General features: G+C 31.5%; 6 protein-coding genes across 7 annotated transcripts in view; 3 read left to right on the forward strand and 3 right to left on the reverse strand.

The window, feature by feature from the left end:
- The window catches only part of LOC108910232, a 75,468-nt gene extending 43,433 nt beyond the window's left edge, over positions 1-32,035 (forward strand). Inside the window, exons 4-6 of the mRNA XM_018714786.1 lie at positions 3,740-3,922; positions 14,245-14,463; positions 31,931-32,035. Coding sequence (XP_018570302.1) covers positions 3,740-3,922; positions 14,245-14,463; positions 31,931-32,035 — 507 coding nt within the window. The remainder of the gene's footprint in view (positions 1-3,739; positions 3,923-14,244; positions 14,464-31,930) is intronic.
- A 13,447-nt stretch (positions 32,036-45,482) lies between these two features.
- Positions 45,483-69,854, reverse strand: LOC108910233 (midasin). The gene is made up of 18 exons (XM_018714787.2): positions 69,729-69,854; positions 69,415-69,662; positions 67,305-67,529; positions 66,706-67,240; positions 66,484-66,647; positions 63,983-65,671; positions 63,702-63,927; positions 61,396-61,908; positions 60,938-61,190; positions 58,783-59,078; positions 58,254-58,389; positions 57,866-58,196; positions 57,662-57,808; positions 55,345-55,705; positions 55,064-55,292; positions 54,380-55,008; positions 45,763-45,891; positions 45,483-45,500 (listed from the first exon to the last, which is right to left on the reverse strand). Exons 1-18 carry the CDS (start codon positions 69,804-69,806, stop codon positions 45,483-45,485), a joined length of 6,207 nt encoding a protein of 2,068 aa, XP_018570303.1. The 5' UTR covers positions 69,807-69,854.
- Positions 69,855-70,100: 246 nt separating this feature from the next.
- LOC108910234 (pre-rRNA-processing protein TSR1 homolog) lies at positions 70,101-78,524 on the forward strand. The gene is made up of 12 exons (XM_018714788.2): positions 70,101-70,309; positions 70,366-70,636; positions 70,703-70,889; positions 70,970-71,225; positions 72,744-72,891; positions 73,975-74,140; positions 74,194-74,576; positions 74,641-74,764; positions 77,567-77,827; positions 77,884-78,064; positions 78,121-78,255; positions 78,307-78,524. Exons 1-12 carry the CDS (start codon positions 70,195-70,197, stop codon positions 78,456-78,458), a joined length of 2,379 nt encoding a protein of 792 aa, XP_018570304.1. The 5' UTR covers positions 70,101-70,194; the 3' UTR covers positions 78,459-78,524.
- A 3,478-nt stretch (positions 78,525-82,002) lies between these two features.
- LOC108910243 lies at positions 82,003-115,647 on the reverse strand. Its single transcript, XM_018714800.1, has 3 exons — positions 115,550-115,647; positions 91,810-92,379; positions 82,003-82,114 (listed from the first exon to the last, which is right to left on the reverse strand). Exons 1-3 carry the CDS (start codon positions 115,568-115,570, stop codon positions 82,097-82,099), a joined length of 609 nt encoding a protein of 202 aa, XP_018570316.1. The 5' UTR covers positions 115,571-115,647; the 3' UTR covers positions 82,003-82,096.
- Positions 115,648-136,390: 20,743 nt separating this feature from the next.
- Positions 136,391-138,653, reverse strand: LOC108910237 (deoxyribose-phosphate aldolase). 2 transcript variants are annotated; one of them, XM_018714793.1, is made up of 6 exons: positions 138,567-138,653; positions 138,202-138,392; positions 137,321-137,486; positions 136,979-137,211; positions 136,761-136,907; positions 136,391-136,671 (listed from the first exon to the last, which is right to left on the reverse strand). In XM_018714793.1, the coding sequence occupies exons 1-6, from the start codon at positions 138,616-138,618 to the stop codon at positions 136,465-136,467; spliced, it is 996 nt and encodes a 331-aa protein (XP_018570309.1). In that variant the 5' UTR covers positions 138,619-138,653; the 3' UTR covers positions 136,391-136,464. The 2 variants fall into 2 exon arrangements, with proteins under 2 accessions (XP_018570309.1, XP_018570310.1); XM_018714794.1 differs by lacking the exon at positions 138,567-138,653 and adding an exon at positions 138,447-138,560 and having other exon boundaries at positions 136,465-136,671.
- Positions 138,654-139,337: 684 nt separating this feature from the next.
- The window catches only part of LOC108910236 (protein tramtrack, alpha isoform), a 5,520-nt gene continuing 678 nt past the window's right edge, over positions 139,338-144,179 (forward strand). Inside the window, exons 1-2 of the mRNA XM_018714792.1 lie at positions 139,338-139,561; positions 140,665-141,214. Of these exons, the coding sequence (XP_018570308.1) occupies positions 139,379-139,561; positions 140,665-141,214 (733 nt within the window). The 5' untranslated portion in view covers positions 139,338-139,378. The remainder of the gene's footprint in view (positions 139,562-140,664; positions 141,215-144,179) is intronic.

Below are 144,179 nucleotides of genomic sequence, written 5' to 3' on the forward strand. Positions count from 1 at the left end.
ACTCAAAAATAAATTTATATGCTCTATTGTTACACTTCCTATAAGAAAAAATGACTTATACAGTTGTGAATTATGCAGTTGTTTTGTGCGGCATTTTGCTTTCATGTTATAGGCTATGTGCTTTGCAGCAACAGACTTTGTTCAGCTTAACTTCCGGGAACAATCCCCTAGGGGGCTTGTTACAAACTTCTTGACACCAAAAGTTAACCTTGGTAATAATCGCGTAGGATGGTCAAGGATACACGCGAACTGAATATTTATTGGAACCATAATTATTATATCTTGAAGAAATAACTTGAGGAACTAAAGTACAAAATTTTTATTAAAAATTCCATCAAGAGTAATCAATAGCGTTTCCAGCATTAATAGTTTTATATTAAAACTTTGTTGTTTATTTATTTATTTATGTATTTATTTACTTATTTACTTATTTAGAAACAACTGCCTAGACAGGACAGAGCCCAATTACAAGGCAGATATAATACGGATTAAAAAAACAAAACAAATACAATTTACCTTAACATATATAGGTAAAACATAAATCCAAAATACGCTTGTGAACAGAAAAAAGAAAAAAGAACGCTTCTACGTCTATATAAATTTTACCGTAGAAGTGGAAGTTGCTATGGACAACTGGAGGTAAGTGAGGTAACTTACCTCCCTAGGGAAAAAAGAGATTTCGAGTTATTATAAATGCATATTTTATGAACAAATAAATAGAAATATTTGATAAACATTACATTTTATTATTTATTATGAATGATTATTTATAGTAATTGTACAGTTATTACATTTAGTAACATTTATAAATTAATTATTCCCCTCGCGTTTACTAATTGTCACATTTATCTCAAAATGATTTGACCGCTCCATTTCAGTCACCGGAGGCTCAATATTATCTGACTGATCCATTAAAACAGCATGATGCACCATACTACTGGAACCTGGAGTTGAAGTGTCATTATAAAGAATCCTGTTGGCTATTTCATTTTTGTTAGGTACCTACTTAAATTGTCAGCAACATAACTTTCTGCAATTGTGGCTGATGAATCAACTCCTGTATTAGCCAGTAACGTTACCGATGTTCTTCGGAATGAATGGCCTGTATATGTTTCAGGATGTTCTAGTTTCAAAAACTGTGCAATCTTATTAGGAATCATAGAAAGGGTATTCTTGCCGACTGGTTGGTTGTAACATCTACCTGCGTGCCAACGCATAAAAAAGCGTGAAATTTCAGTTTTAGTTTGCAATCTAATCTTGATATATGAGAATTTCTAGGTGAGAAACAGAACCCAGACGAGAAGTAATTGTAAACGTACGTGATATTACCATTTTTAGAATCTGGAATTGTAACTACGATAATGTCATCGAAACTTTTGAAATTGACGTTGTCCAAAGTAAGTTTGCATAACTCAGAACGGCATGCTCCTGCAATGCCTAAGACCGTGACTACCTTCATTAGCAAATATGTGTTATCGGGTGTAGTGCGTAAACGAGAAAATCGTTGACTTGTTCTCTTGTAAAAACGACTTTTTAGGTGCATAACCGTCATTCTTACGCTTCAAAAATGCTCTCAGCTTGCGGTATTTTGATATATCCACGTTCTTCTCTATGAAAATAGTTGACTTAATCATTGAGTATTCACTCCACAAACTCGCCGATGACTTTAAAGTTCTTGACTTCTCTATAAAATATGCTAGCAGTGATATTTCAGAAACACCAGTATTTTCGTTCTGACAACATTCTTTGAAATTTCTATATGCTCGTCCTCAGCGCACTTTCGACTTCTCGGACAATAAAATATAAATAAAATTCTCAGGCAGCATTTGCTGCTCTTTCTATTTGAAAATCATTCATTTATAAATAATAATTCAAAACAAGCAAAATTGCAACTTTTATGCAGCTTTGTTTATAAACACCTCAGAAACGACAAAGTCCAAACAACCAAAGCGATTTTGCAAGGTTTCGAATAATGTCAAAATGAATTGATTAAGAAATATCAAAAAATGAAATCTAATCTTTATTTCATGAACCATAATGAACTGTGGGAGCAGATAAAACGTTATACACCACGCAGCAGTTAAGTATAATTTACCTCCTACATGGTGTAAATAACTATTAAATAAAACATATACCAATTTAAATTTTAAATTTAAAACACATACCAATACTAATTATTGTTGTTAACGTCACTAATTACACAGGTCAACGTTTTATCTAGGCATGTGCACGGGAATCGAAGATGGTATTCTAGGGTTTTTGGGGTCGCTGATTAGGCTCCATCACGTCAAGTTCAAGTTCAGTTGAAGGTCAAACTGTCAAAAAACCTTCCAAAAATCTGAAAAAATGCATGGACTTGTTTTTGAGGTCGCTGAATCCGAATCCGGTGTGTATTTTTACTTTGCATGCATCCTCGAGGTCATTAGAGGTCATTCAAGGTCATCTGAAGGTCATCTCATGGTCATCTCAAGGTCATTTGAGGAGTTTTTGACACGAAAATGCTAAGTACCATCCGAAAAATCTGAAAAAATCATACGTTCGTTTTCGAGGACCCTGAATCTGAATCTGAGGTCAGTCGACCTCATTTCAAGGTCATTTGAAGGTCAAATGGTCAAAAAACCTTCCAAAAATCTGACAAAATTCATGGACATGTTTTTGAGGTCGCTGAATACGAATCTGGTATTTATTTTTACTTTGCATTCATCCTCGAGGTCATTCAAGGTCATCTCAAGTTCTAGTTCTGTGAGATTATTACCATGTTATGCATTAATGAGATTTATACCAGAAAATATTATTTGGAACATGACTGTAGAATCCACGTAAAAAACCTCAAATGACCTTGAATGACCTCAAGGATGCATGCAAAGTAAAAATAAACACCGGATTCGTATTCAGCGACCTCAAAAACATGTCCATGATTTTTTCAGATTTTTGGAAGGATTTTTTACCATTTGACCTTCAAATGACCTTGAAATGAGGTCGACTGACCTCAGATTCAGATTCAGGGTCCTCGAAAACGTACGTATGAATTTTTTCAGATTTTTCGGATGGTACTTAGCATTTTCGTATCAAAAACTCCTTAAATGACCTTGAGATGACTTTGAACTTGACGTGATGGAGCCTAACCGACCCGCTCATCGTAATCAGCGACCCCAAAAACCCTAAGATACCATCTTCGATTCCCGTGTACAAACCTAGATAAAATGTGGACCTGTGTTATTAATCCTCTAAAATGCCTCCTGACTACAATTTAAGTTTAATATAAAATTATAAATGTTAGAAAAGTTCCTCAGTAAGAACTAAATCTCCAAGAAAAATTTACTATACAGGGTGTAGAATATTCAGTTGAAAGTGTGTTTAGTTAAAATTTTTCCTATTTTTCACCCCCTGAAAGATAAATTGTTACCAATGATCCTTTTTAGTTAAAGGAAGCCAAAAAAAAACAAATAAAAATGCTTTAACTCGCATTGGGATAACTATAAAACAAACAGATACCTACATGTACAAAACCAATCAGGAGATCAAATAGCTAAGATAAAAAAGACAAATCGTCTTTTTTTTCAAAGGAAGACGACAAAAAATCGGGAGAGACTCCAAAGAAAATATCACCCTGAACATTATTTTGAATATGCATACATTGTCTGTCAGTCCTCAAAAAAAATGTATAGAATGTTATCAATATTCTACACAATTATTTCTGTAACACAATCTCCCCTAACAGGAAATGCACGTGTTTCAGGCTTCCGGGGCCCTTGAAGAGCACCGAAGGATGAGGGAATACCTCAGGAGGATGGAACGCGACGGAGTTCAGCGAGTTAAGATGTTTCTTGTGATCACGGCGGCTTACGTCCTTTTTTGGGGACCACTATTTTTTGTCACTCTCGTCAACCACCCCATCGTAGGCAACCCCTTGGGACACGAGGTACGTTGGTACATTATATGCATGCTTGAAATTCAGACAGCAGTATTCAAAGGATAGTTGAAATTAACAGCGAGTGTAGAACTTTAGAAGTTACAAGAGATATTTATCTAGATGACTGATTATAATACAATGTTTACAGTCTATTGTCTTCTGTTTTTTTAACGGTAGTAAAAAGTTATTCATCTATTTTGTTACGTAAAAAAAGAATTTTAACTTTTCATTCGAAAAACATACCGGCTCCGGCGCCCACTATTGTAAAAATTTCACGTCCAGTATTAACGTCCTTCACATAATTATTCCTCAATTTTTTTAAGTAAAAAGAGCTATCAAGTATTCTTTTTCAATAATGTAAATAAATTGAAATGTGGACTATTAATTTTTGCGAAATTTTGAAATAAGCTTTAAATTTTACTAGAACGATAAATATAACAAGATTTAAATAAATATTTATTGATTCAGTGCAAAAGATATTTCTGAGCCAGACAAGTCCGTAGATATAAAGCAATGCTTTGAGCAGGTAGTCACTGAGTATGCCATTTAAAAATATGACATAAGTATAATATTATATCTCACCATCACTCAAAACGCGTCTGCAAATAGACCAAATAAAGATCCAAATCATTTGTCGGCCATCTCACCTATGACATACTGACGAGAACTAATAAATTCGAAGCCGATCTATATTTGATGACTCTCCTGACATATAATCTTAGCTATTTACTAGATATCTAGGTGTAATTTAATGCCAGTCAAGGCATGTAGCCTGTGGAGTAGTTGTTCCTCAAAATATTTTTAGTTATAAAGTCATACCTATGACATATGATATATCTCATAGTTAATCTTCTTATTGTAACTTCACTTAATAATAGGTCATTCGATGTGAGACTTTATACTATACAGAGTGGAAAGTTTAAATGGAACAAATTATGTAACTTAATAAATAAAGGTTTGTCGCAAAATTCCTGAAACACGTGAAATTTTATTTTCAATGGGGCATATTACAAAGAGGTTTGTTTATTTTTTTTAATTATGTGAGAAGTTGCAGCAACCCCCAACTTTTTTTACAATTACCTATTTTTTTGTTACTTTTTATAAGCAATGTGTCAAAAATAAAGAAAATAAGGAAATGTTTACTGAAGCTTCTTTAATGGATACATTTTTTACTTACTCGATAAACCACGATAACAATTCCATACCTTATCACCTGCTCGCGTGTTTTGATCAATTTTTTGGTACTTGTTTGCACTTCAACGTGTACAATAAAAACCAAAAATAAGAAAATGCCCTATTTAGCCGAGACGCATCGTATCGAAATTTTAATGATGATCAGGTTTAAGGACAGAAATCGAACACAGGCTGAAGACGCTCGTTTGTTTGCTGAAGCTCATCCAGAAATGTCTCCAATTGATCGAAGTACGAATAGCAATATCGAAACTCGATATCGGGAGTTAATCTACGTGAGGGATGCTCCTCGACAAAGGTCTTTAAAAATCGAGGAAGAAACCTGGTTGAACATGTTGAAAGTTGAAGAAAATTCTATTAATCCAGTTAGGTATATAGCTCGCATCGAGAGTGTCAGTCACACAACCATTTTAAAAATTCTGAAACAAGTAAAAAAGCACCCATATAAGATGCAAAAACCTACACGAGCTTAAAGAAGATGAACCTGATCGACGACTCGACTTTTGCGAACGATTTATGATTGAAAATGTAACCGAGCAAACATACCTAACTAAAATAAACTGGTCCCTGCCTTAGCGGTTTTATTCTCCAATAATTTGGTTCCCGTATTTTTTGACCAACGGATATGGTTTCAACAAGACGGGGGCCTACTACATTTTGCTCAAAATGTACGGACCTATCTCAACGAAGTGTTTCCGACTAGATGGATTGGAAGAAGGAGCTCAATTGAATGGCCAATAAGATCACACGATCTTACCCCATTAGATTTCTTTTTATGGGGATATCTAAAAAGCAAAGTTTATGCTACTAAACCAAACGACATCGTTGAGCTTCAATAAAGAATCATGGATGAAATTAGGCAAGTAACGCCGGAAGTGTTACAAAATGTTCGAAATGCCTTTTATTATCGATTATCGGGCATTGTCAGTAACAAGGTGGAGGGCACTTTGAAAATTTTTTTCATTAAAGTAGCTTAATAATATTTTATTTTTTCCCACAATTTGCTTATAAAAAGTTTAAAAAAATACGTAATTACAATTAAAAAAGCTTTCAAATAAAAAATTAATCGACCTACCCTTCCATTTAAAAAAAGTTGCTGCCAATCCCCACATAATAAAAAAATAAACACACCTCTTTGTAATAATATGCTCCATTGAAAATAAAAATTGACATGTTTCAAGAATGTTGCAACAAACCTTTATTTATTAAGTTACAGAATGTATTCCAGTTGAACTTTTCCACTCCGTATATAGATCGTAATGAATGTACTCAATAGATGCTAAAGTGCTTTTTATTCAAGTAATCTTCGTGTTACATTAGTTGGCATAGTTGTCTAATAAATCTAATTCCTGCTACTTTTATAGACATCTATGTATTTTTAAATTATTAGAAGTGAAAGATGTTTTTAAGCAAAAACACGATAGCTCCCTAGATAGCAACAATGGCGCTACCACTGCAAAACGGGAAGTCTCCTGTCGCTTGCGACATAAAGTCATGTGCCGATATGTCGTAAAGGCTTATCTCGAATAGGTATATGCACTAAATTTCATTTGCTTTGAGGATTTAAAGCAGCTGTCGCATGTCTGTGCCGCATAACTTTACGTATGCACCTTCGCTACCACAATCTTAGGATAACTTTATCTTACATGTTCCTGAAATGTTCGGTACTCAACACTGAACGTGTTATTTATTTTTTACTGCTACAAAAACATTACAACAGCTCTGAACAGATACCAATCGCAAATTTAGAATTATATAAAAAATTAACACCCGTTAAAAATTATCACAAAATATGATCGAAGGTGACCAGTATTACAAGAGGTTCATCCAGAATCTAGTAATCCTTTTGCGAACAAAAGGTACTTGCGTCAAACCAAAGCGAGCTGTCAAAAATAATATTTATTTTGCCATCTTAGTTACGAGATCTGTTCAGAAAATAACCGAACTTTTTGAATTACGCGCTAATGAAAATATTTAGTGATATGCCGTTGGCAGCATTGCGTTGCGCATAACCTCCTCTGTAACCACATGTTCTTGGATTGTTGATATCTCATTTAGTTTTCGCGATATGGTTATTTGAGTGTAACTTATTTAAGTGTTAGTGACGATTCTTGAAATGTGCGATTTTCTAGAACAACGATGCAATGTAAAATTTTCTGTGAAACTTGGGAAAACGTTCACAGAAACGTTTCAACTTTTGAAACAAGTTTACGGAGATGATGTTCTCGGCCACGCGCGATGTTACAAATGGTTTTCACGATCAACTGAAGACGATCCTTAACCAGGAAGGCCTCCGACTTCAGTTTAAAAAAATAAAGTTCGGTTATTTTCTGAACAGACCTCGTAAGTTCTTAATATGCCTTTTTCCGGATGTACCTCAGGAAAAATAAATTTAATTTCAGAAAGTGATATTTCAAATTTGTATATTTAATTTTAGAAGGTATTTTGTATTGTATTTTGAGAAAATGTTAATCTGTAAATAATTTCGTTTTAAAAAACTTCAATTATATTCAGAAAGCGTAAATTGTTTTTCACGCACCATTTGTACTTCAGAATATATTAGATGCATTCCAGACAGTTGTTATACAGGGTGTTTCAGGATTAAGTCGACAAACTTTAAGGAGAAATTCTTCATAAAGAAAATAAGAAAAAAAACAAGTATACATTTTTTCCAGAGACGCTTCATTTCCGAAATATAGGACGTTAAAGATTTTTTTAAAAATTCGAATTTTTTAAATAACTTATAAATGAAGAAGGCTATTTAAGCCAAATTTGGCAAGACACATCTTCTTATAAGATACCATTTTTCCATAGAAGTAGAAGTCCCGCAAGCAACCAGTGGCGGAGTTATGGGGACTCAGACTCATTAAATTCTAAAAAAACTTAATCCGGTCCTACTGAAAATAAAAAATAATGCTGTTTTTAGATAGAACAGTTTGTCTCTGGAAAAAAATGTATACTTGATTTTTTTCTTATTTTTTTATGAGGAGCATATCTTTAAAGTTTGCTGACTTAATCCTGAAACACCCTGTATAGTTGATTTCTCAAATACATTATGTAGTACTAAGTACAGAATAGTACAGATACATCAGAAAGTTATATGTAACATTATCGTAATATTCTTATTTAAACTATTCAACTTAAAATTGAAAAACTGTTGGAAACAAAATAAATATTAGAATCTGTTAAATTACACACCAATTGATCAGAAATTACAACCAAATACAATAAATAATTTAAAATCAATGAAAGAACATAAAATGATTATGCAAACAAAAACACAAGAAGGGTTATATATGTCTTATGATTTGTTTAATTGAACATAAAGGGTTCTGGAATTGTCAAACAGGAGGATATATCAATTCATGCATCGACAAGCGTAACAGAAACTTACAGCTCAGGGAAATTCGGGATTATAACACTTCACAGTTCAAGTAATTCCCCCGAACTTAATCTGCAGAGAGAAAAGCGTGCTGCAGTCCTTCTCCCTAGATAAATAATCTCAAATTACCAGAATAGGCTCTCTAATGTTACAGAGATGTATCGCTCCAACTACAGGCGAGTTCAATAGAGGCTTATTCAGAATACAACAATTAATTTTCTAACTTTGAGGGCCTTAGTTAATAGCATTATTTATTATTAGACCTTTCCTTACATATTCTCATTTCACAAGCAGAATTGGCCCGAAAAGTCAAATGTGCCTGCTAAAATATGTATAGTCGTATATCCACTTTAATAATGTATATCTATACTCGTATGTGAAGATTGCTTATTTTGCAAAAAGTGGATGCAGAAATATGTGATGGAAGATGTGTTACATGCAATATTAGTCATTAACATTATGGTCCTATTAGTTTTCATGCTTATTGTGTGCTACTGGTGAATAACAATTGTGACATTACAATTTAATGGAGCTAGTGAATGCGCTGTAAAATAATATCACTGGATTTTGCAGTTACAGAAAATTAATAGCATCTGAAAGAATTAACAAATGGGTACAAGCTTAAAAAGTCCAAAACTTTAATCACTTGGAACAGAAAAACGGTTTGATGCATCAACTTGTCAATTTGCACGGTTATTTTGGGTACACTGATTTAGGCGATTGTGGGTACAATTTCTTTTTAAATTAGTGGTAGATTTTCTAAAATACTGTAAAGTAATTTTTTTGCACTTTTTTTCAAATTGATCTCAAGTAATAAAAACAACTTTTTCTTGAAAACCCATAACAGGTCCTTGTAGAGAATTTAACCAAGTTTTCAAAGTTACCTTTGGATTTACTGGGCAACAATTTCGTGTAGAGATATCGATGATTAAAGTAAAATGTGTTATTTTTCATTCAACAGTCGATATCTCGAGAACCAATAGTCGCACGAAGACCATGCAAAAATCAAATTGAAGCTCAATAAATAAGCTAACTGATTGTTTAGTTGAGTCTGAAAAAATTTCCCGAGTCCATGGACAAACAAATTTTAGAAAACTTTTTTTTCGATGTATTTCTTTTAATTGCATGATAGTCGTAGCTCAAACCAATTTTTTGTCTAAAAATCTTGAAACTATAGACTTAAAGAATCAAATTGTTTTTTTCTTTATCTTGATAAGACTATTTTTCACCATTTCCTTTAATTTTTTCCAGTAGTGTATAATAAATATTAAATAAACTTCCTTGTCTACTCTGGCTGTTAAAGTGCAGATTTAACTATTTCGAATGGAAATAATATTTTTACAGAAAAAGAGTATATTTTGATTAATTTTCTAATTTTATATTGTCTTAAATGAATGCCTCCTCAATACGATCACAGTGAATGATTTAGGTGAAAAGTTTAACACGCGTGATATCCTACGGGTTTTAAAGTATTCGGAAATTTGGCATTCTTATAAATAAATATGCTTGTTCACTTCTGCCAGACGGATCGTGGGCGCAAATATATGAAAAGGGGGATTTTGCTATATGCTGAATTGGATATATTCATACTTTTTGTCTTAATCCATGCTAAAACATCGCACTTGGTTTACGTTTACTTTTGAAATAAAGTTTTAAATATTAATACATAATCGATATCTTCTAATAGTGCATAAGTACTATTTTCGGTTTTCATGTACACAAACGTACTATTTCAGATTGCCACGACTTTGTTTGCATAAATTTTGTCAAATTTAGCAATAAATTATAAAGCACTTTTGGCAGGGGAAATAGGGAAAATGAGTAGAATACGAATACGCAATTAAAAATATTTTAAAATGCATAGGTATATTTACGCTGAAAAAAAAATTTCAAATCATTAATTAAACCCTTTTTCGAACCGCTCCTGACCACTGACCCACAAAGGTTTATCGCGAGTGAACCTTGATCCACTGTATTATTCGGTCACTAACTTAGTTTTTACTGCGTTTTTAATCCGACAAGGAATAAATAGATCTTTTTAACTAGACATATTTATGAATAAGATATTTTTTTACCTTATAAATATTAACAAGTATTAACAAGGTAAGATAGTTATTTTTAGATTAGCAACTTAAAGAAAATGTAGGCGCTTGAATCATCAAATCGATGCCTAGTTTAGCAACTAACGTACCTATAAAATAAATAAACAGTAAGTTTAGGCCGAAATGGAAAATATGATCGAGATTTCTACGGGCTAATTTCGTTATGAAATTCAAAACTGCTTTAAAACTTAAGCTTTAAGAGCATTCTATGAGTCGACTTAATCTCTTCTTAGTATTAAAGTAAGATTTAACCTTTTATAATATTGGTTTAATAATTTCAGAAAAGTTTTTCCACTTTAAGATGAAATCAACGGGATAATTATCCACCAACTCCTTTAATAGTGACAAGCATTTATATTCCTTCTAAATATATTAATCATTAATCCATTTTTTATGGTTTTAATAAACGGAAACAGAATATAGTCCGTACGATATTTATCGAGATAGAATTCCAAGACCCCTGCGTCACTTTCTTGGAATTAACCGCATTCGACATCCGAGGTACATTGGCGAAAAATTTCAAGGCACGCCCCTGCCCCGATAAACTGTTACAGTAGTTCCAATAACAGGACTCTATTGGCTTATTTTTTTCTTGGAATTCTATCTCAACAAATATCGTACGGACTATACTTTCAGTTGCAATATATTCCCATGAACTCTAGTCCTCAGTTTTAACCAGATTTATTCATTTTTATTAAGAACGCGCGTTAGTGTGAATTGTGACAATTTGAACTAATTTTCTGAACGGAGTGATAATTCTGTTTTATTGCAATTTACTCCTGTGTTGTTATGCTATTTGTATAGCAAAATGTGGACAAACAAAAAAATCCTGTGAAATCAGAATGTGCCATCAGAAAAACAATTGAACATAAATTTAAAAAGATATACGAAAAATTGATTTTTGGAGAAAAAAACAACTTTTTTACAGAACTGTTACATACATTAGACATATTTTTACGACAATCATTTTTATTTGTTCAAATCTTTTTTATATTTTTAGACGCGAGCATTCTGTTAAGATGGCTCTAACAAATAAATTCTCCGAGTGTCTCAAGCACAACAAAACCAACAACAGCTCAAACAGACAGTGTCATAAAGAAGATTCTCTTATTAAATAATTAATTGTACTTTTTTAAAACTTTCTTAAATATTTTCATACAGATAGCTATTTCAAATACATAGTATAAATTTTGTCTATATTTATAGAATAATGCATGTGATTTATTAATTATAGGTTTTTTAAATCGTTACTTCAACTTTAATCATTATCGTTCCACCTTTTTGACCAAATTTTCTTGTAGAAACAGTAGCTATAAAATAAACGTGAATAAAACACTGAAAATAGTCATTGGTTAACTGCTATGTGCTGTCTATTTGTATTACATATTATAAATTGTGTGCTGTTATGTAAAATAGGTAAATAAAAGACCTGTTTATGAAACTGAATTATATAATTTTGGAACCACAAAGTTTTTCCAATTGTCCAATACCTTTTCTAACAATACGTTTATTTATTTTTCATCATATTTTACATTTATGATAGTGACATTTTTGTCGTTTCAAAATTCGGATCAGCCACACAAAATAATCCTTCTCGTTTCCCTGTGCAAACCATCTGCAAATCAATTTGTGTTTTGAATTTATTTCTAATTTCACCTTCCTTTATGTAATATTTTTGAACGGACTCGGTGCTCCGGACATATTTGGACTTTCTCTCTTTAGTTTAAGGAACCTATTGCACTATCTCCATATTGTTTACGTGATGCTCTATAAAATAAAAATGTCCGTTAAACTTCATTGAAAATGAATCGTGCTTAGTATTCATTTATTTCCCAATGTGTATATGCATAATAACAAAAAATATCGAGTCCTACTTACGATATCTCTTTTACTACTCTAACCTCAGATGCACAAAAACGATCATTTTAATAACTTCACTTACATAGCACGAGTAAAATGTAACATACATATAACCACACTTATTGATCGGCGTCAACGGCAACAATGTCAACATGTCAATATGAATGACAGTCGCAGTGGCAAATTACCGCAACCAATATTACTTAGCCCGTCCTAGAACTAGTTTAATATGTCATCACCAATAAGATCGCGTTTCGAATCATCTTTAAATTTTAAAATTTTTTACCATTTTAAAAGGCATACAATTTACTAAAACAGTATATACAATACCAATTAATGTGTTATCTATGTTGTATATGCTATTTACTTTATAAAACTTCTTATTTGAACCAAATGCTGAATAATGGAAACAACCCTATTGCCATCAACGAATGCATATTTTTTTAAGCATGCGTTAATGATGTGAACATGAACATTACTATTTGATCGGTTATTTCACCTGTAAAATGACAAAATTATGACATATTATAAGATGGATTTGTAATTAAATATACTGTCTGATGCAACTAAAAATCATGAGGTTGGTAAGAAATAAGTATTTGCTAAATTGGTTTTAAATAACCGTCATCGAAACGTTTGCAATATGATCCTCAAAAAAATACAGGTAGTTTACTTCTCAAAAATGCGTTTTTTTGTCCATATCTTTCTTTTTTAAATTGATTCTGATTACATATTCCACGGGACTTTTTGTATTTGTCTACAATTTTTCCTAATAACTAAATAATGTCTATAAATGACTAGCGGCCCGTCCCGGCTTCGCACGGGTGGACATTTATTTTAAACATTTTGTGATATAAAAAATATAGCCTATGTTACTCAGAGATAATGTAGCTTTCTAATGGTGAAAGAATTATCGAAATCCGTCCAGTAGTTTTTGAGTTTATTCGTAACAAACATACATACATACAAAAATACAAATCTTTCCTCTTTATAATATTAGTATAGATAAGTACGAAAAGTAATAGAACAACAATTATGTACAATTTACATCTGCAGACAAAACCCTGTTATATAGATATAGATATAGATATAGAAGTATAGATAATTTATTTGGATAAGGATTAATAGAAAGACATGAATAACGTGGTCTATTAGACATTGTCTGGTTTTTGTTAACATTTCTTTCAAAAAAGTAGTTATAGTGACATAACTATAATATGTAGTTGGACATATGGTACCGCGAAGTTTTTTATAGATATTGATATGTTCTTTAATATTGTAGGACATTTTTTTGTTCTATCATTCATAGTTTCCGCAGCGCATGCGATGAAAGAAATTTTATGGCAATTTTTTTCATACTTTGGTTTACATTATTGAAGTTATAGTAGGGATCCCTATTTTTTCTAGTAAAAAATATAGCCTATGTTACTCACGGATAATGTAGCATTCTAATGGTGAAAGAATTATCGAAATCCGTCCAGTAGTTTTTGAGTTTATACGTAACAAACATACATACATACAAAAATACAAATATTTCCTCTTTATAATATTAGTATAGATAAGTACGAAAAGTAATAGAAGAAGAATTATGTACAATTTACATCTGCAGACAAAACCCTGTTCTTATGACCTATTATTGAGTGGCTAACAAGACACGGCAAATAAAAAGCACTTCCTTTCTAAAAGCACTGTAAATTGTTTCAAATGTCCCACGCTTTCTCTTCCGCATTAGTGGCAATAATTCGTGAACCCGACCGTAGCAAAACCGTCAATAAATGTTGGCTGATCTGTTCCAGATAACCCTACACATATCATACGTGCACGCCATCGTCAACCCCACGCTGTTCCTCGTCCTCCACAGGGGCCTGCGGCGGGCCATGCTGGACCTCTGCTGTGGCTGGATCCCCGTATGGCTGGGGTCGCCCAACGTGCCGCCGCCCCCGGACCCCCCCAGATCGGACATATCTCTGCTGAAACCACCCCTGCCCATACCCGCCCATCCCGATAGCTCTATGGTAATTAAATATTATATGTAAGTGGTGTAAACGGCATGTCTTTTCCCATTCTCTATGTGCGAGCTTTCAGTCAGATGTAGAATTACGCAAAAGTTTTAAAAAACAGTTCAGCAATTGCTATGGTACTTATAAAATATATTTCATACCAAAACTCCGTCTGACTGATCGATAAACACATTTCGTTAAATAAAGTTTTACATGCCTAAAAAAGTTTTTCAGAAATGTGTACTCACCATTGTATTAGTGACGTCATGATTGTTTTTTAAATATTGTTTAAAAAAATTGCTGTTCTACAAAAAAAATGTGACGGACGAGCGCACATATCCAAACTTGCAGGGTGTTTCAAAAATCGATACTATTGCTAACTTCATAATTATTTAAGACTGAAAATCAAACGAAAAACAGCCACACCCTGTATATTATTATAACATATTTGTATACAGTGTTTCTTCAGGTTTACAATAATACAACAATAACAATAATAATCATAATGAACATAACAACAGGTAAGTATAATGCAAAGATATTGGACGGAATAGAGAGAACAGGAACTGCAATTTATCTGCGCAACTTTTTCTGTGCAGTTTTCCGCGGCTAGATGATTTAATTGGAGAAATTATTACTTTAAAGCAGACTAAACTTGTAGTGCAACTGTACAATTGAGCTGCTCAACGACAAAATAGAGTAATGATGGTGGGAAATTGGAGTGAGGAATTGCACAGCATGTTTCTTCTTAAGGGAGGCGTTTTTATTTTACCTCGTGAATTTTGTACGCCAGTTGAACATACAGAAAATCATGTACGGTACTATAAACAAAATCACACCCCGCAGAATGCTTTTATGAAACTATTAACACATGTATTAATCACAATTATTGAGTATCGTTACAAAGCTGGACAAAACAGGAAAGGTATATTTTCTGATGTTTACATGTTCTCCGTGATCTTTCAATACGAAGAATTAAAGGAAGTTGCTCTAATTTAGTGTTACTATTTGTCACTTCCTGGATGGATCTGTTTGTTTTGTCATTGTTTTACTATAAGTGCGATTTTTTGTCTATAAAACAAGGCTAGCCTTAAATCTATGATGTAATGTGACAGAAAAATACTCGATAACCAAGCGACTTACCAATCTCCTTCAACCCTCATTCTAAAACTTTACTATTTATATTATTTTAAAAATATTAAATTAATACAAACAGAATGATTTCTTTTGTAGAAAATCTTATTTATTGAAGTCAAGAAATTGTCTTGAATACCAGAAATCGAGGTATGCAAAAAATTATAACTCCACAGACTAGGTTAATTATTGATATGGCGGGAAACAACTACTCTATAAGTTGCATGCCCCAACTAACACAGATTTACTATATAACTAAAATTTTATTAAACAGACTATTTAACTAAAATAAAAACTGAAAATATTAGCAAAATACGCATACCTCATATATAAGTAAAAAAAAACAATTTCATACTACAAAGAGATCGCTTTTATTCCACATTTTTCTTAGAATTGTTTCAGGTAGTGTTCTTTCCTATGGAATTAACAAATATTAATAGAACTAAATTACATATAAATATTACTATATCTTTTGCATACCTCTGGTATCAAAGAACATGAACATTTTTTCACTTTATTTAATAGGATTTTTTAGAAAACATTTTTAATTTTGTTTGAATTCGTTTTAAAATGAAATAAAAAAATACTAGAGCTAATAATGGATTTTTGTAAAATACATTAATTTACCTTATCTTTAAAGGTCGGTTATGCTTTAAAACATAGTAGTCCTGAAAACGTTCTATTGTACCTCAATGAAATGATAGTATCGTGTGTAGTGTCGTTAATTTAAAACACCTTGTATAAGGTGTTAAACTGCGTAAAGATTTAGATATAGAATTAAGTTGTCTGTTGTACAAAATAAAATAAAAATTCTATATAAAAAATTACAGATCAAACAAATTGAAATAGGTAATAGCTATTAATAGCATGCTATTAAGGAAGGACAAGTCACCATTAAATTTTAATTGCTAGGCTGATTTTAATTTTGTTTACTGTCTAATTAAAAAGACAAAAAGACCATATCAATTAGTTAAATAAACCACCTCTCCATAGTAATTTTTTTCTTAGACATTTACACGACCAATTTGTCGAAGTTTTTCACCGTTAATTTTAAAACGAAATGAAAATATAATAGGAATTCATCACGTCAAGGAACTTGTGGTCAAACTTTTTTAAAAATTCGCTAGTTGATATAACATTATCCCATTGTTAGGTACTTGACTTGACTGTATAATATTAATTATCTTATTTATTCTAAAAATATATTTTTTTACTGTTAGGATTAAGTAATTTTATTTTTTTTTGACTCAAAATATTTGAAGTCAATATGACGTTTTTCTTTCGCAATCTAGCCAAAGTTTCCTTGTTAACACTAAAATATTTTATTACTGTTGAAAAGTTTTCCACAGCTGTTGTGTTACATTCTCAGAATTCTCCATAACACAATTCTCATAACACATAGCACAACAATTCTATAAAAAGTCTCATGTGAAAGACGACGAATTCATGCATTTGTAGTTTATGTTGTTGTCTGAAGTTATTTATTTGTGGCATCTTTTTCGTTTTTTTTTCTTAATTTTTTGGGTATTTTGCCACCTGTGAGAAAATTAATTAATTAATTAATTAATTAATTAATTAATTAAAAAAATTTGCGCCAAAAGTATCAGTCAAGGGTTATTTTTATGAAAATGGTTTTTCATAACCAAAAAATCTCTCACTGAAAAAATACAATATAGTATAAAAAACACATCCCTTTGTTTCGCGCACTTTAAAAAGTTGTTGACATTTCAAAAAACGATCTGTTTTCGTCTTCTGAATTTTTTTGACATTTCGTATAATTGCTTTGACAGTTTCTTTTAGCTGTCAAAGTAATTAAACGAAAAGTGAAAAAAATACAAAAGACGAAAACAGAGAGTTTGTCTAAGATTTTTTGGTTAGGCAAAACTTTTTCATAAAAATAACCCTTGATTGATCCTTTTGACATAAAGATTTATTTAACTAAGTTTTAAATTTTTTTCGCAGGTGGCAAAATACCCAAAAAAATAAAGAAAAAAATTAGTTCATGCTTTACTTTACTAATCTAATATTTTCACAAACAAAAATGTTAAACGGCATCCTAGGAAACGATCAAAAAACGCCTTGTATCTCTGAAGCGAATCAAGATAATATAGAGAAGTGGTTTTCACTATAGAACATTTCTTGAAAATCGAGGTAGTGTCATTTAAACTACTTTTTTCTGTTATTTAACAGAAACCGTCCAAAAATGTTTAGTTTGGTCCACTCTGTACAATTTTTTGTAATCCTACAGCCATTAACTAAGTCTAATTCGGTATTAAATTAAATTTCTTGTGCGAGTTTTTAGTTTACACAATGACCCCATATAAGAACGATTCGCTCCTTTTCTGAGTAGGTACTATAATTTGATACAGCAATGATGTTTGTTAGTACAATTATACAGGGTGATTCGGTCATAATGTCAATAATTTTAAAAGAAGATAGGGAAAAATAGATTAGAATACGAATAAGCAATTAAAATGCATATTCACCCTGAAAAAAATATTTTCAAACCATTATTTAAACACCTTTTCGGACCGCTCCTAACCGCTGACCTACAAACGTTTATCAAGAGTGAATATGGCCTACCGTATTCGGTCAGTAATCTAGCTTTTACTGCGTTTTTAATTATGAACGATAAAAATTAGATCTTTTTACCTAGACACATGAATGAATATTTTTTTTATATTTTTATGAACTGTTATTTATTTGTTAATAAAAACAAATGTATAAGTATAATAATTATTCGCGAATGTTAGGTTATTGTAATTTAGAATTTATAATATTGTACGTTTTCTCTGTTTTATAATTGAATATGGATTTTTAGTATTATGTTCAATAGACTGGCCCAAAAAAAATCTATTTTTTTTAAAGATATATCGAGAATATCATTCAGAATATCGTCAGAGTGTGAGCCCTTAATATTAGTTTGAAGAGGTCTATCATCCCTAATTTCGATTTTTATTCCTGATCCCATTTTTGCGTCAAAACTGCCAAACCATCGAGGTAAAAAAATTTATCTACATATATTTTTTAAGGAAATTGAATGCCCTATAAAAAAGGTTTGATTGAAAATTTTCGGCAGACGAGCCGATTACATGTAATGAAGCCTTGAAAATTGATGTTTTTTCGATTTGACTTTTTAACTTTGGAATTTTCTAAATAACGAACAAATTAATATCTGAAAAAGAGCAATACAGATTTTCAAAGGAAATTTAATGATCTATAAAGAAGGTCCCTTAACATTTTTGCATAACATATATGTAGATAAATTTTTTTACCTCGATGGTTTGACAATTTTGACGCAAAAATTGGATCAAGAATAAAAAATCGAAACTAGCAATGATAAACTTCTTAAAACTAATATTAAAGGCTCAAACTCTCACAGGATTTTTTTTTCGTCATTTTGAATGACGATATATCTTTCAAAAAAAAATTGTTTTTTGGCCTAGTCTAATATTCAATTAATTATTCAGTTGTAGTACGTATACCTTATTGTGTGATTTATTGCTTTTCATATGGTACCTTATTACCCTCCTTATTCGTATGGTACCTACCTAGAAAAATGCCAGTACGGTTAAAATAACACTCATCTGTCCATAGCACTTTGTTAATAAAATGATGATCCACTGCACTTTGATTTTGAAACCAATTGCAAAATTTAAGACGACTGGGGAAATCAGCTGTTTCGCTTCAACGGTCGAACGCTCTGTGGTGCGCTGGCACATTCTCAGTCAGCAAATGCGTTGCAAACTAGGGCGACGAATTAACGGGAGTTAAGGGGTAATTTGCTTATTTCTTTTTCGATTTTCTGTCTTAGGCCTTACGACAACCTAGTTAAAAATTAATGACATTATGACTGAATCACCCTGTATCACATATTCCAAAGAGAATACAAAACAATAAAGAAATGAGTTTTTCTATAAATATATGCCACAAATCACCTTTTACTATAATGGCAAAAACATCGTGATATACATATTTATACGGAAGTATTCTGTAAGGGTACCTACATTCCCACCGCGTGTTGTTACAAATTGTGCAAAGGGAAAGGGAAATGTTTTGTTTTGTAGCACGCTTATACTAAGCAGAGATTAAAATTTGAAAAGGTATTTAGTGCGCCTGCCGTTATCCCTAACCCACACCGAAACGTATACATTGTTTCTTACTCTCGCCGCTCTAATCTAGAAAAATCCCGGATATGCTCTGCGATTACGTCGCGCCATCCCGCGGGATCTATTAAATCCCGGGGAACTAAAAATAAATGTTCAGAACGAATTTCTCAGATGCATGTTTTGCAGTCGGCCGCCCGTTCTCGCTTTACGGCTCTATTGTGATGAATTTGTTGTTGGACGTCTATTTTTACGGCCAGTATTCACTTTAGTAACGGACGCGTGTTTAAAATGAAACGGTGCGATTTATTAACGAACTTAATGAAACACATTTGATCTCCTTTACGTCATTTACTGTCGAGGTTCAAACGTAAAATGTGCTAGGAATGCCATAAGATGTCTCACATTTGTAAAAATAGTAACAGTTTACAATCAACACGTAGGTAACATGTTGATTTATAATTCAATATGACTGGGTGTAACTTAAGTATGTAAAAGTTTTCAGGAGCAGATTTCTTTAATTATTATTTTAAGAAAGATCACATGAAATTATGTGTAAGTTCTAAATCACTTAATGTTCGAAATGGAAAGTTATACATATCTTAAATGTCATTGTTACCAGTGGCGGTTTTACCATAAGAGCTGCGGAGCTGCAGAACACATAAAATTTTATATATTTAATCATATTAAATATCAACAAAATATTTAAAGAATTCAAATGTACTCGCGCTAAAATAAATCTGGGAGCTTATATTATTATTTACTACGACGCGAGCTACGCCCCTTAATATATGCAACCTCATATACAAAATGTGTGTTCACAGCGAACAGTTAGATGCGTCCTTTGTTTTTATTGGCTAATCAGGCACGTGACCCAGTACACGCGTATATGGAGTTATGTGGCTGTAACAACGACAGCCACAACTGCAGTAAATGCAGTAATATTTCGTTCGTGGTATGTGGTGGTTTATTTCTGCGAGCGGCACGTGTGAATGTTTTCGTTTAGGCGTCTACGGATATTATAGTTATTGAAATGAATAGCGTTTCGTTTTTACAAAAAACTATATTTGTTTCTCGGCCTTATGAGGATAAACTAAAAATAAAAGAATTAGGTGAGCCAACACCACAATTAAATATTGAAGTTAGTGGAACAAGCCGAAGTAAAAGTTATAAAAGACAATTTAACAATAATGTATACACAAAAGCAGAGTGGGTGTGTGTTATATCAAAAATACACTATTTTGTTTCCGATGGGGATAAAGCATGGACAATATACAGTGTGAAAGATTTAAGTCATTTAAGTCATTAGGTAAAATAAACATAAGAAGTCAGTTAGATTCTGGCTATTGGGATAATATACGGAAACACAATGAACAGGTAACGAAAAATCGATATGTATTATCTTAAATCATAGATTGCAAAAAAATTTGCCGAGCTTTCAAATTAGCACTTCGCAGACACGACGAGACAGAAAATTCGGACAACCCTGATGTGTTTCGTGGACTCATAAATTTTAGTGCAGATCTTGACGACATATTAAAAGAACATCTAGCCACATGGGTATGACCGGGATTTTCTGTGATTGTACCGGGAATTAGCTGTAGGGTCCCGGATTTCGGATTTGCACGTATAATCTCCCGGAATATAATATAATGTACATATATATAAAAAAAGATAAAGAGAAAATCATAACACGGAGAGGAAAATTAAAATTCGTTGAATCGTTGGTAAACTTCACAAACGATTTTTTTGTTTATAAACAATATTCAATAATTTAATAAAATATATGTATTTAGTTTATTCCAATTTATTTATCTCATCAGTAGGTTTTCAAAAAGGTATCAATTTCAAAAATCGTTCTTGTGAAAATCTGTATTTTTGTATAAATGGACTGCTCCTTGAAATTCAGAAGTGCCAGGAAAACGCGTGACCTTGAAAATTTTAAAATTTTTCGCCTGCGACGCCATTTAAAAACTCTCCGGACACTTAATATCCCGGAATTCAATTCAACAAATAAGCCTAAGCACAACACATTCAATCAATGTTCACGCGCCGACATTGATTGTTACTCAATACCTACAGGTTCTAAATATTACTCTGTACCTAGTGACAAAGAGTGACCTACTAATATGTAGTAAAAGTATAACTTTTTAAATAATGATTTATGAGAAACTAGCTGAATGCCCCGTCTAGTAGTAAAGTATAGGTTATGTTATATGTCACCCACATGCACAAACTACCAAAAAACATATTGGTAGATAGACATCCAAGTAGCTAAATCGGTCGTCAGTAGTCTCACCTATGACATACTGATGAGCACTAGTCATCTCGAAACAGGTCCATGTCTGATGGTGCTGCTGACGAATAATCTTAGCTGTTTACTGGACATTGGAGCTGTAATTCAATGTTTAACGGGGCATGTAGCTAGCAGAACAAAACCATTAGGTAATTGAAAAATATCTGGAGATGTTTAAGGTAGACCGATGAAACCTTTTACATGGTTATTTATAGTAGGATCATATTCGATGCAAAGTAATAAATCATTGCCTGTCAGTACGGTTTTAAGGGATATAAAATTTCGAAGCCAAAGAGTGTTCTGGAAATCAAAACGGTGCAACTGATTCCTATTTTTTTTTTTAATTATCTTGTAAAATTTGTATAGGTAGGACTTACGAGCATACAAGATGTGTTAAAATAGCTTTTGTATTGACTATATTCAATGAAAATACATGTACAGGGTATTTCAGTCATGATGTCATTAATTTTAAGGGAAGATAGGGAAAAGTGAAAATGAGTAGAATATAAATACGCGCTTAAAAAAATTAAAATGCAGATTTACGCTGAAAAAAATATTTTCAAATCATTATTTAAACTCCTTTTCGGACAGCTCCTGACTAATGACTTACATTGAAAGTGAATCATGACCTACCGTAATGTTCGGTCACTAACCTAACTTTAATATCTATTCTTAACGTTTTCAACAGTTTTATAATTGAATATGAATTTTTAGTACCTATTACATAATTATGTTTAAGTAGGTAATTATTCAGTTTGTAGTACGTATAAGTAGGTAATTATTCAGTTTGTAGTACGTATACCTTATTGTGACATTTATTACTTTTCAGAGATGTATGGGACCTACTTATTTAAAATGACAAATACGGCTAAAAACACTCACTCATTCGTCCATAAAATCTTAATAAAGTTGTGATCCCTTGCACTTTGATTTTCAAAGCAATTGTAAAACTGGACGAATCGACGACTAGGAAATCAGCTGTTTCGCTATAACGTCCGATTGTTGTGTACTCCGCCGACCTGCGCGGCGCGTTCCCTATTATGAAGTGGAGCATCGAGTAACGGGAGTTATTTTTTAAAAGGTTCTTTAAAATTTATGACATTATGACTGAAACACCCTGTATATTAAATAAAGGATTACAAATGGTTAGATTAATTTGAAGTCAAAGTACGACAGTTGGGCCAAACATATCTTAATCAAAAGTTGCTTCATTTGCAAATAACAGGGTTGTTAATTTTTTGAAATATACAGCAAATATACATAGATGAATGAAACATGAGCCAGCAACTTATCTGAATACAGGTAAACATTCACTTGTATACCACTGCCAAAGATACTAGGAAACAACTTCACTAACAATCTAGATGCCACTGAGTATTTTGGAAATTATATAAGTTTGTTTGATTTACATATAGTCCAACAAATGAGTTATTTTGATCGGTCTAATAGGTATAATTGCATTTCAAAGAAAAAAAGATCTCTTCTGTTTTAAAAATCGAATAATTTGTGAGTTATATTTTTAGTCTGAAATAAGCTTACAGGTAAATAACTACAAAATAACTAATAAATACATTTTTTGTACACTAATTAAAATTTCATTAGCAATAAAAAATGTCTATACATTTTTTTGTGTAACGAAAAGTTTACAATTATTTTCAATTTATTCTGTATTGCAAACTTATTTTAGACTAAAGCATAACTGAAAAATTATTTATTTTTTGAATAAAATAATTGATTTTATTTATTAATTTGAAATATATTTGTGATAAAATATCCAAAACATTCAGTGGCATCGAAATTACGGAATTCTCAGTGAGGTGTCTCCCAGTATCTGCGCTACTGATTAATATAATTGTATACAGATTCTGTAAATTAATACCTTGGAGTAATTAATCTACGTCTTTCAATATATTTGTAATATTTTTCAAAACCTTAAAGACCTTGCAACTTGCAAATAAAGCAGCTTGAAAATAATATTTATTCGGCCCAACTATAAGATTTCAAGATTCTCTGTTTTCATGTGTGCTGCCTCATTTAAATGTACCCCGTATATAAATTTATACAGGGTGATTCATTAACAATGGGAAAGTCGAAAGCTGAAGATACTACACGTGAAATGGTGACCATTGGCGCAAACATGCCTTATCCGAAAGTTAACAGTTTAGGAAATACAGGGTGTTGAATGTTAAAATTTTAAATCGTTTTTTTGAGATTCTGAAAATATGTAGGTTAAGAACTTGAAAATTTGTGAAACTGTATTTTTTTAGGCGACGAATAAGATGCGTGTTGTAATTTCAGCATTGCTCATAGAGGGCGCCACTTACGACCAATTTTACCGAAAATTTAGTTAATAACTTTTTACCCTGTATGTCTAACACGAAACTTGATTCAAAACCTGAAGGAGCATTCATTTTTCCATTAATTATGTATTCTTGTTTCATTTCGGTATCTCGATCCGTTTTCGAGAAAAATCGATTTAACGAACACTATGTTTTGATAATACGAGAAATTAAAAGCGAAACAAACCAAGTGTTTCTTCGTGTTATTACAACAATTAACAATAAAACAAATGAAATTCGTAATAATGATTTAAAGTCAGTGTTCGAAGAATCCACCGTTGACATTTACACACTTTACACAACGTTTTCTGAGAGATCTTCGAGTTTGAAACAACATATTGGGATTGCGTTTGACTTCGTTGGCAGCGATTTGTATTCTTTGCCACAACTCTTCACACGAACCAATAGATTCTTCCAAATAGAAAAATGAAGAGGATTGAAGTCCGGACTTCTGGGTGGCCAAGTAAAAATGCTTCCACGGCTTGAAGAAGTTCCACTTTATTTAAGAAGAGACATGTGGTTCATGCACGACGGAGCTCCACCGCATTTTTCTTGGCCAGTGCGTGCATATTTAGATGCAGTTTTTCCAAATCGCTGGATTGGCCATGTAAGCATTTTTGCTTGGCCATCCAGAAGTCCGGACTTCAATCCTCTTGATTTTTCTATTTGGTCTCGAATGAAAGATATAGTTTACAAAGAATCTATTGGCTCGTGTGAAGAGTTGTGGCAAAGAATACAAATCGCTGCCAACGAAGTCAGACGCAATCCCAATATGTTGTTTCAAACTCGAAGATCTCTCAGAAAACGTGTAAAGTGTATCAGTGTCAACGGTGGATTCTTCGAACAATTACTTTAAATCATAATTACGTATTTTATTTGTTTTATTGTTAATTGTTGTAATAACACGAAGAAACACTTGGTTTGTTTCGCTTTTAATTTCTCATATTATCAAAACATAGTGTTCGTTAAATCGATTTTTCTCGAAAACGGATCGAGATACCGAAATGAAACAAGAGTACATAATTAATGGAAAAATGATAGCTCTTTCAGGTTTTGAATCAAGTTTCATGTTAAATATACAGGGTAAAATGTTATTAACTAAATTTTCGGTAAAATTGGTCGTAAGTGGCGCCCTCTATGAGCAATGCTGAAATTACAACACGCATCTTATTCGTCGCCTAAAAAAATATAGTTTCACAAATTTTCAAGTTCCTAACCTACATATTTTCAGAATAATCGCAAAAAAACGATTTAAAATTTTAACTTTCAACACCCTGTATTTCCGAAACTATCAACTTTCGGTTAAGGCATGTTTGCGCCAATGGTCACCATTTCACGTGTAGTATCTTCAGCTTTCGACTTGCCCATTGTATAAAATCAATACTCTAAAAGTTACTGGAAAATATCCAGAGGCATTACCTAATGAGTAAATGAGGAAACAAACGAAGCGCGAAAACTAACTGCTAATCAGAAATCGGTTACAAAAAGATCAATTATCTTAAAGGACTCGCGGAGAGAGAGCTAACATTAGAATTCCCGATGACAGAAAGAAAACGGTAATGGAAATTTATATGAGGGAGGGCATGACTGCCATAAAATAATTACCACTCTTAGCAGGACCGGTTTAAAAGAGATGACACTTTTTCGCCTTAGAGAACTTTAAAATCAGAACCGAATAATTTTTTGGTACTCACATTTTGACAAATCGATATTTAAAATAGCAATGAATTGCTTTCTGTCAAAAAAGTATTCTGAATTTGTCAATAAAACACAACAAGTATATTATGAATCATCAAATTTATTTTGGAGGGGTCAAAATATAGTGACTCACCCTGTACATTATATCGACTGAGTGATTAATTTCCTAAACAATTATAATAAATTCACAAAACACATCGACCCTCGAAAAATGTCAGCAAAAACAAGAGACTGAAAATATATGCTTGTCTTCTTCCAGGGGATAAGAGCCGCCTTGAGTCGACCCTGGCCCTACAAAGTGGTTAACTGTGTTAATGTAGGATGGTGTCCTATTTTTAGACGGTTCTTTATATTCGCTTAAAACTTGGCCTCGTTTTAAAGCCACGTTATTCGCATTCCATTTATTCCCCCGCGAAGTTGAGACTACCAGATGATAATTTCCAGAGTTATAGACAAATTCAATTGCTAGTTAAGATAAATGCCTACGGACTGCAATGTTATAATTTTTTCTATAAGCCGTAATTGAAAAGGGCTTATAAAACGGAAAATACTTATAAAAAATATAAACTATAGGTGTATTTTAAAATATTAAATTTTCTCTAATTGAAGATATAAAATTAAACCTAACTGAATCCTTAATGTTATTATTTTCTGCCACCGTATAACGAAAAACGTTACAAAGAAAATCAAAAGTCCCGCGTACGATGTGTTGTGATATATCCATATACAGGGTGTTTTCGTTTTAATGAGCAAAACTTCAGTAGAGTATAGAGAAGGTCATTTTAAGCAAAATCTGCTCAATGAACATACTGCTCTAAACCTCTTCGTTTCCGAGATACAAAGTGTTGAACTTTCTAAAGAAAAACTTGTTTTTTCCGTTATCTCGCGAATATAAAGAAAGAAAATTTTTTGTGAAGGAAATATTTGTTGAATTGCTTTCTACAAATGTGCCAATTTTTACGTTGATAAATTCACCAGCAGCGTACTTACTGGGTGCATATTAATATTTTCCAAAATAAATAATAATGGCACGTTAATGGCAATATTCTTCCCTTCTTAAGATCCTCAAAATTTTAATTAGAAAAACTGCTCTTTAAATTTTTTCCTAGTTTGCGCGGTTTTCCAGTAAAATTGAAATTAATTGAGTACATCAATGCACACTCCAACAAAATTTCATTAATATTAGGCGTATTTGATTACTATTTAGATTGTTAATCATTTAACAGAAGTCAACAATTTTTCCGTTGTTTATTTCAATAATTTTAAAAATTATTTGGCAATTTTTGTAACTTATTTAGTAACTTAAAAAAAATAAAGAATTGTTTTTTTTCTTAAAATACCTGAGGATTCTAAAAATGGTGGTGCATTAATGCATTGGTGCATCATTATCTTTTTAAGAAAATAGTAAAAGGCACCCAGTAGGTACGCCACTGGTGAAGATTATCGAAATAAAACGATTTTTTTAGAAACTTCAACATTTTGTATCTCGAAAAGGTAGAGGTTTGAGGAGTATGCTCATTAAGAATATTTTGCTTATAATGACGTTCCCTATACTGCTCTTTAAAATGGAAACACCCTGTATAGGTCGTATTACTCCTTACGTATATAAATGCTCCTTCTTTTTAATGTTTTAGGAGAAAAATAAATTTACCAATTTACAAACATAAAAACTCAAGTGAATAAAATCGTTATAGTAAATGTGACGATAATAATACAATCTTATATTTCTTTATAGTTACTTTTACTGCAAAATGTATATCAAACAGGAAAAGATCTATTTGTCTATTATACTTACTGTTGAAATGAAGGAACGGTATATCCAAATTCCTATCTTTTTTGTTTCGTGAGCAACATTTATTTTATTTATTCATTTACTCTTACTTTTTAAAATAATTTAAAACGAATGAATATATGCATCAGCGTTTCTTTTTATTTCAATTAAATGCCTCCTTAAATGATAGCAAAAAAGTACATATCATATGGGAGAAATGTATATCAGTAGAATTTAATAAACATCAAAATATGCATTTTTGAAAACTCTAACTATGCCAGTCGTTTTTAGAAGTTTGGTGGAAAATTTACTGTCGTAAACAAAAATAAGAAAATTACCAATTGTTTTTAAATACAAATATTTTTTAAAGAGCAAACAAAGCAGTCCAAAGGGTGGATATAATAAGGAATTTAAAAATAAAAATAATTTTCAGTCGTTTTACTATATGGTAAATTCCTATAATTTTATAAGATTACCAAAATAAAACAATTCCATATTTCTGGGCCATAATCCTATAAAATAAAGTTCGTTTCCCTATGTGCAGTATTACTCGGAACCTAAACAAACAAAATTCAATCCAGATATGAGAACGACTGAACTAACTTTATTATTGCGAGGCAAAGAAGTTCCACTTTGAGTCCGTACTTGTGCAATATATGGTAACTCTATATGAATAGTTCCATCAAAACTCTGAGTAGAAGAATCATACTTTCAGAGTTCACTAGAAGTAGAGGTACCTACAATCGATTTTTATGTAGGTATAAAGAAAAATCATAGATATGCTAAAAAAATTAATCATTGTATTCGTAACTACTGTTACACAAATACAAAATATTTACAAGTGTTATACCAGATGTCGCCTAATTTTATATGTTCAAATAGTTTTAAATGAATGGTACATATTTTAGTTTTACTCTTTATCTTTAACCGTAAATATATGCCTTGTAGATTTTGTCATTTTCAAGTATTAAGTATTTCGGCTTTCCGACTATGTCTGTTCAAAAAATGGTTAAAACATCTTAGAGGGTATTTATTTATTTAATCGTCCTAAAACTCGATTTTCATAAACGGAATCATTTGAATTGTAATATTTTGAACATCTTCAATTAAGATAAATTTTTCGATATTCTGCCGGAGGAGCCAGTGAGAACCGGGAATGTTCAAAATTTTAGTAAAAAGAAATAACAAAGATATTTTTAAAATATGTTTCATCCAAGATTTCAGTATACACTTGAAAAAGAAAAAAATTCAATACATTTCTTGACTCATCGATAATAAGAACTTGTGAAAATACTGTTATTACAGATTGGTATCGTAAATCTACATTTTCAGACAAGACAATTATATTTTCATTCTCAACATTCTTTTTCTCAAAAATTAAACATAATTAAATTAAATATAATTAAAAATCTACAAACATGAGCCTTGTACTATCCTGTATTTCGTAGAAAGAATTTAGATTTAACTCATAAAAAAATAATGATGCTGTAAAACTAATTAAAAGAATGCTCTTACCAAACACTCAAACTTCACAAAAAATAATCAGACACCACAAAATGTCACATAATATTGCATATTATATTAAATGACCTTTCGAAAAAATATCTATATCAAGTAATAATCCAATACGTTCTAATGTAATGAAATCACTAAAAGATATAAACAGAAAGCAAGAAGTTGAAAATTTAAATGAACATTATGCTCTTTATAATCGAATAATAGACAAAATTAAAAAACAATAAAATAGTAGGTACCTACGTCTTGTAAGTAAAAATAATTTTTACAAATATTGTATTCTTATTTTAGTGTATCTATTTATTTTTAACCCCTTTTTATGTTGTATAAAATTAAAAAATATTCTAAGATTTCAGTATTATTTAGTTAGCAAATGCAATTAGTATCTAAAGCAGTCTTTATGCCTCTTAGTTTAAGATTGGCAAAGAGAAACCATAATTATAAGTATGTATGTACCTGAAGTGTCACATTCACCAACTCAAGATTTTATTATTAGTTAATCAATGTTTGATATTTTATAAATGTTTAAATCTAGTCAATAAAAATGTAATTAAGCTAATTTTAATTATTGTGGTTGATTTAAAATTGTTATTCGTGCAGTCCTGAAGATCGGTTCTCTCTCCAAGACTGACCTAGAATACAGATAAACTAATAATCCTAAAATATTTTTTCTCTATCTAATACATAACAATATGATTCTGCTTTGACTTTTGCCAAAAATTAACCAAATAAAATATGAAAAATACGAGTTAGTATTGATTTGAGCACTCCAAGGAAATTGTCAAATGTGCCACGAAATCAATCAAATAAGTGTGATAATTATCATTTAAGGTAGAAACATACATCTCATACGTGACACCACGTATATATTTCTGCCTTTACGCTTTTACAATGCATCAGAAAATCAAGTTATCGTTGGATGCAGAAAAGATTACAAAAATATATACAATTCCATTTGAAAAAACAATTGACAATCGTCTGCCATTAAGATAGACCTTTAAAAGGGATGATAGTGTATGCCATCAGTGCGTAGTATTTTTTTAACCATTAACGCCAATCTTTTGTTTTTTTTTTTTCATGGATACATTCTGTGCTTTTAGAAAAAACGGTAGAAACCATAATTCTAGGTAATTTTCTTACCATTTTAAAATAATATATTAGAAAAAGCAATTGATTGTTGTATTTTATAGATATCAACCAAGTTTTTGTTTTTTTTTAGTGGAACACCTCGTATATTTTGTTGCTTTTTTGGAATTACAATATGAATATTTGTTTTAACAGTTTGCTCAATATTTTGGTTTATTTACTGCCTACAATGGATATAAGGATAATTTTACAATCCGCAAGAAGTCCTAATTTGACCTTCATTAGTTCTTTCTAGGACAAGAAAATAAACACAAAATCTAATAATTTATATGACCTAAAGGAGAAAATATTGAACGGAGTTAGTACTATCAATGAGGTGGATAACATAGCAAAGTTACAAAAAATATAACTGGTTTGGAATATACAGGGTGATTCATTAACAATGGAAAATCCGAAAACTGAAGATACTACACGTGAAATGGTGAAATTGGTCATAAGTGACGCCCCCTATGAGCAACACTGAAATTGCAACACGAATCTTCTTCGTCGCTTAAAAAATATAATTTCATAAATTTTCAAGTTCCTAACCTACATATTTTCAGAATAATCGCAAAAGAACGATTTAATATTTTCCTTTCAACACCCTGTATTTCCGAAACTATCAACTTTCGTATAAGGCATGTTTGCGCCAATGGTCACTATTTCACGTGTAGTATCTTCAGCATTCGGATTTCCCATTGTTAATGAATCACTCTGAAAATCATTTGTCCAGAACAGGATAAAGGAATTAAAAAACAACTTTTATAAGATATTTTTTCTTAAGAGAGAATTTAAAGATGTGTTTACACTATATTCAATAACGGAAAACATACCCACGTAGTGGTTCCATAGCAATCTTGAATATGACAAAAAATTCAATTCCAATAAAAATAAGCAAAAGTTTAGTTTACATCCTCGAAACGCATCAGTTTTTTCTGTACATTGCTTCGAAATCGCAAAAAAAATTCCTAAAACTTCAGTATTTACCTTTTTATTTTTCCGAGACAGAAAAGTAAAACATGTTAGGAATGTTTTGTGAGTAATTCTGTACAAAAATGTTTTTGAAAAATTATTTTGCTACATCTATCCTTATAAAAACTTAACACACAACCGTTGTTATTTGTACCTATTTAAATTTAGCTTCCCTCTCCCAAATTTTTCCGAGAACATCACTGTTAATATAACGTATCGTAGCGCAGACAAAATGGTGTATTTTAATGAACTCATACAATTAGCAAAATTAGTATAAACGTCGTATCCCCCTTTGGAGCAGTTAAGAGGCATTTCCAAATGCCCCGAGGCGATTTTTTAAATTTTTCAGGGGCCCTGCCAATAAAACAAACCCTAACGCGCGTCTGTTTCCCTCGACCGCAGCCCCAGACAATAAGGCTCGTTCCCCTATCTGCATTAAGTAAAACCCAAACAAACAAAATTCACTCTAAAGTTCTCCCCCGGGAGACGAGAGAACGACTGGCCCTACTTTATTATTGCGTTTCAGGGAGACCCCGATTTGAGTCCTTGGACCCCGGAACCCCTCAACGGCGGCATCCCCATCCCGCACTACTCCAGCCCGGAGCCCGGATCGCCCCCGGATAGCGACTAGCATCCGGACTGGGACAGGTCTACCAGGATATAAGCTGGAGGACGGGTCCTTCGAGATCCTGGAAGACCTGAGGGGACCAAGGTGACGATGGCCCAATTGTGGACGTGATGAATTTTAAACGAGGAGGGTCTCGATCGAGGACTGAAGACCATTCTCGGCGCGGATCGGATTTTAACATAGTGTAACAATACAGGGTGTCTCAAGAGAAAGTGCACAAACTTTTAGAGAACATTCCTCAGATCCAAAAATAAGCAGAGTAGTTTATATAAACCTAAATATGGAGAAGACCCGTTTACAAAAGTACAAGTATTTGGGAAAAACATTTATATTTTAAAAATGCGTAATTAAAATTTAATTTAAAAATGGATAATTAAAATGCGTAATGACAACCTCACAAAATTTGTTGCAGTAACATCCATAATTAGTACTTGCAAAACTATGCTAGTAATTTTACAAGACTCTTTCAAGATAACTTTCAAGACTGATAACGTGTAACAAAGATAGGGCGCATTCTAAAGATGAAATCACGTCATTTCAACCCCATTTGCCTATTTGTTGCTTAATTTTTTATGCACGGGTATCTCTAAAGGGTCTGTACAACGCTCCACGGCTCAAAATAAATCGATTTAACTAAATTTGTCCTAGCCCAAAAATCGATAATAACGGAGCTACAATGTGTGTCAAAATTGAAAAAATAAATAACATATTTTTTAATATTTTTCGACTAATTTCATGAAATTTCGTATTTCGGTGTTTTTTGGAATGAGAAATTCGAATGTATCGACGATTTCGTTGTATCTGCTAGAGGGTGTCACAAGCGACCAATAGGATACATTTAAACTGACAAAACTTTTTTACTACAGTGTATTTCACTTTAGGCTGGAAAAATCTTTTCCTTCAACAAAAGGTATATCTTGCACATATCTCTAAAGCTAACCGTTTTCAACTAAAAGGCCTTTAAATTTATAAATGCATAAAAAAGTCATAAACGAAATTAGGAATATTCTTTTTTAGCAGGAAATATAGCTTTAAAGGAAATAGTACAATTACAATTTTAAATTTCGCTCATTTAACAATTAATTGTACTGCAAACAAAATATACTTTCTTAAAACAATCTAATCAATTTAACACAATCTAAACAATGTAACCGATCTAAACGATCTAAAAATGTAAAAAATAACTAATTATTGTTAACATGTCTTAGAAGAGGTTCAAAATGTGCACCATCTACATGCATGCAGAGATTAATTCAAGGCAAAAAATCAAACTGTACCCTTTGTAAGATTTGTGGATTATTTCTAATGACATTTGCACTACATATGTTGAATTCTTTGCCACATATCATCTCTATTTTTGACGGGTGTCGAATAAACCATTTCTTTTCGGTTGCTCTGAAGAAATAGTCCATCGGGGTTATATCTGGAGAGCTTGGCGGCCAATTTACTGCCGAACCATCTGTTTGAATAGAGTTGATTTAAAAAGGCTCGAAGATTAGCAGAGTAATGGGGGGGAACTCTGTCGTGCATATACCATATTCATTGAAAAACATATCTTTTAAGACAAGTCGATAATAATTTGTTATTTTTTAGAGTTTCAGATAGTTTAGATTGGTTACAGTGTTTAGATTGTGTTAGATTGATCAGATTGCTTTTAGAAAGTATGTTTTTTACTCTGTCAATTCGGTTTGCATTAAAATTGACTAAAAAGATTTTTCCAGCCCAAAGTGAAACATATCGTGACACAAAAATTTTTTGGCAGTTCAAACGCATCATTGCTCGCTTGTGGCGACCTCTAGAAGATACAACGAAATCGTCGATAAAATACTCGGATACGAAATTTCACGAAAATAGCTGGAAGTAGTCGAAAAAAAACTATTTTATTTTTTCAACTTTGACACCCTGTTATTGTCAATTTTTGGACTAAAGCAAGTTTAGTTAAATCGACTTATTTGTGCCATACTGTATGTGGTGGAGCGTTGTACAAGCCATTTAAAGACACCCTGTATAACGTGTAACAAAGATACGCGTTCCAAAAGTCCATTTTCCTATATGTTGCTTAATTTTTGATATATAAGTTGTCAGTCATTCTTGTTTTTCAGTGTTTTTTCAAACATATGTAACATAAACATATGTATATATTTTTTGTTCACATTTTACACATATTCAGAGGTATCTAAAATCCATATTTTTGCATTTGATTTTAAGAAAAAAATTGTGGTTTTGAACAATAATTAATTCATTATTCATCCTTCAACCCCCATTTATTTTTCCATGTACGTCAATGGACATCATACACGATTTTTGTAAAGATCTCATGGTAATGTAAAGTTTGCATCACTGTTTCCCTTCGTTTCCAGGTAAAAAAAAAACAATTATTTTACACGTCGTTGTCCATGTGTAATAGTATTTTTTCGCTTAAGAATTATGTAAAAATCAGTTCAATTGTTTTAAACGTTAAATATAGGAGATAACAAATGAAATGCAGTTAAGCTCAACTCTTGATTTTACTTTACCCAGACTATAACAATATCTAAAAATATTTTAATTTACTACATATACAGGGTGTTACTTTCGGTATCTCCGCCACTGTCATAATTCAATGGATTTTTACCTTTAATTAGATAAATCATTGGCTTAAGTTTCATTATTCTATATCGAACCAAAGATATTTTAGAAAATAAGAGGGGTCCTTGGAGAAAAATTAAAGAGTAGTAGAACTTTCTTAAAAAATCATGTAAAATGGCCATTGAAGTAGATACAAAAAATGAGAGTAGAGCGTGACTCCATCCCTAATTTAATAATTCAAAATTCGATTTTTTTTCTTAAAATCAAATGTAAAATATAAATTTGATATACCTCTAAATATATGTAAAATGTGAACAAAAAAAATTAATAAATGTCAAAGATATTTGGAAAACTATGAAAAAATTAAAAAAAAATACGTTCCTTCAACCTAGAATGCACCAAGATTTGTCCCCATCTTTAGGTTACACTTTACATAAGGAATTATTTGTTGACCATATTACTGAGGTAAAATCTATATTAGATCAAATCGAAGCAATGTAGAAGTTTTTGAAGGAAATTTAATTTTAAAATTTAAAAGTTAATACTAATAGGTATTATTGTACCATTTTTGTGAAGCTGCCATTAGGCATTCTTGAAGCATTGATTTTTTTTCTCAAAAATATTAAATTCCTACATCCCGAAACTCAAAACTAAAATTTGTTTATTTTTACCTGAGAAATATTCCCTTAAAGTTTCTACCTTATGGAACATCCTGTATAATTCTAGATTTATAATGAATATGTACCTTGTTTACAGCATGCTGTGTAAAGTCTACAAATTTGTCACTAAAAGTGTTTTTCAGAAACTATCAATAAATACAGAACATCACAGAACAATAGTTAAACATCGATATTGGGTGGCTACAAAATACCGGTATCAAAGATGGTGCTGACAATGGTTATACAATTTCTGAGATGCCACGTGACTTTTTCCACATAAGCTACCGTGTTCAGATTGTGTCTCTATAGTGTCGTTAATGTGGGCGTCTATTGGTTGATTTAATTAGCCATAATTCATTTAGCCAATAGCTCCAATTGGATGACACGGTACCAAATGTGTCATTCAATACGAGCGGCTATTGGCTAAATGAATTTCTAACTTGTAATCAGCAAATTGAACTTGATTCACATTGAACTTCTTGTAAGGGCAGTTTGAGCAGGGTATAGGTACTATGTGGAAATTGATCTTAACTTATCGAAGTTGGGAATTGCAACCAGCAATCGTGCCACATACGCCATGAGACATTATAGGGAAAAAATCGGAAAAGTCGCATGTAGTATCAGCTAAAAAATTCAAACCTAAATACTACTTATAATCTAAAAAAAGTGTGGGTTACCATTTAAAATAAAGTGACTTCGAAAAATTCCGAAAAATATCTCGAATATAATCGATTTATTTTGGTAGCAATATTCGTGGTCTATCACTGACAGCAATTCTAGCAAAATAAACAAAGAATAATATAACTTATCCTTATAAATAACAAAAGAAATAAATTTTAATTTTAAGAGAGTTCACTTTACAGAACATTTCTCATCTTAGGAATCAAGTTAATTCTACTTCACCTACCTTTACCTTCCAATTTTTTTATTTGTGGAGATGAAAGAAAAGATTATAAAAAAACGCAATAAACAACCATTAAGTGATAGACTGACATTATTCCCTTCTAATAAAATATATTTGCCCATTTGTCCAAAAAAAATCTATCGAAAACTTACGAATTCAAATAAAATGTATAAAAACATATATTTTTTCAAGTGAAAAGTTTATTTCAGATTGAAATACCAATGACGGCTTCCGGAATTGAATTGGTCATTCAAAAGTGCCAACAGGATTTAAAAAATTGAAACAAAATGAAAAACAAACCAATTTTCGATTCCAAACAATTAAAATATTTTTTTAAATACAACATTAGCACAACAATTAACATAAATAAAAGTAATACACTTTGTAAAATAGTGGGCAAACTGTATTCGACAAAGCAATAAATTTAGAACGCTATAGGTACATACAATTCTCTAAACGCAACTATAATATACAATTAAATATTGGCAATATTTAACGCAACAAAATTTTCAATGGTATTTATACAAATTTGTATACCTATCTAATCAAGCTTTGACCAGGTAAAATGGATAGAATGTACAAATTTCGTAATAATTTGAAGTTATGATGACAACTGCCCGTAAAACAATATGGTCTTGTAATATAAATGCATCATCCTGAATTAATAAACATTCGTAAAATGTAATGTTATGATCAAAATTGTAAATACAGATACATATGTGGATCTATGCAATATAGGAAAATCGTAATCCGCCTGACACTGGAATTGACATTATTGAATAAATAAATAAATAAAACGAATAGATATATAGTTTAGCCTGGAAAAATTAACGATTAAAAATCTTCTAAATATCATTTTCAAATTAATTTACGATATAGGTGAAAAGAACTGATATAATTTTATTTAATAAATATATTAAGAGAATATGACTGTATTATGTACTATTAGTTTTAAGTAACAGTAAACATAGACTGCAATTTCTAAAAATGTGGAAAAGTTATCCAAAAAGAAAGGATTTTTAATAAAAACAAATATACATACGGTGCGTTCATCATGATGAAAGGAACAAATTCGTTTAAAATTCAGGTAATTATTTTGTGGAAAAACGCTCGGACACGTCGATTAGTACTTTTAGTTGCGGATTTTTTGACATAAGAAAATTGTATACAGGGTGTCTCAAGAAGAACATACGCAGTCATTATTGATTTTTTATGTAACATATTATGCCATTTTTGAATTGTACGGTAAATTCTGAACACTTTATATATAACATACCATATATCTAAAATCAGCGGTTTTCGTAATAATTACGTTTGAAAATTAATATTTTGAAATACACACAAGTAATTAAATAAAATGTTTAAACTGAACAACCTTGAACATTTTTGGGATCTTTGGTTTGGACTTTTTTGTGTGCCCGATACTTTATCAATTAAAATGGCCAATCCTAAATATTAGGAGTCAAATATTAACTAATAGTGTGTTTTATCGATTCTTGGCAACGAAATGAGTTAATCCAGGCGAAATAGACCAAACACATGCCTGTTTCAAAAATCGGGCCTACCTCGGAATTTATGAGCTCAAAATTAAGTAAAAAATACACAGAATAAAAGCCTAAATTTGTAGAGATCGAGAGTCATATTGTTTATAACAAAAGAAAAAAATAATAATTGCTCTTTTTTTCAGTTTTTCGCTTATATCTCCGAAATTAAGCCTCTAATCGACATGAGATATACCATTCGATTTTGTACCTGAGGAAATTTTCTACAAGGATAGGCTTTTGCGAAAATTCGCAATTTTTTTTTACATTGCCAAATTAGCGGTGAAAAAAAAATGTGCTAAATTTTCAGAATTAAATATAAAGAACAAATTTGACTGAAATTGGATGAAACTACATGAAATGATAACTGTTGGGGTTCTCAACAAATACCCGCAATCCGGAACTCTAATTTCAAAATGGCGGCCTATTGCAAAATTATAAAGTCAAAAACGCGAGGGCGTATATCTTCTGCCTAAGTCAAGATATCAAAATTCGGCAAAAAAGGATCGAAAGCTAATTACATTATCCCGCGTCTGTGTAAATTTCAGATTTTTAAGTTGCAAAATAAAAAAGTTATTAACAAAAAAACAAAAAAAAACTGTAACTAGGGTCCTTATCTTGGCTTTTTTTAATATACAGATTTGTATATAAGACGAAGTTATTAAATATATCGGATGGGCTATTTTAGTGATGAATTTATTGGGATCTCAAAAACTATAAGAAATAGAAATGATTAAATAGGAAAAGATCAGTCTGCTACTAATTTAGCGATGCTCACATGCCTCCTCTAGTTCTTTGGGTTTTCAAGATATTTTGAAAAAAGTAATATCTATTTATTTATTATACCCAATAGGAATTAGTGTACTAAGAAAATTTTAGTATTCGGTAATAATTATTGAATTACACGAAAAAAAAGTTGTCATGAAAATTTCTTAAAATAGAAACAGGCATAAGTTGTATGAAAATTCGACGTTTGCATTGTGACTATTTTGACAATTGTGAAATTATTACTAACAAATTGAAGATTTTCTCAAATTTTCAAACAATTTTGTATGAAAGTTTGATACAACTTGTGGCTGTCACCATTTCAGGAAAAATCGTATGAATTTTCTCAGTTTTCACAGTTTTTCTGTGTGTATAAAGTCAACTTTTTAGGTCAGTATCTAATAATTCTTAAAATTTCTTCAAGACGTTCTCAATTTTTCTAAATCTGGACATAGCACGAAAATTTCTAAAACTCAATAATATTTTAAGTAGCGACGAAATTTTTTTTTCTGAAAATTTAACAGTAGGTACTTCGTATTCAAATAAAATGAAATAAATTAACCATCACAAAGCGTAAACTCAAATGCAGTGTCAATTACTCCCTGTTCGTTTAAATATCGGCAATTGTTTTAATGGAATTCCGTGTCCATACCATTTCAACGTTCAACGATATACCCAGTTTGCAATTCCTCACAAAAATGTTTCGTTTCGGGGGCTTTTACATATTCATGGCTGAATTAATAGCAATTTGTCCTCTCGTCGTACTACCACAATACATACATTATTCCAATTTGGCCGCATGCGAAATAAACCCTCACAGGCCGTAACGACACGTAATGTTTTCACGGAACTGGCAGATGGAGCTAAGTTATGAATAATGTAACTTGGAAAAACCCGATATTTTAGGAATTGCAGTTCTATGTCGAGAGATATATTGTATATCAATGTGTAGAATTAGATTAGAACGAGAACAGCCCTAATCAAAGCTATATGAATATTATGCTAGTAATATAAATTGTAAAACTATCTCCTATCCACACCAAACGATATTGCTCAACCTTGATTCAATGGAGTCGGACATCCATTGTAAAATTATCTTGTCTCTCGCACTTCATTTTTTCCAAAGTCACTAAAGTTTATTGAAAATGGACCAAATTAAGTTTTTGAAATATCTTTATATAGACGATACTTATATCAATCTTAGAAAATGTAAAATTAATTAACAAAATATATCACAAAAAAAGGAATTCACACCGCATAGAAAACTAATTTAGAAAAATATATTGTGAGATATTTAGGAAACACCTCTTTCATAGTATGTTTATATTAAACATATATGGCACCATTAATTATTATTAGAACTAAAAATATTATCATTTCAATTTGTACATACAAATTAACAGTCCCAACAAAAAAGCAAAATTAATATGTTCTGATTATAGTTTATCCGAAGTCAATTGAAGAACCAATAACTTCAAGGTATGTACCAGGCTCGGTCGCTACGAAGCAACTCGGCATTGAAATATTTGAAAAACTTGTTCCCATATTTATTTAGCCATGCCCATAAACAGGTCTGCTCGAACTAAACGTCGAGGTGATAGAAATGTATACGCTCAGTTGAAGCATGCACGCGCGGGCAAAGGAAAACGATTACAGTTGCATTGGGCTACTGGGCAATAAATCACAGCAGACGACGAGTGGCTGATAAATTGCCCAGCAGTGCAGTGCAGCAATGCAGAATTTGGTGTGATTCAGGTAATTCAAATTTATTAGAGGCACCTTCTATCAATCATTCATATTACAATTGCGAAAGGGAGAAATAAGAGGGATATTTTGTTTACTAATATTATCACAACATGGCATTTTGGAGACCTTTTGAAACGGATCAAAACGAAATTTACCACCAATATAATAAAATTGTTTGAGGACATAAATAATTAAAATATGTTGTTGGCCAAATGAACATATAATAGAAATATTCTGCATTATATACAAATTATTATAATTTTTTACCCTTAGCAGAAAATTTGTTTAGGAACGCCTATGAACCTCATTAAATTTTATTACCAGGCGTTTTTTTGCATATTCAACTGACTTCGGAAAGACTGTAACTATTATTACTATTTGATTTTATGAATAAATTTTTATATAAATATTAATATGCAAAGAATTTCGCACACAACAGTAAAGTGTTTCAAGATCACTAAAAATAAACGCAATTTCCGTCAACTTTAACTTAGTAGTGGTTCGTACAAAATTAAAATAGGTAATACCCAATGTTGACAAATGGCATTATTACTTTTCTGCAACTCTGACACGATTCTAAATCTTTTCTTATTTACTAAACACATTTTTCGCACCTAAAAGTAGATTAGGAAGCCTAGTGATTTGAAGTCACACAAGTTTTGACTCCTATCCTATAAAACTATTCAGGTATAAACGAATAATTAAACAATGTGCCTAAATAAATGAGTCTATAAACTGCATGGTGTAAATACCAGGTAATAAATATGTAAATAACATCGAAATATTGTAAAAAATGGATATATTAAATTGTAAGTAAGAATAATTAAATATCTCTGCAAATATTTCATTATTCTTCCTGTTATAGCAGAACTATATAAATGTAAATAGTATAATAAAGTCATGGAACATGATAGCAAGTTGTCTTTATCTTCCTTTCCTCTGAGATTATCGTAGGTACCTGCCTGCGCTTGATTATACGTGTTTTTCAAGTAAAAGCTTTGAAATTTTAATGATGGTTGTAAAGTTTTCGTTCTTGGTAATTGCCAGACATTTTACGTATGTATTCAACAGAGACAGAGGAAACTTCTCTGAATGTATGTATTATGTATGTTGCTAGTGTCTTGAAAAAGTTTGTGGAATTTTGTTACGATACTACGACTCCAGTTTTCTTATTATTAAGACAAACTTTACTTTAAAGATATTAAGCTAATTCAAATTAAAAAAATTTGTTCTAAAAAATCTTATCAAATGAAGTCAATATTGCGGAAAACTACTCTATGGAGGTATTACGCTAATTTGAACGAATTCAAAAAACTTTTTTTAAAAAAATCTTGTCAAATAAGGTCAAACAATATTCTTCAATAGTAGAAATCTAGATATGCAAAAGATATCTAACTCCACAGAGAAGACTTATAACTGCTGACATTGCAGGAAACAACTACAATATCAGCTGTTCGGAAACTTTTTGTGAAGATATCTTTTGCATATCTAGATTGCTGTTATCGAAGAACATTGTTTGACTTCATTTGATAAAGTATTTGCTAATGCTAATAAGCCAATAAAGTTATGTTATCGGAACTACTGTAACAATTTACTACGGCAGGGGCGTGCTCTAAAATTTTCCGCCAATATCTTTCTACCTCGGGTGTCAAGTGCTAACCGCATTCCAAGAAAATGAGGCACGAACTGTACTATACTCTAAAGTTTTTTTCATATACATGGTGTTTAAAATAGATAATATATTCTGGATGACGAAAATTTTTTACTTTTTCATTTGCAAACGTACCTACTGTAAACGTCAATATATAAGAACACACCCTGTATGGTCAAGCGAAGTGTGACTGTTTAATGTGGATTATAAAGGAAGCTGTAATTTTCGAGAAATGTATGGTACCTTTATTATGAATGTACATTGACGTAGCATCACTTTAGGCACATTTAATTATAAAGGGAAGTTCCGGGCACGTTTTTGAATCGAAGTTTTGTTTTGCATAACAAAAACGCACTGAATTTAAAAGAAGCAATTGGAACGTGGGGAGAATTTGACGGTTGAGGGTCGGATTAGACCAATTTACGAAAACGTCATTATCGAATTTCAGTAGGTAACTTTTCAAGAAAATACTTAATTTGCTATACACCTCAACAATACAAAAAAAGAAACATTTGCTGTTGCCACAAAGAAGATTGATATAACATGGAAAATAATGTAAAATTTGCTTTGGTAGAACAACTTCTAAATAAATAAAATAAAATGTATGCATGACTTAAAACTACACATATAGTGCATTTATGCACAAAACTGCGTTGAAAATTACATAGGTTTTCATTTGTTTAACGATTTCCTTGAAGTGAATCGGATTGGGAGTTAGAAGGGCTAATAAAACATATTTAGGTGACTACTTAAAAATTTTCTGCCAAATGCGCAGCCACTTGAAAATTCCTACATCTCCAAAAACTTTTCGCTTTAGTTTACGATATAATTTACACCTTCCCCGTAAAAACTGTCACAATAAATTCACGAGTTAATGTCCAAGTTGAGATTATTGCTCTCCAACCCTCCTCAAAATATTATAAACTCTCGCATATCTGCTTACCATCGCAATGCCAGAATTCAAATTATAAAATGTGGACAATTGATAGATTTAGTTAATAAAGAGGAAATTAGTATCATCGACAAATATACTTTAAGTTCAAGTAACCAGTTTTTTTGAACAACTTTTAGTAAAAAAAATGGTATTTGGCTGACACGAAATGTGACAATTTACCACAAGAATGTACAATATGCGAATATGAAAATCAAATATAAAAGCTAGTTTCCATGGTTTTGAATTACGGATATGGATTTCCTCCATAAGAGCAATTTTTACTTGTTTCCATTGCGATGTGTTATAATGTTTTACTTTTTACATAAAGTAAGTATTGTAATTTATACAGGACGTTCAGATAATAGTGGACAATCTTTCGGAGTTAGGTAAAAATTATGCACAAATTTATATTTTTTTTAGCTTTTTATTATCTTTTGAAGTTGAAAGCTTGTTTTTTCTTTCCCATAAAATTTGTATAATTTTGGGGTTGCTACTTTGGATGCCCGAGAGAAAAGAATCTTTGACAGACCCCAAAAACATTTACAGGCCTGCTTTTTAAATTTTCTGTACGTACTTTGCGTACTTTTGAAATGAAATTTTTTAATGAAAAAAGTGTAAATGTGACACTTTCTTATAATTTTAATTGAAAAAATTGTATTTGTTTGATTTGATATCAATACAACGAAACGCTTTTAGCGATAAAAATATACTATTTTCGACATTTTAATAGTAATACATGAGAACAAAAATTAGTCCTTTATGCAGCAAGCTTGATGTATTTATTTTATTAAATAAAAACCAATTGTTGTTTTTATTAGATCAGATTATTATTAAGATATGTCGGAAATAAAACATATCTTCATTGTTAAACGTGTTTGTCCCGAAAACGTTTCGTTGCATCGATCTTATATCATACAAGTACACTTTTTTGTTTAAGAAAGTACGTAGAAAAAACGAAGACAAACATTAAAAAAGTAGGTCAACTAATTTTTTGGAGGGGGGTGCCAAGACTGCGTAAGGAGCTTTACTCCAGGGTCATCACAGAATCTATTTAATACACTAGTACAAATAGCTTCAAACTCAAAAAATATCCAAATTTAATGTGAAACAAAAAAACTACAACGAAAAATTGGTTTTCAATACTCAATTTCAACTAATAACTAACCCAAAGAAATTATATAAACTAGTAACGTTATATTTGTAAGGTCTCTGCAGATCCAATGAATTGCCCACCATTTCGTGGACATCCTGTATTGTCTTATGATTATTATATGATAGTAATTAAATATTGGTTAATAATGTCAAACAGATGTGAAAGTATACAATCCGGGTAAAAATCAACTGCATTGCTAATTTGCGAGAAGTAAAGATTTTGCCGCTATGAACTTTTTTCATGGAAATAAAACAATAAAATCATTTTTAAAGTTCACGCTAGTTGTAATAGAGTTAAAGCTGAACTCTGACACTTGATTTACATATGAGCGAATATACTCGCCGAGCCTCGCATTGTGGGAAGGTGCCTTTAGCGAGATCGTATTCGGCTTGAGTAAAATGACCCAATAAATCAATGTTTTTATCACTTCCGACTTAACCAGAAGTGGACCACAATTTTAGAAGTTGAAATAGGACACCTCATATTTTTTATTATTTCGATTCATTTAAATTAAGTACTTATGATATTTTAGTTAAAATTTGTTTTCATCAGTCATTATTTCATTTTTTTATTAATCTAGAGTGCCTGGAGCAAGTTTCATTTAAGAATCGTCTATATTTTTAAGAAAAAAATACCCCATTTTGATAAAAAGATAATATCAATTTTGATGCGGTATATTGAATATAGGCATTTTTTTAAATTGTGATTTTTGGGAGCTTTTCTATAATTTGTGGTTATTTTGCATTCTTTTGTATAAACATATTAGTTTTAACAATATTATCCATAAATATTGACAAAAACATGTCACAGTTAAACTATTAATGAAAAATTAATGTTTGAAAAATGATTAACAATAACTAAATGTTGCAGTATATTCGTAAAATGAGGTGAAAAAAATTGAAAATTTGCATTCACTTTATTTCTAGATTATATGATATAAATTCAGCCACACTTTTGCCCACACTAAAAACACACTAGTGCGAATTCGCACCGATCGGATTTTTCAGACTTTCTAGTTTGACCGACAATAACAGACTGAGGCCAGCGCCAGCTGTGGTACGGCTCGACAATTTGGGCTATAGAAGGAATTATTGTGGTGGGAGGATCCCTCGGCCGCTGCTACCTGAGAAATACCAGCGGTGGTGCGAATTCGCACTAATGTGACCTTTGAGGGTTAAGAATCGGTAAACACCGAATATGTGATTTTTTTTACTCGCACAAAAATCACAGAATACTCTATTAAATAGGTACACGCTAATTAAGAAAACAAATTTTAACTAAAACAGCATCGAAGTGTTTAAAATGTAATTTTGAATAAAGATAAACAAAAATTATATAGGATATCCCATTTATATTCCAAAAATTGTAATAGCTTGTGGTCACTATGAATTGGGTCACCCGATAAGTCCCGTTGTCCAAGTACAAATCTTTTAAGATTGTCCATCTTCAAGATTACTCACGTAATGATTTACGCAATTTTTGACTGACACAAATTTAAAAATTTGTGAAAGAGCAACTATTAAAACAAATTATAATGCTACGCTAAACTGTAAGCAATGTTAATTTTTAACAAAAAAAAACTTACAAATCTTGCAAAAATTATTATTAGTATTAAAAGTTTTCTGTCGCTACTAATAATATTGAAACAAAAATGATAATATTGTCACTATTTGTAATAGGAATCGTCGAACTACTCCAAAATTCTTCTATTTTTAATATTTAATATATAAACTATTTATAATAAACGTGTATAATAGGTATTTAAATATTTTCATATCATGCTTTTCGGTTAAAATAAAGCCTTCTTACCTGTTCAAATCCCCCTAGGATATCCGTCGTATCCATCGCAGATGTAACCGGCAAAGTTTTCAAAGTTTTCCCGGCCAGATTAGCCAAAGTTTTCACTACACTACTCTTACCGCAACCAGAACTACCCACCTGAAATAAAAGTTTATTATTTATTTATCGACATGTTTTCCCTACATCACTTCATTAAACGCTACAGTCACTACATGTTTTCTATGTGTATTACAGAAAATGTCAATATGTACTCAGTTTTATTTCGTATAATGTAATTTTAATTTCAAATTACAAATTAGTCGCATATAATGCACAAGTCAATTGTATTTCAAAATAATCAGTTTTAATTCAGCAATAATTTGAACTTCAGAAAATATCAAATAACTACTCTGCATACTAATACCCAGCCAGCATTGAATTACACCCGCAATATCTAATAAACAGTTAAGACCGTTCTTCAGCAGAACCACCAGACTTATACCAATTTCGAACTTATTAGTATGCCATAGGGTTAGAGTTAGACAATCAACGAATTATCTTTCAACATGTTGAAGAGTGGAAAATATTGTGTAGAGTTGATAGTGTAGTTGTGGTTTTGATAAAAACACAAATAGTTGTCGTCGATTTTCTGGAAATGATGTAGTTTTTTCCAATACGTCACATTGTGCAATGTCTTGATAAAAATTTGTTATTACTTAGTCGCAATTTTCCGGAAAATGTGGAAAAAACGTAAATTTTCCCTACTAGCAACACCATTTTTCTTTTTTTTAATCAAAATAAGAATTATTATTTTTTAACTATTTCGACACAATGTAAACTGAGCACAATTTAGTACAATTTTTTTTAACTTTCTTTAAATGACGCTAACTTTATGCACATGAAAATGCGATTTGCTTATTTTTATTGTTAATATATTTCAAGACAGCAAGTACTACTGGATAAACGATTTTTTTCCAAACTGAAAATGAGCCAATCATATTTGATGACCCTTCTTCCTTGACATACGAGCTGAAATATTTAAATGTGTTCCCATCAATTGATTTTTTTTTTAATGAATGTTGACATAATTGATGATACATACACCCGGTCTATCTCACTTGTCGGATCAAACTGATAAACTATCCTGTCAAAAGAATTACGGACGTTGCTACTGCGAAGAGGATTTCCCTAAGTCTTAGGATTGTGTGGTTTATAAGGACTGATAAAAAACCTCGTAAAAAACGAACTAAGCCCTTCAGATTAACTCGAGATTACACCCAATCACTAACAGGAAAAAAAATATGTATGTATATATAACGGGTGTTTTTTGAAACTCTCAAATATCTCGAAAAAAAACCACCGGATCATTCCGCGGGGGCAATAATACACTAGTGCTAAAATTTGTCTAAGTACTAAAGTCTAAAACTAAATGCTAACTAGTGCTAAATAAATTAGAGGGAGAGAGCTCCCTTCACCCCCTTATAGATAGGGAGGGGGGTAACTTTGATATCTTAAAAGAACACCCATTTTTTATTGCAGATTCGAATTCTACGGCTAAAAGTACATAGGATTTGTCTGAAACATTTTTCAGTTCATAAATGATGGCGTTGTAATCTACGAAATTCTATTTTTCTCCATTTCTCCTACCGAGAACATAAGTACCTATACGACTCAGCAATGCGTTTGCAATAAAAAATACCACGTATTATGTAAATATTCGAAATTTGTCGACAAAAAAATGTTTTCATTTTGCAATGTGGATATAGTAATTTGCTCTCGAATTTGCTGTTCCCTTCGGTGTTCTGAATAAAGTGACTTGTTTCTTAAAATTATTTCTTTCCTTCTACGTTTATTTTGTTTTTACACTCACAAAAACACGAAGAAAGAAATAACACAAACGCTAAATGTAAAAATAATGAAACATTTTTAAAAAAATTATTTTTAACAAAAAAAATACATTCATTTGAAAGCAGATTTAATCAAACACTCCGATAAGTGTTAAGCGAAGGAAAACACGTTGACCAAGTATCTCAAAGAGGACGTCTGTTCCTAGATTACCATAATAGTAGCTCGAATAGTAGTTTCTTGACAAGTCATTTTTCAGTACTTAATAGAAAATTTGAGAAGTAAAATTTGGTTTAAAACTAATTTTGATTAATTACAGTGAAATTGTGGTATTTTTTATTGTAAACGTATTCCCGAATTTTAAGTATGCCAGTTAAATTGTCGAAAATACCTTGTTTTTTACGAAAATTTAGTTCTGTAAACAAAGACACATAAAAATTAGGAAAAATTCCGTAGAATTGGGTGAACTACTTTACCCCAGCTAAATGTTAGAGCTTCATTTTCAAAATGGTGTCCAAAGTTCGCGAAAATCAGTTTTTTTTTCATTTAAAACAATTAAACATTTTAGAAAAGAATGTTTTAGACAGAAGTTGTAGAACTTTTTATAACAAAAATTTTGAGCCTAGCCCAATGTCAATTGATAAACAAATGTAGTAGTTATTGCAAAAAACGGTTAAAAATCGGATTTTTTAAAAATTTCTATTATCTTTAATTTAAAACGAAGAAAGATTTTTTTATGAAATTTTCAGAATATGTAGTCCTTAGCAAGTGGAATAATTGCATTTTTGTAAAATTGCTAAATATTTTATATTTTTTTCAAGTTTCAGTAAATCATACAGTAATGCACTTAAGTGACCCATCTCGGGCTTTAAATTTTCTCTAAGAGTTGTACTTTGCTGTGCAAATTGTGGGCGTATTGCAAAATAATTAGAAATATGCGAAAAATCTACCGAAACATTGACTTCTTGTTTTGGGTCGAAAAATGGAGATCTTTTTCTTATCGTTGAAATTTAATCGGAATGGCATTATTGTCATTTGAAAAATCGTACGACCAACAGAAGCCGAGAATTTTTTTTTTCAGAAAATCGCTACCCCATTTATTGATATGTATGTATTAAGATCTGAAATTTACACAAGTTGGAGTTGAATACGTTTACTTCAATATAAAAAATAGTCCGCAATAATTGACTCCCTTTTTTATAGTAACCTTAAACCCCGTAAAATGCTTGCTATAGTCTGTTTGGAAATGAAAGAGAGTAATAAAACCCCGAGATAAGAACCGGCCATGGGCGTGGTAATATTTCGTTTCAGGTAATTATCGGGTAACACTAATGCTAACAGGTAATGGGTGTACATTAGTATATTTTACTGGATACATCATAGGGCAGGAGCCAGTGTATTGTGACAGATCAATCCAGTCTTAGAGCTGAATATACGAAGACGTGCTAGTGCAGTAGAGTAAAATTCGACTTGTGTTTAGTGACTATTGTGCCAGTGGATATAATATTGTTTGGGTAAAATGTCGAGCTTATCAGATTACGTACCTGCTAAACGCGTGAAAAGATGTGCGCTGTCTCAGAATGAGAAGATTATTATATTAAATGTATTTAATGCATTGAAACACCAAAATCCTACCAACAGTGTTGACGACATCGTGGAAAAGTGTTCCAAAATGACAGGGATTGGAAAATCGACTATCTACAGACTTTTAAAGGAAACAAAAAATGAACAAGATACTGTAAATCCCCCAAAATCATCTACAGGGAGGTCAAAAGTCGTTATAGATGATTTCTTCAAAAATGTCATTCGCAGAAAAGTACACTCATTTTATTTTAAAAAAGAAATACCAACGCTAAACAAAATTTTAAGTGAACTTTCAGAGGACAACGATTTGCCAAAAATCAGTAGAAGCAAATTATGGGCCGTCTTACGAGAGTTGAATTTTTGCTGGGAAAAGCAGAACAGGAAGTCAGTTCTTATCGATAAAGATGAAATTATTTGTTGGCGAAGATCCTACTTAAGATCAATTAGAAAATTCCGTGACGAAGGGAGGAATATTTATTATCTAGACGAAACTTGGGTCAACGAGGGATATACTGTAACAAAAGTATGGCAAGATAAAAATGTAAAAAGTTTTCGACAAGCATTTTTGGATGGACTTTCAACAGGGTTCAAGGCACCTTCAGGTAAAGGGCGAAGATTAATAGTGACACATATAGGTAGTGCCAGTGGTTTTGTAGATGGCGGTTTACTTTTATTTGAATCTAAAAATACAGGTGACTATCACGAAGACATGAACGCAGATGTTTTCGAAGAGTATTTTACACAGATGTTGGATCTTATTCCTCCGGGGTCTGTAATTGTCATGGATAATGCCAGTTACCATTCACGGCAGACCGAGCGGACGCCTACGACTGCTTGGAGGAAAGCCGATATAATTCAATGGTTATCCGGAAAAAACATTTCTTTTGAAACAAATATGGTGAAAAAGGAACTTTTGACACTTGTCAATCTTAATAAAGATCAGAAAAAATATGTTATCGATGAAATGGCAACAAATCGCCAAATAACGGTACTACGGTTACCACCTTATCACTGTGAACTTAACCCAATCGAATTAGTCTGGGCGCAGGTAAAAGGAGATGTAGCGCGAAATAATACGACGTTTAAATTAAGTGACGTGAAAATTTTGTTAAAAAATTCCTTGGAACGAGTAACTGCAGATAACTGGCAAAGATGTATACATCATGTACAAAAAGAAGAGGAGAAAATGTGGGAACTCGATAATTTAATTGACGTTACTGTGGAACCTATCGTTATCAATCTAGGAGACGAAGATAATTCATCAGAATATTCAGAGGATGAATTTTAATATACCTACTTTTTTATTTTCTTTATTGTACATTTATACAACACTACATTTACTCACCATAATTTGAATTTTCAAAATACATATATTTTTGTGTGGAATAAAAGTCTATTCATTAAATTTAAATAAATATTTTGATAATAATATTGAATAATTTTATTTGAATTACTAAAAACCCTCTTAACCCGGTTATGATGCTTAAAGTAGCCTCATGTTTTGAAATGCTGTTTTTATATTGTTTACTTATAAGAGAAATGGACCGAGAAATTGAAGCGGCATAGACAAAGACGGATTGTCGGGGATTAAATTTTAGCTACCTGCTACAATTTAGTACAGTCCGATCGCACAAAGTTTTTTTAAAAGTACACCTCATCTATACCGAAAATACATAATATAAAAATATTGAATATAAGCACCAGTACTACATTTATTTACGATTTGCATACATAATGAGCTTTTATTACTCTCTTTCATTTCTAAACAGACTATAGATATTCTGAAAGTTTCGGAAAAAATCTTTTTTCGTTTTAAAGATATAGAAGTTTTAAAAAAATGCGATTTTTAGCCGTTTTTCTTTTTTGCAATAACTTATTAACATCGGGCTGAGTTCAAAATTTTTGTTATAAAAAGGTCTACAACTTGTGTTTAAAATATTTTAAGATTTCAAAGTTATCCCGCGCCCCACCCACAAGGTGAAGGGAGGGGGACTAATTTTCGCAAAAATGTATTTCCTCTGCGAAATAATTAAATTTTGATTATGAACCAAAAGCTTAAAAAGTCACGACTCTTCAAAGAAATTTTTTATATTCCATTCATTTTTTAAGATCCATCATTTCTCAAAATGTTTTAATGATATTTGGTATGGGGGGGTTTTTGGAGTAGCTGAAGATGAACATACCTCAAATAATAAATTAGTTTTTGTCATATTTTTTTCGTATTTTTCTCGCTGCTAGAGTTTTTGAAAAAATGTATTGGTGTTTTTTGAAATGTCGTTTGTTGCATATCCCTAAAATGCATAGATTCTAAGAAAAATGGGTTTTAATTTACAAAACCACAAAATACACTAACCACTGGCGTGAGGTGGCCGAAAACAAAAGCCGAACTACTTCTGATGACAGATCAAGATCGTCCAGGGAAAAGCAGAAATTCCCTGTTCTAAGAGCTCTCGAAATTTGAAAATATACAATAAGAATCTGGTGAATCATTAACCAGGACCAAATGTCTGGCTAGCACACATTGTATTGCCTGAATACAGTATATTAGAAAAATCCGCAATAACCCAATTCCCCAGAATTGAAGCTCTAAGGATTCACAGTCACATGTAACAAGAATACTTTCTTACGGAAATAAAAACAAGTACAGTGTTATATAAAACACTCTTGTTTTCACAAAATTACTACTAACAAAAAATACAGAAGAAACAGTAGACCTTTTCAGGTATTCTTAGCAACCTCTATACATATTTTAGGTAAGAAGGTTATCTTAATAATTGGAATATAAAAAATATCTTTTAAAGGTCCTGTAAGTTTTTAAAGAAGCAGAATTATACTAAAGTAACTTGATCTTATATGGCTTTATTTTCATCTAGCATGGCGCACTCGTTTGCAGAAACCCTGTAGAATTTTTTTTTATTTCTTTCCATGAATAAACAGTAAAATAAAAATTATTACTTGTATTTTGCATTAATTCAAACCAATTTCAAAAATTATATTAAATTCTTATATGTACAGGGTGTTCCTAAATAAGTGTCGCAACGGAAAACTGTAAATTCCTCTTGAAAAAAGAAACATGATTTTCCTCTTCCATTTTTCTCTCCTATCTGTTTTCGAGATACAGGGTGTCAAAACTTCTCTTCTGGTTCTCTTGGTTCATTGCTCTAGTCAACCGTTTTCAAGAAAAATGACTTTTTATGAACAAAAGCAAACATTTTGCTAACGTTCCATGTCAATATTATCGAAAAGTTGACCGATAGAGGTGAAGCCGCAGCGACAGAAAGAAACATGATTAGAAGATGTAATGCGTGCATTCAAGCCAACGGACGTAATTTTGAACAGTTTCTGTAAATTTTACTCGCCAAATTGATAAAAAAAGTTAAAATCCTATCTGTTGTTAAATTTCGTTAAAATTGTTAATTATTACTACCTATTTTTTGAATTACAAAAGATTTTCGAAACGTTAGCAAAATGTTTGCTTTTGTTCATAAAAAGTCATTTTTCTTGAAAACGGTTGNGATTAACATATGAGGGGTATAGACGCAAAACTCATATTATCCATAATTTTTCGAAATAGAGTTAGTGGCGCTATCTTGTTCATCGTGTTGAACTACACCATTTTAAAATTTAGAAGTGGTACAAACTCACATTTTCGTATTTATTTTTAAATTGTGAAATCTGTGAATTGTTTTAAAAATCACATTCTCCTACGATCTGAAGTTGTCAAAACTCACATTATCCATATATCCACCAATGAAAAAACTTAAAGCGATAAACCAAAATGGCCGACTGCCTAAGGAGAATGTGAGTTTTGCTTCTCGTATTGTTTAGATGGTTGCTTCCGTGTTTTTCTATGAGTTTCTGATTATAAGTAAGATAAGTTTAGTTCTGAAGTTTCATACTTAAATATCGGATATTAGAACTTTTTACTGTCAACATTTTTTGTACTTTTGTAGTTTTAGATTATAAAGATCATTATAAAAATATTTCACTTCATCACTGATAATAAAACCGTATTCTAAGTATTTTGTACAGCTTTTTATTTTGATTATGAACTACCATAATACATAAAAGTTTTATTGATAATGAGTTTGTTTCAAAGTTCCGGTAACTTCATGAATTTTGGTGTAAAAAATAATATTATGTAGAATAATTTGGAGCAAAACTACCATTATCCAAAAAGATGTATCAAAACTCACATTATCCAAACTTTAATTCACTTTCTTGGAGTCAAATATTGTTGTGATGTCATTTCACCAATTAAGAAGCTAAGAAGTTAAAGTTCTAATACAATACCAAAAAAAAATTCAGAGCCTTAAGTCACTTAAAAAGTGAGAAATCAGTTATTCCTGAAAAATTTTAAAAAGTGGATAATGTGAGTTTTGCATCTAACCCCTCATATATGTGAGCTCCGATATATTAACTTTTTCACATTTTAACAATTAATTGCTTTTACAAAACCTTTCAAAGAAGGTAAGTACAGCAGCTAATTAAAAAAATATATAACTAATTGCAAGTAGAACAGTTAAAAAAATACCTATTTATTACTGTAAAATATTAGAGATAAAATTGCATTTAAAACAGAACAACTAAAAGTTAGTTTTCTTTTTGGATAACATTTTCTCTATTACAGTACCATGGTTTTTCATGTTTTATATCCTGGCATATGTACCTGGTCGTCACCAGTCACAGATTTATATTTTACTTCCTTGGTCTTAGCTAGGAATCTGTGACATACCCTTGATTTCAGACTAGGATCTGTGGTGGCAGATCTCTTTAACTAATCACTGCACAAAAACTTCAACACTGAAGATGCCAACAGTAAAAGATGGTGAAATGCTTGGAAACATTATACGCAACCAGTTACATAAGTCACAGCGGAACATCTCAGAAGACCCTCAATGTCCGACAAGGGGTTCCATCCACAGCAATCTTAGAACCAACAAGACCTAAAGCATCAAGGTAGGCCTAGGTGCTCTGTTAGCAGATCCGCCCCCCCACAGGACCTAGTCCGAGAGTAATAAGGGCAGGTTCAAAATTCCTAACTAAGACTAAGAAAATGCATTGTAAGTCTGTATCTGGTGGCAACTAAATACATAACCCAGGGCATAACAACTCGTAAAACCATGGTTCTTTAAGCCTTAAAACCACTGTCATTTTCTGCATTCGTAAAGCAAATGAAAAAAACATGTTATGCTTAAGAAAATTTAAAAACACTCACCAAAATCGCCATCCAATTCAAGTTCACGCAATACACTAAACTTCTCAAAGTCTGCAACTGAGAACGCAGCACTAAACAAGTCCTGTCTTGCTTTAAGACATGTACGTTAACACCACTAGACTGTCTCTCTAAAGTCACGTCACCAAAATAAACGTTCTCTTTATTCACGTACATTATCGGTCCAGTTCCACGCACTTTACTTTGAAAAACATCCTCAAAAATATCCCTCACTTTCTCTTTATCAGACAAAGTCCGCATACGATCGCCATAAATAAATTGAACGACACTTTCGGGCTCGTACTTTTTTTGCAGACTCGGATTGGCGTTATAATGGTACGTCATAGCCTCGCACCACCTGGTCAAGTCACGCAAATTGCACTCCCACGGGGCCCCTTTATTACCGAAGGAATGGGTATCGAGTTCGTGTACGATTTTAGAATTAAAATCGATCATGTTTTGGATTATTTTCGTCGGTAAACCGTCATATTGGTGAGATAGAATATAGTTCAAATCTTGATCCGTTAGACTGTTGATGTAGACCTGGATAAATCTGTTAAGGAATGATTTTGGCAGGCCACGACGGGATCCTCCTTGCTTCAAGGGATTTTGACAAGCAAAAAACTTTGTACCTATAAACATTTTTTTTATACCCTGCAGAAAAAATCACAAATTATAAAATATTACCTGGCCTCACATAAAACGTCTTTCCCAGCTCTGGGATGAATATTTCCCCCCTATGATCCAGACAAGCATTAAGACCTTCAAGAACCGACTGAGAAGCCAAATTTAGTTCATCCAGTAAAATCCAACTGCCATCTTTTAAAGCCTGAAGGAGAGGACCGTCCCTCCAAGAGAACTGTCCTCCACTTCCGCCTTCCACTGGCAGATCTGCACCAAAAAGGTCCGAAATATCCTACAATAACAGTTAAATAATACCTTAAAAGTTAAAGCTCAGTAAAACTCACTGTTTGGTCTGATAAGTTTACTCTAAATATTTTATGACCGGAACATTTGGCCAAAGCAACAACCAGACTAGTTTTTCCGACTCCAGGACTACCTTCAAGTAAGATCGCCTTATTTAATTGCATTCCTCTCAATAGTCGCAACGTGTTATAAATAGTTGTTGGAGCGTTAAAGGAGAAATCGGTTTCTTCGTGATTCTCAGATCCTAGTTCAATAAAAAATGGTGGAATTCCAAATTTACCATCGTGCTTTTCCACAGAAAGGCTTGTCAAGGCAAAATGTGGTACAGTGTGTGTCAATTGCTTGATTTGGTTTATTAAAAACTGCTGGCAATCGTTTCTAAACACTTCTAACAATTTCAAACTAGAAAAAAAATTTTTATTTAAAATACTGAATTTTGTCATTTCTCACTTTCATTTCTATTTCAAGAAAATTTTTTCTCATGAAATACAGGGTGATGGAATTTATTTTTTCAAACTATTTTACAACCAGGAAGATTTCTTTTAAAATTTTTATACCCAGAATAAAATTTAAATTAAGAATCTATTAATTAAAAAAAAATGCCACTTTCATGTAACACTGTCAGAACCAGTGATTTTTGGGTACAAAAATACACCATTGAAGAATAATGTATTTTCTATTAAATGACTTCTTGCATGAATTTTGGGACACCCTTTATAAATTACATCCATAATATTCAAAATCGTAAATTGTTCTTCCTAAGGACCTATAAACTGTTTAAAAAAATTATAATTTTTGCGAATTATCGTGCTTGGCAATGCCAACAACAGCCAATAGTAGGGGCTCATCATAAGCTACAATTGTGTATGTTTATCAGAATCATAGAATTGATTATGTTTATCTTTACAGTATAAAAAAATAGTTGTGTTATGCAAACTTTCACAAACTACATCATGCAAGGTTTTCAGTGATTTTCTTTTGACGGGACTATATGTTGAAGTGTGCCCAGATTGGTTGAGAATGGGAGTGGGAAGAAGTCAACTAAAAGATGCTGAGTCACTCAGTCTTCTCCGACCATCTGGAGAATGAAGACAGGTGTTTCTGTGGAAGTTGTTTTGTGACCCCATAAACACCGACGGACTATTGAGTGTTCCTTTAATGTCACAGATATTAAACATTCCGAAAACTATCATTCATGAGATCGTTGTGAACAATTTGAACATGCACCGTTATTTTTGGCGTTAAACGTGGCCTTAATAATTTGGGACCAAGGAGGACTATCCCTCTTTGTCCTGCCTTATCTCTGTAGGTCTGGGCAGCCTCGTGAAGGTGGGCCCCGTCCATCGTATACCCCAAACACAATCATGGCCAGTGTAGGCACTTTGCAGGACCTCCTCTTACCCTGGCTGGCCCTCGCCGGCAGGAGAGCCTCATCTGGCGCTCTTCGTGTCTTGATTGTTTGAACATGCGGAAGGTGTGTGCAAAGATGGTCCCGAAAGTGCTCACCGACAACCAAAACATACATCGCGTCGATATGTGTCAAGAAAATCTGGACATGAGCGAAAATGATTCAAGTTTTTGAACGCCATTACAGGAATCTTGGATATTCGAGTATGACCCGAAAACGAAAAAACAATCATCGGTGTGGCACACATGGCGTCCCCTCGCCCCAAGGCCAGTGTGAGCAAATCCGAAATCAAGACGATGCTCATCGTGTTTTTTGACATCTGAGGACTAGTCCATCATGAGTTTGTACCACGTGGTACAACTGTGAACTCTAAATTTGACGTGGAAGTGCTGAAAAGACTGAAAAGCAGTTGCATCATGACAATTTGTCTGCCCACAGCTCCTTCCTCATCACTCCTCATGACCAACTACCTGGCGAAAGCAGGGGGCCAACGATTTCCCAGCTTATGTACAGCCCTGGCATGGCTCCCCCAACTTCTTTTTGTTTCCATGCCTGAAAACACCAATGAAAGCATTTCGAGACAATAGAGGGGATCCAAGCAGCTTGCACCACGACTTTAAATTGTATTCCGGAGAATGCTACCGTCATGCATTCGATAGCTGGAAAACTAGCTGGAGCCGATGTATCAACGAAGGAGGAGCCTATTTTGAAGAATTTTGATCACTTGTAACGAAAAGTTCAATAAATTATTTTTAACCGACTACTGACATTACTTTCCGGACAAACCCTGTATATTTTATATCTTCTTTTTGTACAAAACAGGTAAAAAATTATGAAATATGTGGTGAATATTTTATATAAATTAAAAAACAATATTTAAAAAAATTAGAAATAACCATATTATAATTAATAGAAAACAATTTAGACGATTGCAAATATAATCTGCTTACCTTTCAGTACTTGTTGCGCCAGATCCTAAACTATCTAGAAATGTTAAAGACGCACCATGAATGTAAGCTTCTGCTATATCAACCTTTTCAGCAGAAACATTCAAAAAGTGTACCCAAGTCAGAATGTCACGAATGCTTATGGTAAACCTACAAAATCCATAAGAGACTCGAATGCTTCATTATTATAATAATTTCTTAAAATACCTTTTTCCAATCTCGGTATTCTGGAACCATTCCACAAAATCCATAATATTATTGCCAATGCTTGACCCGTCTTGTTGGTTTCCTAAAGACAGTTCCGGTTTTATATTTTTCTCGATAATAGCCACTAAATCTTGTCTATCAGTACAAGACTCGCACCAAATTTCTGTGAACCGATTACGCAGAGCTGGAGATAGCTCCTTTTTTCCAAAATCTCCCCCGGGGTTCATTGTTCCGATGAAATAAAAGTTTGAATTGGCTACGATCAGTTCCGAGTTGCTACTGTTGTTCATATCTATGCCTTTTTCGGCAAGTAAAAGGGATCTCTCAGGTTCTGAAACCATAAAAGAATATTATAATATAAAGACAATTTATCAATGGGAATTTTTACCTAATAATGAATTCAATCTCTCCAATACACTGTCATCTGCAAGGGATATTTCATCAGCAAGAAATACGTGTCCATTTATCATCGCTTGGAGAAGAGGTCCGTCGACCCATTCAAATAATTTGTTGAAATCATCCCCCTAAACAAAGTATACAGCGTGTTTTTCAAGTTATTATGTACTCAAGAAAATAAATAAATATTTCATGGAACATAAATAACAGAAAACCCGTTTAAAATAATTTGAATACAACCCTGTGAAAAAAATTATCCCAATATTCAATTCTTATATTATTTCTGAACGTCCAATAAAAACTTTAAGAATTAGTTACGCTATTAATTTCAGTTTTAAACAATACACTATATAATTTTGGTGTTTAAAATGTCCTACATTTGCAGTAAAGACAAATTAATTGATACGACATATACGGGAAGTGTCTCCAAAATGCTACCATAACATCGCAATTGCAAACATTTTTCCTTGAGAACTGAGTTTATGTTATTCTAAGTAAAATATTACACTATATTAACTTACAGAATGATCCCGTACTGGTCTTAGACCTCCAATAAAGTCACCACTTTCAGTGTGCATATGACAATTCACAGTAATAAGTTCTTGTCCATTATTGTCAGCAATCAGTTTACAAACTGTCGTTTTTCCACCCCCCGTTTCACCTACTAATAGTACCGGCTCTTTAAATTCCAAAGCTTTCGCCACCAAAACTGCTAGCTGCCTCATATGGTAGGTCCATACAATATTTTTGTACTTCTCACTGTTTTCTGCTATTTTTTGTAAGTTGTGTTTTGTCACTGATGACGTTTTCTCAGATACTGAAAGGCAAAAACAAATTCAAACATCGTTGAAACACAATTTTTTTTATTCACTTCTTAATTCGACTGAGAAAGGAAAGAAAAAATAATACAAAGTTTATATTAATTATATTTCGGCCTTTTCTAAGTATTAGGAATGCTGATTTTGTGTTTGTGAATGAAACAGGAGTGAAAATTACAACTTTCTATTACTCTTAGTTTAAAATGTATTACAGAAAACATCAAATAACCCCAAAACATACAAATTTATGTATAAATTATGCTTACCTAAAAAATTTTTACATAAAAAAATTCACACAATGCAATACAGGGTGTTGTAATTAAAACAAGAAAATATGACGGTTAAAGGGATAGTAATGTAGATATTTTTATGCTATAAAGTGAAGGCAATCAAGCAACTCACTATATACAGAGTGTCCCAAAAAATCAAGATGGCCGATCCAATATGGCGGACGAATTTTTCGAAAATCAACCGATTTGTACCAAACATTGTATACGGGGGTTTTTTGAGTCGCTGATCACGAATCCGAGGTCAAATTTGCAAAATTCAAGATGGCGGATTCCCTATATTTAGTTTTTCCGGAAAATGCATATCGCGAGATTTTTTTGGGGTTCCCATACAAAATATTAACATTATTTTAATGGGTTTAAAATGGGATGTTTATGAAAAATTTATTAACGTTGATTCTGATAAATATGTGAATAAAATTTTGAAACTTATTTCTAGTACACCACCTATATGAAATGAAACAAAGTTATTGCTAATTGTAAAAAAAAAAACAAACAAAATCATTCTCGACTAATAAAAACTTGAAATTTCATACACTTGGTTGGGATTGCATAAAATTATTAATTAAGGGGATATATACAATTACGACGATCAGAAAATCATTTTCTTTTTTATATTCTTAAATGATAGAACTATATGTGAAGAATTCTGAAAGTTTGGAAATGAAATTCGAAAAATCCGGAAGTTACATGTCTGCTCAGATTCGGAGCGCACGCCGCGGGTAGAAGCAAGAGCACACAGGGGCAGGTACACTCGTCGACCAGATGTTTGTAGAAGAATTAACTGTTTTCAGAAGAGTTTTGGGAAATAGACGCCCAAATTTGTTTACAGCTTATAGTTGCCCTTTTACCCTTTGTCCACAACTATGAATTTTTGTCAAATGACTACGTCTACAAAGGATAGAATAGGAAGGGGGACTTACTGTTTTTCTCGAAATTACATTTCTGAAACTGGTGTACACAATTACGCAAAAACTATTGAACTAATCGAGTTCCCCCTTAGTAGAATGTTGATAACATAATTACCTTCTATAAAAAATATTTTTTTATATAAATTCTGAAAAAACGTAAAAAAAAAAGACGATTGTCGTCAAAAAAAGAACGCCGTTTCAAAAAAGCAGCATTCCCACCATTCTCAACAACATGAAAAAAAAACAACGTTTAAAAAAGAAAAATTTTGGAATATAGTGCAACCCCAAGTTTAAAGGGAACCAAGGGGGAAAACGGTTTGGAAAGCCCCCCAAAAACTTGCCGGGAACCCAACAAAACCCCCCCAATTTGAAGAAGAAAGAAAGCAAAAAAAATTTTTTTAAAAGGAACTGAAAAACCCAGTAAAAAAAAACCAAAAGAAAGAAGGGTGAAAGAAAAATTCCTAAGAAAAAAAAAATCCTCAAAATTGACTCATTTTTCTACATCTAATTGTATATGTCCCCTTGAGAGAAATAATATTTGATGAAATATAAAATTGATAATTAATAGCAAACTGAAATATTTCTTGAATTTCTAATGAAATGTTTACAGAATATGTCTATTTAAAGGATGCTTCAAATTTATTTTTTTATTGAACTTACATGTGAAAAGATGTTCTGGTTTGACCTCACGTTTTAAATGTTTTTGTAAGACATGCATAATTTCCAATTTTTCCTCAGATTTCCTGACACGGCCGGCGAGCACCAGGTATCCTTCATCGGCCAAATGCTGGTCCCAATCATACAATTTATTTACATTTTGTGCAAGTCTGTATCTTTCACCCCACCTGAACAAGTCCCTAAGCGTGATGAAACCTTGTTTGCCTGCAAAGGCAGCAGATCCCCTACGCCTTGTCTAGAAATAGATTAGACAATACACAATATGAAAAAAGAAATTAGATATATGTACATACAAAAATTTTCATAAGTAGTTTCAATTAAAATAAAAATATCATTATTTTTCTTGTCAGTCAGACCAAACAAAAGAAAAAAATTTATATAAATATAAAGAATTAAACATTCTATGAGTATGGTTTCATAACTTCAAACTTTTAACATACCTGTAGATCTGTCATCACATTTATCATTTTCTTAGCATAACTGGGAGCCATCTGACATCTCTTGTGTAAAATAAATTCCAGTTCAGAAGCAGGTATTTCATTAAAATGCAACTCCACAAATCTATTCCTAAAAGCTCTCGATAACATTTTTCTACCGCCGTACACACCAGGTGGATTCTGTGTGGCGAATAACATAAAATTAGAATCTGCCTTTACAGTTTCCTGAGTTTCCGGAATGAAAAGTTCACGATTATCATCTAATACTCTATTCAAGGCTTCCAAGACATCTGTTGGAGCCAAGTTAAGCTCATCAAGAATTATCCAGTGCCCTTTCCTCATAGCTTCAACGAGCAGGCCTTCTTTGAATATTAATCTGCCGGTGTTATCGGCAACATAAGAACCGATGTACTCCTGGAGGTCAGTGTGTTCGTGGTTATTTATTCGAACACATTTGTTGCCACTTGATTTGGCTAAGTAGGTGATCAAACTGGTTTTTCCTACAGATGTGTCTCCCTAGAATGCAATAATTATAAAAATGAGTTTCCTATTTTTGACTTATCGAAGGTATGTCCTTGGAAAGATGTTATGAATCAAAAAAATTACATTGTTGCCTCATTAAATACATAACTTTAAGTAAAATTTCAAATTGATATTCCTACTTGTTCTGATTTTATAAGCCTAAAACCGAATGGCCATCGGATCAGCACTTGGGCGCACAACAGGTAGGACGGAGCGCTTGTTCAGGCAGTCACTTATTGAGCAAGAAAAGAACAGATAAAAATTCAGAATGATGCTTATGAGGAAGAAGAAGAACTGTTGTATGGTGCTGGAATCGCTGATTGATTGGTAAGTACTCTATATTATTGATAACTCAAATTTCTAGTTTTCGGAAAATTTTTCTTCAAACGTGTTTTTCTTAAAGCGAAATATTTTTAATTCATGGGAACCCTAATTCAAAAAATTATGAACCGATCGTTATGAACTTTGAAAGTGTGTTCCTTTATGAAATTATGAAGAACACGAATCAACAATTGGGGATGATGTCATAATTTTAAGGGCGTTTTTTATTCAAAATAAATAAAAAAAGCACATCAACACCACAATTTTAACAATTTTTACCAACAATGAGGTTTATATTCTTAGAAAACATTAATAATACAGGAAAACAACCATTTTGCTTTCAAATCAAAATTGTGAGCTCCACATGTCCCGTAAATAGCCAACTCGGACGATGCCCTTCGGTGGACAACAGCCCATAACATTGGCATTTCCAACACAAATTACTTAAAAAAATTTGTAAATGTAGTTCAAAATATTAATAAAATAATGTCAAAGTTAATCAAATTTTAATCAATTAAAAAAAATCATTAAAAACGCCTGAAAATCATATTCGTTTCCTCCCTTAAACTGTAAATAAGCATCGTAACCATACAATTTGTAACATAAGACTTCGTCGGATGTCTGAAAGATATAACTGCCACAATATTGACCTTAACCTTGACCTTGAAGATCATTTCAAGGTCAAATGTGATTTTTCAAATGGTCAAGGTCAATGTCACCATCGGATAGCCAGGGAGAAATCCAGAATCTTTTTTATTTAACATTTTTCTCTAAAATGCTCTCCCGCCGAGTTATTCTGCCGTTCCAGTACTTTTGTTAGTTTGACCTTGTGGGGGCCCCAAGGTCAAAAGGGAGAGGTCATTCAAGGTATATCTGAACATAAAATTTTCCGCTCTTTTCATTTCTGGGGTCAAAAGTATAGGGTCCGATTTGAAAAATCACATTTGACCTTGAAATGATCTTCAAGGTCAAGGTCAATGTCAAGGTCATCATCGCATAGCCAGGGAGAAATCCTGAAACTTTTGTATTTAACATTTTTCTCTTAAGATGTTCTCCTGCCGAGTTATTCTGCCGTTCCGGTACTTTTGCTATACCCTATGTATAGTCCAAATCATATGTCCTTGAGACATACGGTTGAATATCTGAAGAATATCCCGATTTGTAACAAAATATCCATCGGATGTCCAAAAGATTACCTATATCTGCCATAATATTGGGACATCCTCAGACTATACAATTCGAACCCTGGACTTCTATTTTTCTAATACACGAATCTTTCGTAAGAATAGTGCAAACAAAATTGCAATTTAATATTTTAAAGTCATAGTTAGCAGTGAATGAAATATTATTTGCATTTCAAAAACAAAAGTTTCCAGGATTTTCCTCAAAAATCAGTATCAATTCTCAGAATATTAACTTTTCTACTACTTACATATGCATCACACTTCATATAAACAAAATCTTACCTGTAGAAGTACTGGTAACTTCCCTATTGACACAACTCTTACTAAATCCTTTAAATTCTTCCTAACAGATTCCGTTAATATATAACCATCTGGAGAATTGGGTTCTATAGATCCCTTTCGAATCCAGTATCCTTCAAACTGTAAGTAGCTATCATTACTTTTTTGTGGTTCGGGTATAGATTGGTTTAATACTGCTTTAAGGGACCTCTCATCCCCTATTAAGTAACTGGAAAAAAAACATTTTTCAGTACAACATTTCTCATAGGTTTAAATTCTACTACCTTGATATCATTTTTTCAACGGTTTGGTAGGACTTGCTGTCAAGTTGGGTCAAAAAACTCAAACAAAAGGCTTCATATAGACTTCTCCTGAACATTCCACACGGATTTTTAGAAGCTATCACCAAAGCTCGACACAAGGATCTAAGAGAAAAATGCGGTTTGTGGCCTAACCCATCGGTTAAGGTGGAAGAAGCTTCCTTCCTGACTCTCAAATAAAAGTCAACAATTTTATTCAAATCGTTATCCTTTAGAGACATTGCTTCTAGATAATTATTAACCAGTAACAACAAATCACTTTTATCATTTAACTCATCCACGAAGAATTCTGTAAAACGATTCCTCAAACCAGCAGGTAAATCTTTCTTCCCTACATCAGTGGAGGGGTTCATGCAGGCAAATAAAGTAAAGTTAGGATGTCGTACTACAGGCTGCTTATCACCTCTTTCTAACAAGCATATAGATCCTTTTGAACCTTCTAACAACCCTGAAAGGCATTCAAGAGTCTCTGCATTGGCTAAGTTAATTTCATCCAAAAGTACCCAGTAGCCATTTTCGACAGCTTTCACCAAACTTCCTTCAATGAAAGCAAATGCTAGAGCATTTTTCTGCTTCAACTGAAGGTCCAGCTTGTGTAGCTTTTCCCCAACAGATTTCCAACTTGACAGAAACTTCACGTCTTTTTCATTCTTCCCGATTTTCTCCTCTTCCAACTTGGAATTTGTCTTCAATTCTGATTCAAAGTCATGTATTGCCTTAGTCAATCGACTCACAGCAGCTTGATAGCTTTTATTCATAAGCTTAACTAAATCACTCCACCTTTGAGTGTTGAAGCATAGAGCAATATTGCTTAAATACTTTTTATTAGGTTCCACTTGGAAATAATTGCAGAAAATTCTTTCAAATTCTCTACGGATTGGTGCCACGATAAACTTTAAATCAACTGGTTTAAATCCTCCCAGTAAGTCAGCAGAATCTGATTGTTGGTTCATGTTTATAACAACTAACTTTTGTCCTATAGTGTGGGCTAAGTACTGCACAGAGGAAGTTTTCCCTGTGCCAGTTTCTCCCACAAGCAACACAGGTTCGTTCAAATTAATGCAGCACATAATTCGTTCTAGCAAGATTGATGTAGGTCTGGTAAATGAAAATTTGACTTTTTTGCAGAACTGATTATTTTCCCTTGACAAAACAGCTCTTCCAACAACCAGACTATTGGTGGTTAATTTCATATTTGGCTTGTAACTTTTAAAGAAATAATCCGCTTTCTGATTTATAATTCCTAGATGTGTGCTAATTTGTCTGGCTAAATTCAGGGCCTCTTCAGAGTTTGGAAAAGAACAACAAAACACATCGATGGCGTCTTGTAAGACTTTTAAAGCACTAGCTTGACTTTTAATATCAAAGTCTATGATAGCTCTCGAACACCACTTAAAAAAGTCACGTGTTGAAATTAATCTGGCACTTCTTGGAAGAGAAATCATTTTGGATTCTGAAGAAGCATGTGAGAATAATTTGAAAACTGCTAACATTCTGTCTGTAATAGTTTGAAATTTGGGATAGCAAGTATTTAGGATTTGCTTTAATTCTTCTGTAGTTAAAGGGTCTATGTTTATTTGCAGTAAATGTTTTTCTAACAATGTCATGGCATTAGAATGTTTTTTATGATGTCCCGTTATAGTTGACACAAATCTGAAAAAATACAAAACCATTTTGTCTTCAAGATACCCTAAAGCCAAGGTTGAAATGATGTAAATCATTTGATTAAAGATGTTTACTTAAATAAGAAATCATTAATTTTTAAGAAAATGTTATATCTAAATTTAAACAGGCATTAAAAAAAATAATAATCCTTGAATTAGAGGCCATAAAATTTGAAAATCATAAATATGTAGTCGTCATTCCATAAAAATGACTGAGGGATAATTAGTTGTCACAGCCTTAAGTGAGGCAGCGTAAAATTATCGTAAATGGACCAGAATTATCGTACTTATCAAAATAATGAATAAATAAATCATATTAAACGTAATATTGATATATGTATATGATGTAATTTACTTTACCAACGGCGACGACAAATAAATTTCATAAGAAGAATGCGACGAATGGATAATTCAATAGACACATGAATCAGCAAAACAGCACGTTACCTAACGAAGGAATGAGGTAATACTAAGCGCTGTTAGCAAAAAGAAAGAATCATCACGTTATTGGCTATCAGGATAGGAATAAAATGAATTCTTAAAATTTGTATCATAATGGAAATTATCGTACAATCTGTGTGTGCTATCGTACATCGTATGTAGGCATGAAATTATCATATATGTACGATAATTATCGTACGGTTGCGAACACTAAGCATAATAACTGTCGTATAGGGTTAAATTAACCTATTAATGTTCAAAATCAGATTTTCAAAGGGGTATCTACCAAAAAGCTTAAAACAAGTAGTCAGAATCTCTTACAACATCAACAGAATGGAAAAAAAGTGATGAAGAATTTACCTTTGTGTCACGAATAAGTGAAACCCAGATGCTACAGGAACTGAATCTCTATAACCAGGCACCGTAAGGGAATTGTTTTCTATCAAACTAGTTAATAATGACGCTATATCCATACTAGCTGAATCAATATCCTCCAACAAGAGCCAGTTTCCTTCCAAAACAGCCTAAAAAATGAAGAATAAATCATTTAAAGGTCTCGGACATAGATAAATAATTAATTACCTGTGTTAATACTCCAGGTTGCCACACAAATTCTCCTGGTGTATCAGTACATCGGTAAGTTCCCAGCAACATCTTACTATCCGTTTGGTCACCCAACTGTACTTTTATAAAGTTTTCACCCAATTTTCTGCCGGTCTTACATGCCAAATATTCTACTAAGCTGGATTTACCTGATCCAACCGGTCCTTGCAAACAAATTGCTTTTTTTGAAGTTAAGCCTAAAGCAATGTTACGTAAATTATTGTAAGTGGAGGGAACCTCAACCAACGGATTTTCAATGTTGTCAATTCTCCTAACTGTAGGAATATAAATTCCTGAGATGTTTGTAATTAGATCTGTTAATTGTTCCGATGCATAAATTGTTGGATGCTGGTCTAATGTTGGTACAATTTTATCTTTATCAGATATTGTCTGGGACAAATTAAAACAGCAAGCAAATTTTCTGCCATCTTCAGGACTTACATAGTTAGATATAAGTTTTTCCAGTTGTCGTTCATTCATTCCCAAAAGAACTGATAAACTGAGACAAGCAATCCTAAAATGAATATTAAAATGACAATGAAATATACCCATTTTTTAAATTATGTAAATTCACTCACCATGCAACTTTACGGTCACTGTGATTTAAATATTTTTTTATGAAAACTGACCAATTCCATTTATTACGATAATAGGCTGGATTACTTTTTAAAAGAAAGTAACAGCACTCGGCTATATTTAAGTCTGAAATATCAATTCTATTTTCCATTTTACGTTTTTTAGCAACGTCTTGAATATACATTTCAAAAGGAGCTGGATGTAACCCAAAATATTTTAGTGCATACCTAAAATGGATTTATAAATTGGTATATAAGTGTAGAAAAACTCTAATCCTTAATCTGTTCCAGTTTGTACCGATATACAGGGTGTCCGCAAATTTCACCAACAATGTTTAGCTGCATATTCAGGACGATAAATAAATATGATCTACAAACAAGTTAAAAAAAAATTTTTGGTCACGTTAAAATTTGGCACATTTATTTGGACTATACGTATACGTATATTATTTCTGAAAGCTTTAGTCAAAGCGATATACTGGGTGATAGTTTTCTCCGGTTACCTCTTCCTTTTAGAGGTCAAAACTTTTACAGCGGTCGTATTTTTTTAAAATGGGCAGCAACATTGAAATGGTCGTTTTATTTAAAAAAAAAAATTGTCTCTTGAAAAAATCGCCTACAGAAAGCCATTCTTGAGAAAAATCGCATTATTTGGAGGTCTGTATGTTTCGGTTTGCGTAGCAATGTCACGGATTTAAAATTGTGAGTTAAGTAGGCGATGAAAAATAGTACATTGTGTAACGAGTGAGGAAAAGTTGCCAATAGCGCCACGCGGGCGCAGTTGAAGCGAGTGTGGAAAGCGCTATGGCGCTATGGCAACTTTTCCGAACGAGTTGCATATACTATTTTCTATTACAAGTGGGAGTCATTATGGGACGCTGGAGCGTTGCGCTATGAAAATAACATCACGCCATTGTACTATCTGGCACTTTCTGTGCACATAATCCCCTATGCTATAGGTCCAATAGCGCAACGCGCGTGATAGAAAAGATGTTGATTGCTGTGGCTATCAGGTAATGTCATTATGGTCACAAACATGCAAATTATGAAAATTTACAACTTCGTTCCTTGTAAAACAAGGGAGAGGTAACCAGAAATAAATAATAGGCCATAATAGTCCAAATAAATGTGCCAAATTTTAAAGTGATCGGTAAAAGAGTTATGCAGTTATTAATTAAATTAAAATTTACTTTTGACAACTTTAAAGGCCTGTAACTCAAAAACCAAAAAATTTTTATTTAACTTTTTTTTCGTATAGTATTTATTTATCATCGTGAATATACAGTCAAATGTTGTCGGTGAAATTTGCAGACGCCCTGTATACGTTTAGAATAGATTATATTAACATTATACAGTAAAAAAAAAGAAATATGTTCACGAACTTAAATAATAGATATTAATTTCCATTAAAAGTTCCATAACGTAATGTTTAAAAATATATACAGGGTGATTCACAAATGGTGACCAAAAATGAAACCTCGTATTCTTTGGTGAATTTTAGGGGAGTCTTTCGTATAAAGTTTTTATCTAGGACACTTCGTTATAAAGACACATGGTATTAAACTTAAAAAAATATTTTAAATTTTTTAAAATATTTTAAAAACTAGTAAGTGAAATAATTTGAAATTAGGCACGTTTGTATGTAAACATTGTCCAAAATCTGAGGTCTTTTCCGAAAACTTAGATGCTCCAGTGGCGGAGATACAGGTATCAGTGACATATTTTCCAAATAAAATAGTACGCCACTGCTTTCCGGTAACAATCTTGATATTTTAGGATTCGTATTTCAATTTTCTACAAATTACTACTTTCTTATATTTTTTAAAAAAAGCCTGATTTTCGAGTAAAACTTAAAAAACGAAAAGGCCTCAGATTTTGGACAATGTTTACATAAATATATGTAAAATTATTTCACTTACTAGTTTTTAAATTACCTATGTTTAAGAAAATTTAAAATATTTTTGTAAGTTTAACATCCTCTATCTTTTTAATGAAGCCTCCTAGATAAAACTTTATAACGAAAGAATTCCCTTAAAGTTCACCAAAGAATACGAGGTTTCATTTTTGATCACCGTTTGTGAATCACCCTGTATAATTTTTTGTATAAACTTACCCTTCCAAATCGTCTCTGATCTTCACGGTTTTACCTAGTAATACTGAATTACAGATATGTCTATTATTATTGTATGTAACGTTATCATTGAAGAATACAGCTTCAAATAATAATTTGGGGAATTCTTCGGTAAAGTGATTATATACATCACTAAAATATTGTGGGATAATCAGTAGCTCTCTAGATATGTAATGAAAAAGCATTTCACATTTTGCTCCTTCTTCCAATTTTTTAGTCTTCTCTACTAACTAAAAAACAAAATAAAGGCGATATAACGAATGAATAAGTGAGGTTATCACCTCTAAATCATTTACCTCGAATGTAATACGAAACTGTTCATTAACATCACAAAAACTTTTCAGTTTTTGGAAAAAAATGTTTATATCTTTCATTTTAAGCAGTCAATGAGGGCATAATTCAATATATCAACAATTATACAAAAACGAGCGTGGTCGCTTACAGACTCGTCATATGAAATCGAAAAGATGAAATTTAAATTGCGCAGAAAATAGGTTTCTTACTGCTCATGCGCGAGTTATTCATAATATAGATAGCCAACATAAAATTGAATTTTATGTAAATTACTAGACGTTCTTTTCAACTTGCTGTAGGGTGGTTTCAATTATCTATGATGCCTGCCCTGTTTGTCAAGAGCAAGAATTGCCTTTTTTTGACTTGACACTTTTGACAGCTATCGGCTAATGTGCACGTGTTTAAAACATGTTTTTTAGGTAATTTTGTTATTTTTCTTGTATCTAAAATATCTTTCATAGCATTTTAATGATGGCTATAGAAAAAGGGATTGCTCATAGACCCGGGGCTTTTAAACAATCAAATAAAGAACATAAACATGGTCGGCATCGTTCGAAAGGTTCAATTAATATATCTACAAAAGGTAAGTTAGGTTATAATATATTAGTTTACTTATAAAAAATGTTACTTATTTTGCAGGAAAGGTTTCTGTTAAAACAATATCAAAGAAGTTACGAAAAGAACTTAATAAAGAACAAAGACGTAATCAAGCCCTACAGATTAGACAAAAGAAAAGGGAAGAAGTATTAGCTAAAAAACGATCTTTAGGTGGCAATGAATATGCTCCATTCTTAGTATGTGTTGTTCCACTTTGTAAAAATTTAGATTGCAATTCAGCTCTTAATATTTTAATGCAGTGTGATGAAGAAGCAACTGTAAATAAAAGTTCAGCCGGTATTACACACATTGGGTAAGTAGTATTTGCAATGCAAATAAGTTGTAATAGTAAATAATAAAAAGCTTTTCTGTATCATAGAATGCCACGTTTCAAGCAAAGATTTTCTTTTATAACACCACAAATTGAACATCAACTGGCTGTTCTGGATTGTTTAAAAGTGTCTGATACTGTTTTATTTTTAATATCGGCTGCAATGGGAATAGAAGATACCACAATTTTAATTGATAATTGGGGAAATACAATTTTGACCTCATCTCTTTCCCAAGTAAATATCTAATATATTTATAATATTTAGATAGAAACTCAATTATAAAAAAAATCTTCTGTTTTTAATTTCATTTTTAGGGTCTTCCTACACCTGTAGTAGCGATAACGGATTTAGAGAGCATAACCCCTAAAAAAAGACACGAACACAAACAGTTAATTCAAAAACTTGTAAATAAATGGCTGCCTGAAGAAAAAGTAATGGTATTAGATAAGAACGTAGATGGTGTTAATATTTTACGCAGAATTGGCAACCAAAAGAGAAAATCGATATTATATAGAGATAGAAGGCCACATTTGCTTGCTGAAGAAGTGGAATATTTGCCTGAAGAAACAGGTACCTATAGATGTTTGATTTTTGTTTTTATTTCAATTAAATATATTCAAGATCGAAGTGTAAAGGTTTTTTGTTTTTATACTGACAGAAATTGACGGTCGTGAAAATTAAAGTGGTCATATTATGATAATGAAGCGTTGGACCCCTATCGGTTTTTAACAGATAATTTCTAAGCCCACAGGGATCTCTCACAACAAATATATTTAATTTTTTTTTTTTTTATTATCAACTGATGATACATACAAATAGGTGTTTTATTGTTCAAAAAAATCTGAATTTTTGTGAAAGTTACAGCAATATGAAGATTGAAAAATGGATTGTTATCAAAATTAAATTTAAATATATACAGGGTGTCGCGCTTAAATGTGATACAAGCCTGTAGCTTCTTTGTTTTTTTGACCAATTTCAAAAATTTTTAAATGTAGAATAAAAAAACTATCTAACTATAATGCTTCTTTTTTTATTAATGCAATTCACGGCCAACTAGGACGCGTTTTTTTTGGACGTCAAAACAGCTAATTGGTATTAGCGATTTTTTTTCCAAAAATCAGATTACATATTCTCATTCAGCGGAGGCTTATCACCAAGTTTCATCAAATTTGATACATCTTCAGACGAGCACTAGTTGGCCGTGTATTGCATTAATATTACTTTCACGACATCATGGAGTGCTCGCCTGAAGATGTATCGAATTTGATGAAACTTGGTGGTAAGACGTTTTAAGGGATTATGAATGAGAATACGTAATCTGTTTCTTTGGAAAAAAATCGCTAATACCAATCAACTGTCTTGATGTCAAGAAAACACGTCCTAGTTGGTCGTGAATTGCATTAATAAAAACAGCAATATCACAGTTAGATAGTTTTTTTTAGCCCACATTCCAAAATAAAAATTTTTAAAATCGACCAAAAAATAAAGAAGTTACAGGCTTGTATCACATTTAAGCGCAACACCCTGTACATATTATGAAGAAAAATTAATTTTGCAAAAAATATGAAAACATCTGATTATGGCTGTGTTCAGCGAATGGTTGGACTAGTTTCGTGAAACTTCTTTAGTCAAACAACAGGCTTGTATTAACTGTATTAAAACCTGCCCAATATTCCCAATCAGCCAATTGGGCTGACCAACGAAACATTTGTCCACTGAACAACTTTGACCGGTCTGACCATTCGCTTAACACAGCCTCTATGGGTATAGCAGATGATTATGAAAAATAAATATTATGTATATACGTGCAACCTTTTTCAAAATCGCATGGTTGGCCTCTCTTATTTTATTTTTCATTTTGCAAATTATATTCGACATTTTCTCAGCGCAAAAGTTCTCTATGTGGGCCTAGAAATCAGTCCTTAAAAAAGGTAACCATCACTGGTGATATTGTTAATAAATCGAGTTAACTTAGATCTTAAACTGTTCACTATGTGTAGATGAGGTGTACATTGTTATTGTCTTGTATTTTATTGAATGTGATATCCTGCCATTTTTAATTTTGTTATCATTTTTTTTTTTTTTCAGGTACGCTAGGTACTTTAAAAGTGACGGGTTATTTAAGAGGTACTGCTTTATCTGTTAATCAGTTAATTCATATTCCTGGACTAGGTGACTTCCAAATGGCCCAAATTGATGCTCTAAGTGATCCAAATAAGATTAATAACAAGACTGGGTTGGTAAAATTATGTTATTTAATTGCAGTAAAACGGGGCTGCTCCTACTTTGGAGATAAATTCGCTAGGTAGCAGCCTCTTGCTTATAAATTACATAATTAAATAATATTAAATATACATATGAGGTTCATGAATTGCATAATGGACTACTCTAACAAAGGTTATAAAGTTAGTCAACTATATAAGAGCCATTATCTTTTCCGATATGTTAATGTTTTTATTATCAAAATTCATGCTTATACTATTAAATTGCATTATGGTTCAAGTTCAACATTTGTTTAAACATATATTATAACCTAAAACTCGCAAATCTCAAGTCAAAAAAACATATACAGGATATAACGGAAAATGTTTTAACTCGGGTTATTTTTTGGAACAATGCTGAGTGCAGGAAGAAGATGGGCTTCTCAAATTATCACATTACACTTAAAAATGAAGAGATTATTCAAATAAAGACAAAATTGTGCCAAGTGACCGAATTTTATTTAGGAGAAACCATTTAAATTTTCTGAATCAAATCAAATCTTAAAAAAAATTTATAAGCATAATATATCAAATTTTTATATCAAAGAATGTAGTTTTTCTTCGTACAAGTTAAAATATATTGTCTGTTTTAGTTCATTTTTAACTTTTCCTAATAAAAAAATGTTTTTCATTTTTTCTGTCTCCGAACAGGCGCGGATCCAGGGGGGGCGATGGGGCCCCAAAAATTGTCTGAAAAAAATCAAAGATCAAACAGAATAAATTAATAAAGATAAAAAATTTTCTGTTTAAAAACATTTTTTTTTGTCTGCATAACTTATTTTTCGCCTCTGTCTCCGATTTAACCTTAAGAAATCTACTTTGACTTCCTATACTTTTATAGGCTGCCCAAAATTACTCCACCCTGTGATGCTAATACAAATAAAAAAAGAAAATAATAAAACCCCATTGTAATTTTTTAAACAAAATTGTACAGTAGTAATTCTGAAAGACCTAGAGACAATCCTAAAAAGTTTGAAAATGTCATCAATATTTGACTTGAAATTTTTTACGGTATTCATAAAATCTTCAAAGTTGAAATTTGATATTTTTCTTTTTAGCACCAGCGCAATGGATGTTGCTGAATCTATATCAGTTAGAGTTCTGGAAAGATGCGATTCAACGAAACAGGAATCTTTAGATTCAGAAAATATTCCTGATCCAATGGACGCCGAACAAACTTGGCCGACAAACGAGGAAATTGAAATGGCAGAAAAGGAACAGAATGTGAGTAAGGTTTTTAGAGTTTCGCAGATTATGTAATGATATGTTTGCTGCAGCTAAAAAAAGTGAAAAAAGTTCCTAAAGGCTGGTCCGAGTACCAGGCAGCGTGGATCCCTGACGACGATGCAGAATTCGAGTTGGACGAATCTGAAAGTGAAGAAGAAGGATCTGATAAAGAATATTTGGATGTCATGTCTGAAGATAATAGTGAAAAATCAAATATCGATGATGATAATGACTTTAAATCAGTAACGGAATCGGAAGTAGCTCCAAACGACGAAAAATATGACAAAGAAATGGATTTGTATGCTGAAAAAGAAGCATTAGCAAAGTTAAAAGCTGCAAAGACCGATCAACAGTTTCCTGATGAAATTGATACTCCTATGGATCAGCCTGCGAGGGTTAGGTTTCAAAAATACAGGGGGTTGGAAAGTTTTAGGTATGTAAATCATTATCTAACCAAACTTGACTGGTTTATATTACGTGTATTCATATTTTTGCAGAACTTCGCCCTGGGATTCTAAAGAAAATCTTCCAAGTGATTACGGCAGAATTTTCCAGTTTGAAAATTTTGATCGAACAAAGAAAAGAATTTTGAAGGAACAAGAAGAAAAAGATGGTGCATTGGTAAGTTTTTTATAATAAAGCATTATTAAGTATATTATAAATCTTTTTGATAAATTTTTTAAACCAATTTTGATACTTTAGGAGGGTTTCTCATATTTTTCAAGGAGATAAACAAAAAATAGTAAGGAAGGGAGGGAAGCAGTTGCTTTCAATTTTTCCAGGAAAATTGACTGGGCAGAACCGTATTTAATATCTTCATTCGTTTAATGTATACTATGGATCGGAACGAGTAGTAATCTAATCGAGCAATTTCTGGTGAATATGGCTGGTGGAGTAAAACATCCCGTTTCAGTGTCTACTTTGTCGTAGCTTTGCTCGAATTGTGGTGGTTTTTCCTTCATTGCATAACTCAAACTCATCAATTGTGTTCGGTAGTGTTCATCAGTGATGGTTTCATTCGGTTGAAGCAGCTCATAGTACACACCCAGCTGGTCCTAGCAAATACAGAACATCAGCTTCAAACCATGAATATTCGGCCTTACCGTCGATGTTGATGCATGACCAGGCAAACCCCACAATTTTTTTCTCTTAGGATTATCATAGTGTATCCATTTTTTATCACCAGTGACGATACGGTGCAAAAAACCCTTTCTTTTTTGCCATTGAAACAATTATTCATTCGTGAAAAATTGCCGTTCAACATCTCTCGGCTTCAATTCATATGGCACTCAATTTCCTTGCTTTTGAATCACACCGAGCGCATTTTAACTTTTGGAAACTGTTGTACGATCAACGTTCAACGATTCAGCAAGTCATTTTGTGCTTGACATGAATCTTGGTCGAATAATGCTTCCAATTCCTCATCTTCGAACTTTTTCGGTTAACCAGGGCGTCTTTGTCAACTATATCAAAATCACCAGTTCCAAAGCGTTGAAACCAATACTCACACATTTTTATCGATGGAGCATGTTCACAGCAAGTTTCCAACAGCACTCTATGACTTTTAGCAGCACTTTTCTTTGAATTAAACAGGAAAAGTAAAACTTCCTGCAAATGGTGGTCATTGGCTCATAATTCGACATCTTCAGAGCTGAGAAAAAATATGTTGTGTTGTATATGTATGTACACATAATATAAAGGAAAGCTTTAACATGAATATAGTTACAGAAATGTCCGATGCAAGATAGCATAAGTTACGCCATCTATTGTAAATCCATCAAAATTAATTCACAGTCCTACTATTTAGTCTTTCTGAAAAGGTATTAATGCAAAGATTCTAAGGCCCCTTTCAGACGGGTAACTTTTTGCACTCGAAGTTGACCGCAAAAATATCGGCATCTTGTCGCCAATTTCGACTACACATTGTGATTGTATTCGCAACTGCTGTGGTTACATCGACGACAAAATGTGGTCATTAGCAGCATGAATTTGATAAAAGAAACATTACTTTTGTTGCTCCTAAAGCGAAGACGAAAAAGAAGAAAACCGTATAAATTTTGGGTACATCGTATTTTCAATGACAGTCTAAAGTTTGGACTGTTTTGTTACTACTTTACTCCTGGAAATTATTATGAAATATTTCATATATCTTTACCCAAGCTTTTGTTTCTGTTCGTTATTCATTTCTGTTACTATAAGAATCACTCTTGTATGAAACTATCCGTATCAAACGGCTCCATTTTGACAACAAAATAAAGCATGCATGTTGTTGCCGCCGTGAGGTGCACTTCCAAACTGATCCGTATGAAAAGAAAAATGTAGTCAGCGTGTAGTCAGTCAACGGGATCGGTAACAACTAGCGGCAGAAGTTGGATTGCAGTCGAAAAAACGCCCGTATGAAAGGGAATCGTTTTTTACATGGTTGTTAAATGATAACTGCAAGTAGCCACAGTCAACCACAAACGCTCGACTTTTTGTGGCCGACTTCAGCTTCAAAAAGTCGCCCGTCTGGAAGCGGCCTAATAAACAAATAAAAAAACTCCTTAAATCATGTGCGGCACATCATTTGATAAGAAATTTGCAAAAATAAAAAATCTCAAATAAAAGTCATTTATCACAGAAAATAATCAGAAATGAAAAGAGTGATCGCAAAAATTGACCGTTTTTTCATAATTCGCAAAGAACTAAAGAAAATGGATAAAAATATGTTTTTGGTCCCAAATTACTCGTCATAAAAAATTAAGATTAGTTTTTCGAAAATTATCAAAAATCACCCCTATTTAGGGGTTGAAAAGACACCCAAAATGAAGAATTTAATATTACCAATAAATATAAAAACTATTAGCATGTCAATTTTTCTATGAAATGATTCTTGATACAAAGAAAGATTTATTCTCATGACTGAAATAAGCATGTTGAATTAGAAAATCCACGCTTAAGCGCCTCAGGGGATGGAATCATTCCCAAAAATGGAGAATGTCAGAAATAATTGTAAAAATTCCAAAAAAAATATATAATTCACATGCTAATAGTTTTTATATTAATTGGTAATATTCAAATTTTTCATTTTTGACATTTTTTCGACCCCTAAGTAGGGGTGATTTCTAAAGTTTTCAAAATTCTAAGAGCTATGCTCATTTCAGTTTTTACGACAAGTAATTTGCGACCAAAATCATATTTTTATGTATTTTTTTTAATTATCTGCGAATTGTGAAAAAATGGGCGAAAATCACAGGTTTTTTGTGCTCACTCTTTCTTAATGGAATAAAGTTATTTTAAAAGTAATTTTTACAGTTCAATTTTTTCAAAAAATCAGTTGCTATAAACTACTTTTTCTCTAACTTCTTGACAAATACAAGAAACCCCATTTAAAATCGTATCTTTAAACATAAAAACAAGTATGATATATAAAATTGTTTCTAGCCTGGCTGGTATTTGACGATTCATATTAAGGACGTATCCCAACTGCTATGGTCAACTTTTAAACAATCTAATTTTCCCTTAGTTCTCATCGGCTTGTTTTCACATGAACACAAAATGTCTGTTTTAAATACAGTCTTAAGAAGAACCCAACATTACGATTTACCCATCAAGTCAAAGGAGAGGTTAATATTTCAATGTGGTTATAGGAGATTTTTTGTGAATCCGATATTCAGCAGTCACACCAACGGTCAGAAACACAAAGTAAGATAAATTACTAAAATTAAAGTTGTTCCGTTCCAAACATAATGTAATTTTAGTTTGAAAGGTTTTTCCAACCAGATTCTACGGTAGTTGCCACATTTTACGGCAGAATACAATTTCCACCAGCACCAGTTCTATGTTTTAAAGAAGTTAACAATGAGTTAGTACTAGTCGCGACAGGGAGTTTGTTGTCATGTAACCCTGACCGATTGGTGATCAAAAGGCTTGTCTTATCTGGTAACACGACGATTAAATTTTGTGTAACGCATAATTGTTAAAGTTTTGTGTTTAAGGTCACCCACTCAAAATTAATAAGAGATCAGCTGTTATTAGATTTATGTTCTTCAACAGAGAGGATATCATGTATTTCAAGCCTTGTAAATTAAGGACGAAAATGGGAAGGACAGGGCACATCAAGGAACCTCTTGGTAATAAATAAAACAGTTGTGAAATTTACAGTTTAATAATTTTTTTAATAGGAACCCACGGCCATATGAAGTGTGTTTTTGATGGACAGCTAACATCTCAAGATACAGTTCTGTTAAATTTGTACAAAAGGGTATTCCCTAAATGGACATATGAGGATCTTATTGTCAGTTGTGTTAACAATAATGAAAATATGGAAACCTAATTATATAAAATTATATTTGTAATTTATTTGCAATATGTTGTTATATATAGAACTATTCTAAAACAAAAATAGTTATAAAGTACTGTTTTTTATTTATTCATATTAAGAAAAACGAAAAACATATATGCCAATTAATTTTTGTACAGGGTATCCAGGAACTGTAGGCGATCTCTCGATTTTCACTTAAAAAAGGTACAAAACTCTTAAAATAGATAAAAATTAAAAAGTAGCCTACAAATCTTTTAAGGGACAAGAAAATACCTTTAATAATTCAAATGGGCAAATTGAATTCATTAGTAAAAATTTTTTCAAATAACGGCATTTACCCAAAAATTGTCCAGATTTAATTAAAAACAAAAGAAATTATTAAAAGTCGATTTTCAACTCTCAACTTCGAGGTCTAGAATATTATCCACTATTTCGTGGACATGAGAATATATTATTTTTATTCGAAACCTGTATTAATCTCTTACCAGTTTTTGTATGGTTAAAATAGTTAAGAGCATTGTTTCTAAAGCCTTATTGGTTAGAGGTAAATAGATTATATATTTTTGTTGAAAAAAATTGTGCTCAAGATTCATAAAAATGGTACAATATATTTTTTTGTAAGGGGCCTTCCCAATGATTTTAACAAAGTCAATTTTGAACAGATTATGCAGAAATATGTTTAAAATATTTTTTGTTTAAATTGGAAAAATTAATAAAAATACTTTAGAATATCTGTTTGAACGTCTAATTTAGGCAATTTTCCAACAAAAGATAAATTGGTTGTGGAAAATTTAAAAACATCCCTGGATGTCAAGATATGAGGGGTATAGATGCAAAACACATTATCGAAATAGAGTTAGTGACGCTATCTTGTTCATCATGTCGAACTACACTATTTTAAAGTTTAGAAGTGGTACAATATCACATTTTTGTATTTATTTTTAAATTGTGGAATCTGAATTGTTTCAAAAGTCACATTCTCCTACGATCTGAAGTTGCCAAAACTCACATTATCCATATCCACCAATGAAAAAACTTAAAGCGATAAACCAATATGGCCGATTGCCTAAGGAGAATGTGAGTTTTGCTTCTCTTATTGTTTGCTTTCCTAGATGGTTGGTTTTTCTATTATGTAAAATAATTTGGAACAAAACTACCATTATCCAAAAAGTTGTATCAAAACTCACATTATCCAAACTTTAATTCAATTTTTTGGAGTCAAATATTGTTGTGCTGTCATTTCACCAATTAAGAAGCAAATTTAAAATTCTAATACAAATACCAAAAAAAATTTCAGAGCCTAAGTCACTTGAAAAATGAGAAATCAGTTATTCCTTCTTCCTGAAAAACTTTAAAAAGTGGCTATTGTGAGTTTTGCATCTATACCCCTCATATGTTTAGTTCTAGGCACCGTTTTCCAGATAAAGATAAATAACATCCTAATATACAAAAATTTGTTGTCAACAATGTTGACTCCATATAACTCAATAAAATGAAACTACATAAATTACATTAAATTCTTCAAACAGTGGTTCAGTTTGAGACTATCTCCGTAAAGAGTGAAGATTTCCAAGTCATATTTCCTTTAATAACTTACTGTTTTTTTTTTTTTAATTTAAAATTACGATAAATATTTTTTTTACTAGTTTCTATTTTTGCGGTATGAAGAATCTATTGTGCTATTTTTTAAATATGTTTCATAATATATTTATGCTGATTTAGTAAATAGTAAGTACATAAATATGAGTAGTAGCATCACATGTTAGTTCTGCCATAAGCAAAAATATAAACAATTTTATTGTTTTTGATTTATTTTTACTTTTACACTGCATGTGCAATAAGCATACTTTGATCTTGTAGTATCAATTTCAATAATAAAAGATGAAAATATCCCGACGTGTGTATTGATACAAAATTGAAATAAATCGAGATCGCTATTAGATGCTAATAAAATATTTATATATTTCAAAGTTCCCGCATTTAACAAACAGTTCTCGGCGCAACCGCTTGAAACACTATGTTTAGTTGCCAGCACTGTGTTACAGATTTGTGTATTTAATCTATGGTTATAGATCTATAAAATATCCTTGCGATCTATATTGTATCTGCGGTTACTTTAAATTCGTCAGGATTTTCATATATACAAGGTGTTAACGAAATAAATATTTGAGAGTGTGTAAAACATGTCGAAATATGATGAAAATTATAGTAGAGGTTTTGTCAGTGGCGGCCCCTAAGGGAGATACGGCCACTTGAAGGGGTAACTCGGGAAACAGTTTTTATTGCATAACTTCAAAACGATTTAATATTAAACTCGAAATTTTGGAGTTATATTACTATTTGTATGCTTAATCGGTATAATATACAAATCAAAATTTGCTACAGGGGCGTAAAAAAATGCGGGACCATGGGGCAAATTTTACAATTTTTTTTTGTACGCAATTTTTTCTAGTTGCTGAACCGCAAATATGAAAATTTATTATATTTTGCATAAAAAAGGTAGGTACTCTTGTCAGATTCCTCTGTGTCTGAACTAGTAGCCCTATAATAATTTAGTTTCTTCTGTTTATTACAGCAGTACCTAAATTCAAATTTCTCAGATTGGAATTTTGAGTAGGTAGGTAATCTAATCAGTAATTGACATATAGTTGACACATCTGTATTACAAATAGTAATTTTCTCATGGCACAATTTGATACATTTATTTTGCAGCAGGAATTTTTGAGCAGGTAATGAATTATTGGAATGGATTTTACTAGAAAACGGCTCATGCTACTAAAAGCTAACAAGAGTACCTCTTTTATGCAAAATATGATAAATTTTCATATTTTCAGTTCAGGAACTAGAAAAAATTACGTACAAAAAAAATTGTAAAATTTGCCCATTTCCTTACGCCCCTGTAGCAAATTTTGATTCGTATATTATACCGATTATTAAGCATACAAATAGTAATATAACCCCAAAATTTCGTGACTTAATAATAAACCGTTTTCAATAATAAAAACTGTTTCCTGAGTTTCCTTCAAGGGGCCGTATCTCCCTTAGGGGCCACCAGTCACCACTGACAAACACTATTAAGCCCGAGTGTTTTACACACTCTCAAATTTTGAGTACTTATTACGTTAACACCGTGTATATTGCAAGAGTTTTAGTTTTAGTTCTACGTTTACCATGTATTGAATAAATTAAATAAGCTGCTTATTAAATAGGACATATTTTGGAATGATAAAGGAAAATATAATATTTGATGAAAGGATATTTAAAAAAAAAAGAAACAACAAATACAAATAAAAATTTATACATAAAGTATACAAAATAACAGAAGAGCAACAATCACAATAATATTACTTAAAATTAATTAAAGCTAATAAAAAACCAATATAAAACATTGATTTACTAACAGTAACAAACATTTGAGCATTTGTTTATAATTGTTGTTGAAATGCAAAACAACCTTTGCAGATTTCCAACAAGAATAATATACATAGTGGTGTAAAATAAAATAAGTAAATTATGCTTTGCCAAAGTTGCCCTCTGCATGGTATCCTTCACGGGGATGAGAATCATAATGTACTATTTGAAGTTTTCCGTCTCTATCATAGAAACCATAGTGACCCTTAACTAACCCCGTTCTGTCCTTTTCTTCGTATCTAAATTGCCTGTTGCTCCTGCAAACAAAAAATAAAACCAATATAATTTCACTGTACGTGGCCATAAATTTCGCTCAAGTTTCGCAAAATTGGAGAAATAGCTACTCGGTACAACCTCTCTGCAGAAGCAATAATATCAAGGACAAATATGTCCTTTTTAAATAATACGTTTTATGCAATAATATTGAGAAAATATTACTTCTATTTAAAGTACCATGGTTTCTCGGGTTGTTATACCATGGTCTATATACACGGACGTCGCGACTTACAGACTTACATTGCACTTCATAAGCATTAACAACAAATTTTTTAAACGCCCTTGTTGTTCTCGACCTATGCTCTGTGGGGGCAGATGCTATCAGAAACCCTAGGCCGTCCCTCACGTTGATTTCGGTTCTTGTTGCTGGTCTAAAACCAGCTCGCCGCAACCGCTTCACAAACAATTTTTACAATACTATGAAACATTACATTGTAACTGGTTGCATCCAACGCTTCCAAATTCTTTGCCGCAACTGAGACCGTTAAGAACCCGCGGCGTCACCACTGAAAATGCCGAGAGCAGAATGATGAAACGTTTGGAAGCAATGGATATGACCAATTACAAAGGTCACTATAAAACGTGTTAAAGGACGACCTTTAAGTATCTGTGGAGCAGTTCTGTCTGCAGTGACCGCAGAACCAACAACACGAACCGAAATCAACGTGGAGGCGTGTCTAAGGTTTCTAATAATGGATTTGCCACCACAAAAACTAGCCCGACAACAACAAGTCAAAGATTCTAATTTGTGGAAAAGTATAGTTTATTGGTTTTCTCAAAAATAAACAAAATAAAATGTCTGTTTCAATACAAAAGTCTATGAAATATTTCACTTAATTGTACCTATATAAAATCTTCATTGAAATATTATTTTTATTTAGACATATCAGATCACCAAAGTCATATACATAGTATAGTATATATACAGGGTGTCTCAGGATTAAGTCGACAAACTTTAAGGAGATATTTCTCATAAAAAAATAAGAAAAAATCAAGTATAAATTTTTTTCCAGAGACGTTTCATTTTCGAAATATAGGGCGTTAAAGATTTTTTTAAAAATTCAAATTTTTTAAATAACTTCTAAATGAAGAAGGCTATTGAAACCAAATTTGGCATGACGCATCTTCTTATAAGATACCATTTTTCCATAGAAGTAGAAGTCCCGCAAACAACCAGTGGCGGAGTTATGGGGATTCAGACTCATTAAATTATAAAAAAAAATTAATACGGCCCTACAGAAAATAAAAAATGATGCTGTTTTTAGATAGAACAATTTGTTATTGACAAAAAGTGTACATTCACTTTTTTTCCTAGGTCTTATAGTTTCATGGCAAAATTGATATTTCGGAAAGGTGCTTCTGGATTATGTCGATAAACTTTAGGAAGACGTTCCTCATGAAACCTAAAAAAATATAGTACCTATTAAAATTGGTATTAGTCTCGAGTACGTGTGAGTCAAATAAGCCTTTTTGTCTCCCCTTCCCTTGGGTTTAACCAATACTATTAAAAATATTTAGGAGATGCTTCGTTTTTGAGATATAGGGTGTTTTTTTTTTAGAAAACAATAGAAATATTTAAGTAGGTACCTAACATCTAATGTAACTATGTCGTAATGCTCCTAAATTTTTTCAGGCGGTTTGTAGTCACTTCATTTACTTTTAAATAAAATAAGATGGCAATACATGAAAATTTATTTGTAAATTGAAACCACCAAAAACTTACCAATTAATATTATACCTAGACAAAGCGAAAAGTGATGATGTTAGGTACTTAAATATTCCTATTGTTTTCATCAACATAATTTTTTTTTCTAAAAAAAAAAACACCCTATATCTCAAAAACGAAGCATCTCCTAAATATTTTTTTATTTTATTCATATGTAGTTCATTTCTGACTGCTGTTAGCGACATTGCGCATCGCATTGAAAGTTATCAAAATAGGTAATATAAGTAAATTGTTAGGCCAGAATATAATTATATTCGGAATATAAATTTGGGACAAATTATATATTTTTTAATTATTTCAATTCAAAATTACATTATAAATGCTATTTTAGTTCAAATTAATTTCGCCAAAGTCAATATAATTTTGTTTCATATAAAAATTTATCAAAAAAATTAGTTCATTTTGTATCAATTTATGTTGCAAGCGTGATTTTTTCCAATATTTTTTTGTAACAGGCAAGATAATGGGTCAATAGTAGTGGTTATAGCACCTACTTAATATTAACCACGTAACAGCTACATATTTGCATTTAACATTTTAACAACCACTTAGGTATAATCTTTATGTTCAATAGATGCTCCGCACGTGTATTTGTAATTACAATATAGCTAAATTTCACATCAGCATTCATCTTGCGTAATAGTTGCAGATAAATTCAAGATTGTTTAGGTAAGTAAATCAATTATTGCCAGTATCTGGTAGCATGTCGAGCAATTTGTGGTTTAGCTGTTGATAACCACGTAATTTTGTATTTGCAAATTACCACTATTCGAATTCTACTACTTACATTAATGCAAGTATAATCACTGTTGAGCTCTGTATCTATTTAGATATACAAAAACAGTGGTCAGAGGAACAGGTTTTATAGTAATTTTCATGGATTTTTTTAAAATTCCGATAGTTTGACGGGGAATAATCATTAAAATATTCTGACTAAGTACCTACATATTATTAGTAGGTATTACATAACTATTGAAGAAATTAATAGTTTAATTTTTTACCAAAATATAATTATAGTAGCTGAATTTAAGCCAACATATTACTTAATGAATAGGTAATTAAAAATTTCTGTAAAGTTTATCTTTTAACATATTTTTTCATTGTTATTAATTTTTTAAAAATCTTGTTTCGCTCTAATACCTGTAACTAATTTATAATATTTAACATCCGCAATAATTACGCAGTGACATAATTGTACGTAGGTATAATGAAAACAACAGCGATACATGTCACTAGGTCACTATTGGAAAATTATGCTCAACTAAGTCTAAAAATTTTAAGGTTAGTTGAGGTTAAGGTTAAAATATACATTTTCTAATAAATTAATAATAGATAATGTTATAACAGGTTAAGAAATTATCCACTATATGCATATTTATTAGAAAAATAAAGCTTTTGCGGCATCATTTTGTCAAATAAACAACTTAACTATAAAAATATGTTTTTTTTATTACTTGTTAATCCAAAGTTGATAGGCGTGCACATTAATGCACTTGATTTAACTCGGCACCTTCGCCATATTTTAGAGTGCGATATGAGTCATCTATTACTTTACATGCTTTTATAATATGTATTAAATATGGAAAATACCTTGTTATGAACAAGAATTATGAAGATAGATTAATCCTATTGGTCGTTTTTTTAAATCTAATTAAGTAAAAAATAAATTGCCTTAAGTAGGTGTTTAAGATATAAATTACAGATTGTTTTAAATATGTTATAATATTTTTATAGAATAGGTACTCTTTCCGATAGATATAGAACTTACAGAAGTATCTACCTAAGTCTAGCAGCAGGGAAGATTAAGCAAAGATTTTTAACAGAGGCAAATTAAAAAATTCTGTAACTTCCCTAATTGCATTTTACCTTGTGATAAGTTTTAAAAAACAATAATATATTTATAGCTAATTTTAATCATCAAAATAACTATTTTGATTTTTAAAAATTAAAAAAAAGATGATAAATTCTCGGTGTATAACCAGTGACAATTCTATAGAATTTATATTTACTTACTACAATCAACAGTCTAAATGATGTTTTAAAATATCATCAAGGTTAAAATCTATATATATATAATTTACTTTACGAAAAAATATTAGCAATTTGGATATAATCGTGAATGAATAAAAAATGGTCATAAAATTATACCAACATAAATTTAGAAATCACCTCGTGCAGGCTGCACGAAAAAAAATCATGTAATTAATTAAAAGCAATTAAGTAAATGGTTAATCAATCATCAATTAATTTTTAATTGCTAAATAATTCATACAGTTCAATTATCAATATAATAATTATACTCATAGAGAAAAAAAAGATTAATATCCAAAACATTGTTGCCTTTTTTTACCATCTATACCTGAACTATTTTGTATTTCCTTAAAGAACTCAAATTATATTAGTAGGTATATGCGTATCTATACCTAATACATTAATGGCGACAAATTTCCTAACTTCAAAAAAGTAACCAAGAAATTTATGCCATAGAACTGATTCTATAAGTATGTAAGTATTGGCCAATTTCAGTGATTTGCAGAAACTCTTAAAATTACCTACATTGTTTTATTAATTTTAGTTAAATTCTTCAATATTGACTTTTATTTTAAGTGTATGAAGTTGTAGTTTATGATTTTTTTTTTAATGAAGAGAAGAATCGTTGAGAAATTAAACCATATCTAATAAGTGTGTAATCTTTTTATATTTAATAGTACTACAAAGAAGAGCATGAATGCCTTTTGATGAAGAAAGCCACAAAAGTACTCTTAAATTTTGAAAACTGACTTAAATGTATCTAATTTTGTCCTTACTTATTATTTTTTTATTTCTTATAAGTTATTAACATATTTTATTGGACCTATTATACTGTAGACAGTATTTACTGTAGAAGTTATTTACAAAGTACCCAAAACTTTTTCTTGACATCAATACAAACCGTTTTTTGATTTCTGCTTTGCATTACAACTGTACAAATTGTCAGAAGACTATTTATTGTGAATGGAATATTTCCTTTAGAATTGTATTTGGAACCACAATAATACTTAGTTACGAAAGATTTAGATTTCAAGTAATCATAAAAATATTCTAAATTTTCTCCTGTACCTACTTAATTAAATTACCATCCCCAGCCTAATTCATCTGTCGTGATGTTTCCTTCAATAAAAAAAACCTTCAATACCTTGCACCTCGTAAAACTAAGTTGTTTAGAACATATGTATGTTCGTAGAAAAATTTTCTCTCCAAATATAATCAACCTGTTTATTATTGGTAAGTACCTACTTAAGAACCACTAGGCATAATTACCTACTGTTATTAATGAGTTTCCGTTTAACTAATTTATTGGTTAGTAGCTATTTACACAGAGTTTTCTAGAGATTTTTGTTCCACTTTATGTTAAGTATTTAAAAAATAAAAATATTTCGTTTCCAGGAAGATTAAAAATTAATTTTAGTTTATCTTTCAATTAATTTTTGTATAACAAATAATTCATTATTTGTGAATGTAAACATATTGGGTATGTGTTTTTCTATTAATTATTTAAATATTTCATTTTATTTTGAGTAACTATTTTTTATTAACTGTTTAATGTATTAGCGTGGTGTAATCCAATTTGATAGAATTTGTTTGATTAGCTTAACACCTTAATAAAGAATAAAAAATAATTCTTCTAACTCTCATAATATAATAGTCATAATCCTTTTCGAGGATGAAAGTAACGATATATAAAATAATATTTACAAATAATTCCTCTTCGGTTTCATTCTAGGATTATTTACAATAACTTTGTTTATTATACGCATTTTAAATGAAGTTGAAATGAAATGTGATTCATGCAAGGTAAGCAGTGGCAGCAGAGAATTGTATGATTTGAAACTAGGTTATTCGCAATCAGTCAGTAGTAAAACGAAACAAAGGTATGCAGAATGCGACATAAAAAGAAATATGTTAAGTAAGCATGATTACCAAGTCAGTGTCAGTACATTTAGAAAACAAGATACTTAATCGATTCTTTTATGTTTAGCATTTTTAATAGTTAGTCTTAAGATTTTATGTTCTCAACCAGACATTTCGGAAGAAATAGTTAAAAAACAAGTGCGGATTTAATAACAATATCATTTGTCGAGTAGGTTCTCAACAAAATTTAACATTAAAAGTTGACTTTCACTGAAAACTTCCGATGATAATAAACAAAAAATTAATAAAAACAATATTAAATTGCATGATATACGAAGGTCATTCCATTTGCGAACAAAAGACACTCACATCAAAGTAACGTGAGCTATCAAAGTTCTGGGTTCCGTTACGCTGCTATAAAGTTTGTGAGAATGGCTACGCAAATATTAAATTACCAATACCAAGAAATGAATGTACACTGTTTTTGTATCTCTATCAAAATGAAAGTGATACATTTCTTGACTGAATCATCGTAGGAGATAACTGTTCGACGATTGAAATTTATCACTCGAAATAGATATACGTTCAATAGTGCTGACTAAGGAATTCGGATATGTTGTGGCTTTTGCATTTGCACTATAGTGCATCATACGACTTGCTATAAAGGTTCACGAATTTCATCGCGCTTCGTATAGGAGATTACCCAGTAAAAACATATTGTTGAAAAAGTGTTAAAACGTTGTTTTTGTTTTTAAATAAGTAACGAATTTTCAACCGTACCTTACAGAAAACATAATATAATTTTAACAAAAAACTATTGTAGTTAGTAGCCATGGGAAGAAACTTTAGACTAACCTTTTTAAATAACTGAACTTGCGCGCGATTTTAAATAAGTCCAAGCTGCGAAGTTATTATACAGAAACTTCATATGAAAGTTATTGTAGTGCTTAGTAGAAACTGTAAACTAACGTCAAAATTCGAGTTAAAAAAAATTTAATTAGCGGGACATTTCAGTGGTTATTAAACTGATAGTTAAGGTATCAATAAACTTTATTATTTTTACGCCGGTATTTTATTAACAATAAAAGGGGATCTAATAATATTTCCATTAGTATGTGGTACAGTGCCGGCCCTTTGAAAGTGGACGACTATTATAAGCAAATTGTCTATAATTTGCCTTTGTGAAGCTGACTTGTGAGGTTCGAATCGGCTGTCATTATGTCAAATTTAATGCGTGTCTATCATACTAGTTCTAGTGAGCAAAACAAATCCAAATTAGGTAGCAGATTATTTATTTTTCCAATACTGAAATATATTATACATTCTAACGATCATTCATTCGCCGTCAACGAGATCTAAAAATGAAACAGTTTTCGTCGTCAAAAAAACGCGATTCGTAAAGTTAGTATTTTGTCCAAGCACCATTTTTGTCTATAACACTGCAATCTACATGGCATTGATAAAATTAATGTTCTTGTTATAATCCTCAGTGATGTTATCCCATGCGTTTTCAATTGCCTCCCAAAGTTCTTCGACGTTAACTGGACGGAAGTTTCTGTCGTAAATTTGTTTCACTATATATCCCCAGGACTTTGAGGGCCAAGGTAAAACATCGATGTTATTATCAATGAACCATTCTGACGACAATTATCCTGCTTGAAAGTGAAATTCTGAGGATACAGCACAGTCACAACAAACATCAGGACTTTGGCAGCTTATCCAAGCCCAAACGTTAATGGAGAATCCATCGCTGCGCTGTGTAGGTTTCACATAAGGCTCCGAATACCTTATAATCTCTGGTGGGTAGACACGGACAGAAGCATCGGAGCAAGACTGAAAACTTTTTTCGTCCGAAAATATAATATTGTCCCAGAAGTTGTCTGGACTTCCTACAAATTGTCTTACAAACTCTAACCTCTGTTCTTTATACTGAAGAGTCAAAGCAACTGTATTTGCGGCCACATATGTAATTCTTCAGCTCCGAATCTTTCACCCGCTTCCTTGCAGTTCGCACTGATCCAGGAAAATTCGTCTGAAAGGAAGCCGCTACTGCCATGTCAAAAGGATTTATTCTTAGGTGGTTACTTTTCGACGTCCACCTCCGTGAACATAACGTACGTGACCCTCCACAATCCATTTTTCTTTGAGTTTAAATATGCTGTTCTTGCATACATGCAGATCATCCGCAATGGCCAATCATTCTGAAGTAAAGTTATAGCTCTCACTTTCTCTAGTTCCGTTAAACGCGGCATCTTGAATTACCAAGCAAATTACTAATGACAGTGACATATAAAAACTTGTCATAATAAAAAGTAGACCACATCACATTAGAAAAATAAATCGTCCACTTTCAAAGGGCCGGCAGTGTACGAAGGCGAACAATTAAAAAATTCCAACATCATTAATGCTTTTACGAATTTCTTTAGCCAGTTTTGTACTCCAGCAGTCGCGGATAATTCTGACTTAAATTTAAATCTATCACCACAGTTCATATACCTAATGCAGATTAATACAAAAATGTGAAGTTCTTGCCGTTGTTAAATTTACTGACCCTAAACAGGGCCGAATGGTGTGCCAGCTTTTATTTTAAAAGACTCTTCTTGTTTATTAGCACATCCACTTTCTTTTTTTAATTAATTTGTTTCAACATGTGTGTTTTTCCGGATATCTGAAAATATTTAATAGCTTGCACAATTTATAAAAAAATTAAGTAAACAGGATATATATTTCTATTTCAGTAAAAATGATTGAGTATTCACTTCGCAGTCACATTTACTATAATGTCAGCAGACAAATTTCAGTTCTTCAGCAGATGTTATTTACACAAACTTTTCGATGGCATTCGACAGAGTTGACAATGAAATATTGCTATCAAAGCTTAATAAATTTGATCTCTCGAATTCCCAGTTGAAATTATTTGGATCCTATTTGACAAATATATTTAAGTATGTCCTACTTAAAGGGTGTAAGTCTGTGAATTGCCTAGTCACATATCGAGTTCCACAGAGATCTATTCTTGGGCCCCTATTATTTATCATTTTTACCAATGATATAACCATTTGTTTAGATATTAACTATCTTCTATATGCCGATGACTTGTAAATATTCTCAACAATTGAGAACATCGAGAAATGTACCTATATGTCTTAATAATTTCATTCAAATTGATAACTAGTGCCAATTGAATAGAAGTCCTATGAATAATAAGAGGCGTAATATAAGTAATGTTTAGATTCCTCGAAAATAATATTTGACTATAATTTTAACGGTGTTATTTAACTCATCTAATACTTTTCACGATATCAGTGTTATTTTTTATGGTGTTATGATCTCATATGATGTGTTTTGGTTCCACAGAGAACGGGTTCTAGGACGGTTCAGTTGAATAACCGTTCTGACTATTTTTCTCTTTACCCTCCTGATCTGTAGTTGGGTTTTTGCACCAGCAGAACAGTATATCAATAAGTAAATAAATAAATAAATAAATACATACATAAATAAATAAATAAGTTACTTTAACTTTCCTGTTCTCACTGGGTGTAATTCGCACTTAGCACCAAGTGACCTTTATCTGTATTAAAATGTATTTGCGCGAGAAGGTATTTATAAAATTTAATAAATATTTTTAAACAAGTTGGTTTTTGTCTAAAAGCAAAACAGGTACTAGGTTCTGGATGACCTTCGCAGATGTTATGAAAAACAAATGAATGATTAACGAATTGTTAAATGAACAATGGATTTTTAAAGTATCTAGGTGTAAAAAGAATGAGAGAAAGAAAGCTGTGTAAGTTACCCTTTGCCAGTGTCAAAACCCCACTTATAAGAGTCAGGACCGTCATGCCCCACCATATGAAAGTTAATTCTATCCCCATCAGAAGAATCGTCATGCGAGGAAGAAGGAATGCCTAAGGAAGCAGTTAGTTTCTCATCTAATCCTTGCTGATAACCTTCGGAGTGTTCGTCTGATTCATCGACTGATTCACTTTCAACAATTGTGTCAGAACTGAGCTGCTCAATCTGTTTATCCTCAGGTTTTACTGAATCTGTTTGATTATTTACCTTTTCCACTTCAATTTCAATTTGTTTTTGGTTTTCCTTTTTGGCTAGTTGCTGGAAAGACTTTTGTAGTTCCTTCTGTTTCGCTTCGTATTCCTTCTCATCTATTGGTTCCAAAACGATTTCTTGCTTAGGTTTGGATGAATATGGTTTGGTCTTGGAGTGAATCTCTTGGTTGTACTTCTTAGGATAGGAGTTGGTGGGCAATTCTTGATTGGTTATCGCCGCAGGTACTTCGTAGTATAAGCTTGGATCGTTGCTCGGATTCCATTCTGTTTCTACTGGAGCTACTAAATCTTGTGCTGGTATTGGAACTTGGTAGAAATTGGGTTCTTGGTTCTCGGACGGGGGTTTGAGGTACGTTATGGGTTCTGGAGCGTAGAATGGGACTGGGTTTATTTCTATTTTGGGTAATTCTATGTTTATGGGTACTTGTGGATATACTTGATATGAGTCTGTGGGTTCAGCGGCTGTTTCTTGGGGTGTGTATTCCTCTGCTGCACTTCCATCAACTGATTCTGTTGTTGGTATCGCCGCTATTGAAGCTAAAGATGCAAAAGCGACTACAGCCACCTGTAAATTAAAATACATTTTTTTAATTTATTATTTTCTAAAATAGTACATATAGGCGTGTTGCTATATTTAATAATTATGCTTAATATGACTTATACGTATGAATCAAATTTTAATAACGTAATTTTATCCTTGAACAGCAGTTAAAATATTAAAATGTTCAATTCTTTGTATTTAGTTCAAGTTACATTGATTACTTTAAGAGTTTATTAAAAGGCATTTGCTGTTTATTAAAGTGATGTGACAATTTTGTCCAAGGGTGTATACAATATTTGTGGCGACTTTTTAACTTTAAATAATGGTGATAATTAATTTTTCCATTGGAAACATCAGTGAACAGCAAATAAATATAATAATTTCATAAAAACAATGCTTGACTTATTCTTACAAAAGTTAATTTGATTAATTTTTAAATATTTTTAGTGGTATGGACCAATTTAATGAACTAAATGTCAGATTATCATTATGTCCCAGCAACACCATAAAATAATTAAGAATAGGTATTGTAGAAAATATTAGTAAACCTTCAAGAAAAATAACTCCCTACTTAATAATACAACCGCATATAAAAGGATATACAGAGGCTTCATAAATATTTACAAGCCACGTGACTCGAACTTAGGCAATCCAACATTGCATGACTGGTACTGGTAACGGAAAATCGCTAAATTTTGGCGTCGCCAATATTAATGATTCGTTTACAATCAACCGTTACACTTACGCTCTAAGAATTATACCAACCACAGTCGGTGAAACAAAATGTTGTGTAGGCTTATGTCCAAACTTATTGATGGATGTCTCATAAACAACGCATACATTCTTAGTAATATTTTAAACTCTAATTAACTGTAAGTATATTAAAATTTTTGTTACTATAATTAGTCATTACTAACTTATACAGTCAATAAAAATCACTAAAATTTTATATATCTTAATATTGTAAGAGATTAATTAAAAGCTTTTTTTCTCGAAAACTGTCCACATTAGGAAGTTCTAACAAGAATACATTATTTTTAGAAAATAAAATTATACATTAGAAATTAGAGCACGAATGGTAAAAACCTAACCTTAAAAAAATTAAAACTTAAAATGTAATAGGAATGTAGCATACCTAACACCATCTATGAAATATCCAAAAAATAATTAGATTATTAATAATTAGAGTATTTGGCATCCCTAAAAACCCCGAAATACCAAATTTCATAAAGATATTTCGCACCGTTTGGAAATTTTTGTAAAAATTCTATTTCAAAAATTTTATTTTGTCGCTCTGTGTCTCGAAAACAAGAAGAGATAGACATATAGTTCATATGACAAAAATTCTTATTTTTTGTCGTACTATCATCCCCTGTATTTACGGAAGATCTTTCTGAAACACCCTGGATACCATCAAGATAAATATTTTTTCAAGGAAATCCATCAACTTTTAAAGATAGCCCATGAGTAAAAATTTGATCTTAAAGCAATTATACAAGTTTGGTGAAATGTGCACATAACATACATTTTTTCTGTTTTAAAAAAGAGGACAAATAAGTAATAGGAGAAATTAGTGTCAGATGTAAGAAAAATAATAGTTGCATTCAACCTTAAGCAATTGTGTTTCAAACTTTTATAAGATTTTGTCCCTCCCTATAAGTCCTTATATAAGTATATTACAATAGTTCTTTGTACTTTATACAGCCTTGAGATTGTTTAATGACTAACCAAAAAGAGAAATTGGCATTTGACAGTATATTTATGTGATTGAACTCATTATTAACACGGTCACATATTCTTAATGGCGAATAATCCATACTGGATTAGCAATCAACTGTAACTAATAAAGAATTCTCAAAATCATACATACACAGAGAATTGTTTAGCCAGTCTTATTTCTAGGAAGGTATTCCTACACAAAAGGAAATATTTTATCAAAAGGATAAATTATATTTAAACATTATGATATTAATTTAACAGTAGATTAGAACAGTAACCCTCCCGTAACAGCGTTTGAATTTAAATAAATATTTTTTTTACCAATATCTATAATAATAATAAATTAAATCACTGCATTTCGCCATAACAATGAAAAACAGTAGCTACAGATTATCGATCAATAAAGGATAATAGGATATTCAAGGTTATGCTAAAAACAACTGTTGCGTTGTTTTTGTTGCATTTTTTACGACTAGTGGTTTTAGGAATATTTACGTATTATTATTAAACTAAAAGATGTAGACTATAGGTAAATACCATTTTTTTATACTACACGAGATGTGTATTTTCCTCATTTGCATATAAATGCGAGGTACACGTGGCAAACCTCATCTTCTCTTTGTTCGAATTTAATTGATGGAAATCCCAGCATCAAAGATTAATTTTCTCCAAAACTATTAAGTGTACAATACATTATTAAAGAGGTTAGTGAAGGCCACGCTCTGTAATGGAAAAATGATGATTGGCAAAAAACGATTCAGTAAATAAGTATAAATACATACTCTATTAAATCTGTTAGTGTGTTTAAAAATAACCCTGAATCTAAAAACCTTGCAACAATGTGCCTATGCTTAATATGCATGCTATGTTGATAATCCGCTTTTTGAGATAAGTAAATGAAAAAATAATAGATCGAGTTACCTTAATATAATTTTGTGTTATTTAGAAGTACAAATATTCAAATAAATGTATTTTTTTGTTACCATAACTTCCTTGCCTTCTAAATATGTATTTCAATTGCCTAAACTTTTTAAAGCGGAGTAATTCGGGGTAATATAAACATAAGTAAGCTATTATTTTCCTAAAAAGAAGTCGCTAAGTCCCCTTTGTTTTACCATCATTTTTTATGGAGATTTTAAGAAAATTTACTGTAAAAAAAAATAAGTGTTGCATGTTACTAAAATGCATAATTTTTTAGAAAAGTGGATTTCAATTTTACTTCAAGCATTTGAAAGAATTTCAGTTTAATTAAACTTTACTTTTTTACTAAATTTGATTCCTACATTATAAAAAAAGCCAATACCTCCTAAGGTAGACGTCTGAATGTTGTACTGTGAAGCAGCGTTTAGGATTACGGTTAAGATCAACGTACCCTCCTTTAAAAGTCAGCATCTACTGAAATTTATCTTGCAATATAGCTTCGCTTTACTGCATTCACCCTATACAGGGTGATCCGTAAATGAAATGAACCGAAGGGGTCCAAAAATATGGTCCTTCAAAGTAATGTACCTTTTTACGTTCAACCGCTAGATCATTAAAGTTGGCTAACAATTTTATTTTGCAAGTAGGTATATCTAAAACTAATATACCTACTACTTGCGTCACTTTTTGACGTAGTGACGGTAGTAATATGTAAATAGGGAAAATAATTACAGAAAGTGTTTAATCTACTATATTTTAGGTAAAGAAAAAGCTTGTATTCATATTTGGCTACTCCAAAAAGTCCTCCATACCAAGTCACATTGAAGTATCTTCAATTCGCCGAGTTATTGTAAAACAATTAAAGAAAAATAATGTAGCTCAAGGGTCATTACGTTTTAGAGGAGCAAAATTATTTTCACCCAAAGAAGTTACACTTGAGGAATGTAATAAAATATTTGTTCATTAATTTTTAACACCCTGTATATCGAAAACGAAACACCTTTGCAAACTCTTGGTCATATGAACTTATTTCTTCATAATTCACGGAACCACTGTTAAAATTTTTACATGTTTACAAGTTGTGTCGAATTCAAACAGAAAGTGAAAATAGATGATTAACCAACAAAACAAATATAAAAAAATTAAATTTACACACTTGTTTCGCAAATATAATTGTGAGTACCTATATTTATAACAATGCGATAAAAAATGTTAATAGTATCAAAGAAAAACACGAGTAAAATTAAACGATGACTATTACAATTTATATACTTATATAGAGATTAGAAAGTGAAACTAATGTTTACACCACTTAAAAGTAAAACTGATAGCGGCATTCTTATTATTTCTTCCGCCTGCGCCTGCTGGAATCAGTCTTGTGCATCATATTTACATTTTTTCCCAGTTATGTACGAGTTTCCTTTTCGAACGTATTCTGTTGGGTGTACAAGCTAAGTAGATCATTAGTCAATAACACAGAAGATTTGTGATGCACAACCGTTGGTAACATTGTGTTGCTACGTTTTTCTAAATTCTGCTAAGATATAATATTAGAAGAATAAACAATAAACATGATGATCACAGTAAGAAAAAATTAAAACAGATAACATAAATATATGCTTAACTTAACTTAATGCCTAAATTTTTAACACCCTGTATGATAAAGACTTTAAAATAATAAATATGGGTAGCTTCAACCTTAGACTAAAAAAAGGTACTCTTGTTTATTGTCGATAAAATGAACGAAAAAAAGAATAATCAACGAATTCATGTTTTATTTTTAATAAAAAGGGTCATGATTTCTATTTTTTTTTTTTTTTTCGACAACAAAGTGACAACGCTTACACATTGATTCTTCACTTCGTTATTAATTTACCGATTTTTGGATTTCGTGGTAAATTTTATTGTGAATTGTGTTTATTGAGTATGCAGATATGCATCTGATGTATGGTCTTGCGTCTTGCAATGCTTTACAAGCCAGAAGATTATATCACGACAGATTTCCTAATCGTGCTCTGCCAAACCAGAAGATATTTCAACGAGTTGACCAACGTCTAAGGGAGAATGATGAGCGATTCCAGTCAGTTAATAAGGTAATACATACCTGTATTATTGACTTTCTTCATATTTATAGGAAATTTTGAAAAAAATAGTACTGATGCTGGTCTGAGAAGAACCGTACGTACGCCACAATTAGAGGAAACATTTTAATTTCTGTAGAAGAGACTTCATCAACGAGCACTTAAAAATTATCAGCACAGTTTAATACATCGAAAACAGTAGTACATGAAGTTTTTCAAGAACAGCTGTTATATCCATACCATTTGCAAAAAAATACATGAACTGTTGCCTGAAGATTTTCCTCGTAGGATGCAGTTTGCAAACTGGCTATTGGATCAGCAACGAAATAATGTAAACTTCAGTAGTACTATGCTTTTCACGGATGAAGCAAGGTTTACGAAAAATGGTATCACCAATTTACACAACACACATATATGGGATGATGAAAATCCTCATGCCACTATTGTTTCACATCATCAACATCAGTTCCAATCAATTAACATCTGGGCAGGAATCATTGGCGATTTTTTTAATGGACCATTCGTATTGTCGGAACGATTGAATGGACAACTTTATTTGGAGTTCCTTCAGAAATTTGAAATTTAAATCTGAAATTTGCCCGAAACATGTTCTTCATGCACGATGGGGCACCACCTCATTTCAGCGTTGCAGCCTATCCAAACCATTGCATAGGTTGCAACGCTGTTGTCTGGCCTCCTCGATCTAACGACCTAACGCCTCTGGATTTTTATCTGTGGGGACACCTCAAACAATTGGTGTTTCCATTCCGGTCGACACTAAGGAGGAACTTCTACAGAAAATTACGGTTCATTGTGATGTGATAAGGAACAATGCTGGGTTATTGTGGCGGGTACAGCAGTCCTCAATTCGCGGTGCCCGCGAGTATATCAGACTTCATGAAGTTCATGTTGAACCCTCTTCTGAAGTTTTTCAATAATTTCGTTAAGGTACCTCCTGGGACACCACTGCGTTTTTTTTTAATTTTGTATTTGTTCGGATTAAACATATTAAAATGAAACTCTCCTGTTGTTTAAATGACTTTCGTATCGCACTTTGTTGTCGATTCAAAAAGAAAAATAGAAATCATGACCCTTTTTATTAAAAATAAAACATGAATTCGTTTAATTTAAGCAGTAGGTTGTAAAGCTTAGCCCGCCCCTGGTAAACTAATAAAGCTAAATATGTTTCAAGGACATTATTTTAAGAGGTCCTTACTAGTGTCCAACACAAAAAATTTTTATTAAAATAAATAATAAATAAATTAAGTACTTTCAAAGTTATTTAAGAAAAACCGATTTCCAGCATTTCATGTTTTATCTGCACCTGAGAGATTTCCCACATTTTCTCGGACACCCTGTTTAAAAATAATGAAATACATTAGTGCTAAAATTTTAGCACTAATTTCCGAATATACTAATACATATAATACATATAGGACAAACTCTCATTATTTTGTTTAATTATTATAAGTATGCGGCATATACTAATAGAAAAATTTAAAAAAAATCACTTTGACCAGCCAAAAATCCAAATTTTAGCCAGAAATCTACATTTTTGGCTAAAATAACATAGAAGTGGTTAAAATTTAATTTTGAACCGAAATAAGTGTAATAACTAAGGACGCCCAATTTAAATTTCGAAAATTGGTCCAGTTAAATCAGAAGCCTCTACTCATGTCTAACATAACTTCACTAAAACCGTTGAGAGACAAATAGTACTTCTTAGCACTCAACACTAAAACTAATATGAAACTATTGATGATCCCATAGTTTAGATCACCCGGTATACTTAGGAACTTTCATTCCACATAAATATTGTTATTTTGTGTCTAGGCTTAAGATACTGATGGTTTCTAATATTGGACCACCAAGTATATTATGAAATCGTAGTTTTTATTAAAAACTGAATTACGTAAAACATGAAATCACAGATCGATTTAATTTCATAACTCATTCACATTTTAGCATATGTTTCGATTTAGATAGAATTGATTTGAAGTATGAAGCAGAACATTTATTTGTGGTTGGTCGTTGGTTAATTATATCGTTATAGTTTTTAAGTGCACATAACACGTAATTTAATTTTTTTAAATTAATATTTTGTAAACCTATGGATACCAATTTCGGTTAATGCATAGAATGATATAATATAAACATATTTTAAACCACAATTTATTTCGGTAATAGCAAACGCGCATAAAATATTGTCTGTATCTACTTAATTTTAAAATAATTATTGTTTTTTCTCATTTATATTCTTACCAAATTTTACAAGGACCATTAACTGATACTTTTTCAATACTTCTACGCATTAGTTCCTTAAAATAGGTAGTTATTGTTAGACCGAAAAGTGAATGTTTGTTTTGTGATAAATAAATTGAACTTAAAATGTACTGTATATTTGTTGACTAATATGTTACAATTGACATATATAGCAGCATCCTACTTTTTTGGACGTTATTACAAACTCGCAAATTTTAAATTATTTTTGTGGTAAATAAATTAAACTTAAAATTGACTGTATATTGTGGAGAAGAAAAGAAATAATTAGTTTTGAAATTTTGGCTATGGTCATAAAGGCTCGAAAAATTCCCACTGTTCCTCCAAAGGACACTTGTTACTTTGTCCCATTTTTCTGCCAAACCGTTCATCTGACGACAAAACGGAATAGGAGTAAAAATAATCCTTATTATATTCTGCATAATAAAATATTGATCATTGCCTAATACCCGCTAGACTTATGCAAATATCGATCGAAATTAAGCGTTGTTTGAAGCGCGTGTCCAAAAATCTGTAAAATTTATTCTTACCTTGCGAATTTTTCAAAATTATAGAACTATACGTTTTCTACAAGTGTCATAATTCTTAGTGTTCAATATATTTCCATGCACAGTTACATGCTCGTTTTCAAAAAATACTCTTGTATTTAACTTTGTTGTCGACACTCTCATTCAAAATATCATATATATATCAAAATATATAGAGTTCGTTTTATACTTATAAGTTTTATGACCATTTAATATATTTCATCAACTAACGATCTTTGTTGTTAAATACTTTTAATTTATTGAAGAACTCCATATAAAAAAGTTGTGATCAAGTCTAGTTCATTCTTTAGGACTTCAAAATGTTGAAGGTTTCTTTCCTATGACAGTTTGTTACCAATAATGAGCATACCAAATTCATTGAACACAGATATTAAAAAATATATATCGAAAGTATTTATTTGCGGTACTTCTAAAGTATTTTTTGGGCAAAATTTTACTATACCGCAAATTAAAAATATAATAGTAAATAAACTCCTGCGTCACAAGGATTAGACATTTTTTATAAAACTATTATATTTTTACCTACTTTGAAATGTCAGTAATGAGAAGGAGATCAAAGCACAACAAATAATAATTATAATTATAATAGATAATCAGTACAATTGTTATTTATTAAGTTATTATCTACAAGTAACCAACAATTGTCCATATGATGCTTAAAGTACGTCCAAACATGCAACAGATCGTAATGCAACTCTGTAGTGCAACAATTTTCTGTGCGCGACGCGCTAGAATTGTTATTAACAAACATCGACTTTTATTACTGTCATGAACGTTTTACGTTAGAGAATTCTTTCTAGTGACTCCATATTTGCAATCAATCGCTCTCGCATTATCCATTTGATACATTCCGCATCGCAGCCAGGCTCCTCTTATACGCGTTTTCTTTAATAATAATGAAAAAAATTAAGGCGATAGGTTAATCAAATTTGGTATTTCTGTTATGTAAAATATATCAAAAATACATAAATCGTAAAAAAGCTCTTCTTACATATGAAATGCGGAGGTATGCACGAAAATACTAGTATAGTTTTCTGTAGATACCTACTAGTAACATAAAAGCGCAACATTTCTCTGACGCGTTACAACAAAATTTACAACCGGTGGTGGAAAGGGATGTTGTTGCAATGTTTCGCTACAATGTTGTTGCAGAATGCTGGCCACATAAACGCGATCGTGTTACACCATGGAGTTGTGTTACGATGTTCAGTTGCAATTTTTTTTATTTTTCAAGTTGGCTGGTCAGTCTAGTGATGATTATAACATTGTCTAGATTCTCACCAACAAGTTCGGCATAACAACAACATTCATATTGGATGTTTCATCAAATTCAAGTATATCGAGGCACCAACTTCCATATTGTAACTTGTTTATTGTAATTGTAACAAGAATTGTGGAAAAAATGCTGCTGTGTAAAAGCTAGACAGCACTAAACTGTATGTGTAGTTTTTGCCACGAACATGGTTGTTAGAATTCAGAAATAGAAATTTTAACTGAAGACGATTAAAGTACAATACGATTTCGGCTGAATAGACAGGGAAAAATTTACAAGTATGCTAATTTGAGTATACTATTTGTACATGTAACGGTTATTTCCAAATTTATTTAAAGGTAAATTATAGCTAAATTTAAATACATATATCTTAACAAACTTACTTAGTTAAATCCACATTATTACAGATAATTATTATTGTTACATCAGGATCTTTCATATTCAAATTTCAATAAAGTCATTACATTCATAAAATAGTTATCGTGTCATATTATTTAAAAAAACTAAGTACTTTTACTTAAATAGTAATCATTATTCATTACCACTTGGTAAAGAGAAAGCAAAAAGTGTTAATCACTTGTAGTAACTTATGTAATTTTAATAAATACTCATCTAATGTGCAGAATGGTTACAGTTTTTATAGTTTCAATATATTTTAATGGTACCTAAATTGATATTATCAATTTACCATTAAAATATTTGAATGAAGTTAAACCATAAGCAGAAGCATAATAAGTCAATTTAATACAAAAAAGTTGAAAATTGCGAATATAAAATAGTTTATATTCGAGCTAGTCTATAGGTACATCCTTCAGGATTTAGCAAATAAGATACAAATATACATATTACATATATAAGCACACATTATCCTGTATTTAACTGTATTCAATCCTTAATTTTAATAATTTATGTTTTTTACTATTCAATTAAGATACAAAACAGTGTTGTGGCGTAGGTAATGGTTGTTCCATTAGCAGACGATTACAAATTATTCAAATTACAAACAACTAAGACTGGGCTGAAAAACAAACGACCTGTTTGCATACTTACCTAAACAAATAACCATCAGCTATTGGATAACCTAATGCAATTGAAGAAATGTCAAACACGTATTTTATTACAACTACAACATGCTAATTACGTTAGCTGAAATCATATATTTGTAATATTAATTAATTCCTCTGAAAAGGAACACTTTCATTTTCATTTTTTCTTATTCCTTTCACTTTTTAACATGACATTAGAACCTTTCGAAACGACTGATTGGCGCATCAAAAGTGATGGTTTAACTACCAAATTTCTAGTTATTAACCGTCTTTCTATAATCGGTAATAAAAATGTCCACGTTTGGCAACGTCCTACCCAATAGATCAGTGTAAATAAATTTAAAATAGAAAATTCAGTTTATTATCACCACAACAGTCACAACTGACTGAAAATTAGGAATGCATATTTAAATCAGAGAAATTTATTCCAAATTATTGAATAAAATTAGACAGATATAAGACGAAAATCTTCCAGACTATTAGCAATACATAATGAAATTTATTCTCGTATTACAAACTAGTTGGTAAACATATAACTCTTTTGATTGTACGAGTATTAAAATTGGTTTCATAAAAGGTATGTTGTAGTTCATTGATCGATTGTCCTTTGTTTTAGCACAAAGTTTCTCTTAGCAATAAATTATTCTGAAAACTGTTTTTGTGTAATCTGACAAATACATATGTATATTTATATAGGAAGTATCACCATGTGAACATAATTCATAATTGTTTTCTTCAAAAGGAAAAAAAACTATAAAATGAATTATATTAGATATTATAGCATTTACTTTCCCTATAAATTTCCTGATATACCTACACTTAATTAGTTCACAAATTGAAATAACATTTTGTTTTATATAAAGTAATATCCTAAGACTTATAAGTACTACGTCATTTAAAATTTAATCTTTAACGGAATTATTTTTTTTTTGTTTAGGAAAATAATTTTTATGGTTTATAGAATATGTATACTGTTTGATAATATTTATTTGGAGAGAAGTATTTACTTCTGGCATTCTTTAAATATTTTTAAATAGCGTTTCTTTTAATAGTATTTTAACATACTGTAGGTACATTGAAAATTGTTCAATTCGGTCAATGAAAAAAAAGTTCGGTACAAATTTAGGGGTGTCATCCCCAATGAACACCTTGTAGTGTTTCAATTAACTTTAAATCATCGTCAAAGAAGACCAGTAATAAACCTAAATCATTTACCAAATTTGGTTCTTCTGCGGTAAAGTGTTGCAGAGATATAATTTTTTTTTCGAAATTTAGAGCCCCATTTTGGGGGCTAATAACTTCTCAGGGGTGCAAATTTGTATATAGGTAAGTTTGGTTAAATTACAATATTTTGGACACCCCTGCATGCACCTGCCCTGTGTCGATTCTTATGCGGGACACCCTGTATAATCTTGTCCAAAGAAACAAATTATATTCACATTTAATTTCATCATTCTTTAAACCTACATCAAATATCAAATAAATATAGCACGTTAATCGAAATGTATCTATAATAACTGTTCTTTCAATATTTGGTCCTAAAGATTTATATCAAAGTTTTTTTTATTAATATATCTCCTGCTACAAACTTATACATATTAATCTGTCTGTTTATTAAACCATAAAAAAAATATGACATGAGCACCCAGCAGTTCCCACTACAACTTTGTCTTCTCAATTCAATTCTCGATAAAACATAAGTTGAACAAACAGACACGTTTAAAATGGGGAGAAATGAGAGAAGAAGAAATAGAAAGCAAGAGATAAACATATCGCCCTTGAAGATTGAAATCTAAATGCCACTAATTTCATCTACCTATTTCGTCATTAAAATAATAATGTTGTCTTATACAATAGCTATCGCTTAGTCACTTTCATTATAAAACTGAATTAAAACTCTGTGTGTTTAATTGTAAGTATCTACCTAAAAATTGCAGTAGGTATGCCAAGGAAGCAATTCTGAAAACATGTTTATTGAGACTCTTTTTCCTTTCTTAATTTGTACGCTTACACAATATTAAATAAATACTTTTTCGACGCTAATAGGTAATATATTTACCTTTTCATATAGATCATCTGTTTTGAAAGTGATAAATTATTATTATTTGTGACTTTCTCCTATAAATTACCGAACAACGATGTTTAACTCAGACCACATGCCTCCAAAGCAATAACAATACAATCGCTTCTGTTACCCACTTTTCCGCTTTAAATCTGAATACAATTTATTTACATATAAAAATAAAACAGCTGATTCATTTTGTAGCGACCGGAGAGAATTACAATATTTGAGGTTATATAATTGGTAGGAACTTATTAATATTAATAATTGGATTTTTAATTCGTCTAGGATATGATATCACCTTGAGACGAGAAATTTCATCTGTTATTTATTATCATGTGACTTTTTCGTTTCTAAGTAAAAGTGGCTGTTTTATTTATTACTTAATAATAATAATAATAACGCCTTCTTCTTTTCTTTTTCTCTTTCTTCACATATGAAATGATTTTAGCATTTTAGTAAGAGTAAAGTATTACTCGTAGTCACGATATTGTAACTCTAGATAACAAATAATAAATAGACATCGGAAACTTAGTTAATAGTAGTCTATATTATGCTAGTAAGCGGCAACATGCTTTGTAATAGTAGACATGGGCTAAATCTACGGTCAGGCCGCTATGCTCACAATACACAATGCTAATGACTGCCACAAAGAACACGTTCCATGCACTCAACCAAGCAAAGCTTCAAACTCACACACACACAAATGAATATGAATTGCACTACCAGTGTCTCTCCGCAAAAAACCTGGATCATTCCCCGGTACGCCAAACAGACAGGGCAGGCATTAGGGTACATATCGAATGAATTGATCGATGCGAAGTTTCAAATCAGAGGCAGACATGTACATGTTATTGTACAATGACGCGGATAGTGAGGTAACTAAAATGTGAAGTAGTTGATGAAGACGTTGAACGGACATGTTCGTTTTTGAAATGGATATTTACCTACCGATCGCCAGAGACAACTGTTAATTATTTTCTACAATCGCTTTCCTTATGAGTAAGAAAATATTATTTTGTTAACTTTTGCTGGTACGTACGATACCTACAGTCCCTACGATATTTATTGTGATGGAATTTCAAGAAAACCCCTGCGCCACTTTATTGAAATTAACCGTGTTACAGCCAATCCTGTACCACATTACAGCCGCCTAACATTTCCTATCTCTAATAATAAATTAATTCCTACGTTAATTTGTGAAAACTAAATTCTCTAAACGTTTAATATCTTAGTTATAATAACTTTTTGTAATTGACAAATGTTGATCAGTAATACCGGATGTTGGTGCATGCCTCATTCCAACAGTTAGCAAATTATTCCGGAAACTTTCTTAAAATAGAGATTGTTTCCTTCAAATGCAAGTTTTTGAGCGCTTGAATAGTCAATTTGGCGTACCTATAGTATGCCTGTTTAATCGTATTATGAATTACGTTATACCTATTCTATTACATCAGCACAATTTTAAGCTGTTGCTTAAAATTTCCAAATGAGATTTTGTTCTTTTTTGCAAACAGGTTTTGTGTCAAGAAGAAACATTGTAGTTTTAGTAAATAAAATATTAAGGAAATTGAAATTACGATACTCGTTTGAAATATACTACTAAAAATATAACCGTGTAAAATAAAGGTTAATAAAAAAATATTAAGGAAACAAATTTTATAAGAAAGAGTCTGGAAAAGACAAAAAATTTAAATAGAGCATATTTAATACCTTTTGTAATATTATTGCCCGAGTTTTACTTTTTATGCCTCTGTTTATTTGAGTATATTGGTAGCTGCTAAAAAAATAAAAATTATTGATAGGGTCTTATCTCAAACGGATTTAATAAAACGTTGTTTTTTGAAATGGCAGGTGTCCAAGATGACTCCTGACAGAGGAAAAGACAAAAAAAAGTTAATATTGAAATATTGACCTCTGGGATCAACTCTGCTTGTGTGTAAACAAAATGTGCTATAATTTCAAATCCATAAGCCATCAAATTTTGATGTGTTTGGTTTTTCTCATTTTTTTTTTGTAAATGAGATTCGACAAAATGTTGATAAGAAAAGTTTATCAGAATGAAAAAATGAGTAACTAAGAAATGTCGCCAGCGGTAGATATTAATTCATTTACGCGATCAAACATTAAATGTCATTGATTTTACTAAATAAAGGAAGGATAATAACGATATTCAAAATGTTCCTAGCACCATTTTTCATTAATGATACGCTAACGTACTAAATACGGAACAATGAAACACTTTTAATAACTGTTATTATACAATTTCAATCATTAATATTTCACGCTCTACTCACTAAGTTTAAAGTGAGCTGAGCGCTTTTTTTGTAAAATTAAATAGAGTGAGGTAAACAACAATAAAAATGTTGCAGTAAAAAAAATGCATAACAAATAAAATTGCATGTTATATGAGCATTACTTCCTCTGTAATTTCGTTTGTAATATTTGTTTAGTTTATAATAATAAACGGAAAGCCAGATATATAAATTATTTATTTATAGCCACATTGTATAAAGTATGTAAAAATATTATTGCATATTTAGGGACATTTTTAAGTTTAAAATCTGTTGCATCAATAAACAGTTCATCAATATAACTCCGGAAAAATTTTGTCTCTAAAATTTCATCCTTATATTCGTCTGTTTCAGAAAAATAGAATCTTTAATTACAAGAGTGCTACATCTATGATTAAATGTTGAATCAAACACACAAAATACTAATTTATATCATCTCCCAATGATCAATTTGTTCAATCTGTGGTAAAAAAGCAAAGCAATGACAGTATCACAATAAAATTTGTCTCCAGGATATTGTAACTTGTTTCTTATTTAAGTAGTATAGTTATGTATACTTAGCTTGAGCAACGTATCTTACAATATGGCCGAGTATGTGTGACCTAGGAATAAAATTTTGCTACAAGTAACTCCAAATAGTTAATAAAATGCAAACCATGATCTAGATTTAATTCCAATATAAACAATTATGGGCGGGACCGCATAGTTTTTGTTTTTATCATTTATTTTTTTAACATAAAAAGAATGTAACAATGTGCTACGCCTTTACGATGAATGTACCTATGCATTTGATGTAGGTAGTGCCCGGGACTTGGGCAAGGCCACTTTAAAGTGATACAACTTGTTCAGTTGTTGCACTGTTCTTGCAGGATATAAGTAGGTATCTATTTGTTTGTAGTTAATACAAACAAGTCCTCAATAACTTGTTGTAGAGGGATATGTTATTAGAAACGAAAACTAAAACATGGTTACATGAGACATGATTGGTTTTATGTTATGTAGATAGAATCATTAATATAACCAGACTATACAACTGCTATTTTTATAAACATAAAGATTAGAAAGATGTACGTTATTATGACATGGTTAACAATTCTGCTGAAGCTGATGTACTTTGTGACATCTCTTAAAATGGTTTTTAAGGGTTGGAAAAGAAAGACAGTGTTTTGCTTAACTGAAAATATACACTTCAAACCAGGAATAGTGCAGTATTCTAAACAATCCCAACAAAAACTGACCTGTCACAGGAAATTTCTAACAAATATATTCACTTAAAAAAACATTTATCTGTGGTCTACTCTTAACAAGCAGCCATTATTGTCATGGATTTTGAAGTTTTACTCATGAGCAATCTACAAGAAAACCTCAACCTCAACCTTCTAGTGAAAATGATCTATACGAATCTGCCAAAGAGCAGACTGGCAATTTTGTTCAAATTTTACTAAGGTATAGGTAACTTCGTTGTCAGTCATAAATTGTCTTGCATTTTCAATCTCTGAATGATCGTGATGTCCTTAAAAATAATTTACTATATTTATTTTTTATTTAGTTTGATGAGAACAATCTTTCCTAAAATATTGTCGAAATCTCATTGTTACGCTCTTTTAACGATACTTAGTTCTAATATGACTAGACATCCATGTTCAAATTAAGTAAATGAAGACATTATACTGAGTGTTTCCATGAACGTTTCAGTTTGAGAAATACAAAAATTTGTCTCGACAAACACTTTAACATGGCATAAAATCCATTAAGCTAGTCATTGTTTTGTAAACATTGCCCCATTTAAAATGCTCGACAATTTCTTGACAGGAAACGTAAACACAAAGTAACCATTTTTTGTACTCTGATGTATTACATTACCTGGATATTGTCCAAGCAAGTTACAACTAGTAGTTAAACTATCGATTGGGGTCATCTATTCCATTTGTAGTACAATAAGTCTCGTGGCCTTGCTAATTAGCGGTACCCATCGAGCTTACCGATGCTTACATCAAATTTCGCTCAGGAATACTAATTCCGCATACTGCGACAAAAGGAACGCCGCGCCGTGACGAATGACAATTATTAAGGCTAATTCAGACTTATCCACCATAAAAAATATTGCAGATTGCTTTATCCTGTCTGTGTAGTAATTATTATATCAATTGATACGTGAAAGAAGGCAATATATAGAACCGATATAAAAAATAACATTAAAAAGTGATTATTTACAATTATTAGGTACTTTTTGTTAGTGGAATATGCAGTTGATTTTGCAGAAACACCTACAGAGGAAGAACGCACATCATAATTCTGCACAGATTAACAAGTATATGTCTATTTATTTTCTATCTTTGCTATCAAAATGGATCAAAATAAAAAATGTTAGACATGTTACGACGGTGAATCAAATGCCAACAAATCGGAATTTTTTCTATCGAATTTGTAAATAATAAAAATCCACAGATACCTCTTGCAATTTAGAATGACTGGAAGCACTGCTGTTACGTAATAACAGCAGAAGAAGAGCTTTTAGGTCAGCGTAGTCACTGATTAAATAAAAAATCTACATATCCCAGAATTTTCTCTGTAGATCTAAATAATATAATAATATTATTAACAAGTAGTTACATTAATACAAATAAATATTTATCAGTCTTAACAAAAGTGGAAGTAGAATTTAAATAAAACTAGATAAATGTTTGTATTTTGTTTTAGTTGCTATAGTTTTTAGATGCATTTGATTTTTATTGTATTAATTTTGTTTATTTGGAGAATCTCTGTGATGTTTACATTAATATAATGAATATATTTCATATTTTTAATGGAGCAAACATGTAATTTCACATTTTCTCTACACTGCATGAATAAGGTTTGTATTATTAACTGATAACAAAAACGAAGAGTTTGCATTTGCATTTTGCAATATCAGTTTCTCAGTGTTATAATTAGTATAGGTAGCTAAAACCTATACTTTACATATTTATACCTACGTCAAAACTGTTAATCATATCATGTCCACATCATACAGACTGTCTTAAGATGACGGCCCATTGGAATATTTCAGAGACTACTTCGATTTAAATTTTGAAAATATGTGCCCTGGGGTTTTCGGGGATGCTATCTTCAAATAAAATAACGCCATTGTTGTAGCACTTCCGGTTATACAGGAAGTCGCCATCTACTTGATTACTTTGAATGGAAACTCTATACATTATTGCATTATCGACACGATAAATTAAAAATAAGTTAAACATGTTTAAGCTTCCCTGTACCTAAATCTAGCAGTTTTCGAAATAATCGATATTTTATAAAAAATTGAACAAAAGCAAGCGTTTCAAAAATTCCTTATATCTTTCTTTGTTCTGGAAGCTTTCACTTGCTTTTTGAAACAGACAAAGAACATAGGATGCGCTACCTTCCACTATCAAAATTATCTGAAGAAAATTATACTAAATATCCTATTTTGATAACTTCGACAAAATCGACAAAACTTTTTAAATTCAAATTCAAAAGAACAAACACCCTGTATTGTTTGCATCATATTATAGAAATACCGATATAGGCATTGTAGCGGTTACAGTTTCGATTTTCCCAGATATTTACGGTTTTTTCCTTTCAAAAGTATTACAATAAAAATATAATCAAATATGCCTTGAAATACAAATATTGGTACTGTCATTCAGTATTACTTTCTACAATATGGCGCAAAAAATACAGGGTGTTCCATTTTAATTTAAAAAGTTTTGTCGGTTTTAAATTTTCAAAATGTAATGTAAAAAATGATTCACTTGGTAGATATAATTTTCTTCAGGCGATTTTGACAGTGATAGTGTATCTTATGTTCTTTGTATGCTCCGAAAAGCAAGTGATAGCTTCCAGAAAATAGATATAAGGAATTTTCGGAACGCTTATATCTGTCAAAATTTTTATAAAATGTCAATTATCTCTAAAACGGTTAGATTTAGGTACAAGGAATCTTTAACAGTTTGTACTTATTTTTAATTTGTCTTGCCGATAATGCAATAATATATAGGGTATTTAAATTGAAATAACGAAGTTGACAGCTACTTCCGGTATAAGCAGAAGTGCTACAACAATGCCATTATTTTATTTAAAAAGAGCACCCCCGAAAATCCCAGAGTCTAAATTTTCAAAATTGAAATCGAAGTAATCTCTGAAATATTCTAATGCACCGTAAGACAGCCTGTATAGTTTTCTATTTGCATTTGCTCTATTACCACTATTATTATTGATAGCTTTCTACTTGACGATTTCTGTTGGTATTTTACTAAATTAATTTGTAGTAATGACTTTGGTTTTTTTAATATTTGCACATATATTAATTAAATTTCAATTTATCATCACTCACCAATGTAATGTCACAATTTTCGTACAAACTAACTTTTAACTTCTCAGTTAGTTTCACTTGAAATTTTCCCTGAATAAATAAAGATAAAACTCCATATTATAAAAGCATCAAGTTTACTACTTTTATAGTTTGTTTCAAATATATACAAGAGCTGGAAAATGTTTTAAAAATTATAACATAGATGTAATACTACTTTTAATATCTATATCTTACAACTTCAAATTACTATTATTGGACTGAAACTAGAAACTAAAAATACCAGATACACCAATTTTATCGGATTAAATTGTATATTAAATCTCTATAGCTGTAATTGCAGAAGCCTCTTTCACTGATGATCCGAGAAAAATTAATTGTATAGAACATTTGATAATGAGATTTTAAAAAAATAATTAAAGTGATCCTGCAAACCTTATTAAACTTCAATCAAACTTTCGCTTTTGCCCTTCATTCGCAATTTTATTAACTTAATTAGTATTGGAATCAAATGATGAACAGAAAGTCAAACAAGGAGAAATATTTCATGTACTTCAATATTAATATTTTGATTTAGATAACCAAATACATTTATGTTGTTTTCACTAAACCTCAGTGGAATGTTGTTGCGATTGAATAAATCAATTTAATAAAATTTGCTGAACCTTTTACCAGTACCACTTTGGCTTTTGTGGTAACTATGTTTTATAACTATAAAAGATAGCTACTTATATAGTAACTTTACATACGGAAAGCCTTTTATATCTAAAAGGATTTGTTTTTTGCACATTTACTTGTATGTACAACGTGTTTACCTTGCAACATGCTGGAGAAAACCATCTGAGAATGAACTACCATGAGACTTTTCAATACGAAAATTTAGCGAAGAGGCTTTTAAGCTTGATGAAGGTCTCTGCATTTAGAGAATACAATGTTGGGTGCTATAGCAGTCATTGTGATCATTATTAATGAGTGAATCAATTTGCTTACCTTAATCATTTCTAGTGATTTCTAATGCAAAGTCAATAAATAACACAGGCCGACTTAAATTTTTTTATTGGTTGGTAGGACCTTATGCAGGGTTAAAATTCTTCCAAAGGCCTAATTTAGAATTGGGATAGAGTCAATATTCATATTTATTGAAGGTAGTATTGAGACAACTGCATATTCAATGTAGAAGAGACTTGTCCCTGCTATTACAAAAATGTAAACTATCAAAATTTGTTTACTCTTCAAATTTGTTTCAGCAATCTATAAGAAATGATAGGTCTGATCTAAAAACCAAAAGAATTCTTTTTTTTGTGGGTCTGTGGCACGTAACTAAAATACCAGAATCCTGTTTGATTTTACAGAAAATTGTATGCTTTCATTTGTTCAATTCTTTTTATCAATTTGAGTTGTAAGTATATTTAATTATAATATATGGTAATGAGCAGACTTATTGAAGTAGATATAATTATATCGTTAGTCTTGCAAATTGACGTATGCGACAAAAAGAAAATCGACAGAAGTTTCTTTTAGAATTAAGTCCTTAAGGTAATAAAATCATATACGAGTATATTCACCTATATTGGTGCACAATTATAGTAATAGGCTATTCATCATATATACCACAAAAAATACGTTTGTAATGACTTTTCTTCATACTGTTTTCCTCAGAAATTACTCACATAATGGGTTTGGTGCTTACGCTCCTTTGCATTATCAACGAGGATATCGTCCCTCTTATCACGCAGGAGCGTATAATCCAAGGAATGGATATACACATACGCCCCTAGGTGATAATAGGGACTATATGTGACCCATATTTCCGCGGAATTACAAAGAAATAAATGAATACATGTACCACTATAATCGTCTGAATGTAATTAGTTATCTAAACCCCTTTGTTATAATAAATTATCGCTGCAGTTGTGCTCAAATTGTAACAATCCTTAATAACATATATTTTTCATAATTAGTATTATTTTTTTGAATTCTTTTAAAATGAGGTATTAAAAATTTTGTATGTGTAAAGAACTGTAATTGAATTATTTCCATATGTTTAATAAAAATAAGACGATATCATAAAATCAAGGTTAAAAAATTTACATCTATAGGTACACCCATACATACATACATCATACATCCAGTATAGCTACATACAGTGGGTGGCCAAATTATTAGGGAAAATATTCAGTTTCTTCTATTTTCTAGTTTGACTGAATTTTTTGAACAAACAGTTGGTTCTATAGCTTGCAGCTATTTTTTATTCAAAAGAGTATATTATTAAGATCACAAAAACGAGTTACGTGAGCGAAACTATTTATTTTTTTCGTAAAAGCTATATGTGCATTAATGGAAATCTGCTAAAATTAATCTTAGTATTTAGTGATGCACTCTTTGCCGCAATTAGAACTTTTATTCTCGAGGCAAGCTCTCTATACAGACTTTAGAATTCTGTTGGAGTTCGACGTTGTGATGCCATTCTCTGACGAGAGTTTCAACCAATTGGTGCTTGGTGGTGATCAGCTCATTAGCAATCGCACGTTTGGTGAGTCCCCATATGTTCTCTATAGGGTTCATGCCCGGTCAGGGCAAAATGGTAATGTTTTTTCGGCTAAGAATGCACTAACACTCCTGGCTTTGTGGCACGGTACCCAACGTGTATAAAAATGGACTCTGCATCACCAGGGAACCATTCTTCAATCTATGGCAGTAGCCGGATTTTTTGTACTCGCTTGTACGGATGCTGCCTCATGATCCCCTCCACGATGTATAGGCGTCTTAAGCCCTTTGCTGGAATCATAGATCATACCATGACACCAACCGGGTATTTAACCCTCACCACAAGGCAGTCTGGATGGATCTGCTCTCTCCAAGGCGTCGTCGGAGAAATGAAGTTTTGTCGACCAAAATTTGAAACGCTGATTCGTCGGAAAATATTGAGATAATCACAAAAGAATCTTTATTATTACTATTTTAATTAGTTATTCTCATTCGAATGCAGTCATATTCTGGAGTTATCGGGCCCCTTGCAGCCGCATCTTCTTCATGACCTCCATCAAAGGTGGTTTTTTGGTCGACAACGACCGATCGGGTTTTCTTCTGTCAATCACCTTCGGACTGTCATTTGGGAAATTACAATTCCTTCATTGTTTATTATAGTAATTCTATACGAAATATCAATAACGTTTTGATAATTTGTGACAGGAAAAACTCACGAAAACGATTCAGACATATTTTTTAGCATCTCACTGTAACAAAAGTTTTTAACAAACTACCAACATACGAAGAGTTACCTCACTTATCTGATAAATGATGCAGGATATCAGGTTGCTACTCAACAAAAATATTAATAACAGTACCAGCTGCAATACAAAATAAAAAAACCTTGTGAAGACCTATTTGTTTTTTCAAAACAAAAATTTGAACTAGAAACTTCATAAATATGAGTACTGTCCCTAATAATTTAGCCACCCACTGTATGTTAAGTATGCCTATAAGATAATAAAACCCCTATATTCAATACTATGATATTATTCATTGTTGTAATTATCATAGTAAATGCTCAATGTCAAATTATACCTGCATAGTTAAAATAAACTACAATTTCTTTATCTATTCATCTATATTTTCACATGAAAGCAACTCGACCATATGAGTGAGATATATAATAATATAAATGACCTTGTAAATAACCAGGGGTTATTATTATTATAACATTTTTGAAAAAAATATAAATATCCTTAGAAATTTATAAAGGTGCTACATTGGGAGTAAAACTTTAAGTTATTGAATATCTGTGACTACAATGATTACTATGCTTTGTTTTGTTAAGAGATAAGTTTATATGAAGAAATTAAATAATTTCTAAGCAAAGTCAGTATTAAGTACATAAGTTGCCACCACTATGCCACATAAATAAAGCAATTTTGCAATTTTTACTGCCATATAGATGAATTGATTGTGTACATTGTTTCGAGAAGAAACGGAGATAATCTATTCGAAAAATAATGCTAAAAAATAAGGCGTTTTTTTTACTCTTCACTGTTCATATTTTTCGATTTATGTGTTGAATTTTTGGCCTTATTGACTCCAATAGGCTCCTAGTTTCAGTATTCAACAGTAATTATTATTAACTGAATAGTTGTGTTAAAATGCGGTTAAAAAATTTCTGAACCATATATTTACTTACAATATTGCACTTAGAAAGAAATACTTCTCAACTGGTACAGTTACTATTATTACGAGTATTATTATTAGTGAAAATAAAAATATAATTTTCGAAAATATCAAAAACGATACGCTCCATATATTTATACATAATAAAGTCATTAAGATCAATGTATTCAACCCATAACACTTATTATTCCGCAAACTGTTATTTCAAAAAGGTTCTAAGTATTAGTATTATCCGTTTCAAGAAAATATAGTAAATAAGTATTGACCTGTTACAAAGTTCCTAAATATTTATGGTAAAGATACTATACTGTGGCTTCATAATGTATGTATTTTAAAATGGTAAAAAATTAGCCTTATAGACATATTTAATTATTAAAAAATGTTTTTCAGATTATGTCTAGTACACCATATTCATTGTGCAAGACCTTTACGTCGCAGATACACTTTCAAGACTGCTATAGTTAATACCCACTCACCAGTGTTATTGTCAAAGTCATGGCAACAAACTTAACCAACAATCACTATCACTAACAAACTTCAGAGTCTTAATAAAAGCAATTTCGCTTTCTATGCTGTTTATATAGTTTACCATTTCTCCCGCGTATTTTCATACGTCACTGATACTTCGCCCTCTCGTCTAGTATCGTTTTGCGTTGTATCTTTCGTTACAATACATTTTTTTCGCCTTAAAAATAAAGGCACATTAATCATGGGATGATGAATTCCGATGGCATATTAAAACATTCGTGCACTGTTTATTAATTATTTATATATACTGGATGATATAGTTGTGGATGGTACAACCAGTAGATTGATGTCGATCTTTAAGATGTAACTCAAAACTCAAATTTTTTACCGTCTAGACTAGATGAAAACTTTAACATGAAATCATGGCCTACTAGCCGTAAAACTACATACTTTACTTTTTGTCTGATTCAATTAATAATGACGCTGTTTCACAAAATCCCGATTTTCTCAAAAATCTTAATTATTTCGAAAAATTTTTGAAATTAAATTTCCTGTAATACTGGTGAAACTATTTAATAATTGGCATACCTCTTGTACGGCCCTTATTGGGCTTCCAACAAATTGATATTTTTACCAATTACGGATAACAATAAACGCAAATCATGTACCAAATTTGGTTGCTCTATGTAAAGGCATTGCGGAAATATTATGTTCAAAATTTAATACGCATCTTCATAGGCCAATATTTATTCAATGGTACATTCCAGAAAAAAATGTTACATAACAAATTGGCATATTTTAAAATACTCAGTACGTGCCTGCTCTGTGTCGGTAGAGTTATGAAATATCCTGTATGCAGGGTGTTAGAAGTTTGACTGCCTTAATTTTAACAGTCGATAAATTACATTAAAATTAACAAAAAAACCTTATATCACATGGGTCCTAAACTCAACCATTTCCGAAAAAGAAATTATCAAAATTACTTACTTAATGTATAAAAGTTCGATTAATTAAGGAATAATTACATAACTAACTGCGTGCATAGAATACCATAAAATACAATGTTTATCACTTTTGTATCTTCTTTACGCTTAATTCTAAAAAATAATAAGCGTCATAATAAATTTAAAATTCAATAAAATTCATATCAAACAATGTGACAACGGCGCGGCAATTAACATGAGGCTCTAAGCTGTCCAGTAACCAGCAATACACAATTCAGTTGGTATCTGGAATTTGGCCGTGACGGAGTGTTTTCTTCGTACCACTATTTCCTTTTCTTGAGGCAAATGTGCGAAAATTGGATTCAAAGGTGTCGTGTACAAAATGGTGGTGGACATTTTGAGCATATTATTATGTTATAGTTTGTTTTGTACTTGTGCGTTTAAAAAATTCTGAATTTTGCTTTTATTTTTAATACGTATAATTATTTGGAGGGCGTGAATCTTTGGGTATTTTAATTACATAATTTGATTAAAAGTTAAGTTCCGGTTGTAAGAGATTCATAATTACTAAAATTTAAGCACAACACTATATTTATACTACAAAATCGATATAATTTATTTTATTTATTTAAAAACTAGGAACCAATTGTTTTGAAATTTACTAAATGTTTCACAATAATAGTTGTTTATATTTTTGTTATTCCAGGACAAGTCTGCCGCGTGCACACGTCGGCTGATCAGCTAGCGTTAAGTTAAGCGCTGTTGTCACGTTGTGATGAAACTCCCCAATATCAACACTCGCTGTATTTTGAAAACTGTTAATCTTACCCTTCTGTAATATACAACTTTTTTGTTCATTTATGATTACTCTATCTCATGCTGAAGTAATGGCAGTCAAACTTCTTACACCCTGTATTACAAATACAAATTTTGTAAAGATTGTAACTTCTCCGATTGTATTATAAGGAAATATATCTTTTTATACGAAAGTTTATTCTTTGTCATCTACCACCCAGTCAATCAGCACATTTTCTTCAACTCTAAGAAGTTCACACTTTTCATCTCCCAAGAGTTCAAAAATTTAATAAATAATCAAACGAAACAAATATTGGGCTTTCGGGCGGAGCACTGTAAAATCTGAAATTATAGCTTGCGAAAACTGTATAAGTGTTTTCATTAAACGAAAAGAATTAAATTAAAGAATTAAGAATAGGGAGCTTCATAACGAACTGTGTAGGATTATTGATATCACCTCATCTTTCTCATTTTTGAATTCAGAGAGGGTATGTTGTAGTTCTCAACTAGAAGTATTTTATAAATGTACTGAATTTTAGGGAAAGTATTCTTGAAAAGCGTGACAAACTATAAACATGATTTTTTAAAGTGGGACACCCGATATAACACGTCATATTTGAATAGGGTTAATGAAAATATTTCCATAAGAGATTGACCCAGCAAACCATATTGTCTAATTTAATTCTCAAGAATCAAATACAAAATTTTGTAAAGTGTGTTACATTTAAACATTTCATAAGATTATTTTGTCACACTTTTGAAGAACGACTCAATTCGATATCATCATATTTCTAGTTGACTTTTGTATCTATGTGAGCTGACATTTAACCAAGGTATCTGTGAATCTTATAATTATTTTTTTTATAGTATGACAACCTAGGCTAGTGGCTAGTATGGATTGGCCATTTGAAAGGCTTTTAAATCTACATTTGAGTGAATATTTAGGGTGTTACATAAATCAATGAAAATGTTATTAATTTCATTTGCAAGGATACTACTTGAAAAAGCAATCCTAAAGTAAAATGCAGAATTAATAAGACCTTATCTATGGCTATATGGCTAATTCTGTGTCTGTGACTTTGCTAAGATAGTGATGTTAGAGCAATAAGAGTACAAGATGTTTTTTTGAAAGATTACATTATTTGATAACTTCAAATGTGTATTTCAGGTAAGTGTTTTTTGAAATAATAATATTTAGATATATCAATTTCTATTTCAGATAATTATCAATTACTTGCTATTTATTAGATATTTCTGATATAATTCAATGCTAGTTGGGGCATATTGTCTATAGTTGCTTCACTCAATATCAACATTAAAGAATATTGTCTATGTCTATACCTAGATTTTTGATATTAAAGAATAATGTGAATGTAATTCATTTGATTTTTTTTTAATAAAGTAAAAATATGAGAGTTGATAATAAAATATAGATTTTTAAACAATACATAAAATTAGTTCTAACCTAACTGTTCTCATTTCTACAGCAGTATTGATATCTGATTCAAAAGTGTTGCCCGAATTTACTTTTCTTTTTTTTAACTGTCGTAGAAAGAGTTTTAGTCACTGGTTCGTGTACTATGGTATACTAAATGAAATAATAGAAAAAATATATACTTATTGTTAAAACTATTCTGAGTAACCACAAAAAAAAATTGAGTATTCCCAATACCGTCCGAAAATTTTTAAATTTTGATTTGAAGAGTAATCAATTCCCACAAATACTTGAAATGTGAAAACCAAAACATATTTTAGTTAAAATTCATGTCTCCTATACAGGTGTGCCATTTAACCCTACCGCTGGCAATATCTCCGAAATGAAGAAATTTATTACAACTGAGGTTAGATCTCTCGAATAACTTCAAATTGCAGTTAGAATTGTTAGTTCAAATATTTCTGTATAGATGGCGTGGCGATACTAAAATTTTTGTTATTCCTGGAACATGGCAATGCGGTCCATATGAAGGATCGTTAAATTTAGAGTAATTTTTGTAATATAAAGTTTTATATTATTTAGGGCTTGTTTTCGAGACATGTCAACTTCAATGTGCAATGTATGATTAACAGCAAAAATGTTGACATCATTTACAAGAAAACTGTCAGTACTATGCTAAAATCTCAAGGACTATCGAGGATATTGAATGGTTTTCTGTATTAAATGCTAATACCTGGATGAACTTGTTGTTGTGGTTAGGTGTTCTTTCTCAAAGACAATGGAAGTGTCATTAAATTTTTCGACGAATAACTATCCTGCCTGATCAAGGAGATATTTATATTTACTCTCCATATTTGCAACTGGGTTATGAATATTCAACAATTTTAATATATTTCAATGCCATTGGTTCCTGTATCATCTAAGAGAACGATATTAAATATTAAACGCAAGTAACAGTTCATTTTTTCTTTTTCCAAATTCGATATAAGTACATATATATTACATAATAACTATAACTATAACTAAATACAAAAGAAAGCTAAGTGTAATCCAGTATATCTGTTGAACGAAGAATACCTAGTATGCAAATAATAGGTTTTGAATTGTTTACGTCAAACAAAAGACCTTGTAGAAATTATATGAAAAATATCTGTATCTAAATTATGAAACCTGTGATAATTAACAATCCAATATATTGAACTATGTTTTTCTGACGTAAATATTTGGTATTTTTTTTTAGTAAACCAAATTGTTCTAGAATTAGTTATTTTGTAAGAATTTTTCTATAATTCCAGGTACTCATTTTGTGAGTATCCCACTTCAAATTTTGAGTAATATATGTTATAAAATGTTTGTGTCCTGATTCAATATTCTAAAAATTGTTATTGTAGGTATAGTCTATAAAAATGTTTCAAGCTTGTCATGATCGTTATTTCTATTGCGGCATAATTTATCAGCAATAATTAAAAAATACCACAAATTATATTGAAACGTTACAATGTATCAAAAAGTTGTTCATTACTTTAGACAGAAGTAAAAAAATAAACAAGTTGGTATGTGCACTCCTATAAAATAAATTTTTATTTCAAAATAATTCACCCAAGCGTAAAGTAAATACTTATGGTCTACAGCTATAATATTATATGTACTTAATAGATATTATTATAGGATTAAGTAATAACTTAGGTTTTAGGATTTCAAAAATGCAGAAACATTTTATTTTTATTTTTAACTGTCACCTACTTTATTAAAATTAAAACGTTACAGTAAATGCACACATCACTTAATAAGTTACTAATAATAACTATATTTAATTATTCCCTTTATGGAGGCAAAGTCGCGTAATCAATGGACCAACATTATGCCTCTAAAAAATCAAAGTTAACATGATTAGTTTTCGATATATTTGAAAAAAACCGATTTTGGAAATCCGTTTTTGTTTCATTTCAGCTTTGTTTGAGATGATATTGAAAAAAAGAAGAACACTTTTTCTTGACCACTTTTTGCCCTCTATCGAATGGCATCTTCAATTTTTATATGTAACGCTTCGTCTCTCCAGGACCATCATCAACCAACGATTACAGTGATGATGAATTTTTCGAGACAAAACGTCTGAATCTGGTTCGGGCCGAGGCAGTTAAGTATTAGGGATCATGAAAGTTTGCAGAAAATGTAATAAAATTTCTAGGGTCGTATTTAAAAAAATGAAGTTGATGATGGTCCTGGAGAGACGAAACGTTACATATAAAAATTGATTATGCCATTCGATAGAGGACAAAAAGTGGCCATGAGAAAATGTTCTTTTTTTTTCAATATCATCTCAAACAAGGCTGAAATGAAACAATAACGGATTTCCAAATTTTTGTTTTTTTTTCAAATATTTCGAAAACTAATCATGTTAGCCCTGATTTTTTTTAGAGGCATAATTTTGGTCCCCTGATTACGTAACTTTGGCCCAATTTAAGCTACTTCGTACCTCTTACCGTTTCCGAGATCCCTGTAGTGAGAAGCGAATTTGTAACGGCCTGTGTGTGTCTAATGATACTTCTGCAGCATGACAAAAAATATTATGAACAGGTAAAATTTTTTCGGGTAAGTTACCTATTATCTTTATTTATACACCGGTTCCCACAGATTAATCCCAAGTTTAAACTTCCATATTGTTTCTAACAAGTAATTAAGTTTAAATAATTCTAAAACATTAATTAAAATAATATCTACATTTACAATATTTAATTAAGCCTTTATAAAATAATTTACTAATCATGTCATAGTTTGCAAGTATATAGCAGCAGATTTTATGATAAAATTATAGAAAATATGTGCAATCTATTTTGCCATATTCGAAATAGCATGTTGGCCAAGGTTAAACGGTCATTAATTGTTTTTATTTCTAGTGAAATTCATACTCATTCAACAGTCAATGAAACAAAACCTTAATTGTTGGATAAGCGTTATTTATTTTGTATTTAAAAGGTATTTTGATTTCAAAAGTTATATTATTTAAGTACGGCTGCACTATAGTTGCAACACCTCACAAAAGAAAAACAAAATCAAGGCTACTTTCGACAGCTAAGTATAATATAATATAATAGAGACTATATGGCAGCCAATTTAAATACCTACCTGAAGAACATTCTTTCAACAGTAAAATACTAAATATTATTTTGAAAATAAAAATATTTCAGTACAGACAGTATTTGAATTAACTTTTAGTTATTTATTTTTAATGGACACATGACATAATCAATTTAATTAATAATTATTATAATTAATCAGAAAAAAGAAGCAGGAATCTCGGAAATCCCCCTTAATTAATTTTGTAATTCAAGTACAGGAAATTTAAGACAGGAAATGTCTTTTCTGTCAATGCTGTCTCAAACAGATTGAAATGTGAATCAAATAGGATTTACCAGGTTTTTTATTAATCTAAACATCCTGAAAGAAAAAAAAAATACTGATTCAAGCCGTTTTCGTTGACTATTTCTAAGTTCATGTAATTTTAATTAATATTAACATTGTTGCTTTTACTACCGATTAAATTGATTTGAAAGAGCAATATCGGATATCATATAGGGAGGGTATAATATATTAAGCAAATTAAAAAATAAAAATATCAACTGAAGTTGATCGAGATGTAAAATTCTTTGCTTTAAAAATAATACTTATATACTTATTAGGGTAATTAAGTTTTTAATTCCGAAGTTAATAAACAAATTGGGGAATCTTGAATGCAATACTTTATATTTGTTTTAATATACTTGCTGATTAATATTAATGATAATAATAGACTTGAAAATGTTATGAAAAATATTACCTCGAATTAAGAATTTCAAAATTATTAAATGACTTTTTTTCTAAACAACAATTTAGCATGTTACTGGGAACATTAATTACTTATTTTTAAATTATACATTTTTCATTAGTGCTTTATTTAAATAAGAAATCTAGAAATGTTTCTAAAATTCCATTAAAATTCAGAAATATGTCAGTTCGCCTATTGTGGTTCATTACACGAAATTTAGTCAAAATGTAAAAAAAAACAAAAAAAGAAATATTTCCTCCGAAAAATATATCTGGTACATAAGTATTTGCATTTTTCTCATTAATAGTAATTAGGTAGGTATATAGATTATTTCTTATTTTAGATAATTATTAATAGTCTATGAAGTTATTTCTTTAGCATAATTTAGATATTAGTAATAGAGAGTGAAAGAGGATGTATTATGACTAATTTAAATAATAATATAAAAAATATTTTTAAACCAATGCTTTTCCAATATATTTTATTTCCAATATAAATAAAAAAATTTAATATAAAGAAAAACTTTTTAAATTAAGTGCTACTAAAATATAAACTTTTCCTTTACTAAATATGAAACATGCTTAGCGATAGATATTTCAAAACTTCAAACATAAAAAATAATTTGAAGGAATTAAGCATACCTATTTACAGCTGAAGGGATTCTAAAATCAGCAGAACGCAAGATTCTAAGAAATATATTAAAATATTAAGATTTTTTTATTTATTTGGATTGGATAGTTCCATCACACCAAAATGAAAAAAATGTAATAAATAACCCTTTGCTCCAAAAGGATCAGTCAAAAGATTAGGATGAATTTTTAAATTTAGTTTTGCCTGACCTGAAACATCTCACACTGAAATAGCAGAGTCACATTTGACTGTTGTCAGTTTTAGAACGAAGGTAATTATTGTGCCGTGAAGAATTATCTAGTTTTTCAATATGATAAATTTTTGATTAGGCAAAACTAAATTTACAAAATCAACCCTCTTTTGATTTATTCTTTTGGCACAAAGGGTTATTTAACTTTTTTATTTTTTATTTTCGGTATGGCATAAATGCCCAATCAAATAAAAAGAATATATATATATATACTGTCATATTGTTTCCTTTAAACAATATGTACCTAATTCGAAACATATCGTAAATAAATATATAGAAAATTGAGTAAAGTTATAAATATTTATTTTTTCTTCAACTATGACATTTATTTGACTGTTAGAAGTCTCTAAGGTTGACATTTTCCTTACTGAGAAAAAAAATTGTATCTCAGCAACAAAAGTATTCACTTTTAATCCTAGGTGCTAGAGTTGACACTTTTAACCCTTATTGTTAGATTAAAAGTTTTAATTCAAAGCACAAATTAAATGGGGGGATTTAAAGATCTATTTTCAATTCTTTCTTCACGAAAATCGCTTATTCCAGATGCAATTCGACACCAAATTTTAACTTCTCGCACCTGATTTGTTAATATTGGTCTTCCCGAGGAGTAATTAGTTGGTCTTACAACTTTAAAAGTAAAAATCGAAAAACTTGCCTAGACTATGTCCCCTCTAAATTAATTTATTTGTTTCTAACAATTGTGGTCAAGGAAATGCCTAATTCTTTAAAAATAAGGTACACTGTTACCTGCGCCTGTTGCAGGTTGTAGAAATAACGAATCTTCCAAAATATTGTTTCTTTTACTTTTCATTATAGAAATTTTTTTAAATTTACTGAGTGCAGAAGCTTAGTACATATAGTAGGTTAGAAATGAGCAATGTCGAATTTAGTTTTCTATTCGAATCCTGAAAATCATCAAAAATAATTTTTAATTCGTTTTATTCAACTAGCTTGTAGGTATATTTATAGTTAATTTTACTTTTTTGTGCCGATAGTTTGTTCTTTTAAATATTCTAGACGTGAAAATTAAATATACCTACAAGTAGGTAATGATGACAAATCATGCATTTTATTTAATGTTGTAGTGCTTTTTTCCACAAATCACAATATACGGATATCTATATTCATCGTTTGTCTCAACTGAACTGTAGCAAGTTTCACTTGTCGGCGAGATTTATGCGAAGTTTTTCTGTGTCCGTTTACGAGACACATTTAAATAGCGGAAGTCTAGCATTATCGGTGGATTATCTTTATTATTTGCTAAAAGAGGAAATTAATTGTCTCATTAGAAATGTAGAACAATGGAAAAATGAAAGTTTTTTTTGACATATGTTTTATACAAATGGAGAATGTATGTAGGTAGTACGGAGATCCAAATTTTTTAACAATGTAATTCGTTCCTTTTAATGGGTCCTTTTCGAATTATTTAATCAGTTATATCCAACTGTGAAATACTAATTATTTAAAAACTGTACCACAAAGGGTTAATGATTCGCTCTCAATACATTTCCACATAATATCTATTAGAAAAAAATACTTTCGGCTGAGGCATGCTTAAAAGAAAGATAAAGTATTACCAAGGTCACGGTTGAGGTGAAAGTTTATGATTTATAGATGATATAAAATTCTTTGATGTATCTCAATAATAAATCTCACTTTTATTTGATGATGGTTTAAATATTTGTTTTAATTTTTTTTAACTACTAAAACAGTGAAAAAGTCTGCTGTCGGTTGCTATATCTACTTCAAAAGTACAATATCCAACTAGGCGAACAATAATTCTAAAAACAATTTATACATGTTAATATCCAGTCTAATTAATTAATTCTTTAATGTTTACTATACAGTACAGCAGTAATGTATTCGTTTTTTTATTAATGGTTAAATTCTAATAAACAGTTAAGAAAAAGAAACAAATTAGGTATGGCAATGTTTGCAGTACCTAATAGCTAATTGATACAAAACCTCTACTATTTAGTGATTAGGAAAAACATTAAAGTCTTTAGTAATTATGTAATTAATAACCAAAACAACTAATCGCTGTAATGTTCCATACTGATTTACTTATAAGAACAACACCATCTTAAATTCGTGAAATTCTATATCATTTGTTTACTTCATCGTAACAATATAATAGAATCTTTCATTCTCTCATATAATAACGACACAAACAAGTTATTGTTTTAGAAAATAGGTCTTCAACTTATTTCAACTAATATAAATGTGGTCCAAGATACGAAACCTCTTTGTAATGCTCGTAGAGAAAAAAATGTTGAATCATGTTATAGTTAACAAAATGAAACAATTGAACTTGTTTCTTCACTGAAAATTGTAATTTCTCTAAGTAGATATCACTTTGGAAGTAGGTATATCTATTTCAAGAGAACATCGTGATAAATTAAATATCCGTTTAAAATATCAAAATTAAAATAAAGAAAATAATCATCGCAGGATGCATGTAGAGTTGTTTCAAAATCTTATGATGCTTTTATGAGCTTTGACCTTCATATGCGCAGAAACATAATTCCGACTCTCGCCCAAATTATTCTACGTCCTAAACACATTACATCTATTACCTACACAGCCCCACAAAAAAAAAGTGTTCAGACTTGTCGGTCGGACATATGTATTCCCATGTATTTTTCGACGCTGAATCCGATCCCGAGCTCAGAAATGGCCCTCCACGTCTGGAGTTGACCCCAGGGGCCAAAAATGGCCTCTATAGGGCCTGAAAGATGGATTCCGGAATGAAGCGAGGTCGAAGGTGCATTCTAAAGCCAAAGCCGGATTTGTGGTCGAAAAGTTTACGGCCAACTGAAATTCCCCGTTTGGGACCGGGAAAATGACCCCTTAGGGGCCGGAAAATCGCAAACGGGAAATTCCAGTTGGCCATAAACTTTTCGAGCACAGTCTGAGTTCCAGAATTTAAAAGTACATAAAAATACCACTGTTGCGATTGCGACGTACGAAACACGATGTTCAGGCCCCTAAGGGGTCATTTTCCCGGTCCCAAACGGGGAATTTCAGTTGGTCATAAACATTTCGACCACAAATCCGTCTTTTGCTTTAGAATGCACCTTCGACCTCGCATCATCCCGGAATCCATCTTTCAGGCCCTATAGATGCCATTTTTGGCCCCTGGGGCCAATTCCAGACGTGCAGGGCCATTTCTGAGCTCGGGATCGGATTCAGCGTCGAAAAATACATGAGAATACATATGTCCGACCCACAAGTTCGAACACTTTTTTTTTGTGGGGCTGTGTTATTCACAGTCTATCTCGAGCTCTCGTAGCGTAAACAAGCCTTTGATCCGATTACAATCATAATAAAATTCTTCATTACCTTAATTTAAGCAATAAAAAATATATACAAACGAACGTACGCCAGTTGATTTTATTGATGCCGGAGTGCCTCAGTTCATTTCTGGTTGTAATGAGACACGTGGTCTAATTCTGAGTCAATGTTTTCACAACGTGCTTATTAGAAGAATTATGCGTATACGCCACGCCTTTCGCGCATTTCGCCGCTCATAAGATTTTAAACCTACTCTACCTAATATTTTTACAAAAGTACAATGATATTAAATTTGAAAGGTTACTAACTTGTATTAAAATGTTTTCAACCAACTGTAGATACCTATTTATATTATAGACAGATAATTTTTAGTAGGTACTACTTTCAGTTATGCTCCATAATCTTACATCGCTGTTGGACATGATACCTATCATATTCTCCTAAATGAAACCTATCTTATCGGAATTAAGAATCAAATCACATTACTTTTGTGTTTTCTTAATGGATTGAGATCTAATTTAGAAGATTAGTAATACACCTATCAAACGTTCTAAAAAGTGTGTTCGAAAGTAAAGAGGACTTTTTAAAAATAAGAATAAAAAGTTTTTTTGGTAAAACTGATTTATTTTATTCAAAATAGTCCTTTTCCAACTCAATACAGCGATTTGCGCGGTCTAAAAACTTGTCGAATGAGTGTTTTAGATTGCCGGCTGGGTTGTCTTTCAGAATGACGATGTCTTTTGGATGTCTTCTACGTCCACAAAACGTTTTCCTTTCATCAGCAATGGCATTTTCCCGAAAACGTGAAAGTCGCACGGCGCCAAATCAGAAGAATGTGGGGAGTACCTGACAGCTAAAATGCGATTTTTAGTCAACAAAATCGGTCACGAGTGTCGATCGATGAGATGACGCATTATCGTGCAACAAACCGCCAACTTCCTTCTGCACGATATTCTGACCGAATACGACGAATACGATACACCAAACGCTTCAAAACGCCAATATAGAATTGTGAATTAACGGTTTGGCCCGGTGGAACGAACTCTTTGTGGACAATGCTCTTGAATTCATTTTTAACTTCTCCAAACGAGATTTTTTGGCTTTTGGCTCGTCTGGCTCTTTTCACTCTACACTTTGGTGCTTGGTTTCTGAATCTTATTGAAAACACCACGTTTCATCATCGGTCACAATGTTGTAATGGAAGTTTTTTCCTTTTTGGCCTCCTTGATGATGTCCTCCGAATGTTCAATTCTGAGCAATATTTGGTCGTCAGTCAACTTGTGTGGAACAAACCATGCATACACTTTTCGAAAGCACAAATCTTCAGCCAAAATGCGATAAATTGATGTTTTTGAGATACACAATTCCCATTCCATGAATTTCAAAGAAGAATTTAACTGATCTTGCATAAATTCAAGCACAGTTTCGATGGAATCTGCGGTGATCACGGATTTCGGTTGGCCAATATATTGCTTATTATTTATATCCTCACGACCGTGTCTAAGCCGCATATACCATTTATGAATTCTGACATGATAAACACTCATCACCATAAAGTTGGTTCATCAATTGAAACGTTTCAGTAAAAGGTTTACCAAGTTTAAAACAAAACTTAATATTAGCTCTTTGTTCGATGCTCATTTTTGTACATAGATACTGCAATTTCATACGCAATGCCTAACTCCGTTTATATTCATCCAAATGTCATGAAATTTTGACAGTAGATCAGTGAAGGATCTACCTTTCCGACGCATGTAATTTCCAATTGATGGGCTCACTAGAAATACCTATAGTTGAAAAGTCCTGATTACTTTTGGACCGCACCTTGTATTTTTCCTTGTGATCATTATCAATCGCCTAATAAATTCGTCAAAGCATTTCAGTGTGCATTGAGGAAACGGTAGAAACTACATAATTATATTACACAACCAGAAGTTCAACAATATGAACAGGTAGCTAACCATACGATTTTTCGTAGTTTTTGTAAGGATAAAATAATAGAGTTATAAAAAGACAATTTGTCGGTTTGATTGAATGATGAATTGGAAGGTATGGACTATATTGCAACTGCGTACGTTTAATACCAGATTTAAGTAAAATTTCGTTCTACTGGTTTTGTGAAACTTAGTGAGAAATTAGTCAATATAGACTTACTTATAACTTATAACTATATAGATTTCGAAAGTAAAAAAAAATTAATTATGTTCTCATCCAAGCAAAGGTTTTACTTGTTGATTGAACACATTAGTACCGGTATATTGTTTTTATTGTGCACTTGGTATTCTTATTATGTATCTATTATAACTTATTTTATGGTAGGTATTACTTACAAGTAGGTTCTTATTTACATAAGTTAATTTACATTTTTTCTGTGATTAATATAACTGTTACTGAACACCAGTAAAATAAAAGACTCCTTTCAAAGACAAGTAATATTATAATATCCCGTTAACTCCCTGTATATATTTTTATCTCTAACCTTACATTTTTACGTAACAATAGAATTATATTAAAGTTCTTGCTTAGCTAGATAAAATAAATCGCTGACATTGTAAACTAACTACTATAAATTGTCAGCTCTTGCAAACATTATTCAGATTCAAGTAATAAACGATTTAGTGCACATCAGTGACTGTCAACGCTCCCAACATGATTATTATTTTTAGTTTTATATTAAAGCCGATGAAACCATTACAAATATGAAAAAAATATATGTGAGTTTCCACAAATTTTAACAATATAGGCAGTGTGAATTTTTTTTCCTAAATTTGAGTGATAGCCACTGAAAATATAAGCAAACTTTTTCCGACAAAATTCCAGAATCCATGTTTAAATCTTATAAAAGATATTAAAGCGCCATCAGTGCGGATATAACAAATTTGTTTATTCTATTTGAAAGACAGCCACTGAAACTCACATCATTCTCAAAATTGAATTATCATCAGTTGTTTTCAATAAAAACGCGCATTTCCAAAATATCGATTGTCCTTTAAATCCTATCTAATCAATCTATTATGATAAATTATTTTTTTGGAAAGTTGATCAATAAATAGCATTATACCAAGTTTCTAATTTTAAAGGAAACCGAAATATACAGTTTCGAATTAACTATTTTGGTAGGGATCTTCTTAATTTTTGGTACCTTTTGGTGCATCTCTTTTACATATTAATACTTCGTTGTCGATGAAGAACATCTTCGCCTTTTAGCTGTCTTTGTCATGATGATTCAATTCCTCATATTGGCCTTCAAAGGTAATAAAAGATAATTCCAACATGTTCATGCATTGAGTACCTACATATACAGGGTGTCCCGTAAAGTATGTTACAAACTTTGGGTGGTGATAGGACATAAAAAAATATGACTAAAAACTCTAATAAACATAACCTCTTAAACGCACCATTTTGAAGTTACAGACCTTCAAAGGTGCAACTATAAAAGTAGTTTTTATGACGTAACTCTTTGTTGGAAAAAGAAAACTTAATGAAATTTTCAGGGGCTAATCAGCTTTAGGAAATCAATAAATAATGCGGATATGAATAAAATCGAGAAAGCAGAAGGGTGTTTTTTTATCACCCTGTATCCTATTTTTTGCTAAAAAAAATTTTTCTGCAAAGGTACAGCAAGTATCATAAGATTTTTAGAAAGACCATTAAATTTAGAAATTTTTTTGTCTCTTGTGTTTTTTATGTAAAATGTTTAGTTTTCTAGTAAATTTACAAAATGCAGAGAGATGAGTGCTTCCGAATTATTTACATACATTTCTTAAGCCTAGTGAATTTTTAAGAATACAATCAATTTCCAAAATAATTTTTTTAATTAAGTAACCAAAACAGAACTAAAACAAAATATGTTATTATAATAAATGTTGAAATTGACCTCCTTCTGCATCGATACATGCTGTCAGTCTCTTTATAAAGTTAAATCTGACTCTTTGGAATATGAATAGACTATTTCTTATTAAATTAAAGGTTTCTACAATTCGCAGTCTAAGTTGATCTTCTGTATCAACAGGGGTTGCATAAACTTGAGATTTCGCGTGTCCCCAAAGATAAAAATCGACAGGATTCAAGTCCGGTGATCGCGGTGGCCAGGCTATTGGTGCATTATATCCTCTTCCAATCCATCGATTAGGAAACCGCATATGTAGATACTCTCTAACATGAACACTGAAATGCGCAGGTGCCCCGTCATGGAGGTACCACATGTATTGTCTCAAATTTAAAGGAACATTTTCCATTAACTCAGGGAGATGGTTTTCTAGGAAGTTTAAATATTCTACTGCATCAAGCCTTTGAGGTAGAAAGAAAGGCCCGAGCAAATAGTCACCTATTATTCCAGCCCATACGTTGACTGAGAATCGGTGTTGGTGATGACTATCAATGGTAGCATGAGGATTTTCGTCTGACCATGCATGTGCATTGTGCAAGTTCAGTAAACCATCTCGTGTAAAGGTGGCTTCATCGGTAAATAAAATGGAGCTAATAAATTCCACATTATGTTGGTGATGGTTAAGTATTATTCGGCAGAATTCTAGGCGTCGGGGAAGATCTTCAGGCATTAAATGTTGCACTTTTTGGAGATGGTAGGCATAAAGGCCGTTTTCCTTCAAAACACGCCAAACTGACATTCTGGAAAGCTGTAACTGATTAGCTGCCCTTCGCACACTTTCTCCCGGATTTTGTTCAAAAGATCTCAAAATTTGTTCATCTTGCGCGGGTAGTCTTCTAGCAATTCTACCACAATGTATGTAACGGGGTACCACACTACCAGTTTCAATAATCCGTCTGTGAATCCGAGTAAATAATTGTGTAGACGGCTGACGTCTCTGCGGATAACGTTCTATGTATGTTCTTCGAGCAGCTGTTGCATTTCCATTACATAATCCATAAATAAAATGCATTTCGGCATATTCTTGATTAGTAAAACGATTGTTATCCGCCATTGTACTCACAAATTAATAATTCGTCAACAGACACGATTAAAATATGGTAACAAATGTCAACTATGTTAAAAGTGACAGGCGCCTACTTTTTGAATACGTCAAATTTAACACCTAGCGGTGAGTAAACTCCCTTTGCATTTTGTAAATTTATTAGAAAACTAATCATTTTACATAAAAAATGCAAGAGACAAAAAAATTTCTAAATTCAATGGTCTTTCTAAAAATCTTATGATATTTGCTGTATCTTTGCAGAAAAATTTTTTTGGCAAAAAATAGGATACAGGGTGATAAAAAACACCCTTCCGCTTTCTCAATTTTATTAATATCCACATTATTTATTGGCTTCCTAAAGCTGACTAGTCCCTGAAAATTTCATTATGTTTTCTTTTTCCAACAAAGAGTTACGTCACAAAAACTACTTTTGTAGTTACACCTTTTAAGGCCTATAACTTCAAAACGATGCGTTTAAAAGGTTATGTTTATTAGAGTTTTTAGTCATATTTTTTTATGTACTATCACCACCCAAAGTTTGTAACATACTATACGGGACACCCTGTAGAGTGACATTTTTAAAGTAATAAATATTTAAATATCTCGGAATGAGTTTTTCAATCAGCTTCCATGACGCGGGTGGCTTAGATACATATTTTTTTATAAAAAGAATGTAGTTTCGAATCATATTTTTTTTATCCAGGAAAAAAAACAGTACTTTAGAACATATTGCCGTATTTCAAGAACCAAGTAACTGAATTTATCTCAACTTTCGAATCAGAGCAACGAAACCATTTGCAGATAGTCTATGAGAAGAAAACCCCGTTAAAAGTAGTTTCCGATGTTCGAAGATATCTAACCGACCATTCCGATGAAACAGAAGACCCTGAGCGAAAATCGAAATTTTCGACCTGGTTGTGAAATCAATCCATACAACTACTATAAGTATAGATTCAACCGTTGAGAATTTGATGGATGCCGATGTTGGTGGTTGAAGCCGAGCAATAAAAAGAATTATCACGCCGAATAACAAGTCCAAATACCAGCACGGGTCAAATTCCACGTACCCCACGAGACAGAAAATCAGGAGAAATTGATACCCTGCAGTCATGAGCGTAGGTAGGACTTTTGTTTGGGGTGGGTATTCAGCTGATCAGCCGGCTAGTCCCATCAAAAAGAAACACAGATACCTCTTTTGTAAGTAAATATTTATACAGGGTGGGGTGTCCCACCGGGAACTGCGTCGATCGCTATCTAGGAAAGTACTGCTCCGAGCAATTTGAAAATTTGGTAATATGGGAATGTCCCTGGGGCGAACACAACTAAAATATCTAGAACTCTCCAGCACTTCCGATTATACCGGAAGTCGACAACAACATCGTTATTTTAAATGGGACACTCTATATATTATTGCATTTTCGTATTCTACGTGAAATTTGAGGGTCACTTTATTAAATATTTCCTACACCTAGGAGTTATAGATGTTGAGAGATTAATTTTTAAAGAAAAAATTTGACATGCAAGGGTCCACGGAGATGCTAGTAATTCTTTTCAGGAGCGTGATAAGTGGATTTTTGGTACCTACAAAGATCATAGGTAATACTAAATTATGGTATACCAAGAAATTGAAACATTTAATACTAGGTATTTCATTTGTGCTGTTTCATTTTGATAATTTCAAACAGATATAACTTTGTTAACTTAAATGGAACACTCTATATTTTTTCTGTTGTATGCAGATTGAAATTTCCTTTCAAGCCATATAAGCATTGTTAGGGTTGCCGTTACTACTTTTAGATATATTTGCAATTCTCCATTTTTTGGGCAGTTTTTCTCGTATCAGACCTGTTGTCAAATTGGTCATGACCAGAAACACTCCAAAAACAATTGAAATAACATTACATTTGTCAAGTTAGTTGTTAAGTTATTGTTGTGTCTAAATAGTTTTTGCGTTTTTATCGAAAATTTAAATAAAAATGCCTGCGAATTGTTTGAATTATACTAGTGAGGATTATTTTAATTTGTTTGTTATTTATGTAAAATGTGACAAAGTAATTTCAAGAACATTTAGAGAATCTGCTGTTTTTTTCCATAAATAACAAACAAATTAAAATAATCCTCATAAGTATAATTTAAACGATCCCCAGGCATTTTTACCTATATTTTCAGCAAAAACTATTTGGGACATAACAATAATTTGACAACTAACTTGACAAATGTCAAGTTATTTTAATTGTTTTGGAGTGTTTCTGTTCATGGTCAATTTAACAGATCTGATACGAGAAAAAAAATAGAAAATTGTAAATATCTCTAAAACTAGTAACGGCAACCCTAACAATGCTTATATGGCTTGAAAGGAAATTTTAATCTGCATACGACAGAGTAAAAAATACAGGGTGTTCCATTTAAGTTAACAAAGTTATATAAGTATGTTCGAAGTTATCAAAATATGTAACAGCAAAAATTAGCCACCTAGTATTAAATGTTTTAATTCATTGGTATACCATAATTTAGTGTTACCTCTGCCCTTTACAGGTACCAAAAACCCCCTTGATATCACGTTCCTGAAAAAAGTTACTAGCATCTCCGCGGACCCTCGCATCTGTCAAAGTTTTTCTTTAAAAATTAATATCTCAAAATCTATAACTCCTATGGGTATAAGAAATATTTAATAAACTGATTTCACGTAGAATTCGAAAATGTAGTAATATATAGGGTGTCCCATTTAAAATAACTTAGTTGGTGTCGACTTCCGGTATAACCGGAAGTGCTGGAGAGTTCTAGATATTTTAGTTGTGTTTGCCCAGGGACATTGCCACGTTGCCAAATTTTCAAATTTTTCGGAGAAGTACTTTCCTAGATATCGATCGACGCAGTTCCTGGTGAGACACCCTGTATATTATATTATACAATATTGTAAAATATTACGTTAACAGAAAATTAATATGTGGCCGGCAACGGGAGTCGGTCGGTCAGGTGGACCGAGAGAGTGAGATGAGAAACACGACAAATCTATAAATTTATTGCGTTTGCTATCGCTGCTTATATATTCATGTTATTCTTTTTTTGTCTTTTCTTGAGTGAACGATTACTTATTTCAATATTTTTAATTTCATAATATTATTGGATGATTTTCTTTCTACCTCCCTTGCTCGCTAAGCGCTTGCCTGCAGTTCATTAAGCAGGATGGTTACCTGGCCAGTACTCAGTACGTTCTGGTACATTCATAAGCTTTTATACTCCTTGTATTACACACACTCATTCATATATTTTGAACAAATTTTCTCAAATGGAAATCTAGTTTAAAAATATTTTTGCAAGTGCTGTGATGACGATCCTTAGGGATAAAACTAAGATCTAATAAGCCCAAATAGGTTGTTTTTGGCGTTAAACGTGGCCTCGATAATTTGGGACCGAGGGGGGATATCCCTCTTTGTCCTGCCTTATCTCTGTAAGCCTGGGCAGCCTCGTGAAGATAGGTCCCATCCATCGTCTACACCGACCTCAAGCATAGCCGGTGTAGGCTCTTTGCAAGACCTCCTCTTGCCCTGGCTGGTCCCCGCCTCTTAAAGGCCAAATAGTAGTAGTAGTAAAGGGGCAGCATCAGCCTGGCAATTAGGCCACAAGAGGGCCCTTGTGGCCTAATTGCCACAAAGGCCAAATAGGTACTTACTTCGTTGTAGGTCAACAACAATAAATAGCTTGATGTCTTACTCTCATCAGGTCCAGAGATAACATCAAATGTTACGTCAGATAGAGGGAGCCACCATAGAAAGAAGCTAAAAAGTGTGAATCTCAACGTCCTATTCACGATTGATCAGGTTGTTGGAGGAACAAAATAAATAACTTTCCTAGAAGTTGTGAATTATTTTATTAATCTTTGATTAATTTTTGGTTGAAAATAATTAATAACATTGTGAAATGAAAATTAGAAAATATATTTTAGAAGTCTGAACAGTATCACCCTCTAGCTAAACCTTTAATTTGAATGCAAGAAATGTATTGATACATCCACCACTAACTAGTGATGGGCATAATCGACCATTTTGATAATCGAGTTATCGGTAATCGAGTACTTCTAATAATCTAGTGATCACTCAAGATACGAGATATTGGTCGTTTTCATCCCAGCGGCGCACAAATATGTTTGTATTAGTCATATATTACTTATAAGCGTAGCTAAAAAAAAAAGCTCACGCACTTCAAAACCTAACCACTATTTCGTTTTTTTCTAAAAATTAAAAGAAAAAGGTCACGCAATCAGTGACTACTTGCAGTATGCAGTAACGTTTTTGGGGCGCAACCGCAGGGTAATATTCACTCGAGTGGTAGAAGTAAACATCTCGAGTGATCTCAATAATCGAGATCTCCCATCACTACCACTAACAGTGGTTTTACAGAGCCGCTGGATTTGTAATAAACATTAACAATCAGAATAAGTTTTACATCGCAATATATGCCCATGCGTAGATAGGCAACCAGTCGCTGAGAAAAGAAGCAGATGAAATAATAGAAGCAAAGGAAGTGATACCTGACTTGCACCTAAAGGAGAGCCAAGAAAAATAAGTTGAATAGAAAACATATTTAAAAATACATATGTTTCAAAGCACTACTTTGTTACAGAAATAATTGTTTTTACATAAATTTTACACATAAATCACATAAAGATCTTTCATGCAGGTTGTAGGAGATAAACACATGTATGTAGTTTAATAATTTTATGTAACAAAATATATACCTCTGCATTACCATTTATAAGAAAAATATTTTTAACATAATATAATAATACATCTAATGCTAGATTTGGCAAAATATTTATATTTAATATACAAAATTTTAACCCATTGAAAATTCATAAGCGGCAGGAATTTTCCCTGTAACATATTGATATAAACTGCACTCCAGATCGCCAAGTAATCCAGATGCTCCAAACCGAAATAACTCAGGAGTCAACCAATCATTGCCCAATAATTCCTTGACCAAGATTAACCAGGAAATTGCATCCTGGGCACTTCTTACACCACCAGCAGGTTTCAGACCAACCTACAAAATTCCATACATTAAACGAATTATTAATACATAACGATAAATTAGTGAATAAGTTAGATCATAGACAGGTACTTTGTATATACCTTATAGCCCATTTTTTCAAAATATTCTTTGATAGCTCTCGACATAACAATTCCAAATGGCAAAGTTGCATTTACGGCTTCTTTTCCAGTAGACGTTTTAATAAAATCCGATCCTGCCATCATCGCCACTAAGGAAGCTTTATACACCTGCAATTAATAGACTGTGAAATAGTTTTGATGTACTACAAATATTATAAAATAATAAATCAAATTGTTACATTTTCTAATGTTCCCAATTCACCAGTGGCTAAGATAGCTTTCATGTGACTGTGTGAACCACATGCCTCTTTCATAACCTGTATTTCTTGATATAAAGTTTCCCATTTCCCAGTTAGAACTAAGCTTCGATCTATAACTATATCAATTTCTTTAGCACCTTTCTCTACGGCATATCTTATTTCTTCCAATCTCGTTTTCAGAGGTGTTTGACCGCTTGGAAAACCAGTTGCCACTAAAAACAATAGAAACAATATTTTCAATTGTGAAAAAAATATTGATATACTTTGAATTTATGATATACATTATTTGACTGGAATTGGTTGTTATATTTATATTATTACCTGAGGCCACTTTAACTTTTTCATCCATTCCCATTTTCTTTAGTGTCCGAACCGCATCCTCGACCTTGGAGGAATATACACACACTGCTGCTGTGTGAATGGGGCTTTTCTCATTATATTCAAATCCAAGTTGGCTTAACAAATCTTCAGCGATTGGCTTAGCAGCCTAAAATAAAATTGGGAGATTAGGGGACTAATTTTCCAAAATAGAAACTGTCACCTCTTCATGTTCGGTATATTATGTCGTTTAATTAAGCAGGCCTCTTTGTCAGTAATAAAATAGAACACTAAATATATATTACAAATCACAATCACATGTTATGTACTACAATAGTGAACATTATAATTATAGAGTATATTTATAGACATACAGAAATAATTTTACATTTCAGTCTGTTAGGAAAAAAAAAGTAAATATTAAACTTCTTGATAAAATAAATGAAAGAACTTGATAACTATTATTTCAATTATTGCTCTAAATGCAAATCTCCAAATAACATTTCTGATTATTATCGAATCAAATTATACCAACACACCAGCGTTGCCAGATTTTTTTTCCGGCAAAGCGGGATTTTGAAACTTTTTGAACAACAAAGCAGGATTCTTTCGTCCAAAATCGGGACATACTACGGGTTTATATAATTGATACCTAAAAAAAAAGGTCTGAGGATATCTGGGAAACAAATTGTCCTCAAAATAAAATCGGTCTAAAAAAAAAAGCGGAAAAATCGGGACTGAGCGTGACATTTAATTTTGGCCTTAAAAAGCGGGACGTCCCGCCAAAATCGGGACGTCTGGCAACGCTGCAACACACCCACAATCGATTTATCATCATATTCAAATGATATTACAAATTTTGTATTGTTTTTATTGTATATTACCTTAAAACACAATCTAGATACATTACTATGTGTGTCATCCCCTGCTAAGGTAGTCAAATCTATGCAAGTTACAGCTTTCAACAACCAGGCTGCTCTATATTCATCCTTTAGTTCCCTGCATTTTACTAATTTCTGAGCTAAATTGTTTACTGCAGATAAATTAATATTAACACTATTTATCCATCCCAAATCTGAAAATAGACAAAAATGGAAAAAAGCATTATAGTTTTTATTTCTACTAATACCTAATTCACAACCCGGATTTCTTTCACCAATCATCGTCAATAAAACAATATTAAAATATATGAAATTATAAGAAAATATTTAACTAAATATAAAAAATAAATGATAAGATAAAAACTAACCTATCTCTCGTGTTGATAAAATTACGTTTCTTTTTGACTTTATAGGTACCATAGATAAAAATTTATTAGATTTATATCTGTATTGACTTCTATACCTATACTTCTATCTATGTTGATTTCTACGGTATGCAGGATAAAGAGGGATAATCCCCCTCGATCCCAAATCATTGAGGCCAATTTCTAGCCATAGAATATTGGCGCGCGCGATTTCTACGGTAAACACCACAGACTTCACACCATTTTAATGTTTTGTGCTATCCTTTTTAATGTTATAGATGGAAAAGATGCAGTTTTTTAAGATTACAGAAAATTAAACATACGGTTTTATGTTTCTAAAGGCAGGCAGGCAGTTAGGTACTTGCAAAATATGTAAATACATTTTTCATAAAAATTTAAGTAGGTGATGAACCACGATAAACGCCAATCTAGAAATAATTTATAAATTTGCGATGCTGAAACTAAAAGCTTTTATAAATGAACTAAAGTTAAAAAGTATTGAATTTATCTTTGCCTTATTTGATTATTAATATAATTTTAATTTAGATAACGAAGTGATATATTTGAAATTGTGCAAATTATAGAATTTATATATTCCCCCAGTTCAATTTTTGTATTATGTTGGCAAGAACATATCTGTGACGTTTTATTTGCGTTTGACATTTGACGTTTCATTTTTTAGAATATGTTTTCGTTTTTATTTTAATACGTGTTAATTTTTGTTATTTGCTTTTGGCATATTTTTTTACAGTATAAAACATATTTTAGTATGATTTTTATTTAATATATAAAGTGTATTTATTTAAAAAAAAAATATGTCCTCAAAGCATTTTTGTTTAAAATGGACTAGATTTCAAACAAGTATCTTAAGTGCTTTCGAAAGTTTACAAAATTCCGAAGATCTTGCAGATGTTACATTGACATGTGATGGAATAAGTCTGAAAGCACATAAGTTTATTTTATCTGCATGTAGCCCTTATTTCAGAACCATATTTAAGGTAAGTGTAATGAGACAGATTTGGAAAAATGCTCAGAAATGTTTGGGAATGTATATTAACTGCCATGAAGATTAAATGGTTTAATTATTTCTCTTAAAAAATATATATTTCTGCAATAATATTGTCAAAACTACGATTTCATCATCGTGGAACTCTTGCCTAACAGATCAGGAATCTTAAAAATGCCCAGATGAATATAAAAAAGGAATTTAGGCAATGTATTTAAATTCTTACCAAATCATTGTCTTCATTTTTTAAGGCCTTGTCTTTTGCACTCAAAAAAGCTATTGACTTGTAATAAAAAATATGTAAGAACATTAATTAAAATTTGAGTAGTATTAATAGTTTAACACTAAATAAGTGTATAGCCTAGTACAAGTGGAATTATATTAATGTAATTGCATATTAGTAAATTCAAATTTTCAACACTGTATAAATTTCTTCACGAAGTTTTAATAAACAGATACCTACCATAGTTGTATTGTAGAGAATTCAAGATAAATTATATGAGTTTTGTCGATAATAATCGTAATAGGAAAGATCAAAGAAGCAAAAGTTTATTTGAGTTTATTCAAACCTTGTCTCGATACATCTAGTCTTTCTGGAACTGTAAGATTATGACGTCATTTTTTGCATATACATTATTCCAAAAGAAATCCATAAATTGTTCATAGTGTAGGTATATTTTCTCAGTTGTGAAGTTAATCTAAAAGTAAAGTATGTAGGTAGGTAGGTACCTAGTTAACAAATTTTATTGCAATATAAATTATCTTGAAACGAGAATTAAAAATAATTAAATAATTACCAATGAGAAAGTACTAATTAAATACAATATTTATTGTTCATTTAATTAATATGGACTATTTACTATTGCGCCTTTTTGAAATGCTGGAAAAAGTTTAATTTAAGTTTTTATTTAAGCAGTCTCACAAATTTTATTGTCATTTTCGAATTGAAAAATATGTAATAAATTTTAGTTACTGCTACAAGCTGAAACTTTATGTTTTATTTATACTTTCCAAATAATTTTTTATTTTTTTTTCTGTCTAAAAATAAATAGGTAAGATTTTAATAAGAGCTTACTTACTACTTCCTGTTTACAGGAAAACCCTTGCCCACATCCGATAGTTATTCTGAAAGATGTATCCTATGTGGATTTGATAGCCATTATAGATTTTATGTATCATGGAGAAGTTATGGTATCAGAAGAACAACTTTCTTCTTTTCTTCATACGGCCATGGTATTACAAGTATTAGGCTTAATGAATAATAGTGAAACTGCTCCTAAAAAAACAGTAATTCCTCCTAAGAAGTCAAAAATTTCAAACGAATCTCTTGAATGCCCCACGAAAAAAGTGAAATTGAATCCAAAACAAAAAAAGAATCAACCCACCCCTTGTAGTGGTGATTTACAAAAAGAAGTTGAACAAGGATCTCTTTCCCAGTTTGAGGTGGTAGAAGTAGATAGAATAAAAACAGAAAATGAAATGGAAACAACCAGTAATGAATTCTGTGGGGACGTAAATGAAAATGTCGAGGTTATTGTTGGAGACAAGTCTGAAAGCCAAGGATCTATTTTGGAAGCAGCACTGGAGGTTCGTGATAAACCGAGCAGTATTTTGGAGAGATCACTTACTGCTCAAGCAGTTTCTGGTAAGAATGTTAATTTTTCTTCATGTTCTTAATATTAACCAAAGAAATTTGGCATAATATAATCGTCTTAACCATTGTAACGCCTCAACGCTTTGCACATGTAGTGACAGATATGCATATGGTGACAAAGCTATTTATTGTTAAATGCACTGTTATCTCAAAATTATCTGTCTATGTATTATTAATTTCTGATTTAAATGTACCAAATAATGTGAAACATAATAGACATACATCACACATAACTATATACGGGGCGTTGCATGACAAACTGTACAAACTCCGTTGAGCCTTAAGAGTGGGGGGGGTTATACGAACCAATAAACGAAACAACGGAGGTTTGTGTGTACTATCACAACAGTTTCAAAATTATTGAGCAACCAATAATTAGATGATACATTCTTAACAAGCTTGTTCAATTGCAATCGGAAATATACCGCATTGCCAGACTTTCTAGAATGCTGAAAAGTGCTCCAAAAGTTATTATTATTATTCCTAGGAGAAAAATATACACACTTGTATTTCTGTTTGGTTGGAAAATCGGAAGTTTATGTATCCCGCCAAGATCGGACGTGGAACCTTCATCTAAAAATCGGAACGTTTGGTAACCCTTACCGAGTGCCTAGTAGAACATGTTTGTGCATGACAGTTCAAATTGTTTTCAGTTTATATATTTTGAAAGCACTTCAAATATAAATACGATTTAAATGAAAAGTGAAAATGGAAAATATTGTAAAAACTATATAATAAACATATTTTTAAAGGATAATAACAAATTAGTTTTATATGTGCCAGTAAAAAACTCATTTTGTACTAGTAATGTACTACAAAACCTGACAATGTTTAATGATCACTACAACAGACAACAGTGTTCTATCAACCATTTTCAAAACAGATTTGGCATGGTTACAAAACTAGACAAAATGGTCATTCATTTTTCAATATATAACGGGGTAGAAAATGTATTCATTCTGATTACTTTTGCTCTAAGCATTCCTGCCACTTTTGCGCTTCCCCGGCGAATTTTTTCTTTAATCAATATTGAGTTGTGGGATAAAAGAAATAAAGCCTTGTTGGATTTAATAAAATCAGAACTCTGCTAAATCTCAAACAGCTGTTTGGAGTTTCTTGATATTATTGAATCACATGAAAAATTTTTGGATGCAGCTAAAAGCCAAAAAAAAAAATAAGTTTAAGTAAAAGTATGTTGTTTTTATATTTAAAATGTTGTTTTTTATCGAGTTTACTTTTTTGTTATTTTCCAGAAAAACGTTTAACTTTATTTTTGTTATTTTATTAATATATCGAGGGCGTCATATCAGAAGGGCATACAAACCAAATCTGAAATTTTACAGGCATACGCCTTTCTGATATTATAGTTTTGCAAAATTGGTCCATACGTCTAAGTAAAATGTGTTAGAATAGAGTGTTGATGTTTATGAATATATACGCCCTTCTGATATATTAAGCGAATTGATTAAATGAGGTCATACACCCTAAAAACCCAAAACTGACTATAGTGGCTCTTACGCCCTTCTGATATGATGCCCTCGATATGTTTTGTAAAAAAATATTTGCTGTTTTTCCTGATTACTGAGAAATTTGTAGGTATAGATCAATTAAGCGATCATTTATTTTTTTAAGTGCTAAAGAGTTCATAATGTCCTCCTTTAGCTCTCTTCTGAGTTGGCAACCCTAGATGAGGCTTTATATTATATTTAGGTGATATAATGGGTTAACCCAAACACAAAATACACTATAAACCTAATCAATATCGTCACATTGTATAATACCTGTTTTATATTGCAAATTTCTTCATGAATTATTTCATGAAGAAGCTGGACAAGTGTAATGCATCAAGTAATTTAATAGCAGAAGTACCAACAAAAATATTGAGGTTAAATTATTTGTTTACATTTTTACTTCAGCACTTTACAAAGAGTGATACTTAGGGTTGCCAGGTGTCACGCTTCAGGCGTGTTTCCCACGCTTTTCCACTTGCTGCCAAGCGCAATGCCAAGCTTCCCAAATGCCATACTTTTTAAATTCGATCACAAATTGTCCTGATTTTCAGAGCACATTGACAACACTGCTACGCTAATAAGCGGCTTGACTGAATTCGGCCACTGTGGACTGCGCCACCTTGGATTATGTTAAACATAAACTTGAAGAAGACATAAATTTTAAAGATTTAAAGGCAGACAAAAAATGGGTTGATTTTTTTGAAAACAATAGTGCTCCCAACATGGAAATATTGTGTAATTTTGTGTTTTCTTTGCCTCATTCCAATGCAGATTCAGGAAGAATGTTTAGTCTAATGTTTAACGCTTGACGAAAAGAGCGAAATAAAACTGAAATCAAAACTATAGAGGCCGAGTTGCTAGTAAATTACAATTTCTCATTTTCCTGTAAGGAGTTTAAAAAATATGTTGTTTCTTCTGAGGGCGAACACTTGTTAGAAAAAATTAAACAAAATGAAAAATACTCATAAATATGTAAAGTTTTTTTATTTGTGAAAATGTTTATTTATACTTAAGATTTATTAAGTATGTATTATTTAAGTTTATTGTGTTCAATGTTAAGACATATTTTTGTTGCCCTCTTGTATGTTTGGACATGTGCTACGCTTTTTCCCATCGCAAATCTGGCAACCCTAGTGATACTTAAACTGGCAAAGTAGGAATACAATATCTTTTTCATGTTATCTAATTAAAAAATAGCTATTCCTAACTTATTCAAGAAAATGTATTCATTTTTAGTTTGTTTTTATTTACTATGACTTACTTACAAAGTTAGTAGTAGCTGTCTTCGTTTTAATTTTAAATTCATGAAGTTTGGAACAGTATAAAACCAAACCCTTCATGAATAAATTGATTAATTAATTCATGAAGAACTTTGTGAATTTATTTATGAATAATTCTCAATGTAAAACAGCCATAAGTTGTATTAAAGACTTACGTTTAATTTC

This window comes from Anoplophora glabripennis, unplaced genomic scaffold, assembly GCF_000390285.2.
Source record: "Anoplophora glabripennis isolate ALB-LARVAE unplaced genomic scaffold, Agla_2.0 scaffold409, whole genome shotgun sequence".
In the NCBI taxonomy this organism is placed as follows: domain Eukaryota; kingdom Metazoa; phylum Arthropoda; class Insecta; order Coleoptera; family Cerambycidae; genus Anoplophora; species Anoplophora glabripennis.

Coding starts and splice junctions, on each gene's coding strand:
- LOC108910233 (XM_018714787.2), bottom strand. CDS start 69,806: ATGAAAGATATAAACATTTTTTTCCAAAAACTGAAAAGTTTTTGTGAT. Junction 67,241..67,304: donor AGTGACCGTAAAGTTGCATG/GTGAGTGAATTT, acceptor TATTCATTTTAG/GATTGCTTGTCTCAGTTTAT. Junction 55,009..55,063: donor GACGTTTTATGTGAGGCCAG/GTAATATTTTAT, acceptor AAATGTTTATAG/GTACAAAGTTTTTTGCTTGT.
- LOC108910234 (XM_018714788.2), top strand. CDS start 70,195: ATGATGGCTATAGAAAAAGGGATTGCTCATAGACCCGGGGCTTTTAAA. Junction 74,577..74,640: donor AGGGGGTTGGAAAGTTTTAG/GTATGTAAATCA, acceptor ATATTTTTGCAG/AACTTCGCCCTGGGATTCTA. Junction 74,765..77,566: donor AAGAAAAAGATGGTGCATTG/GTAAGTTTTTTA, acceptor AATTGTTTCTAG/CCTGGCTGGTATTTGACGAT.
- LOC108910243 (XM_018714800.1), bottom strand. CDS start 115,570: ATGACTTTGACAATAACACTG. Junction 92,380..115,549: donor TGACTTTGACAATAACACTG/GTGAGTGGGTAT, acceptor TTTAATTTACAG/GTGGCTGTAGTCGCTTTTGC.
- LOC108910237 (XM_018714793.1), bottom strand. CDS start 138,618: ATGGTACCTATAAAGTCAAAAAGAAACGTAATTTTATCAACACGAGAG. Junction 137,487..138,201: donor TATCTAGATTGTGTTTTAAG/GTAATATACAAT, acceptor ATTTTATTTTAG/GCTGCTAAGCCAATCGCTGA. Junction 136,672..136,760: donor TTGAAAAAATGGGCTATAAG/GTATATACAAAG, acceptor GGAATTTTGTAG/GTTGGTCTGAAACCTGCTGG.